The sequence below is a fragment of the Hemibagrus wyckioides genome, linkage group LG24 (genome assembly GCF_019097595.1).
Source record: "Hemibagrus wyckioides isolate EC202008001 linkage group LG24, SWU_Hwy_1.0, whole genome shotgun sequence".
Classification (NCBI taxonomy): domain Eukaryota; kingdom Metazoa; phylum Chordata; class Actinopteri; order Siluriformes; family Bagridae; genus Hemibagrus; species Hemibagrus wyckioides.
The window spans coordinates 18,343,768-18,482,608 of record NC_080733.1 but is presented as its reverse complement, the minus strand read 5'-3'; the positions used below and the strand labels follow the sequence as shown (position 1 = coordinate 18,482,608).

General features: G+C 38.8%; 7 protein-coding genes and 1 long non-coding RNA gene across 15 annotated transcripts; 4 read left to right on the top strand and 4 right to left on the bottom strand.

Moving 5' to 3' along the window:
• Positions 1–20,312: 20,312 nt before the first annotated feature.
• Positions 20,313–50,711, bottom strand: LOC131344723 (NLR family CARD domain-containing protein 3-like). 2 transcript variants are annotated; one of them, XM_058377184.1, is made up of 15 exons: positions 50,560–50,709; positions 49,489–49,587; positions 48,541–48,657; positions 47,811–47,927; positions 46,583–46,699; positions 45,238–45,354; positions 44,558–44,605; positions 42,587–44,362; positions 39,864–40,037; positions 38,770–38,943; positions 38,008–38,181; positions 35,096–35,269; positions 25,954–26,127; positions 23,636–23,791; positions 20,313–23,461 (listed from the first exon to the last, which is right to left on the bottom strand). In XM_058377184.1, the coding sequence occupies exons 2-15, from the start codon at positions 49,536–49,538 to the stop codon at positions 23,455–23,457; spliced, it is 3,375 nt and encodes a 1,124-aa protein (XP_058233167.1). In that variant the 5' UTR covers positions 49,539–49,587; positions 50,560–50,709; the 3' UTR covers positions 20,313–23,454. The 2 variants fall into 2 exon arrangements, 1 of the variants encoding a protein (XP_058233167.1); XR_009203371.1 differs by lacking the exon at positions 20,313–23,461 and adding an exon at positions 24,887–25,660 and having other exon boundaries at positions 23,657–23,791; positions 50,560–50,711.
• A 3,057-nt stretch (positions 50,712–53,768) lies between these two features.
• LOC131344726 (NLR family CARD domain-containing protein 3-like) lies at positions 53,769–81,925 on the top strand. 4 transcript variants are annotated; one of them, XM_058377189.1, is made up of 13 exons: positions 53,769–53,866; positions 54,011–54,038; positions 58,441–58,539; positions 66,885–67,001; positions 67,736–67,852; positions 68,479–68,532; positions 69,477–71,063; positions 74,634–74,807; positions 75,804–75,977; positions 78,140–78,313; positions 78,981–79,154; positions 79,839–79,992; positions 80,175–81,924. In XM_058377189.1, exons 3-12 carry the CDS (start codon positions 58,490–58,492, stop codon positions 79,975–79,977), a joined length of 2,760 nt encoding a protein of 919 aa, XP_058233172.1. In that variant the 5' UTR covers positions 53,769–53,866; positions 54,011–54,038; positions 58,441–58,489; the 3' UTR covers positions 79,978–79,992; positions 80,175–81,924. The 4 variants fall into 4 exon arrangements, with proteins under 4 accessions (XP_058233172.1, XP_058233174.1, XP_058233171.1 ...); XM_058377191.1 differs by lacking the exon at positions 66,885–67,001 and having other exon boundaries at positions 80,175–81,925; XM_058377188.1 differs by lacking the exon at positions 54,011–54,038 and having other exon boundaries at positions 53,783–53,866; positions 80,175–81,923.
• An 8,218-nt stretch (positions 81,926–90,143) lies between these two features.
• Positions 90,144–98,287, bottom strand: LOC131344757 (uncharacterized). Its single transcript, XR_009203381.1, has 6 exons — positions 98,099–98,287; positions 93,359–96,914; positions 91,672–91,784; positions 91,278–91,499; positions 90,742–90,846; positions 90,144–90,256 (listed from the first exon to the last, which is right to left on the bottom strand). It is a non-coding gene; the product is annotated as an uncharacterized LOC131344757 (long non-coding RNA).
• Positions 98,288–100,701: 2,414 nt separating this feature from the next.
• On the top strand, positions 100,702–107,654 carry rdm1 (RAD52 motif containing 1). 2 transcript variants are annotated; one of them, XM_058377292.1, is made up of 7 exons: positions 100,702–100,954; positions 101,371–101,550; positions 103,711–103,836; positions 104,048–104,210; positions 105,444–105,542; positions 105,617–105,696; positions 107,005–107,654. In XM_058377292.1, the coding sequence occupies exons 1-7, from the start codon at positions 100,850–100,852 to the stop codon at positions 107,092–107,094; spliced, it is 843 nt and encodes a 280-aa protein (XP_058233275.1). In that variant the 5' UTR covers positions 100,702–100,849; the 3' UTR covers positions 107,095–107,654. The 2 variants fall into 2 exon arrangements, with proteins under 2 accessions (XP_058233275.1, XP_058233276.1); XM_058377293.1 differs by lacking the exon at positions 105,617–105,696.
• A 3,898-nt stretch (positions 107,655–111,552) lies between these two features.
• LOC131344696 (interferon alpha-7-like) lies at positions 111,553–113,528 on the top strand. The gene is made up of 5 exons (XM_058377125.1): positions 111,553–111,684; positions 111,780–111,866; positions 112,913–113,053; positions 113,217–113,315; positions 113,421–113,528. The coding sequence occupies exons 1-5, from the start codon at positions 111,553–111,555 to the stop codon at positions 113,526–113,528; spliced, it is 567 nt and encodes a 188-aa protein (XP_058233108.1).
• Positions 113,529–116,358: 2,830 nt separating this feature from the next.
• Positions 116,359–118,546, bottom strand: LOC131345388 (interferon a3-like). The gene is made up of 6 exons (XM_058378239.1): positions 118,540–118,546; positions 117,584–117,828; positions 117,228–117,302; positions 116,800–116,949; positions 116,584–116,685; positions 116,359–116,448 (listed from the first exon to the last, which is right to left on the bottom strand). Exons 1-6 carry the CDS (start codon positions 118,544–118,546, stop codon positions 116,359–116,361), a joined length of 669 nt encoding a protein of 222 aa, XP_058234222.1.
• Positions 118,547–120,186: 1,640 nt separating this feature from the next.
• Positions 120,187–122,672, top strand: LOC131344816 (interferon a3-like). Its single transcript, XM_058377302.1, has 5 exons — positions 120,187–120,324; positions 120,427–120,499; positions 122,041–122,231; positions 122,346–122,447; positions 122,583–122,672. Exons 1-5 carry the CDS (start codon positions 120,187–120,189, stop codon positions 122,670–122,672), a joined length of 594 nt encoding a protein of 197 aa, XP_058233285.1.
• A 3,034-nt stretch (positions 122,673–125,706) lies between these two features.
• Positions 125,707–130,040, bottom strand: LOC131344913 (interferon a3-like). 3 transcript variants are annotated; one of them, XM_058377465.1, is made up of 6 exons: positions 129,903–130,040; positions 129,306–129,391; positions 127,833–127,901; positions 127,570–127,728; positions 127,305–127,397; positions 125,709–126,130 (listed from the first exon to the last, which is right to left on the bottom strand). In XM_058377465.1, the coding sequence occupies exons 2-6, from the start codon at positions 129,360–129,362 to the stop codon at positions 126,023–126,025; spliced, it is 486 nt and encodes a 161-aa protein (XP_058233448.1). In that variant the 5' UTR covers positions 129,363–129,391; positions 129,903–130,040; the 3' UTR covers positions 125,709–126,022. The 3 variants fall into 3 exon arrangements, with proteins under 3 accessions (XP_058233447.1, XP_058233448.1, XP_058233449.1); XM_058377466.1 differs by having other exon boundaries at positions 129,306–129,386; positions 129,903–130,030; XM_058377464.1 differs by lacking the exon at positions 129,903–130,040 and having other exon boundaries at positions 125,707–126,130; positions 129,306–129,555.
• Positions 130,041–138,841: the final 8,801 nt, after the last annotated feature.

The following is a 138,841-nucleotide window of genomic DNA, read 5'->3' as shown; positions in this document are numbered from 1 at the left end:
ATTCTGTGTATTAGACACTTCTGTACACTATCAGACGTGTGTGTGTTTTCAGGGTGGGAATAAGGCAGTGGATTTGGCAGAACCATACATGTGCCTGCATTCTTCAGGAATATGAGTCTCACACCCCAACCGAAATATGAGGATTTACCCAAATTCAGCTACTGTTAGAAACCAGAAGACATTGACATTTATGACTACTTAGAGAGAGACACACACACCTGTCTGTCCCACTCAGAGATAAACACAGACACACACACATCCCCATCTCTCCCACATAAACATCCCCATCTGTCCCACCACTGTGGAAGCACCGTTACTTTCTGAAAACGTCTCGCCATCAGAAAAAGATGGATGGACTAAAGGAAGTTCAGACTCGGACAGTGGGAAGGAAGAACTTCATTTACAGCCACAGGCATGTAACCATAAGATTCTGGAGCTTTCCTTCACTCCGAGTCAGTACAGCACAGGCAGGACACGGTCGAGAGTCAGTCACTACTCTCAGAGACACAGCGCCTTTTCTTTTTCCACCTCATCTCTTTTCGAGCAGACGCTGCCCACACCCACGTGAGTGCACTGAGATGTTACTTCATCAGACAAACCTCACCGGAGACGTCCCTCTGAGGAAGACAGAGCAGTAGATCTTGATTCCTGAATGCCGAATCTGTGTGAGTGTTTCTTATTAACCGCCCGCAAGCCAACCAGATACCCTGATCATTTGCAGAAGCATGGCAGATACTATCATCATTCCCAGAGGTGCCATGGATGAGAGTTTAGAATGTGGAACATCATCATCATCATGCCAGCAAGAGGAGGATGTGTTCACAGAAGACAAGGAGTTTTTACTTCAAACCTTTTGACTTCAAGCGCAGAAATACACAGAAACACCAAATTTCAAGATTCCTCCTCCAGCTCAGAGTCGAGTTCCAGCTTCACTCAAGCGCTTGAGATTCCCTCTACCGGCTGCAAGCCAAGATACAGCATGAGCCGAATCTGCAACCATTCTCAAACTCAGTTGCTAGACCTAGACCAGAGGTGCTACACAGAACACAGACAAAGTACAGTGACGCAGACAAACATAGAGCTAAACATAGAGATAAAAAAAATAAACTATAATTTAAAAATTAAAATTAAACTAAAAAATTTAACTATACTTAAGGTGCAGTCTTTAAGAACTAGACATACAACAGAAGTGCACAGGAAGACAAGACAAGACAGTGCAGACAAACAACATATAGGCCGACTTTGTGCAATGAACAAGACAATGTGCAAAGAACAGTGTATACAGTGACTGCAGATATTAAAGTGACACATGTAAACAGGATTAATATAAATATATATACATGTAAAGTGTCATGTGCGTGCAAACAGGACAATTTTTCTTGCTGATGAGACCCACCACAGCAAACTTGATGATATGATTAGAGCTGTGCATTGTCAATGGTCAATTGCTTGGTGGAGCTTGAACCCCGATCCTCTGATCAACAACCCAGAGCCTTAACCACTTGACCACCATTGCCCTTTTTACTCAGTCAAAATTCTTCTTCTTCTTCTTCTTCTTCTTCTTCTTCTTCTTCTTCTTCTTCTTCTTCTTCTTCTTCTTCTTCTTCTTCTTCTTCTTCTTCTTCTTCTTCTTCTTCTTCCTGGACTCGCTACTAGTCCTAAACGGTAATATCTAAAATCATGGTTCCAATGCTAAAATGTTGCCCATGTTCTGCTTAAGTGTGCTATTACTTTTCATGCTGATAAGTATTGTAATTTATTTTATATTAATTTTAAATGCCTTATTCACGGACTTCACTTCCTGGTTTCCGCACGGGCATTTAAGGGGAGCACGCACAGTTCGGCTTTTCTCAGAGATTTTCGGGAGATGCCGTAAATAAGCATGTAAAACATTACTAGTCCTAAACGGTAATACCTAGAAACATGGTTCGAACGCTAAAATGTTTAACATGTTGTGCTTAAGTGTGCTATTACTTTTCATGCTGATAAGTATTGTAGTTTATTTTATATTAATTTGTAAATGCATTTTTACGGACTTCACTTCCTGGTTTCCGTACAGTTCAGTCTTTCTCTGAGGTTTTCGGTAAAAACATTACTCCACTGATCTCAGTAGTACTATGAGCTGCTGTTTAGCTTATTTGATAGAGCGCTTGACTCCCATGCAGGAGACCCGCTTGGAGTTGTATTTATATATTATTTCAGAACTTCTTGCAGTATTTTAAGCAACATAACGCTTAAACGGTAATAGCTAGAAACATGCTTCCAACGCTAAAATGCTGCTTAGGTGTGCTATTACTTTTCATGCTGATATGTGCTGATAAGTATTATAGTTTATTTTAAATATATTTTCACATATTTTATTAACATATATCATCAATTTGGATACAGACATCATTAAAAACAGTACTGGATGAATCATGCATATATGATGTATGCTGTTTCAAGACCTCCAAGCTTTATAAATAACTACATATTCACTAATAGTATTAAGAATCAATTATTTGTATTAAATCTTATCTGAAATATGATATTTTAATGTCATCAGAAAGCGAATTATCGTTTTTTTAAAATAATGACTATGCCAGTGTGTTCTTTCATTCTCTTGAGTTGAAATGTTGACTTTCTGAAGATTCTTGAAGGTATGTTTCTGAAACGTTTTGAACGCATCTTTCCGATACTTCTTGAACTCGACAAAATGTATTGGACATCTGAGTTTGCCACTATTGGTATCTGCTACCATCACGGAAGCAAGTGAGGAAACCTGAACAGGTAAACTATGTGATTTTTAAATGAAGTTGGTTTTTAAAGAGTAGTTGTGTAATGTTGTGTTCTACATGCTTAAACATGTAATGACAACACATCCAGGCGTCTATTGGTTATAGTTAGGTTAATTTTAGATTTGTATATCCGTGAATGAGGTATCCACAAATGGTAACGTTTTTGTTTGACGAACTTTACACGATTTACTTCGTTATGTTTGTTCATAGGTATACATCATTGTGGTTGGTCATGACATTATTTCTATTAATGTGTTCACTAGGCTTTTTTGTAGTTAGCCTGCTTGCTGTCCATATAGCTAGTTAGGATCAGCAAGCATGAGTACAGTTACATCATAGCTGCTGTTCGCAGCATAGACAAACATACATATGACTCGCATATGAACTTAAGTGACATCCCATTCCTAATCCATAGGGTTCAATATGACGTCGGTCCACCCTTTGCAGCTATAACAGCTTCAACTCTTCTGGGAAGGCTGTCCACAAGGTTTAGGAGTGTGTTTATGGGAATTTTTGACCATTCTTCCAGAAGCGCATTTGTGAGGTCACACACTGATGTTGGACGAGAAGGCCTGGCTCTCAGTCTCCGCTCTAATTCATCCCAAAGGTGTTCTATCGGGTTGAGGTCAGGACTCTGTGCAGGCCAGTCAAGTTCATCCACACCAGACTCTGTCATCCATGTCTTTATGGACCTTGCTTTGGTCACTGGTGCACAGTCATGTTGGAAGAGGAAGGGGCCAGCTCCAAACTGTTCCCACAAAGTTGGGAGCATGGAATTGTCCAAAATGTCTTGGTATGCTGAAGCATTCAGAGTTCCTTTCACTGGAACTAAGGGGCCAAGCCCAGCTCCTGAAAAACAACCCCACACCATAATCCCCCCTCCACCAAACTTTACACTTGGCACAATGCAGTCAGACAAGTACCGTTCTCCTGGCAACTGCCAAACCCAGACTCGTCCATCAGATTGCCAGATGGAGAAGCGCGATTCGTCACTCCAGAGAACGCGTCTCCACTGCTCTAGAGTCCAGTGGCGGCGTACTTTACACCACTGCATCCGACGCTTTGCATTGCACTTGGTGATGTATGGCTTGGATGCAGCTGCTCGGCCATGGAAACCCATTCCATGAAGCTCTCTGCGCACTGTTCTTGAGCTAATCTGAAGGCCACATGAAGTTTGGAGGTCTGTAGCAATTGACTCTGCAGAAAGTTGGCGACCTCTTCGCACTATGCGCCTCAGCATCCGCTGACCCCGCTCCGTCAGTTTACGTGGCCTACCACTTCGTGGCTGAGTTGCTGTCGTTCCCAAACACTTCCACGTTCTTATAATACAGCTGACAGTTGACTGTGGAATATTTAGGAGCGAGGAAATTTCACGACTGGATTTGTTGCACAGGTGGCATCCTATCACAGTTCCACGCTGGAATTCACTGAGCTCCTGAGAGCGACCCATTCTTTCACAAATGTTTGTAAAAACAGTCTGCATGCCTAGGTGCTGGATTTTATACACCTGTGGCCATGGAAGTGATTGGAACACCTGATTCTGATTATTTGGATGGGTGAGCGAATACTTTTGGCAATATAGTGTAAGTTAACACAATTAGTTAACATGTGTTATGTCAAGCAAAGTTATTTTTGGTTTGTCAAGCTATATCTTAATATATTCTAACTACAGGTAGAGTCACAAGATTATAGGGCTTTATTTGCTATGCAAACTCGTAGCAGTAAGTATAAACAAAGCAGCCTAAACACTGTATAGTTGTAGGCAATTACACGTGTTCTTTCTTTCCTTATAATTTGCACTCTCTTTTACCATTACAACATTTTTACTGTTACATTATTTGCAGATTTTTCACTGCTTTCAGTTTAACCTGTAATTAATTTGTAAATCAACAAAACTGCTTTCATACAACTTCTCTCCATCATGCAGTGTGTTAAACCGTGAACACCTATAAAAGACAAAATCATAATAGTGTGGCCTTGATATTTTTCAAACTAAAATACTGATTTTCACAATTTAGTGTTTATTTACTATTATATTGAGATGATGATAATCAAATTCCAGATATTCATGAAGAGCTTTAATAGTATGTATTTGATACCATTCTTTGCAAAATGTCATAAAATTTATGTTCACTGCATCAACAGTATTTCATAACTTAATTTATTTTATATATTTATCTTTTCTTACTGGTTTTACTGTAAAATTTTGCACAACTATTATGTCATTTTGATAGCTGAAAATTTCCTTCTTGTTTTTTTTAGCACTATTTTACTGTTACTTGGTCTGCTGGTCACTTTCATGGAATTTAGCAGAACCTACATTCCAGTCAATATATATAGTAAGTTTTACAAGTAAAGTGAACTTAGTCTGTGTTGTACTATTACACAACTAATATAGTTAAGTACAAATACTATATTTACTGTGTAGTGGTTACCTAACACAGTAAATACTTGCATGTCACCTGTATTATATTAAATACACTATATTGCCAAAAGTATTTGCTCACACATCCAAATAATCAGAATCAGGTGTTCCAATCACTTCCATGGCCACAGGTGTATAAAATCCAGCACCTAGGCATGCAGACTGTTTTTACAAACATTTGTGAAAGAATGGGTCGCTCTCAGGAGCTCAGTGAATTCCAGCGTGGAACTGTGATAGGATGCCACCTGTGCAACAAATCCAGTCGTGAAATTTCCTCGCTCCTAAATATTCCACAGTCAACTGTCAGCTGTATTATAAGAACGTGGAAGTGTTTGGGAACGACAGCAACTCAGCCACGAAGTGGTAGGCCACGTAAACTGACGGAGCGGGGTCAGCGGATGCTGAGGCGCATAGTGCGAAGAGGTCGCCAACTTTCTGCAGAGTCAATCGCTACAGACCTCCAAACTTCATGTGGCCTTCAGATTAGCTCAAGAACAGTGCGCAGAGAGCTTCATGGAATGGGTTTCCATGGCCGAGCAGCTGCATCCAAGCCATACATCACCAAGTGCAATGCAAAGCGTCGGATGCAGTGGTGTAAAGCACGCCGCCACTGGACTCTAGAGCAGTGGAGACGCGTTCTCTGGAGTGACGAATCGCGTTTCTCCATCTGGCAATCTGTTGGACGAGTCTGGGTTTGGCGGTTGCCAGGAGAACGGTACTTGTCTGACTGCATTGTGCCAAGTGTAAAGTTTGGTGGACGGGGGATTATGGTGTGGGGTTGTTTTTCAGGAGCTGGGCTTGGCCCCTTAATTCCAGAGAAAGGAACTCTGAATGCTTCATCATACCAAGACATTTTGGACAATTCCATGCTCCCAACTTTGTGGGAACAGTTTGGAGCTGGCCCCTTCCTCTTCCAACATGACTGTGCACCAGTGACCAAAGCAAGGTCCATAAAGACATGGATGACAGAGTCTGGTGTGGAGGAACTTGACTGGCCTGCACAGAGTCCTGACCTCAACCCGATAGAACACCTTTGGGATGAATTAGAGCGGAGACTGAGAGCCAGGCCTTCTCGTCCAACATCAGTGTGTGACCTCACAAATGCGCTTCTGGAAGAATGGTCAAAAATTCCCATAAACACACTCCTAAACCTTGTGGACAGCCTTCCCAGAAGAGTTGAAGCTGTTATAGCTGCAAAGGGTGGACCGAATCATATTGAACCCTATGGATTAGGAATGGGATGTCACTTAAGTTCATATGCGAGTCAAGGCAGGTGAGCGAATACTTTTGGCAATATAGTGTATGTTTGTCTGTGCTGTGAACAGCAGCTATGATGTAACTGTACTCATGCTTGCTGATCCTAACTAGCTATATGGACAGCAAGCAGGCTAACTACAAACTTCAAAGAATCAGAATTTCTGGAAAAAACACAGATAAGTAGGTAATGCCAGGTAATCATTAAGGTGTATGTCAAAAACAAATATCCAAAATTGCATTATGCATTCACAAATACTAAACAATACATAAAAAATTACATGTTTGTAGTCTTTATATGGGACTAATAATTAATAAAAATGTCTAGCTTTACTGTTGTATTTTTGATACCTCTTGATATCTTAAAAGTATATAACTACATATGATGTATATGTGTGTTGTATTTTTTTTAAAGTAAATGAATAATATCAAATGACATGTCACTGATATGCCAATGTTTCTTTAATCATTTCAGAGTAGATGTAACACAGGATTCTGTGTTACCTAAACAAGGACAATACCTTTACTGCAACTGCCAGTATCTGTTTCCTCAAAAGACTTGAAGAGAATACAAAACAAAAGGTACTCTTTCTGTTTTCTTTCTCTTTTTTTTGGCACATGTACCAAGCTTTTGAAATTGGTAGGTGCATGCACCAACTTCCCCCTAACATTGTAGGCGCAAGCGCCAAGCTCCTTCTGACACTGGTAGGTGCAAGCGCCAAGCTCCTTCTGACACTGGTAGGTGCAAGCGCCAAGCTCCTTCTGACACTGGTAGGCGCAAGCGCCAAGCTTTTTCTGACACTGGTAGGCGCAAGCGCCAAGCTCCTTCTGACACTGGTAGGTGCAAGCGCCAAGCTCCTTCTGACACTGGTAGGTGCAAGCGCCAAGCTCCTTCTGACACTGGTAGGCGCAAGCGCCAAGCTTTTTCTGACACTGGTAGGCGCAAGCGCCAAGCTCCTTCTGACACTGGTAGGTGCAAGCGCCAAGCTCCTTCTGACACTGGTAGGTGCAAGCGCCAAGCTCCTTCTGACACTGGTAGGCGCAAGCGCCAAGCTCCTTCTGACACTGGTAGGTGCAAGCACCAAGCTCCTTCTGACACTGGTAGGCGCAAGCGCCAAGCTCCTTCTGACACTGGTAGGTGCAAGCGCCAAGCTCCTTCTGACACTGGTAGGTGCAAGCGCCAAGCTCCTTCTGACACTGGTAGGCGCAAGCGCCAAGCTTTTTCTGACACTGGTAGGCGCAAGCGCCAAGCTCCTTCTGACACTGGTAGGTGCAAGCGCCAAGCTCCTTCTGACACTGGTAGGTGCAAGCGCCAAGCTCCTTCTGACACTGGTAGGCGCAAGCGCCAAGCTCCTTCTGACACTGGTAGGTGCAAGCACCAAGCTCCTTCTGACACTGGTAGGCGCAAGCGCCAAGCTCCTTCTGACACTGGTAGGCGCAAGCGCCAAGCTCCTTCTGAGACTGGTAGGCGCACGTGCCAAGCTTTTCCACACATGGTAACGTATCTCTAGCTGACTGTATAAATCCTAATTAGAAAGTAAATAGCAATGATTCTGAAAATAATACACATAATAATCAAGTAAAGCCATCTTCTGTAATTTCTGTTGAACAGTGCAGGAACAGATCAGATATGCTTTGTGTTGTTGCATCTCGTAGTCAAAATTCATTATGGTACAGTGACTTTTCAAGAAATCATCAGTGTACGTGTAACTCACTAACATTTCTTGCATGCCTTCATGAGAATGAAAACATATCATCAGCTGACCTTGACCTTATTTTGGATAAAGGTGATGTAATGTATCATGAAGCCAGAAAACAATTTCCACAGAGTATTCATTTAGCTGTTGACGAGCTTCCAGGTCAGGTTTTTGCACGAAAGTATGTATACAATGTTGATACAGTACAACCCTCCAGGTCTGGCACATTTCAAGACCCTGTCCCTCAAGCTGTAAATAACTTTCTTGACTTAGAAGCAGGACTGAGCTGTTTGTTATCTGATGTTAGGTATGCATTACTGATAATGGCTGGATTGTGTATTGCTGTATTCAGAAACAGATCAGGCAAATATGGGTTTTTTGATCCACACCCCCAAAATAGCAATGGTTTGCCACTATCTAACCAATCTTGTACTATTGGTACAGCTTTAATGCTGACATTCACACATCCAAAAGATATGATTGACAGGTTAATCACATGTTTTCAGATGTTAGATGTACAATCCTCATGTTACTATGAATTAAAGCCTGTAGAGTTTTACAGAGTACACACAAGCAACTTTTATGACAATTTCTTTGGCTTAGGTAATACTAGTATAAATAGTACTCTTACATCTGTTATGTTGAATGATGCTGTTCAAAATAATTCAGTATATCATGTACCACACAAGACAACAGCTATCATAAATGACAATGATTCCACTGTTCCAGTTACACTAGACGATGCTCATATGTCCACTGAAACTGAATCACAGACACCAGAAACAGTCAACTTCACTTTTTTGCAGTCACAGAACTCTGCACACACTGAGTCAAACACTGCTAATGAAATAATATATGACGCTAATAACACCTTTAACAGTGTTTTACAGGAAAGCAGAAAAAAGGTTTTAACAGAAGATACTTTAAAACAAGTGGCAAAACGTAATACTACAAGAAGAAAAAAATTCCTAAACGCAATAGTTTCTGACAAGAGTTTCACAACAAGCTGAAAATCAAAAACAAAAAGAAAAGTATGCTTCAAATATAACATATAAAGAAAAGAAAATAATTTACTCACGTCAGTACAAAAACAATGTCAAGAAAAAGCAACAGATAAACAATAATGCAAAAATAAACTATCATAATAATCCTAAAGTAAAACAAAACAAACAACAGTACATTATCAAGCGATACCAAAATTGTGCAGATTTTCGAGAGAAACAAAAACAATTCATTATTGAACGGTACCGTAACAGTACAGAGTTTAGGCAGAAACAGAAACAATTCATTATAGAACGTTACTGTAACAGTGCAGAGTTTAGGCAAAAACAGAAACAATTAATTATTGAACGTTACTGTAACAGTGCAGAGTTTAGGCAAAAACAGAAACAATTAATTATTGAACGTTACTGTAACAGTGCAGAGTTTAGGCAAAAACAGAAACATTACATCAAAACTCAGTACAGGCAAAATGTTTATTTCAGACAAATACAGCGATCTTATATTACTGAGCGTTATGCCCGCAATGCAGAATTCAGAATAAAACATAGACAATTGATGAAACAATTGATGCAAAACAGATATAAAAGCAGCTATGCATTTCATATAATGCATGAGATGTATAATGAAAATACAAAATAAATACAGACAGTTGAACAAACAAACAAAACAAAATGACAACAATTTAATAAAATTAGCAATATTTGTATTCAATACAGAAATAAAGATTGGCCCAACTTTTGTATGCATAGTGTGTCACAAAGCATCTTTTCCAAACCAAGTTCGACGTTGTGTAAGAGCAAACTTTGTAAGAAATCCACATGTAGTTGAAGCATGCTTAACAGGAAAATATGTTCATACTTGTAATAATCAGTGTATAAATCCACAGTGCATAGTACCATAGGATGCCTCCACTTGCTGTGGTGAATAACTTGGAGCTTTCCGACATCCCTCCTGAACTTTCTGATCTTAACATATTAGAGAGACATCTCATATCAAAATACATAACATTTGCTAAAATTATTCCACTTCCAAAAGGTCAGCAAAAAGCAATTCGTGGAAATGTAGTTTGTGCTCCATCTGAGGTTCAAGAAACAGTTAATACTCTGCCCAGACTAAGAAGTGACTCTCAGGTCCTCAGAGTGAAACTAAAGAGACGATTGTGTTACAAAGGTCATCAGCTGTTCCAGACTGTAACCTGGTCTAAACTTCTGCAGGCACTACATGTTCTCAAACATATCCATCCACAGTATAATGACATAAATATCAGAGATGAAGCACACTTATGTGATCCAACACTTCCTGATGATGATGGTAATGATGAAGATGTAACTATGCAAGAACATGAGTATAATGTAAATGATTTGATGGAAATAGACAGATGTATAAATAACGCACATTGTGCATCTAAAAACAACATGCCTAGTGGTGGTCTAGCATTTGAATCATGCCTTCAACCACATGATATCGCAGAGGAAATACTGTCATTTACTGAAGGCATTTACTCTATTGCTCCTGCTGAAAGAAACAGTCCAGTTAGCTTTTTTAGAACACCTAAACTGGAGGCAATGGCTTTCCCTGTTCAGTTTCCCACTGGTAAAAACACACTGGATGAGAGCAGAGAAATTAAATTGACACCAAGTAGTTAAGCAAGACTTTTCAATATTGATAATCGTTTTGCTAAAGACACAAACTACTTATTCTTTGCACAGTTTGTCACAGAAATACACCTTGCTACTTCTAGCATGTCAATTCAGCTACGTAAAGGAAAACCTATTACCAGAGATGGATGAAAGATAACCTCAAAAATGTTGCAAGTCAAATAAGAAGTTGAAAGACTAATAAGGAATAAAGATGCAATACGATTCATGCAGCCATTAAGGGGAACACCAGCTTATTGGGAAAAAACAACCAAAGATCTGTTTGCTATGATAAGACAACTGGGATGTCCTACATTCTTTTGTACATTTTCAGCTGCTGAAATGCGTAGGCCTGAAGTGATTGAAGTAATTAAAGCTCAAGAAGGAGAAAAAGTACACTCTGAGGACCTTGACTGGTCTAGTGTGACACGCTACGAAGCAATCCTGTGACACCAATGCATATGTTTGATAAACGTGTTGAGGCCTTGTTCAGAGATTTAATCATGTCTTCTGCAAAACCCCTTGGAAACGTGACTGATTTTTTTTATTGCACTGAGTTCCAAAACCGAGGAAGTCCACACATACACTGTCTACTTTGGGTAGAAGGATCACCTGTATTTGAGGAGGATGATGATCAAACTGTTTGTGATTTTATATCTAATTACATCACAGCTCAATTGCCTGACCCAAATAAACAACCTGAACTATACAAGAAAGTAGTTGAAGTACAGAAGCATAGCAAAAAACACTCAAGAACATGCTTTAAGACATTAAGCTCTGGATGCCGTTTTGGATTTCCCAAACCACCCTGCGAAAAAACAATGATAAAAAGACCTAAGGAAGATTCAGATGAATTAGAAATTGAAACTGCAAAAAGCAAGCTTAGACCTCTTAACATCTTGTTAAATACCCCTGAAACTGCATCTTTAACATTACAACAGCTTTTAACTTGCTGGAACTTAACACTTCATGAGTATGAACAGTCCCTACATTTGATGAACAAATCTAGTACAATTATACTAAAACATGAACCTAAGGACTGTTGGGTGAATGGTAATAACCCTCATTTACTTGATGCCTAGAATGCTAACATTGGTGTCCAGTACATTCTCAATTATTTTAGTCTCATCACTTATATTTGTACTTACATAAGTAAAAGTGAAAACTCTGTAAGTCAGTATCTAAAAACACTTATCGAGACCACTGACAGAAAAAATGTCAATGAAAGTGATGAAATGAGGCAAATTCATTCATTCATTCATTGTCTATACCCTCTTATTCCTAGGATTCCTAGGGTCACGGGGGTCTGCTGGAGCCTATCTGTGGAATAAAAATTCTACTGTACTCACTACTAAAATCTGACTCCAGCTCCACACCGACCCGACAGCTCAGTCTAAGTGAGACTCATAGTTAGTAAGGCCTCAAAACTAAATAAGCCAATCAAGCAGACTAGATGAATGCAGATAAGAGATTTTATTTTGTAATCAGCGCTGACACAAGAATTGAGATGCTCACGCATGAACGTCCCAACAACCTCTTACCGGGGAACTCCAACTACAGCCTTTATATACATTTCCCTTATCTTCCCAATGCAACACGTCACTGGTTCTTTGCCTAGACAATCCCACCCATCTTTCTTTTTAGACCTTTTAGATTCTTTTTTACACCATTATCTTTGAATTTACAACTTTTCGAATACCATTATAATTAAACTTCCCTGAATCATTATATTAAAAATTGGGCGTTTCCGCCCCCAACAGTGGGATTGTCTTCGGCCTCACTCTCGCCAACACCTCATTCTTCTTCAGGAGACAACATGGGTAAGTTCTCAGTCCTTCAGGGGCCAACACCCTTTTCTTTTATTACACTCTACACTTCACGGCTTTTCTGATTTATCCGTTGTCTTCTATGTATGTACTCTAGATATTTCGCCTGGTACCACCATTGCCATCCAGCACGTGCTGCGTTTACTTCATGATGAGATCACTGCCGCTCAAGGTACCAGTGGAGCGAAGATTGACCGTAATAATCTAGGGTGCGTCTCTGCCATTGATTGGTCCAAGTTTGGAAAGCCTGGTACCGCAGAGAAAGCCTGCCAGACTGACATCATTGATACAACTATTTGTTCTCCAAAGCCCTTGCAGCCTGTGTGCAAGGCCCGTGACAGGCCAACATGCCGTGTTAAACCTTATATTGTTCTCAAGCTCAAACGACCTAACGAATAAACCTTACCTGAGAACTCACTCCTGCTGTCCCCCGATTATTTCACACTACATCAAACACACCACCTCATACATATATCCTCATTTACAAAATTATCTCCTACATATCCCAGCGCACATAGGGTGAAAGGCAGGGGTACACCCTGGACAGGTCGCCAGTCCATCACAGATGAGGCAAATTATGCAGGCATATTCAAAAAAAAAGAGAGGTCAGTGCTCAAGAGTGTGTGACTCGTGCATGTGGCATTAATATGAAAAAGAGTTCACATGCTGTCATATACATACCAACAGATGACAACCCATTGAAAATGAGTCGCCCCCTCTCTCACCTAGAACAAACAACTCCAGATTGTGTAAATGTGTGGATGACATGTTTGACAGAAAAATACAAAGCTAGACCAGAAACACCAGAGTTTGAACATATGTGTTTGGCTGATTTTGCGTCTACATGCAGAATTGTCTATGGCCAACAGGCAAAATGCAGAAATGTTTTGTCTTTGCTTAACAACATGGGATATGTCCAAAAAAGAACAAACAATAAGCTTGCTGTCATAAGATTTTACCGTGTATCTCAACAAAAAAATTCTGAACGATTTTATGCCACATTATTGAAATTATATCTTTCTCACCGATCAGACAATGATCTGAAAAGGACATCGTTCCCCACATATGAGGCTTTCCACAATGATGGATTGGTTTGGCTACAAGGTGCACCACATCCTACTTTCGTTAAATATATTGTCAAACAGAACAAAAATAAATATGAGAAACACAGCAAAGAAATCGAAGATGCTGTTCAAGAGTATGAGCAGAACAGAGATGCAGTTGATGAATGGTGTAACCTAGCCCCTGAATCTGAACTCATAAGGTTGGAGTGTATTGGAGAACAACAGCCACAGGACTTAGATGGTGAAAATGAACAGGAAAATGTGCCAGACTACAGTCGACAGCTTACTTCTACATCTGAACTCAGACCTATCAGAGAGCTCAATGCTATGGATCCTGTAGTATTACGTCAAATGTACCAAAATCTAAATCAAAAGCAAGATTTTGTATTTTATTCCATTCGAGACTGGTGTTTAAAGCGCATAAATGGCTTAAATCCAACACATTTTTTCTTTTACGTAAATGGTGGTGCTGGAACAGGAAAGTCACACCTTATCAAATGTATCCACACTGAAGCGTCTAAGATACTTTGCAAACTCCCAAGACATGCTGAGGAACCTGACATATCTAAACACACCGTCTTTTTAACTGCTTTTACTGGGACTGCAGCATTTAACATTTCAGGAACAACACTACATTCCCTTTTAAAGCTACCAAGAAGTCTGAAACCCCCATACCAAGGACTTGGCAACCAACTTGATGAGGTCAGATCAGACCTATACAATGCTGAAATCATCATTATTGATGAAGTGTCTATGGTCTCAAAGCCACTATTTGCATATGTAGATGCAAGACTCAAACAGATCAATGGAAGTTAAAAGCCCTTTGGAAGATTGTCAGTAATAGCTGTTGGAGACTTTTATCAGTTACCACCAGTAGGTCCCAACACAGATTGACTTATGGCAAGAACACTTTCAGATGATTACACTGACTCAAATCATGCGTCAGAAAAATGATTTTGCTGAGATGTTGAACAGAATACAAGTAAAAGCTAAATCTGATGAGTTGTCTGATGCCGATAGAGCGTTTCTAACACAAACCATTACTACACCTGCAGTTTGTCCCCCTGATGTGCTACATGTATTTGCAACTAACAAACAAGTTGACACTCACAACTTACAAACACTGAGTAAACTTCACTCCAGCATTATTACAATTGATGCTGATGACTATAAAAAGGACACAAAAACTGGCAGAATGACTAGACAAGCTAAACCATTTGTAGGTAACAGAAAACAGTTACCAGACACACTCTCTGTTGCTGAAGGAGCTCATATCATGCTCACAAGAAATATAGATGTGTCACAGGGACTTGCAAATGTTTCTTTTGGCAAACTTGCTAGGTTTGTGACTTCTGAAGAAAACGAATGTTACGAATGTTGCTGTGCTGGGACTTAAAATGGATGATGAAAATGCTGGAAGGAACTACCGGAACAAAGTACCAGGAGGTCCTGACAATCTAGTATATATAGAGAAACTGGAGGAAAATCTGCAACAGAAAGGAGTGGTGCGCCATCAGTTTCCCATTAAACTTGCTTTTGCATGTACAATACATAAAGTTCAAGGCATGACAACAACATCTGCAGCCATTTCATTAAAGAACATTTTTGAACCTGGAATGGCCTATGTACCTCTCAGCAGAGTGACATCCCTGAGTGGCCTGTACTTACTAGATATGGATGAGAAAAAAAATATATGCTAACCAAGACATCACTGAAGCCCTACAAAACATGAGACAAGCCAGCTTTCAGGATATAATGCCACTTCATCACATCTTACAAACAGTCAATAGCCAAGACATTTTAACCCTTGTTCATCATAATACTGAAGGGTTACCATCTCACATAAATGACATGAAAAGCCACCATGAGCTGTGTCTTGCAGATATTCTGTGCCTAACAGAGACTCACTTACATGGCTCTGTTCTTTCTGAAAGACTCAATTTGAAAGGGTATACATTTTTTCATCGCAACAGACATCTTTCCTATACAAATTTTCCTCAAATAGCTACAAAACGTTGTGGTGGAGTTGCTATATATGCAAAAAGCCATGTTCAAGCTAGACAAAAACAGTTTGTACATAATGTAACAGACCTTGAATTTGTTGTTTTGCAAGTTGAACTCCCAGTAAAACTATTAATTGCAGCTGTATATAGACCTCCAGGCTATTATATGACATCATTCCTTTCAAACCTACAAAACTTACTGAATTCTTTAGAGATCACAGATTATCAGCCAATCATTGTCTGTGGTGATTTTATTGAAAACCTTTTGTCTCATGTTAAGATAAAACAATACTGGAGTTTTTTCAGTCAAGAGGATATACCCAGTTAATTAGTGCCGCAACAACAGACAAAAACACACTGCTGGATCTTATATTTATCTCACAAACTCAAAAATGTCTACACTCTGGTGTTATACAAACATATTATAGCTATCATAATGCTACCTACTGTATCATATCCACATGCTGCAGTTAGACATTTCTTAGCAAGTGCAAATGTTTTATAATAATTAAGGTCTATGTGTACCTAATACATCTTAAATATAAATATATATTCTAACCATATCTGTGATGTCGGCTCAACCCCACTTGACCAACACAGCAGATATAGATATACCACACCTGGACTATACACAGCTATATTGGTGTTGTGTTAGTTCTGAAACTACTACTAAACACATTGAATGATGATATGTTATATTTTACATTATATGTTCTCGTTGCTTTACTTTGCCTTCTCTGCTATATTATGCTAATTATTACTCTGTATTAAACACAAATATTTGTACTTTTCATGTGTTTCTCAAAAATCAGTCTGTTACCATTAACAATGTCATTTCTTTATGATTTTCTTACTTCCATGTTTGTCTGCAGCCTAATCAATTCACTTTGGATAACAATACATGCAAGCAGTATTTGCAGTCTGGCCAAACCCCTTTATAAAATGACATCAAACGCAACCGATTTCTACTTTTCAAGTGTACTGAAGGTATTCCAGTATACATTTAAATATGTTTATTGCTTCATATTACAAATTATTACATTTACCATGTCTGCTTTAGCAGGATGTCCATCATCAACATATTAACCAACTCCACATTTTATTCTGTTTTATGCAAAGTTTATTTGAGACTATTCTTTAATTAATACTGTATTCTCTCTGAATAACTCAATGATGTCTACTTCAGCCACTGCTTGTAACCTTGGGGTAACCATGGACAGTCAACTGGCCTTTTCCTCCCATGTTGCTAATGTGACACGCTCATGTCAGTTTCTTCTTTACAACATCAGAAGGATTCGACCATTCCTAGACTGGACCACTGCAGCTCTTTACTGGCAGGTCTTCCTCTGAATGCAATTCGTCCACTGCAAATGATCCAAAATGCAGCTGCACGGCTTGTCTTCAACCTGCCTAAGTTCTCCCAGACCAGCACACTGCTACGTTCCCTCCACTAGCTTCCAGTAGCTGCACGCATCAGATTCAAAGCACTGATGCTTGCCTACAAAGCCAAGAATGGACCAGCACCATCTTACCTCAAACACCTTATTACTCCTCAAACTGCACCACACTCCATCCGATCTACTAGCACTGCTGGATTGTTCCACCATCTCTCAGGACAAAAGATAGGTATACATCTACACTCTTCTCTGTTCTGTATAGTGTTATGTAAATCAATAAGAAGGTTGTTGTCCACAGCGCTGCTTGAATATCCCAATCCTCACAGCAGAACCCGGCTGGAGCTGGTCCATCTCCGGATGCCACTGGAGCCGGCACAGTCTCTGTATGCCTCGGGATGGGTAGAAGAAGGGAAACAATGGAACAGCATTAGCGTAGCTGCTGTTCATAATATTAGCAGTACTAGCTGAATGTGCATTTAATCAGATGTACTTGGGCACAAGGTTATAGGAAGTGTTAGATGTATGCCTGGCTAAAGAGATAAGTCTTTAGTCTACATTTAAACTGGGAGACTGTGTCTGAGCCCCGAACACTGTCAGGAAGACTATTCCAAAGGACTTATGCCACAAGGAGTTTTACCAACTTTCCACTTGCTACGGTAAGCTACTTTTTATTTTCAAAAGATAATAAGACGTGATATAACACCTGTACATTATATAAGGATAGTTTTAACTTTAATTTTTTCTAGAATAAACACTCAAGTCAGAATTGGGTCAAATAAGACTGTTATGGTGTTCTCGCCCTTAAGCCCAAGGATTCTGAACTTCGTCAACATGTTTTCTCAGTGGAGCCAACACCGTGATATGGTACGATGTGCTAGCCTATGTCCTTGTGATGTTTATGCCAAAGCCAGAAAGTTCGAGAATAATAACCCACTAACGATGATTCAGCCAGTTTTGCTCATCTCTATTTTTATGATTTTATTTTATTTTTTGTCCTATAACTTCTACGTCTACGTTTGTGCTAATTTTATCATAAGCTTACCCATTGACTAATGATTATGGCAGGTGCTTAATAGTGAAAGAATTATTAGATAACCAAGTAATCAAATAACTATGATTATTATCAAATAATCAATAAATTAGAGACACTAATTAGATAGGCAACATGTCTGTGATTAACAATGAAAGTAAGTACTGATTACCAAAATGAAAATCATCATATGATTAAACATAACTGAATGAATCTAATGATTAACCAATTTATCCTTACTCATTATCTATGATTAAACAATTTATCTAATCTCATTGTTCATGTCTTAATGATTAAACCTGACTCGGATCTATCTTAAGGATTAAAAGAAAGTATTCAAAATTATTAAAATTAGAATTAAACTTAGCATTAACCTTCCCTTACTAATTAAAATCAAACGTACTTAATGATTAGGTATAAGACAAGTATAAGTTTCAGAAATTTCCCACATTAGCTTTTGCCTTTCAAAGCTTAATAATCTGTTTTACTTCATTTGAATTTGTCTATTCATTTTGTTTTAGTGCATTATTTATATCTACAGTAAGTAGCCTGTAAACTGCACTACAATATCTTTCATCATACAATTTATGTCTTGTCTGTGTGACTTTTAAGTTTATTGTCATATTCCTAACATTTTCATGTTTAATAAATCTTTTAATAACAATTTATTTGCTTCATTCACTAAATCATTCACATATGCTCAAGTATGCTATTACTTTTCATGCTGATAAGTATTATCGTTTATTTTATATGAATGTTTACATGCATTTTTCACAGACTTCAAACTATACTATACGCTAGTGTGTGGGTGTATGTGTGTGTGTGTGTGTGACGTCTGCAGTTTAACGTATTTGTTAGAGCGCCCGCCTCCCATGCTATAATAAGTTAACTCGCAAGCAACCATTGCTTGCTTCTGGCACTTTGGTAGAGCGCCCACCTCCGTTGCGGGAGACCCGCTCGGGGCTGTATTTATATATTATTTCAGAATTTCTTGCAATAGTTTAAGCAGCATATCGCTTAAACGGTAATAGCTAGAAACATGCTTCCAACGCTAAAATGCTGCTTAGGTGTACTATTACTTTTCATGCTGATAAGTATTATAGTTTTTTTACATGGATTTTTAAATGTATTTTTCACGGACTTCAGACCGCTACTGTGTGTGTGTGTGTGTGTGTGTGTGTGTTAGTGATGTGTCGTTCACGAATGATTCGTTCATTTTGAACGAATCTTTCCCATGACTCGAGAACATCGAGTCGTCTCAGGGAGTGTTTCGTTCATTTTGTGTTGACTGCGCATGCGCAACATCGCATAAGACGATCAGTAAACAGAAAAGATTCATTCACCTTTCGAGTCCTCGGGTTCGATTCATTCGTTCATCATGTGACAGCCCCGTATGCTAAGGCAATGCAGTCTGAGCCGGAAACAGAAAAGATTAGTTCGTCTATCGAGTCTTCGGGTTTGTAACATGACATGACCGCTTTATTGGATACAGAAATGAGTTCATTCTCAAACATCCTTACAGTTTTTTTACTCTTACTGTTATGTGATGCATTATAGCTTTTTATTTCCTACAGACTATAAATGTGTGAATATCTGTCATTATGGTTCTTTTCCATTACACTAAATGTTTTAATAAAGAGTTGGTTAATGCTTTAAACTTCATTAGGGAAAATCATTCTTGCTTTCTTTCTTTCTTATTTATCTACTTACTTTTTATTTTATTTTATTTTATTTATTAACTTACTGTTTATTTATTCTTTGTATTATTTATCTGAATAAACATCAGCTAACCCTGCAGTGTAGAAAATAGAAATGTATAAATTCATGCATAAATCTGAGTGTTGTTTTTAATCCATATGCAGTTATTTAATAATATAACTTTTCTGTTATGCCCCTGTGTCATTTATGAGTTTATGAGTTATCAGTATTATACCAGCAAATGCACAACTGGTGGCAAAATAAACAACAATAGGTACTTTGTGTTTGCAGGTGTAGTTTATTTTAATAAGTAGTATTTGTTTACAGATAAAGACAGAACAGGCAAATTAGCATTTCCAAGTAAAATGTGGATTTATTTATTTATTTTTTTTAAAAAAACCCTCACACACCACACATATACTCAAGAAATATTAAACAATAAAAAAGGAGACTGACAGAATTATTATTTTTCAGAAATTTTTTATTGCACAAATATTTTGATAATTTTATGATATCTTATAGTTTTATAATTTAATACCTTATAAAGTCAATAATATTAATGTAATATTGTATTTGTCATAAGATACTGAGACGGGAAGCAGTCACATTACAGGAACGAACAACATGAATCCAAAGACTTATGTAAACTAATCTTTCTGTTTCCGGCTCAGACTGCGGTGCCATACGGGGCTGTCACGTGATGAACAAACTGACTCGAACCGAAGGCGCGTGAGATGAATCATTCTGTTGGGTATAGAGGAGACGGCAGAGCTTAGTTTAGGATGTTACGTGACAAAAGAACGAACGAATTGGACCCAAAAAATCCGGAGGTGAGGTGATGAAGTAACAGACTGCATAGCCTCAAGACACAGGTAAGATATTACTTATAATATGACAGTTCTTTCTTATTCGAAATGTGATCCATATGTGCGTGAGTAGATGTGTTAGGGAATTAACATGGAACATTTTAATTACATTCTGCTGGAGTGAACGAAATGAACGAAATGACTCGAAAAAAGATTCGTTCATTTTGCTGAACGAGATTCAAAGAACCGAATCCGTAAAATGAGCCGAACTTCCCATCACTAGTGTGTGTGTGAGAGAGACGTCAGCTAAAGTGTCGAAACTAAAGAATGAAGAGGTTTTTTTTTTTTTTTTTTTTAAGTCGTATCGTCTTTAAACTGACATTTAAGCAGAACACACACGCTGGTTCGTTTAGACTTCAACTTTATTTTGTGTTTATTATTCGACAATTTTTTGCAATAGTTTAAGCATGTATAGTTTTTATATATGTAACGGAGGCTTGCGCTAGGTGCCGTGTAGCGAGTTGTATAAAGCATGTTTCAACTTGCTTATAAGTCACCTTGCTTTCACTCCCTTTACTCCACTGATCTCAGTAGTGTTATAAGCTGCACTTTAGCTTATTTGTTAGCGCGCCCGTGCTTAAGTGTGCTAATGCTTTTCATGCTGATAAGTATTATAGTTTATTTTATATTAATTTTTACGGACTTCACTTCCTGCACACGCTAGAAACATGGTTCCAACGCTAAAATGCTATTACGTTTCATGCTGATAAGTATTATAGTTTATTTTATATGCATTGTTAAATGCATCACGGACTTCAGACCGCTACTGTGTGCGTGTGTGTGTGTGTGTGTGTGACGTCAGCTAGAGTGAGGGAGGAGGTTGGACGCATCGTCTTTAAACTGTTCCCAGCGCGCGCACTAGTTCGTTTAAACTTCATATTTTAACTGTGACTTTAGTTTGTATTTATTATTTGAGAATGTCTTGCAATAGCTTAAGCATGTGTAGCTTTTATATTTGTAACTGAGTGCATTACGTGCTGTGATGTAAACCTCATCTTTATAAGTTAACTTGCCAGTGAAGCTTTTCATCTGTTGTGGTACTTTGTTAGCGCGTTCGCCTCCCATGGTGGAGACCCGGGTCCGAGACCCGCTCGGAGTTGTATTTATGTATTATTTCAGAATGTCTTGCAATAGTTTAAGCAGCATATCGCTTAAACGGTAATAGGTAGAAACATGCTTCCAACGCTAACATGCTGCTTAGATGTACTATTACTTTTCATGCTGATAAGTATTATAGTTTTTTATATGGATTTTTAAACATATTTTTCACGGACTTCAGACCGCTACTGTGTGTGTGTCTTTTTTTTTTTTTTTAAAGTTTGTATCATCTTTAAACTGTTCCTACAGCTTGAATTCTTACTCTACAGCCACATACTACCTTAAACTGTGACTTTAGCTTGTATATACTATTTGACAATGTATTGCAATAGTTTAAGAACATATTGCTTTGCTTTTCGCAATCACACGCATTTTCTTCTGGAAATGCAAAATTCCCGTTCTACTACAGAATGCTCATTTCAGACTGATAGACCATAACACCAAAAGAGCAGCTCAATAGGTTTTTATAAACAGCACCAATTTAATATCAATCTTTACCAGCTTAACAACCCAGATTAAAAAACAAACAATTATTCAATGTCAGTAGTATAATTTATTAAGCATTGCTTTTTAAGTTTTTACTAATCAAGTGTTTATATAATATAAAGAAAGTATTAACCAATAGTTAATGTTATAAGGCTGATATTATTATTATTATTATTTATTATTATTATTATTATTATTAATACTACTACTACTAATAATAATAAACTGTACTTGTAGCATTATACTGTAACAGGGGAGTGCAGCAGGTAGTATTTTTCCCTCACAGCCCCAGGATCCAGGGTAAGATCTTCAGGTTGGGTTATTTGGCTGTGCTCATGTGTGAGGTGAAGCCTGTGACAAAGCCTTCAGTAGTGTATGTCCATATGGTGTTAGAGGGTCAGAAACAATACACCATGAGACAGGAACAGGTTTACTGGAGTTAGCATAGACACTCTACCTAGCTGTATGTTTTGGACAGTGGGAGAAAAATCAGAGAACCCAAAGGAAACCCACAGCAGCATGTGAAACTATTAAACCAAGTTCAGGATTAAACCCAGAAACCTGGTGCTGTAAGGTACCAATACTACATGCTGCACCACTGTGAATTACTCTACTGAAGCAAAATAGTTAGAAGAAAATAGAAGTGAGCAATTTATAGCTTATGGTTACTATAGTAGTTATAATAGTCTTTGTGTGTACAGAAAATCTCACTGCATTCTGTCAGAAAGTCTAGCTATTTTTTTGTTATGTAGTTAGAGCACAGTAGTGTTAACATTGTGCACTTTGTTAAAGTGCTTATCTAAAAGAAAAAAAAATTAAACTTTGAGGCACATACAAAAATATACACTAACTATCCACATTATTAGGAACACCTGTACACCTGCTTATAATCAGCCAATCAGATGCCAGCAACACAATGTATAAATACAGATACATGTCAAGAGCTTAAGTTAATGCTTACATCAAACATCAGAATGAAGAAAAAGTCTGATCTCTGTGACTAACTGTGGCATGTTTTTTGCTGCCAGATGAGCTGGTTAGAGTTTTCCAGAAACTGCTGATCTCCTCCAGAGTTTACACAGAATGGTGTGAAAAACAAAACACCCTCTGAATGAGACACAGTTCTGTGGTTTGAAAATCCTTGCTGATGAGAAAGATCAGAGGGAAAAGGCCAGACTGGTTCAGATAAATTCTTTACATCCTAAAAGTAAAAAAAAAAAAATCCACTGATTATGAACCAGTTTAAAATCAGTTGCTGTTTATAGAAATAGGACCAGGTTACTGAAACTTTATCTTCACTAAACAATAAGTATCAAATAAGTATAAACATTTGTATATTTTATTTTTGTTTTATTGGAAATACTTGTAAAATCACCTCAAGTTCTGTAGTTTAAGACTGAAGAGCTGATTCTTTTCTAAGTCTCTGAGTTTATTCCCAGACAGATCCAGTTCTCTCAGGTGTGAGGGGTTTGATCTCAGAGCTGAAGCCAGAGCAGCACAGCCTTCATCTGAGATTTCACAATAACGCAACCTACAGAGAGACAATGACACACTCTTCACTCTCTCAGTTTATATAACTTGAATGGATTACTGCACTTTTATATCTGGAATATACACTACTCACAAAAAGTTAAGGATATTTGGCTTTTGGGTGAAATTTATGGAAAATGTAAAAAGTTCACGCTACAGTGATATTATATCATGAAAGTAGGGCATTAAAGTAGAAGCTGCAATGGTGATTTCCTCATCTCAAAAAATTTATTGAAACAAAAGCCAACAACAGTGGTGGGTATACCACAACAAAAAATCTCAATGTCTCAATAATTTGTGTCAATAATTTTGACTTGACCATCAATTACAGCTTGACAACGACGTCTCATGCTGTTCACGAGTCGACTTATTGTCTGACACACACGTGTGTTCGCTCGCTCTACCATTAAACAGTGATGCTTGTGCTGTGATGGCCATGAACTGTTTATACTTCTACACACACTGAATACATAAACACTGATCAGATCAGGAAAAACATCTGTGAACTGAAGGATATTTTCCATGTTCCTCCTCAGGATATTTGATGCTGAACCTAAAACCTCTGCTTCAGTCTCACTATTAGATAATGTGTCTTACTGAGGAGCAGGTCATTTAATCACTATGGAATACAAAATATTATCAAGAATAATACAAGATCAATAAATAACAAATTCTATTTATTGTGTGTGTGTGTGTGCCAATTCTATGAGAATGATTTGACTGTAAAAACCCAGCAGTGAAACATGTCATGTCTTTTCATATGCAGGTTTTTATATTTGTTAATATCTGAGTTGAAACTTCCATGGAATTTTTAAATGTTATCATGATGACAGCAGCTACACTGTTCACCAGTCCCGAAAGACTAAGATGTTTCAAGTGGAGGAATATTTCACTAGCTACCATCTAAAAGAAAAGATCTAGTACATTAAAATGTTCACTGATATAGCTGATGGAAATGCAAATTATAGATAAAAATGTAAAAAAGAGTCCACCTTTTTTAAGTCTATATTAAGAATTTAAATGTGAACAAATAGTTTGGTAACAGTCCTTGTTGAGAAAATGTCATTAATGCAAAAAAAACTGTCACATAACATACTTTTGTATCATTCAGGTATCACTGACAAGTGTCTGGAGAACAACAAATAGCTTTGTTGTGAATATAATCACTGTAGCCATCTGTCTGAGGAAGAATAATGATGATAAAAGATCCAATTTAATACACACCTTATTAAAAAAGCATACTATTTACTGGAAAGCAGATAAGACCAACATCTGAATGCTAGACAGACATAATGTATGTGCTTGTCTCTGAATACCACAGATTAGATTTAAATGGAGAAATATCCTTTGTAATGGCAGTGAAATATGGGTTCCCACAAGGATCAGTTTTAGGACCTCTGCTTTTCTCAATATATGTGCTTCCCTTGGGTAACATCATTAGAAGACATGGGATTAGTTTCCATTGTTATGCTGACGATACCCAGTTATATCGCTCATCAAAACCAGATGAAATATCTAAATTGTCCAGATTAACTGAGTGTGTAAATGATATAAAAGATTGGATGATTGATCATTTTCTATTACTAAAATCTGTTAAGACAGAGATATTATTTTAAAATATCATAATATTTTTATAAATCATATTTACAATATTATAAAAATAGCATTCTTGTACCTTAGATATCTTGCCAAGCTTAGAAACATTTTATCTGTATATCATGCAGAAAAGCTAGTTCATATTTTCATGACCTTCAGACTGGACTATTGTAATGCATTACTAGGTGTTCGTCCTGCATCTTCAGTAAAGTTACAGTTAGTCCAGAATCCAGCCGCCAGAGTTCTTAGAAAGAGAAGCTGAATGTGCTGTCACCTAGGAGAAAATTTCAACTCAGGAAATGGACATCAGTGGTATGAAAGACTCTTCTGTCTGACACTGTTACTGGTTTTTAGCACTTTTTACTGTCTTCTCTGTTTCCACACATGCCACTGGATTAAATACTCTGTGTTATGGACACTGAGAAACTGGACATGTCAGTGTGGAGTCAGTACACTTCTGCATTCTGATCAAACACTGGACAAATGCATGGATCTATAAACTCGGCCTACTACAACCTTGATTTACTAAAGAGCAGGTCATGTGACTCTCCAGAGAGTTGATATTACCTCAGTGTCTCCAGTTTACAGTGACGATTCTCCAGTACAGCAGAAAGACTCTTCACTCCTGAGTCTGTGAGTCTATTCCAAGACAGATCCAGATCTCTCAGGTGTGAGGGGTTTGATCTCAGAGCTGAAGTCAGAGCAGCACAGTCTTCATCTGAGATTTCACAATTACACAACCTGCAGAGAGACAATGACACACTCTTCACTCTCTCAGTTCAGGACACACAGATCAATTCAGCAGGAACTTTTACATTAAAGAGTCACTGCAGTCTTTAACTATAAAACAGGAATCTTACTTATGTATTATATGAGAGCAGGAACTAAAAAACAAATTCCAGTTGTTGTGTTTGTGAATGATTGTGTACAGGAAGCCAAATGTACCAAATACCCCTTTCTCCTAAACCTTTTTTTAAAAAGTTGAAACCATTCTGATACATTTAGGTTTACGAGTAACAGTTTTAGATTGAAGATTAAAATGAGTTGCATTTTATCGTTGCATTCAGTTGTCCAGTTTGTTTCCATGTGTCAATGTGAATCTTCTCTGAGCGTCTGGCTGATGATTCACACCAGGTCTGTTTCTTCTCTGTATCTACTGCCACAGGTTTTATGACTGTTTTCCCTCTATTGCTACTTATTCTCAGGTAACCCACTGTGCAATTTTGTGATTACTTGATTTTGGTTTTCACTGCCTCTGGAAGACAGTCATGCTACACTGCAGTAGCGCCACAGTGCACCAGGGCTGTCCAAACTTTTTTCCTCTCAGAGCTACTTTGACAAAATGAAGAGCTACACTTTTGTATTTTGTTTATTCATATAGATTCTGTTATTTATCAGCAAATTTTTTACTGACAGCCCCCTGGTACATACCCTGATAGCCTCACCAAGACTGTAAAAGTCTTATTGTAAAAAATGAAACACCTTTGTTACTGAAGGTAACATTAATTTCGAAAACAGGGACCTAACATTGTACTGGACTTCATGGGATTAAAGAATAGTATATTTATGGCATTCATATGCATGTTCAATGGGAAATATTAAAGAGTACTTTACTCTGAAACACTAGCTGCATAAGAAATGTCTACAGCACACTCATCATCCTGCATCTTCGTGCAGCAGGAAAGATTCATTGTCCGCTTTTACTTTGGCAGCATCGTAGCTTTATTTCTAATGCTGTCAAATCCCCAACAGCTTCCAAGATAAAAAGATCTGCCATGTGTTTTCTTTATCCTTTATCCAAACTACTTCAATTTGTGCTTATGGATTTAAGTTTATGTAATGCTTCCATGTACAGTCTTGGTGCTAGCTTTGTGTGAAATCAGTTGATAAAGGGCTGGATTAAACTGCGTGATGTGCGAGCATGCGTGGTGCAGTATGATTTGACTGGGGAGTCAGATTTCAGCACAACACTGGAAAGGGGTGGGACATCTGTAAGTTTGATTGGGATAAAAATTTAAACAGGTTTATTAAGTTAATTTGATTTTATCAGTTTTGTACATATTCTATGAAACTTCAGGCAAGCTACTCAGAAATGGGTCATGAGTGATGTGTTGGAGAACCCTGGATTAGACCCATGGATTAGATCTTGTGAATCAGGCTGGGCTACACTTCAAGGGAACCACGGTATTCTGCAAGAGGGCTGTGCAACACTGTGAGGGAGCTGTGTTAATATACTGGATTTTCATAAGCATGCTGCACTGTTAAAATGTTATAGTTAAAGACAACCAGCACTGTTATAGTATTGCAACATCTAATGTTGCGCTTTGTTGCACTTTGTTGCGCTTTGTTGATTATTGTCTTTACAGCGTTTTATGGTATACTGTCATGGGCACGCCAACCTCAACCGCGCTCCCAATCACCAGACTTTTAATTATCTCCACCTGCACTCTATCTCACAGCGCTTATTTAAAGCGCTTACTCGCAGAGGACAGCGGCGAGTATTAAGACTGTTTAGACTGCTATGTGTGTGTTTCTTTTCTGTCTGCCTGCTTGCCTGCACCACCTGTTGCATAAGTTACGTTTGCCGGCCTAACCATTTACCTGAGCCTAAGTTTTGTTTTGCCTGCTGCATTTGTTATTAAAGTGACGTCTTGGATTCTCTCTCTGCCTCCTGAGTCCCACTGTTACAGGAATACTCGCCCCAAAACTACAAACAAAGTCCTACCTGCGAGATGGAAGGCCAGCACGATGGTGCGCCGCCCAATCCTGATCAGCAGCAGCCTCAACCCAGACCGCCTCCTACACCTGATCCGGTGGCTGCACTGGTGACCTCGCTAGAGTGGACCATACTGTCCATGACGGTACCCCCGGCCTGTCCCATGGCCAAACCTGCTCAGTTCTCGGGTGAGGTATCAGAATGCGCCGGATTTGTTATGCAATGACACTTGTATTTTGATGTGGTTCCCCAGCAGTTCCCCGATGACCACGCGAAGATCACCTTCATCCTATCGCTGCTGTCCAGTGAGGCCTGATGCTGGGTGGAGGCGTTATGGACATCTGAGAACCCAGTATTCGGTCTTCGGAGGGAGCGCCTCCGCCCTCTCGATGCATGATGAGCTGTTTACTCTGCGGCAAGGAAGGAACACCGTCCACGAGTACACGCTGCACTTCCGCACGCTGGTGGCATCAAGTGGCTGGAATGAGGCAGCGCTGCTCGCGGCTTACCGGTGGGGTTTACAGCCCGAGATCCGATGGCAGATGGCGATCTATGATGACACGGCCAGCCTGGAGTCCTTCATGATGAAGGCGCAGACCATGTCCCAACACCTCGTCGCGGTCGCCGTTACGGGGAACACCTGCTCCGATACCTCATCCCGCGAGGATTTCTCCACTCCAGAGCCTATGCAGACTGACGAATACCATCTGTCCGTGAAGGAACGTCAGCACCGGCTCCAACAGGGTCTCTGCCTGTACTGTGGAGAATCCGGTCACTCCATCTCCACCTGTCCAGTCTGTCTTCCACGCCCGGTGGTGAGTACCATCCACCTCAGCTCTGTACTCAGTACTCGATGTTACCATGATGCCACATTAATGTTTGACTCCCATTCTCACCCTGTCAGTGTATTATTCGACTCGGGTGCGTCGGGAAACTTCATTTCCTCCCGTATCCTTACCGAAGGCCACATCCCACGGCGAAGGAGCCCAACGCGACCATCCAGGGAAAACCGCTGGGCCACAGACTGGTATAGTGTATAACGACGGAGCTAAGATTGCGCATCAGCTGCATGCATGAGGAGATGCTCTCCCTGTTCGTGTTGGAGGAGGCCAGGGTGGACATTGTCCTAGGACGCCCATGGCTAGCGCGGCATCAACCCACCATTCGCTGGAGTACTGGGCATATCAAGCAGTGGAGCGATTACTGCCTCAACTCTTGTCTCCATGCACTTCCGACCCCAACACCTAAACCTGTTCTCCTGGGATTGACGAACATCGAGAGCCCTCCAACTTGCACTGAGGTGGACCTTCCATCTGAGTATCGAGCATACGCCGATGTGTTCAGCAAAGCCGCAGCCACTAAGCTTCCCCCACATCAATCCTGGGATTGTGCAGTGGATCTCCTGCCTGACCCCAAGATTCCCAAGGGGCGCATATACCCGCTGTCTGTCCCGGAACATAAGGCCATGAACGAGTACATCAAGGAGGCGCTTCGCCAAGGGTTCATCCGTCCTTCTGCCTCTCTGGCAGCATCCAGCTTCTTCTTTGTGGGGGAAAAAGGATGGCGGCCTTCGACCGTGTATTGATCACTGGAACCTGAATGCTCAGACGGTGAAATTCGCTTACCCCTTGCCCCTATAATACTTGCAGTATTTCAAAATTTTATGAACGAAATCTTCCGTGACATGCTCCACCAGTTCGTTATCGTGTATATCAACAATATTCTGATTTATTCCCTAAGCCGGTCGGAGCACGTTCACCATGTCTGGGAGGTACTCGAGCACCTCCGACGTCACCATCTCTTCCTCTAGCTTGAGAACTGCAAGTTCCACCAGACAGTCGTTCAGTTCCTGGGTTACATCATTTACTTGACAGGTATCAGGATGTACCAGTCAAAAGTTGCAGCGGTGAAGAACTGGCCACAACCACAAACTGTTAAGGAGCTACAGCACTTCCTAGGGTTTGCAAATTTTTACCGTCGTTTCATTTGAAATTACAGTATGCACACTGCACCCCTCACCGCATTATTACGAGGACAACCACAGACACTAAAATGGACATGTCCCGCGGTCGAAGCCTTCCAACTGCTGAAAGCTGCCTTCTGCTCCACTCCTACTCTACTACATCCCGATCCCAACCAACCCTTTGTATTAGAAGTAGATGCCTCAGCTCTGGGAGTGGGAGCAGTGCTATCCAAACGAGGAGGTAAACCCTTGGCACTCCGTCCATGCGCCTTTTATTCCAAAAAGCTAACCCTGGCGGAGCAAAACTACGACATTGGGAATCGCGAGTTGTATGTTGTATAGACCCCCGGGGGCCTACGGTGTTTTTATTAATGAGTTTTCACATTTACTCTCAGATCTTTTAATCAGTTCTGACAAAGTGTTAATTGTAGGAGACTTTAACATTCATGTAGATGATGCTAACGATGCGTTAGGACTCGCATTTATAGATCTACTAAATTCCTTTGGGGTTAAGCAAAACATTAATAGACCAGCTCATCGTTTTAATCATACACTAGACTTAGTTATATCACATGGGACTGATATTTCTGATATAACCTTTCTACCTCAAAGCGTTGATATCACAGACCATCACCTCTTAGTGTACACTCTACCTGTAGAACATACTAGACATGTCTCTCCACGTTATAAACTTGGTAGAACTATAACTCCGACCACTAAAGACAGATTTAGAAACAATCTGCCAGATCTGTCTCAACGTCTTACTAGACTCCTAAATGCAGATGATCCAGATGAAGTAACCAACAGCATAGGCACTATTTTTACCAGCACACTAGACACTGTTGCCCTCATCCGACTAAAAAAGGTCAGAGATAAAACACCTGCACCATGGTACAATAGTCATATTCACGCCCTCAAGAGAGCAACCCATAACCTCGAGCCAAAGTGGAAAAAAACCAAATTAGAAGTTTTTAGAATCGCGTATAAAGACAGTCTGTCTAACTATAGACAGGCTCTAAAAGCTGCTAGGGCTGAGCAATCTGATAAAAAATAAATCAGAACAATCCCAGATTCTTATTTAGTACAGTGGCTAAACTAACAAAGCATCAGATTTCTGGAGATAGTATTTCAACACAGTTTAGTAGTGAGGACTTTATGAATTTCTTCACTAAAAAATTGGTAGTATCAGGAACAAAATATTGGATGTTCAACCACTGACGGCATCCAGTGATCCAGACCAGCCTATAGCTCCACACTTAAAGCTACAATGCTTTACCACCATAGGGCAGGAAGTGCTATCATCACGGCTAAATCAACAACGCATTTGCTAGATCCAATTCCAACTAGACTGCTGAAAGAAGTGATACATGCAGATGCAGAGCCTCTTCTTAATATTATTAACTATTAACAACCAAGCAGAAGCTACACCTGATTCCAACTGGCTAATCAGTAGATCTTGGCTCTCAGTAGACTCAGGTGTGGCTTCTGCTTAGTTGGAATGAAAACCCGCACCCACACCGGCCCTTTGCGGATAAGATTGGACACCCCTGCTATAGATCATAATATTCTCATAGATCGCTTACAAAATCACATAGGTATGCAGGGACAGGCATTAAAATGGTTTAGATCCTACCTGTCTGATCGATACCACCTTGTAGATTTAAATGGAGAACTGTCCAGTGTAGTGCCAGTGAAATACGGGGTCAGTTTTAGGACCTCTGCTTTTCTCAGTATACATGCTTCCATTGGGTGACATCATTAGAAGGCATGGGATTAGTTTCCATTGTTATGCCGATGATACCCAGCTATATATTTCATCAAAACCAGATGAAATATGTAATTTGTCTAGACTAACTGAGTGTGTTAAAGATATTAGAGATTGGATGACCAATAATTATTAAATAATTATTATAATTAATATTTAATATAATTATTAAATGATAAATAGATTATTAAATTCTGATAAGACAGAGATATTACTTATTGGCCCAAAAACTAGTACACAGAAGCTCTCGCAATTCAGCTTGCACCTAGAAGGATGTACTGTTGCTACTAGCTCAACAGTGAAAGATCTGGGTGTAATATTAGACAGCAACTTATCCTTTGAAAATCATATTTCCAATATCACAAAAACAGCCTTCTTCCATCTTAGAAATATTGCCAAGCTTAGGAACATTTTATCTGTATCTGATGCAGAAAAACTAGTTCATGCATTCCTGACCTCCAGACTGGACTACTGTAATGCATTACTAGGTGGTTGTCCTGCATCTTCAATAAACAAGCTACAGTTAGTCCAGAATGCAGCCGCCAAAGTTCTTACCAAATCAAGAAAATTTGATCATATAACCCCAATATTATCAACACTGCACTGGCTACCTGTTAAGTTTAGAATTGACTATAAAGTAGCTCTACTTACATAAGGCTTACATAAGGCTCTAATTGGGTTAGCTCCCACCTATCTCTCCAATCTTCTAACACGTTACAATCCACCACGCTCCTTAAGATCGCAAAATTCCGGACTTCTAGTAGTTCCCAATATATCAAAGTCCACAAAAGGAGGTAGAGCATTTTCGTATTTAGCTCCAAAACTTTGAAATAGTCTTCCTGACAGTGTTCGGGGCTCAGACACAGTCTCCTAGTTTAAATGTAGACTAAAGACTTATCTCTTTAGCCTGGCATACATCTAACACTTCCTATAACCTTGTGCTCCAGTACATCTGATTAAATGCACATTCAGCTAGTGCTGCTAATATTATGAACAGCAGCTATGCTAATGCTGTTCCATCGTTTCCCTTCTACCCATCCCGAGGCATACAGAGACTGTGCCGGTTCCAGTGGCATCCGGAGATGGACCAGCTCCAGCCGGGTTCTGCTTGTGAGGATTGGGGTATTCAAGCAGCGCTGTGGACAACAACCTCCTTATTGATTTACATAACACTATACACATGCTGTATCGGCGTCACCCAAATGAGGATGGGTTCCCTTTTGAGTTTGGTTCCTCTCAAGGTTTCTTCCTCTTACCATCTAAGGGAGTTTTTCCTTGCCACAGTCACCTCAGTCACCTCAGGCTTGCTCACTTGGGATAACATCTAGGACTGTTTGTCTGTTTGTTGTTTTCTTATGTTGTTTCTCATGTAAAGCTGCTTTGAGGCAATGCTCTTTGTTAAAAGTGCTATACAAATAAAATTGAATTGAATTAAATTTGCAGATGCATTAAAAAAACTAATGAAACTGGCCTGGACAAAAATCATGGTAACCCTAGAAAAGACTAAAAATAATTTGACCATAGGGACAAGTTAAAAAAAAAAGTGTGAATTAGCATCACAGATGTCTTCAAAAATTCTAATCAAGGAGACTGCCTATTTAAAAGGTGAAAAGCAGTCACTGTGCTGTTTGGAATCATGATGTGCATGACACTGAACATTGACCACAGAAAGCTAATGAGAGAGTTGTCTCAGGAGATTAGAAGGAAAATTATAGACAACCATGTTAAATGTAAAGGCTATAAGACCATCTCCAAGCAGCATGGTGTTCTTGTGACTAGAGTTGCACATATTTTTCATAAGTTTAAGGTCCACAGGACTGTAGCAAACCTCCCTGGACATGGCTGCAAGAGACAACTTGACAAATTTAGGAGACAGATAACATGAATGGTAAGCAAAGAGCCCAGAACAACTTCCAAAGAGATTAGAGGTGAACTCCAAGGACAAGGTACATCAGTGTCAGATCGCACCATCCATCACTGTTTGAGCCAAAGTGGACTAAATGGAAGATGACAAAGGAAATCATAAAAGCAAGCAAATCATTAAAAAACAAGACTGGAATTTGCTAAAATGCATATTAACAAGCCACAAAGCTTCAGAGATACTGTCCTTTGAACGGGAGCTTTTTGGCAAGTCACATCAGCTCTATGTTCACAAAAGCAAAATAAAGCATACAAAGACAACAACACTGTACCAACAAAGGCTTGGTTATGTTCTGGGGCTGCTTTGCTGCATCTGGTACAGAGTGTCTTGAATCTCTGCAAGGTACAATGAAATCTCAAGACTATCGAGGCATTCTGAAGCAAAATGTGCTGCCAAGTGTCAGAAAGCTTGGTCTCAGCTTGGTGTTGTGGGTCATTATCCATGACCCAAAACACACTAAACAGCTAAAAACACCCAAGATTGTCTAAGAACAAAACATTGGACTATTCTGAAGTGGCCTTCTATGAGCCCTGATCTAAATCCCATTGATCATATGTGGAATGAGCTGAAAAATGCAGTCTGGAGAAGGCATCCTTCAAACCTAAGACCGCTGGAGCAGTTTGCTCACGAGGAGTGGGCCAAAATACCTGTGGACAGGTGCAGAAGTCTTATTGAGAAATCACTTGATTGCAGTGATTGCCTCAAAAGGTTGTGCAACAAAATATTAAGTTAAGGGTATACATAGTTATAAACAAGTTATGTTACCATAATTTTTGTTCAGGCCAGTTTTTTTGTTTGTTTGTTTGTTTTTGTTGTTTTTATTTTGTTTAATGCTTCTGTTGAACCACAATTCAAAAGCAGTATTTGATTTTCATTACTCAATTTTCATTCTCCATTTTAAGTTATTTCAGTGACCATTGTGTGTTTTTTTTTTTTCCTTTAATGGAAGGGTACCAATAATTTTGTCCATGGGTGTACAGTTTTCCCTGCTGTAGGTTGCTTGTATTTTACTAAAGAACTGAACAGTAATTGTGCATTCTGACATGTGGAAAAAAGACAGATGTTATCCTGAAAAAACAACTTTTGTTATTTTAAAGATCAAAAGAAAAAAATTCTTAAAAAGTAGTAGAGTAAAAAAAAACTCTACTAACTTTTTATTACCTTAACCTTCCAAAACTAGCACAGTATGGTGTAAACCTGGCGACCTTACTGGTGCTGTGATGCCTAAAACTTCCAGATACTCTCAGAAAATAAGGAATCAGATTAATCAGTGTGCAGTGAAACTGTTAGAGAATGTGTCTTACTGAGGAGCAGGTCATGTGACTCTCAGAGAGATGATCTTACCTCAGTATTTCCAGTTTACAGTGAGGATTTTCCAGTATAGCGGAAAGACTCTTCACTCCTGAGTCTGTGAGTCTATTCCAAGACAGATCCAGATCTCTCAGGTGTGAGGGGTTTGATCTCAGAGCTGAAGTCAGAGCAGCACAGCCTTCAGCTGCGACACCACAATTACACAACCTGCGGAAACAATAAAGAATATGAAGAAGCCTTTATTTTTGTCTCATATACACTGCAGCACAGTGAAATATTGGCACATCCCAGATTTTAAAGTTGGGGTTGGAGAACAGGGTCACCCATAATACAAGACCATGGAGCAGAAGTGGTTAAGGGCCTTGCTCAAGGGCCCATCAGCAGCAAAAGAAAAGAAAAGAAAGCGCTTTTTGTCAATGTATAGCTCTGCATACAACAAAAGTTAGGGTCAAGAAACAGACATATAATATCTGCAAGAAAACGATGAACCAAATTTACATAAAGTGCAATAGTTTGGAGTAAAGTACTTCCCTGAGATTCACTGAATATTGCACAGACCTTTGCTTATTTTCTGAACAGACTGAAACAGTATAAAGTGACTACAGTTATAAAGTGACAAGGAAGTGATATTGCACATCTGATATTCCACAATAGTGTGAGTTTAGAGAGAGATTCTTGCAGGACCTGTACCATTTGCCAGGGGTCAGGAGATCAAACAGCTGGTAGCCTGGGTGTGATATTTGTTTGATGAGGTTTTTGGCCTTACTGTGGTGGTGGGAGGCCAGTGAGCAGCCCATGATTTTATTGGCTGTGTTTATTATCCTTTGGAGTGCTCTCTTGTCTATTGCAGTACAGCCAGAATACCACACTGAAATGCAGTATGCAAGCATGCTTATTAAATGTCCTCCAGCAACTTACACTCCAGGTTGTTTTTCCTGAGCTTTCAGAGGAAGTGTAGCCACTGCTGTACATTTTTGTGTTGGCAGACCAGGAGAGGTCATCGGATATGTGGGCTCCAAGGAATTTGATACTGTTGACCCTTGTCCTTTTGTTTTGTTTTTGTGGTGTTCAGTGTTTCTGGACCTCATTGTTGTAGGCTGATACATCACCACCTGAGATGAGTCCAATGGTGTTGGTAGGATGGGCAGGAGTACAGTTGCATGCGAACAGGGAGTAGAGTAGTGGGCTCAGCACACAGCCTTGTGTCCAGCCTTCTGCCCAAGATTTTGGGCAGTTTGTGACCTTTATCCAGATATAAAGAAGAGGCCTACTACAGCTAGTTTGCTGAATAGGATGCCTGAGATGAAGACTATAAAAGCTGAGCTGTAGTCTATAAACAGCAGTCTTAGATACAGTAGGTTCCTCGGAGTTCCAGGTGGCTCACAGTGCTTTCTAAAGGGCTATGGCCATGATGTGTGCTGCGGTTCTGATTGCTTTCTCTGCAAACTGATGTGGGTAAAAGGTGGGTGGGCAGACTGGATCTGTGTTGTGAGACCAGTCTCTCAAAGCACTTCATGAGTACTGGTGTAAATGCAACTGCTCTATAGTCATAAAGGCTGTTGGTGACTGGCTCTTTAGAAAAAGGGATGATGATAGCTGATTTTAAACAGGGCAGGATGGTGACTAGTGCCAGAGAGAGGATGAAGATCTTTGAGAAGACTCTGGTGAGCCAGTCTAAATCACTGTGTATTGAACTGATTAAATCATTGTGTATTGCTGTGAATCATGTTTATGAAATTTTAAAGAGCAGTAACCAACCAGGGGCGTTGCTAGGGCTAATCATTCGGGGCTCGTATTTAAATTAAAATACATACATGTCTTAGGTGAACAATGGGCCAGAACAGACTCCATCATTTGGCTGTTCTATCAATTGAAAAAGGAATTCTCAGCACTATAAATACTAGTATGGTAATTGACCGTTTTGCTCATGTCCAGTCTTGGAGATACTCTCTGATGATTCCACCCTCAAAGAAATAGGATAGAAAATTCACCAAGAGCATGAAGTAAACAAGATACAAGCAGCAAGACAGATGAGAACAATAAGAGAAGAGAGGCAAAAATAAATAAATAAATAAACAAAGAATAATACATACAGTATTGCCACCATAAATGAAGAATGAAATAAGAGGTGCAAGTATAATATAGATTATTGTAAAATACTAATAATTATAAAGGATCTGCATGGCACTGCTTCACACACAAGCAGTAAGAGATAATACTGCATGGCATACCTGTGTGAGAGAAAATGTAATGAATTTAATGAACTCCTTTTTAGTAGCAACACTCTGAAATGATGGGAGGAGTTGAAATAAAATTTTAGAGAGTTTCATACTATTTGTGTTCATTTGTGTTTATTATTAAACAATATTAAATAAAACTGCCTGTATAAAATGTGCTATTCTTGCTTACCCTCTCTCCCTAATTAGCCCCTCATGTTTTGGGCTCAGCCCCTGGTGTTTTCAACTAAACTAAACTAAGATTGGATTATTTGTTTATAGTGTGTGAAAAGGGCTAAAAATCTGACATAACTGATTGACTGAAAAGGATTTCTCAAACGTTGGAGGAGTGAAAATGAGAAAACTCTTAAAACTGTACCCTATTTCTGAGCATTTTAAAAAGCATTTTTAAAGTTAACATAATTTTAACTGGGAGAAAAAGTGTTTAAATTGATGCTTGCTTTACTATTAAACATTGTTTGTGCTGTAATGATTTTGAGAAACAACCCTGAGTGGCTTAACATGTTATATTACATGTTACATGTTATACATAAATATTGTGATCACATCAGTAGAAATGAAGAAAAAGTTTGAACATGCACTGATGTGAAATGATTTTTCTCCTCAGGATATTTAATGTTTAACCTAAAACCTCTGCTTCAGTCTCACTGTTAGAGAATGTGTCTTACTGAGGAGCAGGTCATGTGACTCTCAGAGAGATGATCTTACCTCAGTGTCTCCAGGTTACAGTGAGAATTCTTCAATACAGCAGAGAGACACTTCACTCCTGAGTCTCTGAGTTTATTCCTAGACAGATCCAGTTCTCTCAGGTGTGAGGGGTTTGATCTCAGAGCTGAAGTCAGAGCAGCACAGTCTTCATCTGAGATTTTACAATAACGCAACCTGCAGAGAGACAATGACACACTCTTCACTCTCTCAGTTCAGGACACACAGAATAATGAACTTAATGAAGTCATATGTGAAAATGAAAAAAACTTAACTCTCATAACTGTAACCTATTCCTGAGCTTTTATTGCAAGACCTCTGAATTGAGTTATATTAATGATGATTTATGTGCCTGCTGAAATCTCCACATGAAAGCACTACAAGTGTGTGTGTGTTTATAATACAGCTGAATTAAATGTTTGACAAGTACAATCAGGACTGAGTTTCCTAAAAAGCATTTTAAAGTTAAGATCATATTAGCTGGGAGAGAGAGTGTTCAATGTGATGCTCGCTCTACCTTTAAACAGTGAACTTTTTGCTGTGATGCTTTAGGGAAACTCGACCCTGACCTGTTTATACTACTACACACACTGAATACATAAATACTGTGATCAGATCAGGAAGAACATCAGTGTGGTCTGAAATGAAATGATTTTATCCTCAGGATATTTGATGCTGAACCTAAAACCTCTGCTTCAGTCTCACTATTAGAGAATGTGTCTTACTGAGGAGCAGGTCATGTGACTCTCAGAGAGATGATCTTACCTCAGTGTCTCCAGTTTACAGTGAGGATTCTCCAGTACAGCAGAGAGATTCTTCACTCCTGAGTCTCTGAGTTTATTCCCAGACAGATCCAGTTCTCTCAGGTGTGAGGGGTTTGATCTCAGAGCTGAAGTCAGAGCATCACAGCCTTCATCTGAGATTTCACAACCAGACAACCTGCAGAGAGACAATGACACACTCTTCACTCTCTCAGTTCAGGACACAGATCAGTTCAGCAAGAACTTTTTCATTAAAGAGTCACTGCAGTCTGGAATCAAATTAATCTATGGAATTAGCATTTAGTCATGAATTATATATGAAAGCAATAAATAAATAACAAAATTGTGCTTGTGTGTGTTTGTGTATTTCTGTCTTCACAGGGACCAAATGCAGTCACATTTTGAGGAATATATATATAACAGTTTTATATTTTGTGAGAAAATTTAGCCTTTCCCAGTGAGGATTTTTTTACAGAAACTGTAGTTTAAGGTTAATTTTGTTTGTAGGTTAAATTATGGTTCCATCTTAATGTTTTAAAGTAGGAGCAGACAAATCCAAAATATAATTCAAATCAGAATAGGAAACAGGCAGAGGTCAGGAGATCAGCAAACAGAAGCAGGACAATCAAAAACATAGAGATCCAGAAACCAGAACAAGATCAAAACCAGGACAAAGCAACAGAGTACAAAAACACCTGGCAAAGTCAGACAGCAAAACACTGAACACACTGAACATAACTTCTTGCTGAACACAGAAACCCAAAGTGAAAAGTGAAAACTAAAAACCAGGTGAGAGTAATCTGTAACCATCAGGATGACAACCAATGACAGGACATTGGTGGAGACTAGACATGAATAATAAAAAAAAAAACACACACACACACAGCAATATAAACAAAACAACATATGACAACACAGAACTGCAGGCTGTAATGCTTTATGAATGTTGAATTCTTCCTCACACAGTGCTCAGTGCAGGAGGAAAATCCCTGACAGTTTAATTACCAGAATGTTACCTAACTTGTTACAACTCATTTTTACTGAAGACATTTCCACCACTGTCTGAGGCAAATTAACATCAAGCAGAGATTATCTTACCTCAGTGTCTCCAGGTTACAGTGAAGATTCTCCAGTACAGCAGAGAGACACTTCACTCCTGAGTCTCTCAGTTTATTCCTAGACAGATCCAGTTCTCTCAGATTGGAGGATTTAGAGCTGAGCACTGAGGCCAAAAGTGCACAACCTTCCTCATTTAGGCCACAATTATTAAGTCTAAAGAAAAAACAAATACATGATGCAATAACAGTGTACAATGTCACATGTTCGTTTACACTTAAAAAAGAATTGTGCAAACATGCTAAAAAGTGGTGTGACATAGTGTAATGTGTTTGTTGTGTAACATGAATGTTTACTGAATTTATATTAGAGGCATTAATAATACAGAACCCTTGATTTTAGATTCTGATCAGAAAGTGTTGACTAATTTTTTGTAACAGCAGCTCTGACTGTAGTGCAGCTAAATCACAGCTTTATATTAATGCACTTGTTCTAATAATCATTGTTTTTATAGCTACAGCTCATTCACTCAGTGGTGGACCATTAGGGTCAGCAAGTCCTTCTCTGCTGGCCTAAACAGCAGTGATCTGAATCACTGACTTGCATTTTAATATATTTAATATATTTTTCCATGAATGTGTATTAAATTATTCCCAATAGTCTATTCTCTACATTTCATAGGTTTTCTCTTGGTTGCGCTGCTTCCAGTAGTGTATATTTATGATAAGAGTATTTATCCAATCATATTTCAGCCAGTGGATGACATCATGTGTTGCCAGACCATAAGGTCTTCAGAAATAAAAAGTGTAGGCACCCATAGCTTAAAATAAGTGGCAATGAAACTGATCCATTAACCAATCAGATTTCGAATTGGCGTCACTGGGGCCATCTAGCAGGCATACGATTAAGTCAGCAATTTCACATCTTTTGATTGGATAACTGCACAAACTAAATGAAATATATATATTTTAATTCACAATGGCTGGCAGAGGAGAAGAAATTGATTTGGTCGCGGACATCCTTACAAATGCATTTCAAGACGGACTTTTCAAGAAAATCCTTTTGATTCTTTAAAATAGTTGGTAAGCTTTTTCAAGAACCATTTATGCATTTGGGTTTTCAGTTTGCCTTCATTCCAGATCCCCGGGGTGGGCTGTGTTTTTTTTTTTTTTCTGCTGCAGTGAAAGGAAACTTGTGAGACTGAATTGTGTTAATGTGTTTTTTTGCTATATGTAGTGTAATTTTATTTATGTACGCTATAAGAGCCTGTGACACAATCCACTGTTATACAGTGTTTCTATATTCACTGTGTCTCATTTCGGATGCTGCGTCCTCCGGAGATTGCAGTTTGCTGCACACGTCATCAAGAATGTCTTTATAGAGAAAAGTAACCGTAATAAAATGGACTATTCCCTGTGAGGTGTGAAATACTGTAGAATAATTTCTTTTTTACTTTGTTATTTAACGGTTGATTAGTATCTATTGCCTTGGCGTCATAATGATGGTATAGAGGTGGATTAATTCAGGAAGGACACCAGTGAAGGCCTAGGTGTGAAATACACGGTCCGCCACTGGATTCACTGTAACTGGATTCTTTGAAGATATATCATAACAAAATGTTAAACACAAATATATTTTATATATATGCTATTATAAAAGAAAACTTATTAAAAAAGTAACCTGTATGTAATGGTGATATGGTATAGATTTCTGTATGATGACATTTATGTTATATTTATGAAAGGAGTCTTCAGTGTCAGCACTTTGTAATATTCAGTAAGTTTTTCACAATATATACATATTATATATTTTAATATACTATGCTTTGTGGTTATTTGTCTCATTATTTTCAAGTGAGGAACTTTGGGGTTGTAATGGCCTGACATGAAAATATCACTATTCTGAATATGAGCTGTGATTCGGCTGTAGACTTGCTGCTCATTGGGGCCCACAGTGATTTGTACATTCCCATTAAATTTTCTGGTGAAATTGGCTTCACTTCTTCCTTTTTACCTTCATCTAATGAGCTTTATTATTATTATTATATAAATCAAAAGTTATAATCATGAAAAAATTTCTTTCTTTAATAAAAGTATTTCTTGCCATTTCCACTGATGATGTCATTAACTCTATTATAGTAATGATTTCAGTGTAACAAACTGTCAATAGAAATGTAATGTAATGCAGTGAAAACAGACAAGTAGAGTTATATAAAGAACTATATAAGCATATTTTTTGTCTTATCAAAAGAGGAAAGGCAGCTGCTGTATCTACATCAGTGATAACAGGAACTTCTTATATGGACAAATTACCTTCGTATAAGAAAAATAATATATTTTACTGCTAATAGTAAAATAATCAATGCCAGATAATTTCATTTACACTACTGCATGTTGGTCTGCATCACAACACCCTTCTCAACTATTTTCCTTTAATATTATATAACACTGTTTTATTCCATATACAATGTACACTATATAGCGAAAGTATATGGACACGTGACCATCACACTGACCATATGTGCTTCTTCCCAAAACTGTTACTACAAAGTTGGATGCACACAACTGAGTGGAAAAACTCCAGCACTGCCTCTTGCTCATCAGGGTTAAATGCACTGTGGTAGCTCAGTGGTTAAGCTGTTGGACTACTGACTGGAAGGTTGTGAGAATTCAAGGACCTCCATACTTTCAACTCTGACAAAGGTCTGAAAAATTCTTGCATGTATGCTGTAAGAATGTTGTAACAGTTTATTCAGCATTACTTACTCAGCTTTTCTGGATGCTGCAACCACAGGCAGGAGCTTCAGAAGAACCTTGTCTGATTTACAGTGTTTGTTAATATATTTATTCAGAACAAACACATCGTGTTCCTGCACTGATGTCAGTAACACAAACACCACAGCTGACCACTGAGATGGAGAAAGTTTGTTTTTTTGTAAATTTCCAGACTTCAGGTAGTGTTGGATTTCCTCAATTAGAGAATGATCTTCCAGTTCATTCAGACAGTGGAACAGATTGATGGATTTCTCTGTTGAGGGATTCTCTCTGATCTTCTTCTTGATGTAATGAACTGTTTCCTGGGAGCTTCTTCTTCTGGGTTTCATGATGGTTTGTAAGAGGATCTGATTGGACTCCAGTGAGAGACCCAGAAGAAAGCGAAGGAAAAGATACAGATGTCCATTTTCACTCTCTAAAGCCTGATCTACAGCACTCTTGTGAACATCTGAGATTGTAGATTTCAGCTTCAATATGTTGGTTGTTGTATTTTTTAAAACATTTTTCTTTTCATTCATGAATGTCAGATGCACATACAGAGCTGCGAGGTGCTCCTGAATGCTCAGATGAACAAAGCAGTACACTTTACTCTGGTGAAGTCCAAACTCCTCTCTGAAGATCTGTGTACACACACCTGAATACACTGATGCTTCAGTCACATCAATGCCACACTCTCTCAGGTCTTCCTCATAGAAGATCAGGTTCCCTTTCATCAGCTGCCTGAAAGCCAGTTTACCCAGTTTCAGAACCATTTCTTTATCTGCCTCTCTGCTCTCTGTGTACTTTTTCTTGATGATGTTTGTCTGAATGATGAGGAAGTGTGTGTACATTTGAGTCAGAGTCTTGGGGATCTCTCCACTCTCTGCTTCACCCAACATTCTCTCTAGAACAGTGGCTGAAATCCAGCAGAAGACTGGGATGTGGCACATGATGTAGAGGCTTCTTAATGACTTCAGGTGTGTGATGATTCTGTTGCTCAGACTCTGATCTCTGATCCTCTTCCTGAAATATTCCTCCTTCTGTGGGTCATTGAACCCTCGTACCTCTGTGACTCGATTAATCCACTCAGAGGGGATTTGATCAGCTGCTGCAGGTCGAGAGGTGATCCAGATGAGAGCAGAGGGAAGCAGATTCCCTTTGATCAGGTTTATCAGCAGCACATTCACTGATGCTGATTCAGTTACATCACACACTCTCACTGTGTTCTGGAAATCCAGAGGGAAACGACACTCATCCAAACCATCAAAAATGAACAGAACTTTGTGCAGAGTGGAAATGTTTGTTTGTTTTATTTCCTTAAAATAGAGATGAAGAAGCTCCATCAGACTCAGTTTTTGGTCCTTCATCAGATTGAGCTCTCTGAAAGGAAGTGGAAATATGAGATGAACATCCTGATTTGTTTTCCCTTCAGCCCAGTCTAGAATGAATTTCTGCACAGAGACTGTTTTTCCAATGCCAGCGGCTCCCTTTGTCAGAACGCTCCTGATGGGTTTGTCTTCTTCAGATAAAGGTTTAAAGATGTCATTGCATTTGATTGGTGTTTCCTCTGTTGCTGCTCTCCTGGATGCTGCCTCGATCTGTCTCACCTCATGTTCATTATTGACTTTTCCACTGTCTCCTTCTGTGATGTAGAGCTCTGTGTAGATCTCATTGAGAAGTGTTGGGTTTCCCTGGTTTGTTACCACTTCATTTACATGCTGTAACTTCTTTATCAGATTTAATTTGTATTTTTCCTGAACATCAGTTCCAGCAGATGAAGGTTCACACCTGTAATATGATAGTATGGGGGAAAAATATGGTGAGACCTCAATCATAAGTTCTTATTTCAGTCCAAACTATGGTTTAAGCTTTAGATAATCTCATCTATTTGTGGAAACACCATTTGATTAGAATAGCCGGAAATGATTTGAAAGAAACACAATACCAGGAAGTAATGTTAATTAAGGAAGGTTATGATCTCACCCTGTATCTGTGATGATCTTCTGGTCCTTTCTATCCATCTGCATGACACTGTAGGAAACCCAGAATTAAGTGTTACATTTAAATATTTAAATATATAAAATATATTTGAACAAAACTGTAAATGTTAGAGTTAGAACTGAAGTGTTTTGGAATATTTAGGTGATTGTTTAGGTAATGATTTGATCCCAAAGCCTGGGCCTTTTGTCATTTGGGAGGTAAGAGGTAGACAAAAAAGCAATGCAACTGTGTCATGTAAATGTCAATGGCTGCCACAAGCTACGATTCCCAGCACTCAAACTCACTGTCACTTTCCCATACATCTGTTTCCCATTCATCTGTTTACTGAACATTTCTAATAAACTGACCTGCATTTGCATCTCCAAATCAAAGACTGTTTCCTAACATACAACAGCCCAGAACTGGATAATGCACAGGTTTTATGACATGACTTGTGCTCCTCTGATTAAAAATCTCTCTTTTTTTTACACAACACTACTAATTGCTTACAGCAGTCATGTCATGTTTTTTGTGCTACAAGCTCAAATATGCCACTTCTTCTAAAATGTGATATTTCTGCAAAGAATGTGTTTCATTCTAATCAATAGTGCATACAAGCAATGCACTTTCACTAAATTGGTTTACTCATGAAAACAAAGCCCACAGAGTTCAGGCATTATTACCTGTGTCCAGGTGAGGGCTCTCCATCTTTGAATGTAAGAAAAACATCCAGAGACGCATCACTCTTCATGGAGACACAGCTGGGTAATGGCGAGTCTGGTCTCTTTACCTGGGTTACACTGAACAACAACGGTATACAAAAACAATACAAATACAAAAACAATGTTGGCAGTGTTTTCATTAACAGTGACAGACACTGGAAATTATCTGGCCATTGAACATGAGATTAATATAAGCTACAGTACTGTACATGAACACATTCAAAATATTGTAATATCACAACATATCCCACTGGTTTTTCATTAAAAACTATGAATAGTTTCTACATTTTATATATTTAATATAAAGTTACTGTACTGGGATTATAACTTTAATTATATTGCACATTTGTTAAATTAATTCCTGTTCTTTCTGCTCACCTCCTCTGATTCTAAATAGTTTTATATACACTACCAGTCAAAAGTTTGGACACACCTTCTAATCCCATGGTCTTTCCTGATGTTTATTTCTTTCTACATTGTAAAACAATGCTGAAGGCGGCCGAAATCCACAATAATGTCCTTTGAACAGTTGATATTGAGATATGTCTGCTACTGATGCTCTGTAAAGCCTTCATAACGCCTCTAATCTGAGGTGCTGTTAATTGGTGATTTCTGAGGCTGCTAACTCTAAATGAACTTCTCCTCTGCAGCAGAGGTAAGTTTTGGTCTTGCTTTACTGGGATGGTCTTCATGTGAGCCAGTTTCATCATGGTGCTTGATGGGTTTTGCAAATGCACTTGACAATACTGTTCTTGCAAGAACTATTCCAGAACACCTGACCTTCGTGTCTTAAAATAACAACTGACCGTTTTTTGTTGTCATTACATATGGATTACTGAAGTCCATGTGTGTTATTTCATAGTTTTGAAATCTCCAGGATTGTTCTAGAATGTAGAAAATAAATCCCTAAACAAAAAACAATGAATTAAAAGGTGTGTCCAAACTTTTGACTGGTAGTGTATGCTGTCCTGATGTGTATTTTGTACAGATCTTTAAGAGTTTCACTTTGACCATAATCAACAAATTGAGAGTTTATAAATAAGAGATTGTAAATGTCCATCCCATCCTGCTGCTGAAGTGCTATTACAGACTTCTTTTTGAATATTGGACCATGCATCCTTATTACATTTTCTGACACAACACTTCACTGTTATAGGATTAATGTATCTCAGAAGTGGTGAAATGTTACATTCTAAATGTGGCTTCTTGAGAGAATACTGGAAATCTGCTGCACAGACAAGCTTTGGACTTTTCCTCAATTGGTTTACTTATAAAAACAAAGCCCACAGAGTTCAGGCATTATTACCTCTGTCCAGGTGAGGGCTCTCCATCTTTGAATGTAAGAAAAACATCCAGAGATGCATCGCTCTTCATGGAGACACAACTGGGTAATGGCGAGTCTGGTCTCTTTACCTGGGTTACACTGAACAATAACAATATACACACAATGTCCACAAATTTAGTTATTTCTTACATTTTCATCAACAGTAACAGACACTGGAAAAGATGAACATGAGATTAATATAAGCTGCAGTACTATACATGAACACATTCACAATATTGTATTATCACAATAAATTCTACTAGTTTTTCATTAAAAACTAATCTATGAATTAGTTTCTACAGTTCTCCAAATACCATATTGGTTGAGGAACCGTTGGGTCAGAGGGCACAATCATTTAACATCTACTTTTTATAATGTGTTCTTCATTTAGGCTGCTGATAGTGAGTGTGCAAGATTATATAATGCAGAGAAAACACAGCAACCAATGCGTACTAAAACTTTTGAATGACATGGGATCATAGAGACAATTGACATCAATATATACAGCTTCTAAAACTCCTGGTAGTGGCCTTTTCTACAACTGTTACCATTAAATACATTTTTATTGGTACATAATAAAAAGATTAATGTTAAAGACTGTGCTAAATGAACCATTTTAAAAATAAAATGTTAGTTTGCCACATTAGTATATTTAGTTAAATCTTTATTTTATCTTTGCTTCGAAACTCTGCATGCCTCTGCTGTGAGTATGCCAATGTTTTGAGGACTGGTACAAAAGTTTTAAAGTATACAAAACCTGACTGTATTACTTGTTAAAGCCACTAGCCGAATCACTGTCAGAGTTTATTTCATTTCACCAGTCTTATTCTACTTTAGGAGAGAAATTAGTTTGCATATAAGATGGTATTTTGCTCAGGTGACACTCCTAACACTTACCTTTCTTCCACAATGTCATACCTCCTACATGTTAGAGAGAAAACATTTACCAAAGCAGATGAACTCAAGAACTAATTCATTTTTCATAATTTTATTTTTACATACACACAAAGTATATTATTATTATAATTATGACATTTTCTGACACAACACATTAATGTTATAGGATTAATGTATTTCAGAAGTGGTGAAAGGTTACGTCTTAAAGGTTTCCTGACAGAATTCTGGAAATCTGCTGCACAGACAAGCTTTGCACTATTCCTCAATTGATTTATTCATAGAAGCAAAAACCACAGAGTTCAGGCATTATTACCTGTGTCCAGGTGAGGGCTCTCCATCTTTGAACGTAAGAAAAACATCCAGAGACACATCACTCTTCATGGAGACACAACTGGGTAATGGTGAGTCTGGTCTCTTTACCTGGGTTACACTGAACAATAATATATACACAGTGTCCACAAATTCAGTTACATTTGTCACATTTTTATTTCCATTTTCACATGAGAATAATAATTTTCATTAGATTCCTGTACTTTTTGCTCAGCTCAACTGACTCTAAATAGTTTCTACATTTTGTATATCCACAACTGTATTCATTGAGTACATGTTCATTAATATATACAGGCACTGCAGGACATAAACACAGGGTTCAAATTGGCTAATGTACAGACCAAACACCTTATACTTTCATTAAAAGCCTCTTCATTCCTCTCTCCCCCTTTGACTAAAATATTTTTACACCCATGTTACTTGTTTAAAGAACAGTCATTTAATGTGCTGTCAGCTCAAATATGTTCCCCTCATGTTTTCCCGTTGATCTCAGTTTGAATGATATTCTTAACAGGCTGATTATTATATTTTCTGACACAACACTTAACTGTTATGTGTTTAAAGTACCTCAGAAGTAGTGAAATGTTACATCCTTTAAGTGGTTTCTTGAGAAAATACTGGAAATCTGCTGCACAGACAAGCTTTGGACTTTTCCAAATTTCTCATTTGGTTTATACATTAAAACAAAGCTCACAGAGTTCAGGCATTATTACCTGTGTCCAGGTGAGGGCTCTCCATCTTTGAATGTAAGAAAAACATCCAGAGACACATCACTCTTCATGGAGACACAGCTGGGTAATGGTGAGTCTGGTCTCTTTACCTGGGTTTCACTAAACAACAAAAATTTACACACAATGTCCACAAATGTCCTCATACATCTGTAACTCCACTCACACTTTAAAGGTATACATTTTGTATTTGCATTGTATCTGTATTAATTCAACTGCTGCTACTGCTGTTTTTCCAAACTTCATACTGTCACCTACTGCTATATACAGTATATGTTTACAAACATATATGTTATTGAATACCACTGGTTTTACAGTTTCTCTACTTTGCACATTCTATTTTGTTGCACATGTGTCCTGTACCATCTTCTGTTGTTTTTTGTATTTCCTGTTCCTGTGTCTTGTTTGTGCACTGTTTGCACCTGGTTGCACATACTGCACTTTATGTGGCTAGGACAAACTTCTGTCCCTAGCTCTGTGTTGTTGTTGTTTGTGTTTTGTAATTATATGTTGTATGTTGTCTATGTAGCACCAGGGTCCTGGAGAAATGTTGTTTCATTTTCCTATGTACTGCATCAGCTATATGTGGTTGAAATGACAATAAAGCTTCTTGACTTGACTTGAAATGTAGTTAGTTCTTCAATTTTCATTAACAGTAACAGACACTTGAAAATACAAACATGATTTGGCCACTGAACATGAGATTAATATAAGCTACAGGTCTGTACCTGAACACATTCACAATATTGTATTATCACAATAAATTCCAACTAATCTATGAATTAATTTCTATATTTTATACCCACTGTAATTGCTTACAGCACAAATAACAATTAAATCAGAACATTCTGTCAACAAGTCAGTGTACTGAAATTAGTGCCTCAAACACACAGACGGTGTAACCTGATTTTCACACAGATATTTGTTTCTTACCTGTGTCCAGATGAGGAGTCTCCCTCTGTTAATGTACGAGGAGGATCCATGGCACTCACTGTTCATGGAGACACAGCTGGATAGTGGAGAGCCAGAAGTCTGGGAAAACAACACACATATACCCTTAGCAACTTACATCAACAGACTCCAAAAACACAAAAATGCTGCATGAAGCCAAACTACTCCAATTTTCCACCACTTTTTTTGCCATCAATCTTCTTCTTGACCTCAGCCAAATACCATATTGGTTGAGGAACCGTTGGGTCAGAGGGCACAATTATTTAACATCTCCTTTTCATAATATGTTCTTCATTTAGGCTGCTGATAGTGAGTGTGCAAGATTATATAATGCAGAGAAATACAGCACCAAATGCGAACTAAAACTTATAAATGACATGGAATCATAGACACAATTGACATCTATATATACAATTTCTCAAACTCTGGAACAAACTAAAGAATCTGGAGCTTCAACAGCTTATGGTTACATTCATATGATGCATTTGCTCTGCAGTGGCCTTTTCTAGAACTGTTATCATTAAATTGTTTTTTTATTGGTACATAATAAAAAAATAACAAAAATAAAAATAAAGTAATTAACCGTCTTAAAAGAAAAAGTTCCTAGTTCGCCATATTTAGATGTGTTTAGGGTTAAATCTTGTTTTTGTCTTTTGTACGTGAATCCGCACGGCTTCGCTGCGTGTAGGCCAAAGTTTTGAAGACTGGTCCAAAAGTTTTAAAGTATAACAAACCCCACTATATAACTTGTTAAAGCCACTGGCCGAATCACTGTCACTGAGTTTATTCCATTTCACCAGTCTTATTTTACTTTAGGAGAGAAATTAGTTGGAATATAAGATGGTATTTTGCTCAGGTGACACTCCTAACACTTTCTTCCACTACATTATACCTCCTAACTGTTCAAGAGAAAACACAGAAGCAGATTAACTCGAGAACTAGTTCATTTCTCCTAATGTCATTTTTACATACACACACAGTACATAAACATTAAACCCATTCTTCTTGCATAAAATGTTTTTTCAGAGAGACAGAGGGAGAAATCTTTCTTACCGTTCGTAAACAACGGGTCAAAATGGCGTTGAGGATAAGAAACACTTTCACTTTTATTTTTTACAGAGGCCTGAGTTGCTATGATAAAAGTTTAACACAAAATTAAAACATATCAACCGATAAAGTTTGCATGGGTTTTCCCGCTGTATTTTGCTTCTGTTTTGTAGTTTTATTCCATAATCTACACCGCATTTACTGCCTTATTTTTTCTGAATATATGTATTTACCTAACAGTTTTTACCAAATTACACCACCAGATGGCGACATTGATAACAAAATCTCAACTCCATCTTGTTACACCATCCCCACGAAACAACCTACACAATATAAAATCTTTAGACATAAAGTCTTTAATAAATAAAAAAACTTCCAATAAATAATACACTTCCAAAATTGGGTCATTTCTATTCTATATGTATGCATTATATCACATTTTTAAATATTAACTATGATTACATAAATTTTGTATCTTTCAAAACCCATTCATTAGCCAGTAGGTACATTTTTACTTTCATGTAGCTTATACTTACTTTATTGACTTTTTTTGTACCTTCTATAAGAATTATAAACAGCTACATATCTAATATATTAGTAAACTTCACAGGATATGAAATAGATCAGGTTTTACTGTATGTGGATTTCTTAGTGTAAGAAAGTGTCTCTTAGTGTTCAATGACACACTGTTTGCAGTAATAAACTATCTGTGGATTAAATGTGTGAGATAAATACAGTTTAAACACCACAGAAGTAAGACTTTCCTGCTGTGGAACATTTCAAAACCTACACACCATCACACCATATCATAACAACCTGTGAAACAGAAAATGTTTAGCCAGAAGTTTTGGGTGGAAGTTATACTGCATGCATGCACAAAAAAATCTTAAGCTTGTTTTGTTAAGTTATATTGTTATATTAATTTGTGAAGTGTTATTGTGTTCTGGTGAATATTTGTTGGATGATGAATCTAGAGCATGTAAAAAGTGTAAAAGACATGTGTGTTGTAAATATTTAAAAGAATTGTAGCTCTTGAAGGAAACAAGGAGCTTGCTGAAGAAAAAACCTCTGTGCTGAGAGAGTCTGTTTATGTGAGTGTGTTACAAGACATCAAAAATAGTGTAAAAACACATCTTTAAATTCAAGTACTTTTTTTTCCTATTTGCATCGAAGCATTTATGAAAAATCTAAGCATTTATAATAAGCCTCAGCATGAACAGTTAATGTTCACAGAACATGGCAGCAACCAACATAAAAAGAGCTGAATGAAATGTTCATTATAATCTAACTGGGCCACTACTTTGTTGCATTATAAAAGGAAAATTTTGCCCAAAAAAGTGTCAGATGATAAAATTAACTTTTACCAGTTTAAGGTAAGGTATTCTAATATTCTAGAAAGATCAAGTTTAAAATATCAGTGAATCGAACTAAGAGAAATTTAATCCACTACAGATCCGCTCAGTTCAGACTGATAGACCATCACACCAAAAAAACAGCTCAATAGGTTTTTATAAACACCAATATTGCTAAATTTAATATCAATTTTTACCAGCTTAACAACCCCGATTAAAAAACAAACAATTATTGAATATTTCACTAGTATAATTTATTAAGCATTTCTTAATTAAGTTTTTACTAATCAAGTGTTTATGTAATATTAACATATATATTTATATTTATTATTATTATTATTATTATTGTTATTATTATTATTATTATTATTATTGTTAATAATAATAATAATAATAATAATAATAATAATAATAATATTAAACTCTCCTAGAAGCATTATACTGTAACCAGGGAGTGCACCAGGTAGCATTGGCACCTCACAGCCCCAGGGTCCTGGGCAGGGGTGTATCTAGAATTTGAAAACATCAAGGGCTGAGCCCGAAACATCAGGGGCTAGTTAGGGAGAGGGGGTTCATTATTTTATTGTGAACAGACAGTGTCTTTTTCAAAGTTAAATTAACTGTATAAAGACAATGCCTAGTAAAAGGGGGGAAACAAAATATTTTCAAGGACGAGGTAACATCCATGTTTCGATCATTATTACAATCCATTTCAACTACATTTTTTAAATCAAAATAAAGCCTCTGAAATGTTATAATACTTCTGTGAAATTCTGTGCAAACTCACTGAACTGAACTCAAAAAGCTGAAAGTCTGTATGTGTGCATGTTTATGTAATTGTTCTTAAGTGTGTATATGAATATGCAAGTAAGTGTGTGTGTGTGTGTGTGTGTGTGCCCATATGTGTATGTGATGTTGCTTAAGTGTGTGTGACAGAGAGGGGGTAAGAGAGGTGGAAATTAGTGATAGTGAATTTTTCTCAGGCTCACTCGTAGTCATGCTGCTGCTGCTACCTCTGAGCTGAAGTGACAAGAGCCCTGTCTATTACCACAGGGTTAATACAAGAATTTGATACCGGCCATACTGTTTTCTAAGTGCATGTTACACCTGTCAACCATAGAAGGGTAAACAATATCTTAATTAAAGTAAATTTAAATCATCAACATCAAAAGACCCTTCTCTAGGACAGAGACTCCATTATTTACCTTCCTCAGTCCACCCTGATAAATTATAAATAAAAGGTTTTTGGATGAATAAGGAATAAGTTTCCACTGCTCCATGTTACAATTAAGGGAGTAAGATAATGAGATTTTTAATTTTGTTATTTAAGTCCCTGCTTAGATAAATAAACACTTTGCATCTGTATTTCCCAAATAGAGATTCTTTTATTGTTTTCACTAGGAACTCTGAACTCTGATATATGCCTCGAGATCCATAATTTTCCTCAAATAAATAACACCATAACATCCTTTTTCAAGCACATTTTAAACAGAACATTCCTGAAAAATAGGGATTATAGAATAATGTAAGACAATTATGTAGTTTTTGTTTATTAAGGACTTTATTATGCTTACATATATTATATTATGTAGGTTGTTTCATGGGGAAGGTGTGCCTGTGTGTGGGGGGGGGGGAGTGACGTAACAAGATGTGGTTAAGATTTAGTAATCAATGTCGCCATCTGGTGGTGTGATTTGGTAATGACAGTTAGGAAAATAGATATATTCAGAAAACATAATACAGAGATATTTTTGTAAATGTGGTATCGATTATAGCAGAAAACTACACAACAGAAACAGATAAAGACATACACATTTAATCGGTGGATAAGTTTCAAATTTGTGGTCTGTAAACTTTTATCATAGCAGCTCACACCTCTTGAAAAAATGAAAGCGAAAGAGTTTCTTATAATTCTCCTTAGAACTCCAGTTCTGACGGGCGAAAAGAGCCGTTTACGAAAGGTAAGGAAGATATCTCTAAAAACCTTTTAGCCAATAACAACTGGATTAGTTTTGTATACTGTGTGTATTTGTAAAAAATAAAATTAGGAAAAATGAACTAGTTCTTGATTTCTTCTGCTTCAGTAAACGTTTTCTCTCGAACAGGTAGGAGGTTTGTCGTAGTGGAAAATAGGTAAGTGTTAGGAGTGTCACCTGAGCAAAATACCATCTTATATTCGAGCTAATTTCTCTCTCCAACAGTAAAATAAGAATAATGAAATGGAATAAACTCCGCCAGTGGCTTTACCAAGTAATCGGCTTATACTTTAAAACCTTTGTACAATTTGTCAAACATTGACCTATTCACAGCAGAGCCGTGCGGATTCCCGGGGCAAAGATATGATAAAAATGTTATAACGTTAAATACATCATAGCTTGGTGAACTGGGAACTTTTATATTTAAGAAGGTTTATTTTATACGGTTTTTACCTATATTCTTTGTTGAGCACGAAACCAGATCACACGGGATATTTATTTATTTAGTTATTTCTATCTATCTATCTATCTATCTATCTATCTATCTATCTATCTATCTATCTATCTATCTATCTATCTATCTATCTATCTATCTATCTATCTATCTATCTATCTATCTATCTATCTATGTGTTTCTTTAGTTAGTTTATTAGTTAGTTAGTTAGTTAGTTAGTTTATTAGTTAGTTAGTTAGTTAGTTAGTTAGTTAGTTAGTTAGTTAGTTAGTTAGTTAGTTAGTTAGTTAGTTAGTTAGTTAGTTAGTTAGTTAGTTAGTTAGTTATAGGCATAAGCTGAAACTGTTGTGTGTGAAAATCCCAGGAGATCAGCAGTTTCTGAAAATTTCATACAAGCTCATCTGCCATAAAAAAATATGCTCGGTTTAATCATGATTAAAGGCACAGAAATCAGACATTTCTTCATTCTGATGTCTGATGTGAACATTAACTATAGCTTATAACCCTGTATCTTTATGATTTTATACATTCTGCTGCTGCTAACCTTAACCCTAGTAAATTGGATGTTGAATGTAAATTTCTAACTTCATTGTTAAGGAAAGCAGCAGGATATCAAATAATCAAGTTGTGTCTTTGAATGTTGAACCATTAATTTTTTAAATGTTTTTAACAGCCCAGAATATCTAAACCAATATGAGTTGTTACCAAATTAAACTAGTAATGGAATAAATAACCCAACTAAACTACCTATATGTGTAGGCCAGTGGCTACATTTAAAAGAGCAACCCAAAATTTTGTACAGTATACAATGAATGGTGGCCTGGCATTTTGCCACTTGCTTCTGTGAACGGAGATTTGTTGGAACTCAGAGCCCCCTCCGAGTGGACGTATCACTGGGTGGAATTTTAGTTTGTGGCTATTTCTCTTAGCTTTCCGTGATCTTACCCAATGAACTCAATAAACTAACAAAAACTTGTAAATAAAAGAGATCTCAGTCAGCAGATGAGAAGAAGCAGGTTTCTTTACTCAGCCATACAGTCAATCACATGCATTTCTGAAGAGAGCAGCTGGTTTGAAAAACCCAGAAAATTCCCTTCTACTTATACCTCGAGTGCCCTGTGGCGCCATCTTCCTTAATTTGCATATGTTGAGCAGCTTTCCCATTATTTTCATGTTTAGAACCATTTTGGCCCCTCCTTACTTAATTTACATACTTTTACCATTTCCCATTATTTTCCTGTTTGTCCCTATACCGTCCCTAAGTTGAGATCATCCTCCCCTTAATGTCACTTTTTCCCCTCTCAAGTTCCCCTTATTTTTAGGCTAATTTGGAAAATTTTTAAGAAAAATAGCGCCTAGATATAAGCGCCCACTTCCTCATCAACTTCATTTGACCGTGACCTCTCAAGTTGACCTCTGCCTTCCACAATCATGTGTAAGTACCCTGACCTTTTCTCTGTTATCTTGACATTTCATTAAATGATTGATCTTAGTTGCACTTCTATTTTTATCGTAAGTAAGCCTTACCATTATACTGCTTCACATCCTCCACGCTTCATTGCCATAAGTTACTGATGTACCAATGCTGTTGATTACCATAGACCGGGTCACAATACCCTAACAGCCTACTACTGTTTTGACTATGTCACAGTGACCCATCTAGCTTACTGCCCACACTGCCTGCTCCAACCTTGGTGCATATTCTGAGGCCTAAGCCTTTAAGCGTTTCATTGCCTTTCCTCGCTGCCTGCTAAGCCTTGTTTAAGATTACATAGTCACATGATATGCACCTCACTCATCCCATCCTGTTTTTCCCTCTAGCTCAGTCAGCCCGCTGTGCTATCTTCCTAAGAGGTCCCAGGGGTACTCTGTGATGCTATCACCAATATCAGCTGTCTTGCCTAGCCAGTGAGCTTACTGGTTTCCACCTATCTGAAAACTCTATTCCTGAGTCTCCCCACCTTGCTCATCACATCATGAGAGATACCATCTGTCTGGATCAGAGCACCCAATTTCACCTGAAAACCTGTGACCAGTCCACCCAGACCTTCTACTGGCACTGGACACGCACCACTTCTCAAGGCATCCAGACTGATGACTTCCCCATTGAGATCTCCTCTGAGGACCCCTCTTCTGACACTTCTTCGCCTCCTAGCTCTCCTGACTCTTCTCCTGGCTTTGTGCCTTTGCCTTACAGTACTCCTTCTTCTCCTGTGTATTCACCTCCAGTTTATCCCACTGATTATTCTCCCACTTCTCCTCAGCAGCCTGAGGTCCCTTCTTCTACTACTCACCCTCCGGTCCCACTGATCCCATTGGATAGGCTGACTGATCTGTAACTTCTAATGTTTTAATAAATTTCTCTTTCCTTCTTCCAGTCTCACTGTGGTTGTTACACTAGTACACTAATATTAATGGCCATGCATGATTATTATAAATTTGCATTAATCAAAGCCAGCTACTAATCAATAGCTAAATAATTTTTGATAGATAAACACTACTTTTAGGCATAGTATTGCTAATTTAAAGCAAAGCATAAACTTTTCTCCGACAGCTTCATGTCAGATACACTATATTGCCAAAAGTATTCGCTCACCCATCCAAATAATCAGAATCAGGTGTTCCAATCACTTCCATGGCCACAGGTGTATAAAATCAAGCACCTAGGCATGCAGACTGTTTTTACAAACATTTGTGAAAGAATGGGTCGCTCTCAGGAGCTCAGTGAATTCCAGCGTGGAACTGTGATAGGATGCCACCTGTGCAACAAATCCAGTCGTGAAATTTCCTCACTCCTAAATATTCCACAGTCAACTGTCAGCTGTATTATAAGAACGTGGAAGTGTTTGGGAACGACAGCAACTCAGCCACGAAGTGGTAGGCCACGTAAACTGACGGAGCGGGGTCAGCGGATGCTGAGGCGCATAGTGCGAAGAGGTCGCCAACTTTCTGCAGAGTCAATCGCTACAGACCTCCAAACTTCATGTGGCCTTCAGATTAGCTCAGTGCAACAGTGCGCAGGAATGGGAATGGGTTTCCATGGCCGAGCAGCTGCATCCAAGCCATACATCACCAAGTGCAATGCAAAGCGTCGGATGCAGTGGTGTAAAGCACGCCGCCACTGGACTCTAGAGCAGTGGAGACGCGTTCTCTGGAGTGACGAATCGCACTTCTCCATCTGGAAATCTGATGGACGAGTCTGGGTTTGGTGGTTGCCAGGAGAACGGTACTTGTCTGACTGCATTGTGCCAAGTGTAAAGTTTGGTGGAGGGGGGATTATGGTGTGGGGTTGTTTTTCAGGAGCTGGGCTTGGCCCCTTAGTTCCAGTGAAAGGAACTCTGAATGCTTCAGCATACCAAGACATTTTGGACAATTCCATGCTCCCAACTTTGTGGGAACAGTTTGGAGCTGGCCCCTTCCTCTTCCAACATGACTGTGCACCAGTGACCAAAGCAAGGTCCATAAAGACATGGATGACAGAGTCTGGTGTGGATGAACTTGACTGGCCTGCCTGAGTCCTGACTTCAACCCGATAGAACACCTTTGGGATGAATTAGAGCGGAGACTGAGAGCCAGACCTTCTCGTCCAACATCAGTGTGTGACCTCACAAATGCGCTTCTGGAAGAATGGTCAAAAATTCCCATAAACACACTCCTAAACCTTGTGGACAGCCTTCCCAGAAGAGTTGAAGCTGTTATAGCTGCAAAGGGTGGACCGACGTCATATTGAACCCTATGGATTAGGAATGGGATATCACTTAAGTTCATATGCGAGTCAAGGCAGGTGAGCGAATACTTTTGGCAATATAGTGTATTTACTCAGCAGTCTATATAATGGAAACAGCTCTATTGGTAAAACATAAAATGAAAATTTTATGTAAATCTTATTATTATCTATTATCAGTGAAAAAGCTAGTTAAATATAACAGTTTAAAAAAAACGCCACTGCAAAGCAAATGCACTATTTGGATAAGCTGTTAAAGCTTCACAGCTCCAGGTTCCTCAGTTTGTGAAAATTGGTGAAGTCTTACATTTTATGTGTTTTTGGTTTCTAAGTATTTGTATGTAGATGTAAGTTGCTAAGGGTATGTATGTGTTTTCCCAGATTTCTGGCTTTTCACTATCTAGCTGTGTCTCCATGAACAGTGAGTGCCATGGATCCACTTCTTACATTAACAGAGGGAGACTTCTCATCTGGACACAAGTAAGAGCCTCTGTATAAACAAATATCTGTGTGAAAATCAGTTTACACAACAGGATCCATTTTCAGAGAATGAATATTTAATAAACTAGGGTGACCATATTTTGACCATGTTTTCAAAAAAGAGGACAGTGGGGGCAGGAGGCGGACAGACACCCACTGTGGGTGGAAGGATCAGGATGGGGTTGGGAGGGTGAAATTATTTTACTGATCTTTAATACATAAACTAATAACATCATTTTCATTCAACTTTTGGCCCTCACCAATAGAAAAATAACAAACAAATAAAAAAAATAGATTAGCATTTAATACCGTTTACATGACACTGTTTTTTTCAAGGCCATAAGTTAAAGTAAAATGAAAAAAAAAAAAAAATTAGTTGAAATTAAAAAAAGAAAAAAAAATCCACTATATCAGTCAAAAATCATTTCAGTCCTCATGATGTTCTCTACTATACTTTCCTGAAGAACGAATCTTTCCCAGTACTTACTGATTACCAATCAAATAGGCATGAAAGTCTCAGCTGACTCATTTGGGGTGTTTTAAACTTTGACTAATTTACTTTGCACTCCACCATTCTTCCAATCAAAATACTGAATAAGCAGAGGAAATATTTTCACAGCACTGTGATTGCTTCCATCATTAGAAACACCACAATAAGGTGTCTTCTAGATGTCTTCCAGTGCTTTCAGAGCTATGTCGACCGAATGTGGCACTATCACAGCGTTAATAATTGCTTCAGTCTTTGTACGAGAGCTTGAAAAAAATCTTTGCGCTGTCTCGGAAATAGGGGAAAGCCTTTTTTTCAACAAAGCAGACGTGCAGTCCATTGATCTATAGCTATTGTGATGCTTCGTGGTTTGGAATGTAAAAACTCCCTCCGCAGCAGTAACAGCACCATCTGTTTTACCTGGTCTCACAACATCATCAGTTAATTTGCCTGAAGAGCTTTCTCCTTTAGCTGCAACTGTGAGTTTTGCGGAGCTTATGTGGGCTTCTAGGTCTCTAGAACATTTATTTGACACTGGCATGTACATGCCAGCTTTGCAGGTCTGCCATTCTGCCTCAGACAGATCCCAACCCAGACGAAACCAAAGGAATTTTCTTTGTAAATCATCTGTCAATTACATTTACATTTACATTTACATTTGCGTTTGGGCATCTTTTATGCTATTCAGGAGCCACCCACTGACAGGTAAACTGCTGCTCTCTCTCTTGGCTGTTGCCGTGGTGCTGAGGGATTTAGACGAACTGGCCAATGGTGGCGTGCAACAAGGTGTGGCCTAAGGAGAAAGGTCAAAGTAAAGCCAAAACACATACAAATAATGACGAGTGTAGAAAGCAAAAGCCAAATCCTGAACATTTTAGAAGATTTAGAAATCCCGCCCGGACGCATTTTTTTAGTCCCAAAAAGAGGACATAACAATATTCCATTGTTTCCCTTCTTCTACCCATCCCGAGGCATACAGAGACTGTGCCGGCTCCAGTGGCATCCGGAGATGGACCAGCTCTAGCCAAGTTCTGCTTGTGAGCATTGGGGTATTCAAGCAGCGCTGTGGACAACAACCTCCTTATTGATTTACATAACACATTATACACATGCTGTATCAACATCACACAATTGTCACCCAAATGAAGATGGGTTCCCTTTTGAGTCTGGTTCCTCTCAAGGTTTCTTCCTCATACCATCTAACGGAGTTTTTCCTTGCCACAGTTGCCTCAGTCACCTCAGGCTTGCTCACTTGGGATAACATCTAGGACTGTCTGTCTGTTTGTCTGTTCATATGTTTGTTGTTTTCTTATGTTGTTTCTCATGTAAAGCTGCTTTGAGACAATGCTCTTCAAAAGCGCTATACAAAAATAAATTGAATTGAATTGAATAACATCACCCTAAATAAACCAAGCAAACAAAGCAAAAATGGCAGGCAAAGGCAAAACGTGATCAAACAAGCAGATAAAACAGTCAAAAGAATCAAACAGAGTCAAACAATCCAATAGGGCAAATCCAATACACAGAATAAATCCAAAAACAGAAACAGGTCAAGAACAAAAGGCAGACAGTAGAATAAACTAAGGCCCGGTATGTGGTGAAAACACTGTAGCGCACTGAGCGGGGACAGAGAACAACACACAGAGCCCGGGAGCACGTCAACACCAGCTTTTAATTACTCCGAACTGAAAGTAGGGAAGACAGGAACTCAGGTTAGCAGGAGGGCAGAGGGAAAAAAAAGACAAAAAAAAAAAAGGATAGCCAACTAAGAAGATTCTTCTCTGAAAGGGCACCTAGGCCAGGAAGGGCTAACGGCGGCAGCAGCGTCCTGGCGAAGGCTGAAAATGGCTGGGGACGGCAGGTGCAGATCCAGGAGGGGCTGAGCTTCAGTGGTTCCACGAAGGCCTTGCTTTAGTCCGAGCTGCCTGCAAAACAAAACACACCATCCCTATTAGTCCAGCAGGGGGTTTCCCCCTACCTTCTGGGGGCTGGCGGGGCCAGCCTCTCTGTTATGTTGCTCAGCTGGAGGGTGAATAGTTTAGCGGCGCTTCTGATTGGCCCAGAGCGTTTTGGCGCGCTTTCTCCTGCTCCGCCCTGCACTCCAATTTAGTGGCGCTAGCCATGGTGCTGATCCGCTTCCGTCTATGCGGGCGCCACTGTCCAGGGTGCTGCACCACTGCAGCTTGTGTTTTCCAGGGAGAGGGAGGGGGCGAGGAGCGACTCTCTTCTGCATGCGTGCGGTGGTGTGCGCAGCGCCGTCACAGGGCCCCCCCCTTAGCCCCGAGCGCCCACCTGGTGGTCTTTGGGCCCAGAGGGAGTGGGCGCGAGAGAGACCATCCGCATTCCCATGTTGGCTCCCGGCTCTGTGCTGGACCTGGAACGAGAAGTCCTGCAAAGAGAGGAACCACCTAGTTACCCGTGCGTTAGTGTCCTTGGCTTTGGCCATCCATTGCAGAGGCGCGTGGTCCGTGATCAGCGTGAAGTGCCGCCCTGCCAGGTAGTAGCGTAGTTCCTCCATGGCCCATTTGATTGCCAGGGCTTCTCGCTCCACTGCAGCGTAGTTTCTCTCAGCAGGGGTTAGCTTCCTTGAAGTGTAGAGGACCGGATGCTCTTCCCCTTCAAATACCTGGGACAGAACCGCCCCGAGACCTGTCTCGGAGGCGTCAGTATAAAGGGTGAAGGAAACTCTGAAGTCAGGATTTCGGAGCACTGGGTGGCTGGTGAGCACTGTTTTCAGCTGTTAGAAGGCTCGCTCGGTTTCCTCCATCCAGCGCACTTGGTCCGGTTGGCCCTTTTTTGTGAGATCTGAGAGAGGGGAGGCTACAGAGGAGAAGTTAGGGACGAATCGTCTATAATACCCCGCCAACCCCAGAAAGGCTCGCACCTGTTTTTTGGTGGTGGGCCGGGGGTACTTCCTGATGGCCTCGACCTTCTTTTCTTGGGGTCGTAGCAGCCCCCGTCCAATGCAGTAGCCGAGGTACTGTGCCTCGGTCAGCCCCAGGTGGCACTTACGGGGGTTGGCCGTCAGTCCTGCCTTCCGGAGGCCGCTCAATACCTCCTTCAGGTGGAAGAGGTGGTCTGACCAGGTGGAGGAGTGGATAAGGACGTCGTCTAGGTAGGCGGCAGCGAAGGCTTTATAGGGCCAGAGAACGATGTCCATAAGACGTTGGAAGGTAGCTGGGGCCCCGTGAAGACCGAAGGGCAGGACTCTATATTGCCAATGGCCTCCAGAGGTGGTGAAGGCGGTTTTGGGTTTAGCGTCTGGGGTTAGGGCCACCAGCCAGTAGCCTTTGGTGAGGTCCAGGGTGGAAACGAACTGGACTTTTCCCAGTCTCTCCACGAGATCATCCACCTGGGGTAGGAATCGAATTCCGAGATTTGGTTGAGCCTCCGGAAATCATTACAAAGGCGGAGGGACCCATCCAGCTTGGGCACCACTACAATGGGGCTGGACCATGGGCTGGTGGACTCTTCAATGACCCCATCTCTTAGCATTTGCTCCACTTCTTTTTCTATAGCCTGACGTCGGGCTTCGGGGACCAACTGCGTTGTTGCACCAACTGCGTGAGCCCTGGAGTGGCCGAGAACACATCTGTGAACTGGTCGATGAGCTTGGTGAGATCTTGCTGTTGGGCTGGCGAGAGCACCTCTCCCCTCCTGACTAAGGTGCGCTCTTGGGGATCTGTGGCGGCAGAAGCAAACGCAGACACAGCCGGCTGGGCTGGCAACCACCTTTTTAGGATATTGATGTGGTATAACTGTGTGTCTGCGCGCTTACCTGGCTGTTGGAGGCGGTAGTTTACAGGTCCCACCCGTTCAAGGACTGTGTAGGGCCCCTGCCACTTGGCTAGGAACTTGCAGGCGGTATTGGGGACTAGGAGCATTACTTGGTCCCCGGGCTGAAACTCCCGGGGTTGGGCTGGCCGGTTATAGGCTCGCTGCTGGTCTCTTTGGGCTGCCTCCATATGCTCTCGTACGATAGGACCCACTCGGTCTATTCTCGCCTGCATGTCTTGGACATAGTTGATCACAGAGCGGAACAGTGAGTGCTGTCCTTCCCAGGCTTCCCGGGCCACATCTAACAGTCCTCGCGGTTGCCGACCAAACAGGAGTTCGAAGGGGGTGAAGCCTGTTGAGGCCTGGGGTGTTTCTTAAACAGCAAAGAGGATGTAGGGGAGGAGGAGGTCCCAGTTCCTCTCCTCCTCATCTACCACCCGGTGCAGCATCCTCTTGAGGGTCTGATTGAACCGTTCCACCAGCCCATCAGTCTGTGGGTGGTACACGGACGTCCTCAGGTGTTTGACCTGTAAGAGCCGACACAGATCTGCCATTAGTCATGAGGTGAAAGGCGTACCTTGATCAGTGAGAATGTCCTTGGGGATTCCCACCCGACTAAAGAGCGCGAGGAGCTCTCTGGCGATGTTGGGGGAGGTGGCTTTTCGAAGTGGCACTGCCTCGGGGTATCTGGTGGCATAATCCATCATCACGAGGATGTATTCGTGACCTCGGGCGGACTTCGGCAAAGGCCCGACGAGGTCCATGCCGAGCCGCTCAAAGGGGACGCTGATAATGGGGAGCGGAATGAGAGGGGCCGGTGCTGGCTTCTGGGGGGCTGTCTGTTGGCACTTGGGACAGGCCCGGCAGAAGGCTTGGACTTCTGCCTGCATTCCAGGCCAGGTAAACCGGTCCTTGAGTTTCTCTAGGGTGTTACGCGGGCCCAGATGGCCCCCCAGTGGATGCGTGTGGGCCAGATGCAGGAGGAGGAGCACAGGGACTGGGAGATTTTGGATTACTCCTGCGATGACAGGCCACTCCACGGCTGGGCCCCGGATGAGGACCTGAGCGGATGGGACGGACCGGACATCCCCGTGGATACAGGAGACGGGTATGATCCCTGCCGGTTTTGCTGTCTTGGGGAGAACGCCGGGTCGGACCAGGGTGATGGTACTCCCTGAGTCCAGCAGGGCAGGCACTGAGCGGCCAGTGAGCTCCACGGTGACCCTTGGGGATTCCGGGATAGTGGTCGCATGCAGGACACATCCAGCGAGCCAAGGTTTGGGAGCCTGACCTGGCGGGGTGGGCTCGGGCTCGGTAGGCATGGGCTCGTCCACGGGACCTCGAGGGGGCCGCTCTTCTGGCCTCCTTTTCTCTCCATAGGCCCCTGTGTCTGGCAGCCGGGTGCCCTGGGGCCGGCGGGGAGGTGGTCAGAAATCTGCCTTCCGTAGGTCCCGGCCGATCTCAAGGGTTGCCAGTGCACACTCCAGCCCATCGAGGAGCTCTCTCAGGGAGGTGGGATTACGCAGCCCCATGGCCTTGCGCTCCTCCGAAGGGAGGGCTCGCAGGAACCGGTCCATGGCCACCCGCTCGGTGACCTCTTTGGCCGACAGCTGGTCTGGTTGTAGCCACCGGCGGCAGCAGTGAAGGAGGTCATCCATCTCAGCCCGGGGGTTGGCGCTGGGGTCGTACCGCCATTTATGGAAGTCCCCGGCCGCACTGACTGGAGATCGGCCGCACCGGGTGAGGACTTCGGCCCTTACCAGCTCGTAGTCCTGTGCTTCCTCCATTTCGAGAGCATAATAGGCCAGTTGGGCAGCCCCAGTGAGAAGGGGGGGTGAGCACGTTGGCCCAATCATGCCGTGGCCACTCTTCCCGTTCCGCCGTACACTCGAACGTCTTGAGGAAGGCCTCCACGTCATCCTCTGCTGTCATCTTTGTGAGGAGGCGCCGGGCAGCGTGGCCGGGGTCTGGGAGAGGGAACGCCACAGCATGGGGCCCTATTCGGAGCTCCTTTAGCTCTTCAGTGGTGGTTATCAGGCCCCGGGCTAACTCCCGTGTAGCCTCCTACTGGTGGATACTTGTCTCTAGCAGGTGCTTTAGAATGTGCTCCAGGCTGACCGCAGGAGCCTGTTCTGCGTCGCCTGCCCGCAAGCTCCACCAGTGTAGTGCACTGAGCGGGGACAGAGAACAACACACAGAGCCCAGGAGCACGTCAACACCAGCTTTTAATTACTCCGAACTGAAAGTAGGGAAGACAGGAACTCAGGTTAGCAAGAGGGCAGAGGAAAAAAAAAGACAAAAAAAAGGATAGCCAACTAAGGAGATTCTTCCCTGAAAGGGCGCCTAGGCCAGGAAGGACTAACAGCAGCAGCAGCGTCCTGGCGAAGGCTGAAAATGGCTGGGGACGGCAGGTGCAGATCCAGGAGGGGCTGAGCTTCAGTGGTTCCACGAAGGCCTTGCTTTAGTCCGAGCTGCCTGCAAAACAAAACACACCATCCCTATTAGTCCAGCAGGGGGTTTCCCCCTACCTTCTGGGGGCTGGCGGGGCCAGCCTCTCTGTTATGTTGCTCAGCTGGAGGGTGAATAGTTTAGCGGCGCTTCTGATTGGCCCAGAGCGTTTTGGCGCGCTTTCTCCTGCTCCGCCCTGCACTCCAATTTAGTGGCGCTAGCCATGGTGCTGATCCGCTTCCGTCTATGCGGGCGCCACTGTCCAGGGTGCTGCACCACTGCAGCTTGTGTTTTCCAGGGAGAGGGAGGGGGCGAGGAGCGACTCTCTTCTGCATGCGTGCGGCGGTGTGCGCAGCGCCGTCACAACACACACACAATACTTCACACTAAAGCAGTGGTGTCCATGTGTTTAAATGTCTATACAGGTCCCTCTGCTGGATGATGGGGGAAACAGCGGGCAATGTTGTAACATATTCAGTGCTGTGCAAATGTTTTAGTCAGATATGAAATGAAATGCTACAATGTAATTTAACTTAATAATTATTTTTATCAATTTACAAAATGGAAAGTGAGCGAACAGAAATGAGCATTTTAATGTGACTACCTTTTGGCTTCAAACCAGCATCATGCACATATTTTACACTTGCACAAAGTCAGGGATTTTGTAGGAAAAGTCAGGCACCTGATTAACCAGTTATACCAAGCAGGTGTTAATGATAATTTTCATATGAAATTTCATATGTAGGTTGAAATACAGTTGTTACCTGAAACAGAAACAGCTGTGTAGTAGCTTGATACTCTATGTGGAACATCCAAAATCTGCCACCACGGTTAGATTGTGGAAGATAGTTTCATGTCACAGGTTCTACACTATGGCAAGATTGAGCACTACAATAAGACACAAGACTTATCTGTATAACAGTTAAGTTTTGTGTCATAATATATAATAACCAGCCTGTCAAGTCTATGATTTGAACTCAGCAGGAAAACACAAGGGAAAAGGGGAAACATTTGGAGTCCAGGCCATGTCAAACAGAAATTCTAACACATTCTTTTCTGAAATGTCACATTTTAGAAGAAACAGAATACTTGTTCCGAAAGCATATTAAATGACTGTTCTGTAAGCAAGTAACATAGGCGTAAAAAGAAGAGAGTTTAGTCTGAGGGTGTGAGAGTAAAGAGAAAGCTTTTAATGAAAGTGTAAAGTGTTAGCCAATTTGAACCTCTGGGTTTATGTTCTGCAGTGTCTGTTCATGTTAATGAACATGTACTCAAAAAATACAGTTGTTGATATACAATATGGAGAAACTATTTATAATCAGAGTATGTGAGCAATAAGAACAGGACTTAATTTGATAAATGTGCAGCATAATGAATGTTACAGTACAGTAGCTTATATCAAATATACAATATGTAGAAACAAATTTATTTAATGAAAGACTAGTGGAATGTATTGTGATAATACAATATTGTGAATGTGTTCAGGAACAGTACATTAGCTTATATTAATCTCATGTTCAGTGGCCAAATCACATTTGTGTTTTCCAGTGTCTGTTACTGTTAATGAAAAATGTAAAATATGTCTTAAAAAAATTTAAAGAAATCACTAAACTGTTTCGATATTGTGGTTCAGTGTAACCCAGGTAAATAGACCAGACTCACCATTACCCAGCTATGTCTCCATGAATAGTGATCCGTCTATGGATGTTTTTCTTACATTCAAAGATGGCGAGCCCTCACCTGGACACAGGTAATAATGCCTGAACTATGTTTTATGAGTAAACCAATTGAGGCAAGTGCAAAGCTTGTCTGTGAAGCAGATTTACTGTATTCTCTCAAGTAACCTCTTTTAGGATGTAACCTTTCACCACTATCACTGAGATACATTAAACATATAATATAACAGGAAATATAATAAGGAGACATGGTCCAATACTCATATGGAGGTCTGTAATATCACTTTAGCAACAGGAGGGTATGGAGATTTACTATATTGTTATTTATAAACTCTCAATTTGTTGATTAGGGTAAAATCTAAACTCTTATTGATCTATAGAACATACACATCAGAATAGCAGATCATGAGAATTCTTTCAGGAAGCCACGTTTAGGACATAGTCTTTCACCAACAATTCTGAGGTACATTAAACATATAACAGTTAAGTGTTTTGCCAAAAAATATAAGAACTAGCCTGTTGAAAATATGATTTGAACTCCAGTCAGCAGGAAAACATGAAAGTAAAGGGGAAACCTCATAAATACAGCTGTGGATATACAAAATGAAGAAACTATTTAGAGTCAGATTATTTTATTATTATAATATATAATATCTATCTATCTATCTATCTATCTATCTATCTATCTATCTATCTATCTATCTATCTATATATATATATACATATATATATTATAATAATAATATAATATAATAATATAATATATAACTTAAATTTTCAATGCTGTTTCCATATTTTTCTTCTTCAGTGTAACCCAGGTAAAGAGACCAGACTCACCATTACGCAGCTATTTCCCCATGAAGAGTGATGCGTCTATGGATGTTTTTCTTACATTTGAAGATGGAGAGCCCTCACCTGGTAACAGGTAATAACAACTCTGTGCACTTTGGGTTTTTTTTATGAATAAACCAATTTGGTGAAAGGGCAAAGCTTGTGGGCACTATGGATTAGGGTGAAACATATTATCTTCTGAAACATTTTTTAGAAGAAACAACATATGTGGGCTGGTAGCACATAAAATGACATGACTGTGCTGTAAGCAAGTAACACAGGTGTAAAAAAGGGAGATATTTTATTCAGAGTAGATACAAATAAAGTGCGTAAATAAATTGTCACAGCACAATACATGCCACAAAACATGTTCATTATCTAGTACTGGGCTGTGGGGTGTTAGGAAACAGCCTTGAAGTTGCAGATGCAAATGCAGGTCAGTTTATTAGAAATGTTCCAAAAGGTAAACCGGCAAATAGGAATGTGATAGTGAGCATGTGTGCTGGGAACTGTAGTTTATGGCAGCCATGTTTGTAGGCCAATTGACACTCACATGACACATTCACATTGCTTTTTTGTCTACCTCTAAATGAAAAAAAAAATAATTTGCCTAAGTATTTCAAAACACTTCTGTTCTAACTCCAACATGTACAATCTTGTTCTAATATAATTTAATATTGATAAAAATAAATATAACACTTAATTCTGGGTTTCATACAGTTTCCTGCAGATGGATGGGACCAGAAAGGTCCAGAAGATTATCACAGATCCAGGGTAAGATCATGACCGTCCACATGACAATGACAGTTTCATCCTGGTATTGTGCTTCCTTCCATTCATTTGCTGCTACAGCGTTCCAGACCCACCTGCAATAAACGAAAATCCGCAATACATGGACGCCACCCCCAAATGCTTTTTATCTTATTGTTTAAGCCGTAAATTACCCTCCCACACTCTTTACACACACAGAGAAAACATTTGCAAAAATATAGCGAGATGAATTTTGGGTAAATTCATAAAAATATCACATTCATAGTGAGTATCTGTATGTATGTACTGTATGTATGTATGTTCCTAGCCAGAAGCCTTAGAAGGTGCAGAGTGTTTGAGCGACATAATTGGGCTTGCAGAAAAACTGTAAAAATACAGCATACCCAGAACAAACCGAAACACGGTACAGTGACACACGAAGAACTGGGATGCTGGAGAATTCTGCTTCCCTTTCCCCAACTGCACGCATAGCCAGCAACAGCCAATCACAACCATGATTAAATGAATGGGGCATTCCGATTGGCCAGACTCGTTCCTCCATCCATACTGTATTTTGATTTTCAGCATCCCTAAACAATGCTTTCCTAAACAATGCTATGCTGTACAGTATTTGATATATTATTAAAATTTTACTTTACTTTAATTAGTGTTTATATTTTGTAATTAATAATTATATTTTTATTAATAAATTACCATATTTCAACATAAATACAATTCACTATAAGGTTTGCGGATACCGTGATATACTGGAAAAATCCGCAAAAAAAATTTGTTATGTTCCAAATAAAAATATGAACCGTGATATAGAGGGGGATTACTGTATTCTAAACAAACTGTATTTCCATAAATGGATGAGATTATCTAATGCTTAAACTGTAGTTTGGACTGAAATAAGAGCTTGTAATTGAGGTCTTACCAAATTTCTTTCCCACACCATCATATTACAGGTGTGAACCTTCATCTGCTGGAACTGATGTTCAGGGAAACTACAAATTAAATCTGATGAAGAAGTTTTATCATGTAAATGATGTGATAACAAACCAAGGAAACCAAACACTTCTTAACGAAATCTACACAGAGCTCTACATCACAGAAGGAAAAAGTGGAAAAGTCAATAATGAACATGAGGTGAGACAGATTGAGGCAGCATCCAGGAGAGCAGCAACAGAGGAAACACCAATCAAATGCAATGACATCTTTAAACCTTTATCTGAAGAAGACAAACCCATCAGGAGCGTTCTGACAAAGGGAGTTGCTGGCATTGGAAAAACAGTCTCTGTGCAGAAATTCATTCTAGACTGGGCTGAAGGGAAAACAAATCAGGATGTTTATCTCATATTTCCACTTCCTTTCAGAGAGCTCAATCTGATGAAGGACCAAAAACTGAGTCTGATGAAGCTTCTTCATTTCTTTAAGGAGATAAAAGAAACAAACTTTTCCAGTCTGCACAAAGTTCTGTTCATTTTTGATGGTTTGGATGAGTGTCGTTTCCCTCTGGATTTCCAGAACACAGTGAGAGTGTGTGATGTAACTGAATCAGCATCAGTGAATGTGCTGCTGATAAACCTGATCAAAGGGAATCTGCTTCCCTCTGCTCTCATCTGGATCACCTCCCGACCTGCAGCAGCTGATCAAATCCCCTCTGAGTGGATTAATCGAGTCACAGAGGCACGAGGGTTCAATGACCTACAGAAGGAGGAATATTTCATTCAGACAAACATCATCAAGAAAAAGTACACAGAGAGCAGAGAGGCAGATAAAGAAATGGTTCTGAAACTGGGTAAACTGGCTTTCAGGCAGCTGATGAAAGGAAACCTGATCTTCTATGAGGAAGACCTGAGAGAGTGTGGCATTGGTGTGACTGAAGCATCAGTGTATTCAGGTGTGTGTACACAGATCTTCAGAGAGGAGTTTGGACTTCACCAGAGTAAAGTGTACTGCTTTGTTCATCTGAGCATTCAGGAGCACCTCGCAGCTCTGTATGTACACCTGAAATTGATGATTGAAAAGAAAAATGTTTTTAAAAAGACAACAACCAACATACTGAGGCCAAAATTTACAATCTCAGATGTACACAAGAGTGCTGTAGATCAGGCTTTAAAGAGTAAAAATGGACATCTTGACCTTTTTCTTCGCTTTCTTCTGGGTCTCTCACTGGAGTCCAATCAGTCCCTCTTACAAACCATAGTGAGACTCAGAAGAAGTAGCTCCAACCATAACCAGGAAACAGTTCATTACATCAAGGAGAAGATCAGAGAGAATCCCTCAACAGAGAAATCCATCAATCTGCTCCACTGTCTGAATGAACTGGGAGATCATTCTCTAGTTGAGGAAATCCAACACTACCTGAAGTCTAGAAATTTACAACAAAACAAACTTTCTCCATCTCAGTGGTCAGCTGTGGTGTTTATGTTACTGACCTCAGTGCAGGAACACAATGTGTTTGTCCTGAATAAATATATTAACAATCACTGTACATCAGACAAGGTTCTTCTGAAGCTCCTGCCTGTGGTTGCAGCATCCAGAAAAGCTGAGTAAGTAATGTTGAATAAACTGTTACAACATTCTTACAGCATACTGTACATACAAGAAACAAGTCTTTGTCAGACCTGAAAGATAAAATAAGAGTTTTTAATGCACGACATGGCCAAAAGTTTGTGGGCACCTGAACGTCACAGTTGCTCATTCCAGAATAATTCCCCTTTGAACCACTCCAGCCACAGGGCTCAAGCCAGAGACAGGCTGACCATCCATGCAGCTCGTTAAAAGCCAAGGTCCCACCCAAGTAGAGGGGTTTGGGTTGGCCCTAAATGCAGCCCCTCATATGTCAGGCCTGTTTCTACCGGCCACCCTTCGTTGGGGCAAGGACAGACAAGCGGGCCTCCAAGTCGTTATTGACTCAGGGGCTGCAGGTAATTTCATTGATGAAAAACTAACCCGCCGGCTGGGCCTACCACTAGAGAATCTCTCACATCTACTGCCAGTTGCCGCCCTGGATAGCCGGATAATCTCCCAGACAGCCCAACTTACCCTGCATATTGGGCATCACACAGAGCTCATTACCCTGTTTGTCACTACGGTCCCTGAACTCGGCCTCATCCTAGGTTTCCCCTGGCTGCAGCTACATAACCCCCCACATAGACTGGTCCACGGGCTCTATTTCCATTTGGGGGCCTCAATGCCCTCAGAGCTGCCTCAGGGGCCTCCAAACCTCACCTCCTACTGTAGAGGAATCTGTGGACTTGGCGGGCATACTGGAGGTTTATTGGGACCTTAAAATGGTCTTCTCCAAGCAAAAGGCCCAAACCTTGCCACCTCATAGGCCCTTTGATTGTGCCATCAACCTGCTCTCAGGGGTAGCTCCTCCCCGGGGAAGGTTATTCTCCCTTTCTCCTCCAGAACAGAAAGCCATGCAGGAATATATCCAGGAGGCCCTGTCCTTAGGCTTCATCTGCCCATCTACCTAACCAGCAGGCGCAGGCTTCTTCTTCGTCAAGAAGAAAGATGGGGGAAATTTGTCTGGACGGGCAAAGCACAGCAGGCATTCGAGCTCTTAAAGGACAAGCTGATCTTGGCCCATGTCCTTCAAATGCCTGACCCCGGGTCCCAAACTATAGTCGAGGTGGATGCCTCCAACATTGGGGTGGGAGCAGTCCTGCCCCAATGCTCAGGCCCAAAAGGGGAATTGCATCCATGCGCGTATTTCTCCCATTGGCTGACCGCCCCTGAGAGGAACTATGATGTGGGGGATTGTGAGCTCCTGGCTGTAAAATTGGCCTTGGAGGAATGGAGACACTGGCTAGAGGGAGCCAGCCAACCATTCCTCATCCTCACTGATCATAAAAACCTGACATGCATCCAACAGGCCAAGCATCTGAATCTGCGACAGGCCAGATGGTCCTTGTTCCTTTGCCCGCTTTGAATTCATATTGTCTTTTAAACCGGGGTCAAAGAATCTTAAGCTGGATGCACTTTCACGCCAGTGGGATCCTCCATCTCCTGACCCTGCCCCCCAGCCCATAGTTCCAGCATACAAGATAGTGGCATCTTTACGCTGGGGCTTGGAGGAGGTGGTCTGCCGCATGCTCCAGCAGGAGCCAGATCCAGGAGGAGGTCCACCAGGCAAGCTTTATGTTCCTCGGTCTGCCTGACCACAGGTTCTCACCTGGGGTCATACCTCTCCCTTTGCAGGGCACCCGGGGGCAGTCCGGACTCTGGAGTTCCTACGGCGTAGGTTCTGGTGGCCTGCTATGGACAGGGATGTCCGGGCCTATGTGGTAGCCTGCCAAACTTGTGCTTGTAATAAGGAGCCTTGGGCCTGCTTCACCCACTCCCCATACCATCTCGGCCTTGGTCCCACCTTTCGTATCTCAAGGGATGACAGTCATCCTTGTGGTGGTGGACCGGCAGAAGGCCAGGGTGGCACTGCAAGCTGCTGTCCGGAAAAGCGCTTGTGCGGCCAACCGCAAAAGACATATGGCTCCCACATTCCGTCCCGGCCAGCGGGTCTGGCTGGCGACTAAAGATCTGCCACTGTTGGTGGAGTCCAACAAATTGCCCCCTCGCTATATCAGTTCATTTAAGGTCCTAAGGCGGATAAACCCGGTGGCCCACCACCTGGAGCTTCCTCGCTCCATGAGAATTAATCCAACTTTTCATGTGTATAGGCTGAAGCCGTTTCTCTGTAGTTCCCTGGCGCCTACTGCTGAACCAGCCCCCCCACCACCGCGTATCATTGATGGATCCCCTGCCTTTACGGTTCGGCCAATCTTGGACTCCCATCGTCATCGCCGGGGCGTACAGTATTTGGTGGACTGGGAGAGGTATGGTCTAGAGGAGCGCTCATGGGTGCCAGCTCGCCACATCCTAGACCCTGACCTGACTTCCGGTCAAGGACCTAGAGCCTTTCTGTTATAACAAGCACCACTCTTCTGGAATGTTTCCACTCAATATTGGATTGTGGCTGTGGGGATTTGTGTTCATTCAGCTACATAAGCCTTAGTGAGATCCCAAATATGTTCACTGGTGTTGAGTTCAGGGACACTCAGTTCAATACAATCCATTTCAATTGTATTTATAAAACACTTCAAACAATGGACATTGTCACAAATCAGCTTTGTTTTTATTCCCTGTGTTTAATAAGCAAGATGCGTTGGTGGAGTTCCAACTTTGTAGTAACAGTTTAGGGGAGAAGAACATATGGGTGTGATGGTCAGGTGTCCATATACTTTTGGCTATATAGTGTACATTGCATATGGAAAAAAACAAAGTGTTAAATAGTATTAGAGGAAAATAGTGGAGAACGGTGTTGTGATGCAGACGAACATGCAGCAGTGTAACTGAAATGATCTGTAATTGATTTTTTTTTACAATTAACAGTAAAGTATATTATTCCTCTTACACAAAAAGAATTTGTTCACCAAACAAGTTATTACTGATTTAGATGAGACAGCTGCCTGCCTTTCCTCTTTTGATAACATACACACACACACACACACACACACACACATGCACACACATGCACAAAAAAACTGTTCATATCACTCCACTTCACTGTGTTCACAACATTCCATTTCTACTGAGAGTTTGTTACACTGAAGTCATTACTACAGTAGAGTTAGTGACATCATCGGTGGACATGGCAAGCAATACATTTTTTATGAGTATAATTTATGACTTAAAATATTAAAGCTCATTAAATGAAGATGAAAAGGAAGAAGTGACGCCAATTTCACCAGAATTTTGAATGGAAATGTTCAAATCACTGTGGGCCCTAATGAGCAGCAAGTCTACAGCCGAATCACAGCCGATAATCAGTATAGTGACACTTTCATTTACAACCCCAAAGTTCTTCACTTGAAAATAATAAGACAAAAAAAGCACAAAGCATATTATATTGTAAAAAAAAAAAAAAAGAAGGTGTAAAGTTGTCTTTTGTGGAAAATGTTCTGAATATTAAAAGGTGCTTGAACTGAAGACTTCTTCCATAAATCTGACATAAGTCACCATACAAAAATCTATACCGTATCACTATTATATTCAGGTTAGAGGACATGTTATATTGTACACTGTTAATGTATCATATATTTTGTTCTTTTCTGTAGGTTTAATAATTGTGGCCTAAATGAGGAAGGTTTTGCAGCTTTGGTCTCAGTGCTCAGCTCTGAATCCTCCAATCTGAGAGAACTGGATCTGTCTAGGAATAAAATCAGAGACTCAGGAGTGAAGTGTCTCTCTGCTGTACTGGAGAATCCTGACTGTAAACTGGAGACACTGGGGTAAGATCATCTCTGCTGGATGTCTACTGGTCTCAGCCAGTGGTGGAAATGTCTTCAATAAAAAGGAAAATTGTAAAAAGCAACAATTTTGATTTTACAGATGTCAGGTAACATCCTGGTAATTCAATTCAATTCAATTCAATTCAATTTTATTTGTATAGCGCTTTTAACAAAGAGCATTGTCTCAAAGCAGCTTTACATGAACCACATAAGAAAACAACAAACATATGAACAGACAAACAGACAGACAGTCCTAGATGTTATCCCAAGTGAGCAAGCCTGAGGTGACTGAGGCGACTGTGGCAAGGAAAAACTCCCTTAGAATTAAACTATCAGGGATTTTCCTCCTGCACTGAGCACTGTGTGATGAAGAACTCAACATTCATAAAGACTCTCGCAGTGCTATGGCCCGCACTTCTGTGTTGTCATGTGCTTGTTTGGTTTATATTGCTGATTGTGTTTTTGTTTTGATTCATGTCTTGTCTCCACCCATGTCCTGTCATTGGTTGTCTCCCTCATGGTTACGATCTCCTGACCTCTGCCTGTTTCCTGTTCTGATTTTGGATCATATTTTGGATTTGTCTGCTCTGCTTTAAAACTTTAAGATAAAACCATAATTTAATATAAAACCAAAATTAACTTTAAAGTGCATTTTCTGTAAAAAAAAAAAAAAAAAAAACAGAAAAAAAAAGAAAAAAAAAGAATAAATCTTCACTGGAACCAGCTAAATGTCCAAACAAAAATAAAAAATATTGAAATATGTCATATATTCCTCAAAATATTAATACATTTGGTCCCACTGAAGACTGACACACACACGCTTATGCACAATAAACAAATTTTACTGACTTACGGCTTTCATATATAAATCATGATTAAATACTAAGTTTATAGACTAATTAGATTAAAGACTATTGTAACTCTTTGATGAATAAGTTCTTACTGATCTGTGTCCTGAACTGAGAGAGTGAAGAGTGTGTCATTGTCTCTCTGCAGGTTGTCTGGTTGTGAAATCTCAGATGAAGGCTGTGATGCTCTGACTTCAGCTCTGAGATCAAACCCCTCACACCTGAGAGAACTGGATCTGTCTGTGAATAAACTCAGAGACTCAGGAGTGAAGTGTCTCTCTGCTGTATTGAAGAATCCTCACTGTAACCTGGAGACACTGAGGTAAGATCATCTCTCTGAAAGTCACATGATCTGATCCTCAGTAAGACACATTCTCTAATAGAGAGACTGAAACAGGGGTTTTAGGTTCAGTATCAAATATCCTGAGGAGGAAAATCATTTCAGAGCATGTTTAATCTTTTTTCCTACTGATATGATCACACTATTTATGTAATCAGCCATTCATGGCTGAGTTTCCCGAAAGCATCGAAATACCTTATTGTTTAATGGTAATGTGAGCATGACTTTGAACTCTCTCTTTCCGAGAATTTGTCATTTTTCTGATGTAGATTTTTCAAAAGTAAAATCTTTCGATAATAAAATAAATCATTTTAGTCTGGCAGAAAAATGTCCAGGAATATGGTAGAGTTGTTAGTTTTGTCATTTATACTTTTTCATGGTTTGAGAAATTCTGTTCTGAATCAATTATGTAACTTTTTCAGATCTTTTCACACACTATAAACAAATAACACAATCTCTATTCATTTTTTTGTTACTGCTGTTTAAAATGTCAAACATGATTCACAGTAACACACAATGATTTAGACCAGCTCAACAGGTTCTTCTGAAAGTTCTTCATCCTCTCTATGACACTAGCCACCATCCCACCCTGTATGAAATCAGCTACCATCCTTTTTTCCTAAAAACCAATAGCCTTAATGACTACAGACCATTTACACCTTCACGAATATTCATGAAGCGCTTTTGAGAGACTGGTCTCACAACACATGAAATTCAGTCTGCCCCCTACCTTTAACCCACATCAGTTTGCAGACAGTCAGACCCACAGAAGAAGCCATGGCCATAGACCTTCACACTGCACTGAGCCACATAGAACTCCAGGGAACTTATTTAAAAATGCTCTTCATAGACTACAGCTCAGCTTTTAACATGATCATCTCAGATATCCTATTCAGCACACTGGCTTTACTAGACCTGTCTCTTCTTTATAACTATGTAAAGGTCACAATCTGCCAAAAATCTGTTAATCTTGGTTCTCACAACTTTTTACCATTATGCACAGCATCGGCTCTCCACAAGATAGTATGCTGAGCCCACTACTCTGCTCTTTGTATGCATACAGTATGACTTTACTTCTGCCCATCCCACCAAGACCATCAATAAATTTGTGATTGACACCAAAGTGATCAGACTCATTTCAGGAGGTGATAAATCAGCTTACAGAAATGAGGTCCAGAAACTGGCAGTGTGATGCTTAGATAACAACCACCATAAAAACAAAAGTAAAGGGAAAGGGTCAACAGCTTAAAATTCCTGGTAGTTCACATATCCGATGATCTCTCCTGGTCTGCCAACACCAAAGTAGTCATCAAAAATGCACAGCAGTGGCCACACTCAATCTAATACATTTATATATTTATAAACAACACTATTCAACCCCCTGCCCTAATCCCCAAACCCTATTCAGTCTGTTCTCGTTTTTAAATCCATGCAAGTAGAAAGTCTGGAAATCAAGATCAGATATCCAAGTTGAAGAAGACTGAGTTCATAGATCCAAGTATTTATCCAGTGGTTGCTCAGAATGCAGAAGCATGCTAGTTCCAGTCTCATGTGTCAGAGACAGTGAAAAGTCTAGAAAAACAGAAACAGTGTCAGATAGATCCTGTCCACAACTGAACAGGAATCCCCACTGTAAACTGGAGACATTGAGGTAAGATCATCTCTCTGAGAGTCACACGAAACATTCTCTAATAGTGCAATCGAAGCAGAGGTTTTAGGCTCAGCATCAAATATCACGAGGAGGAAAATTTTATTCCGTTTTCACTGATGTTTTTCCTGATCTGATCACAGTATTTCTGTATTCAGTGTGTTTAGTAGTATAAACAGATATGGACCGGGTTTAATGGTAGAGCAAGCATCATTGAACACTCTCTCTCTACCAGTTAACATGATCTTAACTTTGAAATGTTTTAGGAACCTAAACCCTGATTGTTCTTGTAAATATAACTAAATTTGAATTACACATGTGCACACACAAACACAATAAATCTAATTTGTTATTTGGTGATTATTCTCATATCATTTATAAGATTTTGTATTTAATTGTGATTTACGACTGCAGTGACTCTTTAATGAAAAAGTTCCTGCTGAACTGATCTGTGTCCTGAACTGAGAGTGAAGAGTGTGTCATTGTCTCTCTGCAGGTTGTGTAATTGTAAAATCTCAGTTGAAGGCTGTATTGATCTGGCTTCAGCTCTGAGATCAAACCCCTCACACCTGAGAGAACTGGATCTGTCTGTGAATAAACTCAGAGATTTAGGAGTGAAGTGTCTCTCTGCTGTACTGAAGAATCCTCACTGTAAACTGGAGACACTGAGGTAAGATCATCTCTCTGAGAGTCACATGACCTGATCCTCAGTAAGACACATTCTCTAATAGTGAGACTGAAGCAGAGGTTTTAGGTTCAGCATCAAATATCCTGAGGAGGAAAATTTCATTCTGTTTTCACTGAAGTTCTTCCTGATCTGATCACAGTATTTATGTATTCAGGGTGTCTAGTAGTATAAACAGATCAGGACCAAGTTTCGGAAAAGCATTACCAAACAAACATCATAGTTTAATGGTAGAGCGAGCATCACTTTGAACACTCTCTCTCCCAGTTAACATGATCTTAACTCTGAAATGCTTTTTACGAAACTCAGTCCTGATTGTAAATTGTATTAAATTGAATGTATCACACACACACACACACACACAGGACCCCAATTATGAATCTTTTAGTAAAGTTGTGTCTAAATGTTTGTGTAAAATGTTATGTTTGCCAAACTGAACTAAACATTTCTGACAGAAAGTCGGATTTTCTTTGTTCTCGTGTGTTTATGTTGATCACAGTAATGTTTCATGTGCGTTCCTGACACAACTCATTTACATGTAGTGACACACACACACATAAACTCCACAGTATATTCCACATATATAAGAGCAGTAATCCATCCAAATGATATAAACTGAGAGAGTGAAGAGTGTGTCATTGTCTCTCTGCAGGTTGTATAGTTGTGAAATCTCAGGTGAAGTCTGTGCTGCTCTGACTTCAGCTCTGATATCAAACCCCTCACACCTGAGAGAACTGGATCTGTCTTGGAATAAACTCAGAGACTCAGGAGTAATGTGTCTTTCTGATCTACTGGAGAATTCTTACTGTAAACTGGAGACACTGAGGTAAGATCATCTCTCTGGGAGTCATGTGACCTGCAGAGGTTTTAGGTTCAGCATCAAATATCCTGAGGAGGAAAAGCATTTCATTTCAGTCCACACTGAAGTTCTTCCTGATCTGATCACAGTATTTATCTATTCAGTGTGTGTAGTAGTATAAACAGGTCAGGACCGAGTTTCCCAAAAGCATCAGAGCACAAACATCATAGTTTAAAGGTAGAGTGAGCATCACTTTGAACACTCTCTCTCCCAGTTAACATGATCTTAACTCTGAAACTCAGACCTGATTGTTCTTGTAAATTTGATTAAATTGAATCTAACAATTCCATTCATTTGTATAGCACTTTTAACAATGGAGATTGATTCAAAACAGAATACACAAACATACACACACACAGAACCCCAATTATGAATCTTCAGTAAAGCTATGTGCAAATGTTTGTGTAAGCCAAACTGAACTGAACATTTCTGACAGAAAGTCTGATTTTCTTTGTATTCGTGTGTTTATGTTGATCATGGTAATTTTTCACGTGTGTTCCTGACACAACTCATTTACATGTAGTGACACACTCACACACACACACACACACACACATAAACTCCACAGTATATTCCAGATATAAAAGTACAGTAATCCATTCAAATGATATAAACTGAGAGCGTGAAGAGTGTGTCATTGTCTCTCTGCAGGTTGCGTGGTTGTGAAATCTCAGGTGAAGGCTATGCTGCTCTGACTTCAGCTCAGTTATCAAACCCCTTACACCTGAGAAACCTGGATCTGTCTGGGAATAAACTCAGAGACTCAAAAGAATCAGCTCTTCAGTCTTAAGCTACAGAACCTGAGGTGATTTACATTTATTTCAGAAAATCAAAACTTAAAATATCCAAATATCTAGACTTGTTTGACACTTTTTATTTACTGAAGAAAAAGTTTCAGTAACCTGGTCCTATTTCTATAAACAGCAACTAATTTTAATCTGGTTCATATTCAGTGAGTTACAAATTTTTGTTTTTCTTTACTTTTAGTATGTGAAGAATTTTCACCTGAACCACTCTGGCTGTTTTCCCCTGATCTCCCTCATCAACAAGGAGTTTCCACACACATAACTGTGTGTAACACATAAAACTCCAAGCAGCTCATCTGCAAAAATCAGACTTTTTCTTCATTCTGATGTTTGATGTAAACAATAACTCAAGCTCTTGACCTGCATCTGTATGATTTTACACATTGTGCTGCTGCCATCTGATTAGCTGAATATAAGCAGGTGTACTGAACAATGTGAGTGTAATATACTGAGTACAGTGGGTGGATGTCCAAGAACTTTCTGTAAGTTATTTATTTATTTAGTTGTTTGTTTATTTATTTATTTATTTATTTATTTACAAAGTACAAAATATTAACACTACTCTGCTCTAACTCTTCAAATCCAACAGGTTATTTTTAATTCATTATAAAATATACATTTTTAATTGGTAGATGCTCAAACCCCATGTAGTTTAGGGTTAGGGTTACAGTGAGCTGTTCTATAGAATAAAATGTACTGTAGAATTTCTAAATCATAAAAATCTGTCAGTTTCAACAGAGCCAGGATGCTATTTTAAAGCATTATAAAATGGACATTTTAAATTAGTAAATGATTAAACCCACTCAGCTGATCGCCATGAGCTACAATATGCTGAAAAAAGTTATTCTTTTGACATTAAATTTAAAAGATCTATTAACTGAATTAAGTTAAGACAAGATTAATCTAATATAAAATGCTCACTTCTAATGGTGATCTATTTTGCTCTAATAGAGGATTCACAGTGTTGCAGTGGGTAGCATTGGTACTTTACAGCACCAGGTTTCTGGGTTTGATCCTGTGCTTGGTTTAAGAGTTTCACATGCTCATGTGGGTTTCCTTTGGGTTCCTTTAAACTTGAAATTGAAATGTGTTAACCTTCTAGAAAAAAATAAAAAATTATACAATTAAAAAATTTAATTAATACAATTTTATTCAGCTCTGAACTGATATAAGTGGGTTTGATCATCTACCAATTTGAAATGTCCATTTTATAATACAGTAAATTAACCACCTGAAACAATTATACTGACTGATCCAGTGGCTTATAATTGCAATTGCTTTAAAATTCTGTAGAAAAGTCAATCATCTGTACTGTAAGTATAGAGTAGATTATTCATGGGTGTAGATCTGGTTTAGACATTTTGGGGTCGAAGTGTGAATCGGTATGATTTCCCATATTTTATCTAATTCAATTAAAAAACAAAGTAAACTGAATGAAGAAACTGTTTTTGTTATATCTGTTTATCTCTGTTTATCGTTGTTTATTGCTAATTTGCTGTATTGATTGTTATGGTTATACTGCAGTGAATTAGCTAGCTAGCTACAATATGTGTGGAATGTTGTTAGCTAGATTACACCATATTATCCTAACTCCTCCTGAGTACATTTCTACTGAGTATATTTTACTCTCCCACTGTGTCCAGCGATGCAAAATAGTGTACTGAACAGCTTTTCTCTTCCTCTTTAAAGCTAGCTGTGATCTGCTCCCACAGTCACATGGTTCATGCAACATGCTGCGAGGAGACAGTTGCAAGATACCAACTAGTGTGGGGCGGGGGGATGGGGGGGTTTGGCTTTTGGCATTCTTACATCTTATTTATTGTGACAACTCGAAATCGATTAGTAACATCAATAATGTTACAAAATAAATTACTTCTACAGTCATACACGTCTTAATATTTCATAGCGTTGCTCTTTAAACCTCATAGTTTTTCGCCATTTTTAATGTACAATATTATTTAAAAAGGTTTAGCCTGTATATTTATAAATATTAAGTGTTGTTTTGTTGTAACTTATTTATTTAAAATGATCAGTTTGTGTAAAAGTTATGTTGCTTTGTTTGTTCAGAAGCTATTACTGCTAAGTGTCTAAAAGCCGTGCACATAAAATTTACATGCGGCTCATTAGTAGTTCTTTAAAGAAGAATGACTGGTTTAACGGCAGTTCGCAGCTGGCCTGGATCTAGAGTAAAGTGGACACCGCCTGATTAGACCTTTGACCGCAACAAATGCAGTGATATTCTGCGAGATGTGCTGCTGTTCCTCCCCTGAGGATTTTTCCAATTATGAAAGAAACCACAATGCTATGTTAAAAAGCTAAATAAAAACATTCCACAAAACAACGACTGCTGACTGAAGGTGAGTGACCTCTCTAATAAACACACAAAAAAGAAGTATGTGTTTATAGTCTGTGTGTGTCTAGGTAACATAAAGAATTGCTTATATTTTTGCAAGGACAGTAGAAATATGAAATCATCAAAATAATAAGACTTTAATAGGCTGTAATTAATAAAAATAAAAATGAATTCATGAATGAAAATGAATGAAACCTTTAACATTTACAAATGTGAAATGTGTTTTATTAAAAATGGAGAATTTTTACTGCACGCTAAAGTCCACTCAGTACGATAACAACAACTAAAACACCCATGTATCCTTCACCTGTGAGCCCCCTATCGCTAGTTCCCAAATTCCCAGACCTGATCCTGGAAAACCTCCTGTCCTACACAGTTCAGTGTTTTCCTGATAATTAATGAAACTAATCAGCTAATTAACATCTTTACATTAACATTTGAATTACCATCTTTAGCACTAAACTGTACAGGACAATACAACTGTATTTTTTTTTAAAAAAAAGGTTATTATATGATCATTGTTTAAGAAACAAGAAACATAATTTATTCAGGGACTAATAAATGAATAATTTAATAATAATTAGTAACACCTGTATACCTGCTCATTATCTCACTTATCCAATCAGCCAATCATGTAGCAGCACAACATAAGAACAGCTCCAAATGCATATTGAAGCTTTAGGTGGAGAGTTAAAACATCACAACCCAGACCTGTAGTATTATGTTGAATTAAGTTAGCAGACACACATCACCAACATGCCAGAAAAAGAGCTGACATCAGAAGTTATGTACATTACTTTTGATTGTCTCTAAACGAGATGCTTAGGTCTGGTTTTGTCTGTTATCAATTTGATTTCAGGTGAGTGATTCTGTTATATCCAAGTTTAGTCTAGTGTTTATCACAGTCCTCCATACTCTCTCTCACATCACAATAAAGCTAAAGACTGCATAAATAATGCAGTCACTTGGCCTCATTTCAAGGTTCAAGGATCACAGAAGGTTTATTGTCATTCCAGACCATGTGGTACATGACAAGAAATAAAACTAAATACTGAGGTCCCAGTGATTGCAGCCAAAAATGTACAACTTAGAAAAAACTATAAATATATAACTGTAAAAGTCTAACTTAGAATGACTAGACAAGAGTAACAATGAAGAACAATCAATACAATGTGAAACAGTAAACTGTACAATGAGTGAATAATAAAAGTGTATATTCCCTTTGTTATTGCACATTACGGTCTGGTGTAGCAGTTATTGCACATAAAAGTCTGTGGTGTATGCACAACAGAATTCACAGTGTAAGGGTATTATTACACGTGAAAAGAGTTGAGAAGGAAGGAAGTTGTTTTTGTTCTGGCCCTAATGCTGCACAGCTTTCTTTCTGAGGGGAGGTAGGTAAACAGACTATGTGCAGGGTGGAGAGGTGGACCTTTATAATACAGGCAGTCCTATTTCTGCATCTGTTGATATAGATGTTCTCAACTGTTGGAAAACTGCTTTCAGAGATGCTCTGTGCAGACTTAAAAACCTGCTGCAAAGCCTTTCTGACTGCATCAGAACACTTTATTTATCAATATTTTTTCATGTGTAGAAATGTTTGCATAAGTCAAACCAAACTAGGATTTTCTACTGGATTTGTAAGTTTCAGAAATGCTAATTTCCTTCATACTCAAATTCATTTGTTAAAGAGTCATCCATAAATTGCCAGGCAAGTGCTGATCCAGGTAGATTTGAACTGACACCCACAAAACCCTGTCAAAGGCAAAGCTCACTCAGTGGAAATTACGTGTAATTGACAAAAACAGGATTTCTCAGGAGTATAAATGAAATTTATTAAAAGAAAATGGGTTAAAAGCTGCAAAAATATACAGTATCTCACAAAAGTGAGTGCACCCCTCTTGTTTTTGTAAATATTTTATTATATCTTTTCATGTGACAACAATGAAGAAATGACACTCTGCTGCAATGTAAAGTAGTGAGTGTACAGCTGTCACAGATCTGCAGGACTCTGTGACGTCACCACGCACCAATCACCTGAGCGCCGCCGGTGCACCTGCTGACAATTGCCCATAGACTATTTAAAGGCCATATTCGTCAGAGACGGTGGCAAGTATTGAAGACTGTTTTGAGTTTGCACGTTCGTGATTATGCTCTATGACTTGCTATCCTTAGTTTCTCCTGCAGTTGCTAGTTTCTAAGCGTTAATACGTTTTTCAGTTTGCTTCCTTGCTTTATGTTAAATAAAGCCTCGGTCTGTGTGAGCACAGCAACCTGAGTCCCCAGATTCTTCCCTCTCAACCTCTGACAACAGCCTGTATTACAATGTAAATTTGCTGCCCCCTCAAAATAACTCAACACACAGCCATTAATGTCTAAACTGTTGGCAACAAAAGTGAGTACACCCCTAAGTGTAGCCATTTACCCTCCCCAGTGTCATGTGACTCGTTAGTGTTTCAAGGTCTCAGGTGTGAATGGGAAGCAGGTGTGTTAAATTTGGTGTTATCGCTCTCACACTCTCTCATACTGGTCACTGGAAGTTCAACATGGCATCTCATGGCAAAGAACTCTCTGAGGGTCTGAAGAAAAGAATTGTTGCTCTACATAAAGATGGTCTAGGCTATAAGAAGATTGCCAAGACCCTGAAACTGAGCTGAAGCACGGTGGGCAAGACCATACAGCAGTTTTACAGGACAGGTTTCACTCAGAACAGGCCTCACCATGGTCCACCAAAGAAGTTGAGTGCACGTGCTCAGCGTCATATCCGGAGGTTGTCTTTGGGAAATAGACGTATGAGTACTGCCAGCATTGCTGCAAAGGTTGAAAGGGTGGGGGGTCAGCCTGTCAGTGCTCAGACCATACACCGCACACTGCATCAAATTGGTCTGCATAGCTGTCGTCCCAGAAGGAAGCCTCTACTAAAGATGATGCACAAGAAAGCCCGCATACAGTTTGCTGAAGCCAAGCAGACTAAGGACATGGATTACTGGATCCATGTCCTGTGGTCTGATGAGACCAAGATAAACTTATTTGGTTCAGATGGTGTCAAGCGTGTGTGGCGGCAACAGGGTGAGGAGTACAAAGACAAGTGTGTCTTGCTTACAGTCGAGCATAGTGGTGGGAGTGTCATGGTCTGGGCCTGCATGATTGCTGCCGGCACTGGGGAGCTACAGTTCATTGAGGTAACCAAGAATGCCAACATGTACTGTGACATATTAAAGCAGAGCATGATCCCCTCCCTTCAGAGACTGGGCCGCAGAGCAGTATTCCAATATGATAACTACCCCAAACACACCTCCAAGATGACCACTGCCTTGGTGATGGACTAGCCAAGCATGTCTCCAGACCTAAACCCTATTAAGCATCTGTGGGGCATCCTCAAACGGAATGTGGGGGAGCGCAAGGTCTCTAACATCCACCAACTCTGTGATGTCATCATGGAGGAGTGGAAGAGGACCCCAGTGGCAACCTGTGAAGCTCTGGTGAACACCATGCTCAAAAGGGTTAAGGCAGTGCTGGAAAATAATGGTGGCCAGCTTTGCTGGAAGACCCTACCATTTGTGTCATCTGACTTTGGAAAAGGCTTTAATGCTGTTACTTGGGATCTTACTTTAAACCGGAGTCCAGACATTCAGATTAACCACATAAAACAGAAGATACACTAACACACACCGACTTGGGGATACAATTTTCTGCTTTAAGTGTGCTATAAGCAACTACAATGTATATAAAAATGTGGAAACTGTTTAGAGTCAGATGAGGTGAGCAGAAATAACAGGAATTCAAATCAAATTTGTAGAAATTGTGTGTATATTGTTGTTCAGTTTACCCAGGTAAAGAGACCAGACTCACCATTACCCAGCTGTGTCTCCATGAAGAGTGATGCATTTATGGATGTTCCTCTTAAATTCAAAGATGGAGAACCCTCACCTGAACACAGGTAATATGTTTTAAATTGTTCTATTTTATCTTGTGTTCTAGCTATATCTCACATTTATTAAAATATTTATCAGTACTTCATGCCCTATGAGAAAACATTGCAAAACAGCCAATAAGCCAAAACGTTTCTCACTTCATAATGCAAGTCATGTCATAAAACGTGCGTTATCCAGTGTTGTGCAGGAGTTTAGCATTTCTTAACATAGTGTATGTTTCTAATAAACGTTGTGTGTCTAGCCATCAGGTTTCCATGATCTACACACACATGACAAGCACAATTGTTGTTTCAGATGTGTTTTCCATTACACAGCTGTGTCGCCAGTTTGCACACACACCAATTCATTGGCTCAAATAGGACATGTGACGGAGGAATATGTGCCAGCATGTCCATATAAGGGCATCTACCTCACATCCATTCAGGTTGCCTTTTGTCTGAAGGAAGTGCTGTGTCATGACTATGGGAAAGTCAATACCATGCTGCCACACAACTGTTGAAGTCTGTCCCAGGGGCCACGAGAAAGCACAAGCGGACCAGGAACAGGACACCCATTAGCCCTGAAGGACCTGAGATGCAGGAGTGGTGTCCAGGTCCAGGTTATAAAACCTGATAAAGGTGTGCGGAGAGGACCAGCCAGTGGAGTGAGTCCTGACCCCTAGAGGCGAAGCAATACCACACGCATCATAGGCCTGGGTAATGGCCTCTACCACCCAATGTGCCAAGCGCTGCTTGGAGACCGGATTACCCTTGTTCTGGTTCCCAAAGCAGAGGAACAAGGAGGGGAACTTGCGGCATGAGCTGGAGCAGTGGACATAAGTCTTAAGGGCTCTGGCTGGGCAGAGCAAGTGCAGCCTCTCCTGTTCTGCCGAGTCACGGGGTGGAAGACAGAAGGCCTGCAGAATGACCGGACGACTAGCCATTCTGCACACCTTCAGGACATATCAAGCCCTGGGATGCAAGATAGCCTTAGAAATGCCAGAGGTGAACTCCAGGCAGGTGGGAGCAACTAATAGAGCCTGCAGATCCCCTACCCTGTCTAAGGCAGGCCAAGGCTAAAAGCATCTTAGCCATCTTAGTGGTCAGAAACTTGTGACTCCATGGGGGTTTCCAACAACGTGTTCAGGACCACTGAGAGGTCCCAGGAAGGGAGGCATGGTCTGCAGGAAGGCCTCAGCTGTGAGACTGTAGGAATCCCAGCATTGTACTAATCAGGCAGTGCACCGGGTCCTGCTCACAGTGCACCAGAGACTAAAATGCCTCCACTTTAGAGCATACAGCTTCCTAGTGGTGGGAGTCCTAGCATTCAGCAGAGTCTTAACCTCTGATTACAGGCATGCCTCTATGAACTGGCCCCTCTCAGGTACCAGACCCGGAGCTTACACATCTCTGGGCGGGGAGGGAAAATCACCCCTCAAGCCTGAGAGAGGATATCTTTCCTGACGGGAATCTCCCAAGGACCGCAGTTTAGGGGAGAGACAAGATCCACAAACCAAACTTGAGCGGGCCAGTGAGGAGCCACTAGAAGAAGGTGGACCCTGTAATGGCACACTCTGGCTAGGACTTCTGGGAGCAGTCGTACAGACACAGCCTCTGCCAGGTCTGTACCAGAGCATCCAGGCCTAGAGGGGATGGATCAGAGAGGGAGTACTACAGCGGACAGTGTGTTAACTCCATGTAGGCAAGCAGATCGACTTCCACTCGGCCATAAACCTGCCAGATGGTCTCCACCACCTGGAGCCACCACTCCCCAGGCCTCAGCACCTGTCTTGGCAGGAAGTCTGCCTCCCGATTTTTTGTGCCCTGGAATGAAAATCGCTCTCAGTGAAAGAAGTCTCATCTCTGCCTTGAGCAGGATCTGCTGCGCCAACTTGAACAGAGGGTGCAAACGCAGACCACCCTGATGGTTGATATGAGCAACCACTGTGGTTCTGTCTGTGCGCACCAGCACATGGAAGCCCCTGAGGTGTGGGTGATAATGTTTCAGTGCTAGAAATACAGCCCTCATCTCTATGCAATTTATGTGCCACAAGAGTTGAGGGCCTTCCCAAAGACCCTGGGCGGGATGGACATTCAAGACCGTACCCCAGCCGGGAAAATGAGGTGTCCATCTAAACAGTCCTATGACGGGGACATGCCCCTAGAGTGGGACCCAAAACACCAGAGGCGGTGGGGTAGAGTGCAGGGAAAGCCCCACTAAGGTGGGTGCTCCCAGGAACCCTAGCCCTTGGGCCGAGATGACCATTCTCAGGCCAGGTCTCGCCTGATAGGCCCGGCCCTGAGCCCATTGGCAGGCCTCTCTAGATTTTGGTAGGGGGGCACAGGCTGCCACACTAGCCTTTTTCCGATTGGCACTTCACCTCCTGCTGCCGGTCGATGACAGTGCTGACTGCATTGCCGAACAGGCCTGGAGGTGAAATCAGGGCATCTAACAGAAAGGACTTATCTTTGTCCTTTATACCTGTAAGATTAAGCCACATGTGCCTCTCTGTGGCAACCAGCGCAGCCATTGAATGGCCTATGGCTTGGGCCGTCTGCATGACGTAGCATGGAGCGTGATCTGTCTGCTTCCTGTTCCACTTCTGCTAACTCCATCTGTGAACCCCATGATCTAAGCCGCTGTGCTGCCTCGGCAGACGTGGGACCTGAACCACGAGGCACAGGCACACAGACGGTGAACAACGTGGAACGTGTATTCCTCCATCACGTGTCCTATCCGAGCGTGATTTGGTGTGCACACAGAGTTTCAGACACACTTCCTTGACAAAGTTTTCCCATAGCATCAGTCATGAAAACTGGTGTTTTAATTACTGCTTTTAGACAGGCAGAACTACTGGGGGAACTAATTTCTGTGCACTGACCTGATACAATATTGGGCTTTAATTGTTATTTGTGCTGTAAGCAATTACAGTGAATATACAGAATATGTAAAGTCTCAACATTATTTTATATTAATCCCATGCTAAATGGCTAAACCATGTCTTTGTTTTCCAGTGTCTGTAAGTGTTACTGAAAATGTAAGAAATAACTGAATTTATCGATCCCTGTGGTACACCATATATTTGTGGGACGCTCGAAGATGTGTCACCCCATCTCACAGAAAAACGTATGTTTGACATGTAAGATGTGAACCAATCAAGCACTGTACCCCAGAATCCAACCAGGTTTTTAACCCGAGAGATTAGAGTCTTGTGGTCTCTGGTGTCAAAGGCTGCTGTGAGGTGTTCTCTTGCTAGCATTATATTATTGTGAATCTTAAATAGGGCAGACTCAGTGCTGTGTCATGTTCTGAAACCGGATTGAAATTTCTCCAGAATTGAATTTTCATTTAAATATTGTCGTAATTGATAAAATGCAAGCTTCTCTAATATTTTAGAGAGGAACGGTAAGTGTGAAATAGGTCTGAAATTAACTAAAACATCTGGCACATAACCCAACCTATGACTATTATTAAAAAAGGTTACAGGGCAAGGGACCATGCAAAAAAAAAAAAGAACTCTTGTAGTAGTCTGGTCAGTACTACATCTAGAGGAGATGATGTCTGCCTTAAGGATGAAACGATGTCAGAAAGAGTGGAGAGAGAAACCATATCGAAATATTCAAAAACAACTGAGCACAGAGGAGCCTCAGTGCTCTCAGGGACCTGTCCTATAAGGCTCTGTCTCACTGATGCAATTTTGTCAACAAAATATTTCAGAAATTTTTCACAATAATCTTGGGAATTCATGGCAGGACGAGTTAGTTCAGGGTGAATTACAGAGCTTATTACATTAAAAATCACCTGTGGGCAGTGACAGTTACAGTTGATCATTGTTGACAAATACTCAGATTTTGCTGTTTTTAAATTTTATGTTCATATTGTTGTTCAGTGTAACCCAGGTAAAGAGACCAGACTCACCATTACACAGTTATGTCTCCATGAAGAGTGATGCATCTGTGGATCCTCCTCTTGCATTTAAAAATGAAGAGCCCCCACCTGGTAACAGGTAATAATGATTTTTCCTAAACTCTGTCGAGTCAAGTCATGTGCATTATTCAGTTTTGTGCAGAAGTGCAACATTTCTTACCCATACACAAAATATATTTTTTTAACACAAATGTCCATCCTGCAGTGAAAACTAAGAGTAACTCTCAAAGCTTGAAGTCAGTTTTTTAAAATTAATAGTGATTTGTCCACACACAAGCACCAAGCAAATCTGTTTTAGTTACTGCTTTTAGACAGGCAGTAGATATTGTATATATTGTGCATTTGTTTGGGGGAACTAGTTTCCAGTGACCTGATAAAATATTGTGCTTTAATAATTATTTGTGCATTAAAGCAATTACAGTCGATATACAAACTATATAAACCATATATCCATTGTCTGTTAGTGTTACAGAAAATGTAAGAAATAACTAAATTTGTCAACATTGTGCGCATATTGTTGTTCAGTGTAACCCTGGTAAAGAGAGCAGACTCACCATTACCCAGCTGTGTCTCCATGAAGAGTGATTTGTCTATGGATGTTCCTCTTATATTAAAAGATGGACAGCCCTCACCTGGACAGAGGTAATATTTCCTTAACTCTGTAGGTTTTTTTAAATCAGAAAAAATAATAACCAGTTATTGTTCAATATACAAATGAAGGCCTGTAATAGTTCTTCAGAAGCAGGATTTATAGTCAAAATGTTTTGATTAGGGTAAAAGTTTAGCTCTTACTATTGTACTCAAAAATTTCTATCCTACTTATTAATTTTGCACTATGTCTGGGTATTAGTGTGCCATGTTACGACCCAGTATAGGGTTGGGACACAGACTGTACAGAAAGGCACATAGTGAAGTTTAAGGTTTAGGAGAATATGTACGTTCCTGGAATGAGTCTCACACACAGGGGTGAATTAAGGATTTTGTGATTAAGTGAGATATGTACGACACAGTGAGACACTTCTCAGAGAGCTTCTCATTTTCTAAATGTCTCAGGGCAGAGTGAAGAATGGAGGTAATAGATTGCTCTTACCTCTAATGATGAGAAGCATATTATTGGGAACCAGTGATGGCTGAAGCCACAATTTCAGATGAAGAGAAGACCAGTCTTTCAAAGTACTTGGTGATGATGGGGGTACATGGCACTAGATGGAAGTTTTGAGTGGAATATATCTGTAAACACTAACTGCTCCACATGTGCTCAGATGCCATTGTGGCCAGCAACAATGTGTATTTCCACCCTGCTAACACATCTCTGGTGGAGGAAGAGAACTGGGGTCACCAAGTGAAAGCTCAGATTTGGTAGATGCTATTTTTTTTTTTGACAAAGCAATCATTAAATGTATTTAACTACTCCAAGAAGGAACTCTCACTGGTTGAGGAAATATTGTTGGCTGGATTAGTCTGTGAGAACCTGGATGCCTTACCTTGTGCACTGAGGGTCAGAGCTGTAAAATTGTCCTCTATCAGAGTGTTGACATCCTGGATTGCTTGCTTTAGACTGGTCCTGGGTACACTGCATGCTTCACAGTATCCAGACCTGAAAGAAACATCTTGTACATTCAGTGGAAAACAGAATTCTTTATTCATCCAAGGCTTTTGATTGAGATATGTTTAACTGTCTAATGAGCAGTGACTCAGTCAAAACATCTGTTGATATAGTGAAAAACAGTTTTAGTGTAGATCTCAATGTCTGTATTGGAGTCTTGTGTGGTGGAAGCAACAAACAACTTTCAGTCTGTGTGTTGGAAAAGGTGTTGTAATGAGGTGTCTAGCCAAACTTTCACAGTTCTCACTGATGATTTAACATGTTTTATGACAGGCTATACTTTGGAAGTAGCAGCAGGGATAGGTGACCAGATTGGCAATGTTCCGTCGGAATATTTATTTAATATTTCTCCTTATTAGATACTTATGAATCAAATGTAATATCACTCAGTCTGTGTTTAAATTATTATTTCAAGTTGAAATTTTTTAAGTTTTAATTCTATTGGTAGATAATTCTCCAAAATAATCTGCTAATAGAACAAGACTATTTTCATCTTGCATGTAGTGAAAATGTTTAGAAGATTCAATTATCTTATTTGTTTTAGTGTAATGTTATAATTGGGAATACTTAATCATTTCAATTATATTCAGTATATTTTAATGTGATGTCAATGTTTCTGAAAAGGCTCCACTGAAATTTTGTGTATTATTGCACTTACAATACTATACAATATTTATACAAATCTATACAAAACTATACAATATTTATTTACAGTCCAATAATTTGATTGCATCAGCAGAGTTCCGTTTCATCACATTCCAACTCTAGTAGTTGATTACACTAAAAAAGTTACTATATTAACATATAGTAGAAACATCATCAGCAGACATGGCAAACAATGTTTTTCACTAATATCACTTTTGAACTACACTGTGACGTGATGTGACTTGAAATAAGTTGAAAAAAATTAAAAAGTAAAAACCAATTGTAAGTACCAGTGCTATAATGTGAATGCAGCATCTTTGGGATCTAGTTCCACTAACAGAGCAAAAATAAACAATACATTTGGCCATATTGTGTCTGAAAATTCAGTTTCTCAACATTAATTTTCTTTTCACAGAACTGTTGTATAAAAGCAGTTTTTCATTTTAGTAATGTGGTGATTACCGACAACTGAATCACATCCATGCTAATATGCAGTGTAACTATGCTCTTGCTCATTTGTTATTGCTTAAGTCTGATTTAAATAAAGAGACTCTCAACTACCAAACTGTGTGTCGATAAAGAATATTAATCAAAGCTGGACATCTTGCATCTGAAAGCAAATACTTCCCATAATTAATCCAATACAGATGAAAAAGACAACAGTTGAATTTATCCTAAGATGAGTGGCATTAATAATATTCTAGTGACACTCAGGTATCTTTACTATATCCTTAGACTAATGACACAAAATATAAAATTAAAACCAGGTGTGTCTAATCAGTTATTTGATGAATGGGGACATGACAGTGAGAATGTATGCTGGGAATTGTAGTTTGTGGTGGTCATTTTTGTAGGCCAATTGACATTTACATGACATAATTGCATAGATTTTTAAAAAAATACATTTCAGCTGAACGTACCATCCACACCAAGCTCCCTGACCTACAGGACATCTACAGCAAGCGGTGCCGGATCAGGGCCAGGAAGATTGTGAAGGACCTCAGCCATCCCAACGATGGACTCTTTTTTCTGTTGCATTCAGGGAAGCGCTTCCGCTCCATGAAGGCAAACACAGAGAGAATGAGGAGGAGCTTCTTCCTGCAGGCCATTCGGAGTCTGAACCAGGAAACACCTAGAACCTGAAACAGATACCGGGACTCTCTCTGCTTTTCATCACTTGCACAACAGTTATGTCTCCATGAAGAGTGATGCATCTGTGGATCCTCCTCTTGCATTTAAAAATGAAGAGCCCCCTGATACTTTAATGATTTTTTTTGAGGTGAACACTGGATCACCTCAATATATGCCATATACACATACATCCCTTCATGTTCATGTCTGCATTTATGTGTATATATGTGTATATACCACTTTGTTTAGTGTGTGTGTGTATATATATATATATATATATATATATATATATATATATATATATATTGTGTATAACGTGTATATTGTGTATATATTGTGTATAACATGAGTTGCAAAACATGAGTTAGTACTTGGTGCCAAACCCTTGATGGCAATCACAGACGTCAGATATTTCTTGTAGTTGGCCACCAGGTTTGCACACATCTCACATCTCAAGGAATTTGGGCCCACTCTTCTTTGGAGATCCTCTCCAAGTCATTAAGGTTTTGTGGCTGACCCTTCAGCTCCTTCCACAGATTTTCTATGGGATTAAGGTCTGGAGACTGGCTAGGCCACTACAGGACCTTAATGTGCTTCTTTTTGAACCACTCCTTTGTTGCCTTGGCCGTATGTTTTGGGTCATTGTCAGGCTGCAATATCCATCTACGACTCATTTTCAATGCCCTGGCTGAGGGAAGGAGGTTCTCACTCAAGATTTGACGGTACATGGCCCCGTCCATCGACCCTTTGATGAGGTGCAGTTGTCCTGTCCCCTTAGCAGAAAAACACCCCCAAAGCATAACGTTTCCTCCTCCATGTTTGACAGTGGGTATGGTCTTCTTGGAGTCATAGGCAGCATTCCTCCTCCTCCAAACATGGTGAGTTGAGTTGATGCCAAAGAGCTGGATTTTGGTCTCATTTGACCACAACACTTTCACCCAGTTCTCCACTGACTCATTCAGATGTTCACTGGCAAACTTCAGATGAGCCTGTACATGTGGTTTCTTTAGCAGGAGGACTTTGTGGGCGCTACTGGATTTCAGTCTTTCATGGTGTAGTGTGTTACCAATTGTTTTCTTGGTGACTATGGTCCCAGCTGAGATCATTGACAAAATCCTCCAGTGTAATTCTGGGCTGATTCCTCGCCGGTCTCATGATCATTGAAACTCCATGAGGTGAGATCTTGCATGGAGCCCCAGACCGAGGAAGTCCTCACCCGATTGACAGTCCTTTTGTGTTTCTTCCATTTGGGAATAATCGCACCAACTGTTGTCACCTTCTCACCAAGCTGCTTGGCGATGGTCTTGTAGCTCATTCCAGCCTTGTGTAGGTCTACAATCTTGTCCCTGATATCCATGGACAGCTCTTTGGTCTTGGCCATGATGGAGAGTTTGGAATCTGATTGATTGCTTCCTTCTGTGGACAGGTGTCTTTTATACAGTTAAAGAGCTGAGATTAAAGACTAGTTCACACTACAGGATTTTAAGCCCAATTTAAGCCCGATTTAAGCCCGATCTGCAAATGTGTGAACTACTCAACACCGCATCAAAGAGGCTCGCTGATGCATCGCTGACACCTTGCAGACAAAATCCAGATATCTGGCATGTTAAATATCTGGGACGGTCGGCCGACTCGACATCACATGGTGTCAATTGTAGCTATGACCTCCAGCCAATAAGAGAGCAAGTCTACAGAGTTGAGGTTACCGGAAGAAAAGCAGCAGCAACATGGCTTCAAAAATAGTGTGGACACAACATTTATTTTAATAAATTAACATTTATCTAGAGCGAGACTCCTGCCAACGTCCATTTTCAAAACAAACCTCTACCGAAAGTCTCGCGTCATTTCCGGATCCACCTGTCGCGTGTGTTTTCGTGACAAAACATGGTTTTGGGACGGCGTTGAGTGACAAGAGTTGTTGTCAGATGGTGTGGTGTGCGACACCCTCTTGTGGATCATTTACGAAGCGTGGCGTAGTGTGAACACCACAAGGACAAAAACACATACAGTGAAGTCATGTAGTCTGAACAGCAAAGCAAAGCAAGTCTTGTAGTGTGATCAAGCCTTTAAGTAAAGTTTAATTTTTTTAGTTTAATTTTAATTTTTAAATTATAGTTTAATTTTTTTATCTCTATGTTTAGCTCTATGTTTGTCTGCGTCACTGTACTTTGTCTGTGTTATGTGTAGCACCTCTGGACTAGGAGGAACGTTGTCTCACTTCACTGTGTACTGCATCTGCTATATATGGTTCAAGTGACAATAAAGCTTCTTTGACTTTGACTTTGAACATCGATAGATGCATCACTCTTCATGGAGGCATAGCTGGGTAATGGTGAGTCTGGTCTCCTTACTGGGGTTACACTGAACAACAATGTGCAAAAAATGTCAACAAATTTAGTTATTTCTTGCATTTTCATTAACAATAACAGACACTGGAAAACAAACATGATTTGGCCACTGAACATGAAATTAATATAATCTTCTGTACAGTGACTGAAGATATTCAGAAAATTGTATTATCTCAGTACATTCCATTAATTTTCTATTGAAAACTAATCTATGAATTAGTTTCTACATTTTGTATATTTAATATAAGCTACTGTACTGGGACTGTAACATTCATTATGTTGCACTTTTAGTAAATTCTTGTTCTTATTGCTCACCTCCTCTGGCTCTAAATAGTTTCTACATTTTGTATATCCACAACTGTATTTCTCGAGTCCATGTTCATTAACATAAACAGACATTGCAGAACATAAACAAATGGTTCAAATTGGAAAATATACTGACCAAACACTTTATACTTTCATTAAAATCCTTCTCTTTACTCTCAGCTCCTGTGACTAAAATATTTTTGCACCCATGTTAGATAATTACAGAATTTTCATTTAATGTGCTAAAAATCTCATATGCTGTTTGTCCTAAAATGTGACGTTTCAGAAGAGAATGTATTTAAATTTCTTTTTTTGTCATGGCCTGGAATGAGGTTTCCCCTTTTCCCTTGTGTTTTCCTGCTTACTTGCATTCAAATAATTGCCTTGACAGGATGATTATTATATTTTCTGACAGAACACTTAACTGTAATGTGTTTAAAGTACCTCACAAGTGATGAAAGGTTACGTCCTGAAAGTGGTTTCATGGGAGAATACTGGAAATCTACTGCACAGACAAGCTTTGCACTTTTCCTCAATTGGTATACTCCTAAAAACAGAGTTCAGGCATTATTACCTGTGTTCAGGTGAGGGCTGTCCATCTTTTAATCTAAGAGGAACATTCATAGACGCATCACTCTTCATGGAGACACAGCTGGGTAATGGTGAGTCTGGTCTCTTTACCTGGGTTACACTGAACAACAATATGCAAGCAATGCTGACAAATGTAGTGGTTTCTTACATTTTCATTAACAGTAACAGACACTGGAAAATACAAAGATAATTTGGTCACTGAACATGAGATTAATATAAGCTACAGTACTGTACCTGAACACATTCACAGTATTGTATTATCACAAGAATTTCACACTAGTTTTTCTTAAAAAACTAAGGTATAAATCAGTTTCTACCTTTTATATATTTAAAATAAGTTACTGTACGTGGACTGTAACATTCATTAAATTGCACTTTTATTAAATGTATTCCTGTTCTTATTGCTCATCTCCTCTGACTCTCAATAGTTATTACATTTTGTATATCCACAACTGTATTTATTGAGTAGATGTTCATTGATATAAACCGACACTGCAGAACATAAACACAGGGTTCAAATTGGCTAATGTACTGACCAAACACCTCATACTTTTATTAAAAGCCTTCTCTCTTCTCTTTACTCTCACCTCCTGTGATTAAAATATTTTTACTCCCTTGTTACATGATTACAGAGCTGTCATTTAATGTGCTGTCAGTCCAAATATGCTGTTTCTTCTCCAATGTAATATTTCAGAAGAGTTCTCATTTAAAGTTCTGTTTCTGTTATGACCCGGCCTGGACTCCTGTTATTTTCCCTTTTCCTCAGTTGGTTTACTCATAAAAAGCACACCGAGTTCAGGCATAATTACTTGTTGCCAGGTGAGGGCTCTCCATCTTTTAATCTAAGAGGAACATCCATAGATGCATCACTCTTCATGGAGACACAGCTGAGTAATGAGTCTGGTCTCTTTACCTAGGTTACACTGAACAATAATATACACACTATGTCAACAAATTTATTTATTTATTACATTTTCATTAACAGTAACAGACACTGGAAAACACCTACATGATTTGGCCACTGAACATGAGATAAATATATAAGCTACAGTACTGTACATGAACAGATTCACAATACTGTAAATTCCATTAGTTTTTCATTAAAAACTTATCCATGACTTAGTTTCTACATTTTATGTTCATTGTAATTGCTTATAGCAAATACACAATTAACATTTAAAACAGAATATTGTATCAAGTCAGTGTACTGAAATTAGTGCCGCCAATACACAGACGATGTAACCTGATTTCCACACAGATATTTGCTTATACAGAGGCTCTTACCTGTGTCCAGTCTCCCTCTGTTAATATAAGAGGAGGATCCATGGCACTCACTGTTCATGGAGACACAGCTGGATAGTGGAAAGCCAAACAACTTACATCTACATACAAATACATAGACACCAAAAACATGTTACTGCATTAAGCCAAGACTCCTCCAGTTATGTTTTTGCCATCAACCTTCTGCTTGATCTCAACCAAATACCAGACTGATGGGTCAGAGGGCTCAATAATTTAGCACCTCCCTTTCAAAGGTCATAATGTATTCTTGCTCCTGAAAGGGAGTGTGCAAGATTATATAATGAAACCACTTAGCCACAAATCCTTATTGAAATTTATAAATGACATGGGAACATAGTCACAATTGACATCAATATATATATATTAACTATATATTACATAACTACATATATATTATATATTAATTATATAGTGTCTTAAACTCTGGAACAAACTGAGGAACCTGGAGCTGTGAAGCTTTAACAGCTTATCCAAATGCATTTGCTCTAGTGGCCTGTTATTATTAAATAGATTTTTTTCACTGATACATAATAATAAGATTTATGTTTTTCATTTACTTGTATGTTTTACCAATAGAGCCGTTTCCATTCTATAGACCGCTGAGTAAATATCTGACATGATCTGAAGCTGTGTTCACACTAAAGAGTGGCAAAGTGCCAGGCCACCATTCATTTTCCCTGTACAAAATGCTGGGCTGCTCTTTTAACCCACTGGACTATGCATATTGGGTAGTTTAGTTTAGTTAGTTATTCCGTTTCTGAATTTATTAGTAACCGCCCATGTTGGTTTTTAGATATTATGGTCTATTGATGGCATTTAAAAAAAATAATGGTCCAACTTATAAGAATGTGATGATTTGATATCCTGCTGCTTTCCTTAACAATAAAGTTAGAAATGTACTTTCACCATCCATTTTATTAGGAACACCTATACAGCTGCTCATTCATGCAGCTATTTAATCATCCAATCATGTAGCAGCAGCACAATGTATAAAATCATAGATACAGCAGATACAGGTCAATGTTCACATAAAACATTAGAATGAAGAAAAAGTCTGACCTCTGTGACCTAACCATGCCGTGGTTTTTGCTGGCAGATGAGCTAGTCTGAGTATTTCAGAAACTGCTGATCTCCTGGGATTTTCACACACAACAGTCTCAGCTTATGCCTATAAATATATGCCTATTATAAAGTAAGTAAGTAATAAGTAAGTACGCATGTATGTCAATAAATAAGTAAGTAAGTAAATAAATGTATGTTCTGGTGTCAGATAAATACACACAGTAATAAATATCCTCTGTGGTCTGGTCTCATGCTAAAAAACAAAACAGTGCAAAATAAACCTTCTTAAAATTAAAAGTTTAGTTTATCACGTTATGATGTATTTAGAGTTAGGAAATCCTGATCTTATCTTTGCTCCATGAATGGCTTTAATGTGTGTAGGCCAAAGTTTTGAAGACTGGTCCAAAAGTTTTAAAGTATAACAAACCCCACTATATAACTTGTTAAAGCCACTGGCCGAATCACTGTCACTGAGTTTATTCCATTTCACCAGTCTTATTTTACTTTAGGAGAGAAATTAGTTGGAATATAAGATGGTATTTTGCTCAGGTGACACTCCTAACACTTTCTTCCACTACATTATACCTCCTAACTGTTCAAGAGAAAACACAGAAGCAGATTAACTCGAGAACTAGTTCATTTCTTCTGTCATTTTTACATACACACACAGTACATAAACATTAAACCCATTCTTCTTGCATAAAATGTTTTTTCAGAGAGAGAGAGAGAGAGAGAGAGAGAGAGAGAGAGAGACATAAATCTTTCTTAGTTATCGTAAATAACTCTTTTCGCCCGTCAGAAATGGAGTCGAGGATAATAACAAACTCCCACTTTCATTTTTTCAAGAGGTGTGAGCTGCTATGATAAAAGTTTACAGACCACAGATTTAAAACATATCCACCCATTAAGTGTGTTTGTTTTTATCTGTTTCTGTTTTCTAGTTTTCTGCTATAATCTATAATTTTGTATAATTTACAAAAATAATGTCGCTGCCGTATTTTTTCTGAATATATTTATTGACCTAACGATAATAACGATAATAAATTTATTGACGGTATTACCAGATTACCACCACTAGGTGGCGACATTGGTTACAAAATCTTTAACTCTTTATCTCGTAACATAATCCCTACAAAACAATTTAACAATATATAAACAATTATACAAATATATATATATATATATATATATATATATATATATATATATATATATATATATATATATATATATATTTTTTTTTTTTTATTACCGACGTTATGCTTACTGACTATATATATATATATATATATATATATACATATATAGTCAGTAAGCATAACGTCCTTACGTAACATAAAACTACGTATTTGTATTACATTATTCTATAATCAATATTTGACAGGAATGATCTGTTTAAAATGTGCTTGAAAAAAAGAGAAAAAACTTTAGCAGTCTAACCCCTCATGTTATTTTTCTGCCTTGACGTCTTGACGTACTGTGCGTGGTGACGTTGCTGTGACGTAACAGCGCGCGAAATTTCGGCCATGTTTACGGAAGTTGAACACGGAAGGCACGTGGCTCTGAATCCTTCTTACAGCTGTTTATATTTTATAGACAGTTATAATCTTTAGGGAAAAATAAGGATGTTTTGATGCAATTTAAGTGAGAGAAAAACACTGCGATACTTTTATGGATCTCGAGGCGGATATCATAGAGTTCAGAGTTCCTACTGAAAACAATAAAACCATCTTTATTTGGGAAATACAGCCATCCTTTTCCGAAGCGTTTATTTATGTAAGTAGCGACTTGAATAACAAAAAATAAAATATTCTTAGGCTACTAACTTTCCTTTTATAATTACAGATTTTTATTTATATATCTGTATACATAGATGCACAAAACTGGGTCATTTCTATTCTGTATGTATGAATTATATCACATTAAATAATAATCTTTCAATACGCATTTATTGGCTACTTACAAATAGTTTATGGTTATATTTATTGCCCTTTTCTTTAATTATGTGCACCTATTATTAGAAGTATATAAATAGTTATGTATCTACTTTATAAGTACGTTGCACGTGATATGAAATAATTATTTCTATAAATCAGACAAACAGTCTGTGCTCCACACGGTATATTATTTATTATCTCCAACAGAGTGTGCAGTTCCTCTAAATCATGTTTTCCCATAATTCCCTGTCACAGGAGTCTCTGTGGAGTGTGTATTCTGCATTTGGGGCACTCTACCTGCTGAAGGTGTGTCCCAATGCCCCAGTGGCCGCCCCGGGATTTTATGCACTGGTCAAGTTTTACTCTGCTGCCCAGGCGTCCAAGGCTCAAAGAGCCACAGATAAACAATGTCTGTTCCAGGAAGTTCCTCTCAAAGTAACGTAGCACTTCCTTCATTTTCAAATCAACTTTCTTAACATAACTCATTTAAAGCTAATGTACCTTCAAGATAGAAATGGTTCTCAAAGATAGAAAACCATAAAGTACTACAATGTAGGTAGAAAAATAAAAATATAAATGTTGTATGGGTTTATTTATTTATTTATTTTTTTTTGAGTATCAGAGTGTCATATGATGTGTCCTGGTATTACCGATATTTGACCATTAGATGTCAGGCTTGTCTGCACTGGTCAATTCACATGATGAAACTTGTTCCTTATAAGAGATGTCTTCATCCATCTAACTGTCCATTTAAAGGGATAACTCTACTTTCGGTTGATCTTTAAGGTCTATGTTTTTTTATTTATTTATCTATCTATCCATTTCTTAAGCTATCTGGTTGGAAGAAGCCTGTTAATAAACAGATTGTCCTAAATCAAGGCTCCTGAAAATGAAATGTATTTCTCACAGCCTTGTACACTTTTTATCTTTAAAACGTAAAGCAGGTTAAGGCTTGCAATTACTTATGTGTGTATTGGATGATGTTTCTTGCTGTGATAAAATACATTGTTGCTGTAAAAATCATAAGAGCATTACACCACAGGGAAGTGGTGGCTCACACAGTTAAGGCTCTGGGTCACTGATTGGAAGGTTGGGAGTTTGAGCCCCAGTACTGCCAAGCTACTGCTGTTGGGTCCTTGAGCAAGGTCCTTAACCCTCCCTGCTCCAGGGGCACCGTGTCATAGGGTCTGACCTGGGGTCAGAGCTGACCCTGCGCTCTGACCCCAGCTTCCTAAAAAAAAGCTGAGATATGCGAAAACGCATAGGCGTTAGGTGGCTTAGTGGTTAGCACTGTTGCCTCACAGCAAGAAGGTCCTGGGTTCGAATCCCGGGGTCGAACAGGCTTTCTGTGTGGAGTTTGCATGTTCTCCCTGTGCCTGCATGGCTACTCCGGGTATGCCGGTTTCCTCCCACAGTCCAGGGGCAGTGGTGGCTCAAGTGGTTAAGGTGGTTCAAGCCCCAGCACTGCTAAGTTGCCACTGTTGGGCCCTTAACCCTCTCTGCTCCAGGGGCGCTGTATCATGGCTGACCCTGCGCTCTGACCCCAACCTCCAAGGCTGGGATATGTGAAGATTGGGATATGTGAAGTAATGTATATGTGACAAATAAAGGCTATTTCTAAAAAATTTCTAAAAAATGAGGGATTCTTACAAAATGAGGAAGCTGAAAGATACATATATAGATAGATGAAAGATACATATAAAGATACTGTAATACATGACAAATAACATCTCACTTTTTCACTAAGTTCTTTCTAGAATTCTGTAAAATGTTGCTTTACTAACATAAAGCATTCATTTACATTTACATTTCTGGCATTTGGCAGACGCTCTTATCCAGAGCGACGTACAAGAGTGCTTTTGAAATCTCTATCAATGAATACATTAACACTGGTTCAGTAGGTCACAGACTTAGGATACCATCAGCCTAAAACCTTTTTTTTTATAATAATACTAATAATATTTTTAATAACATTCTTAATATATATTTAAAAATAATTATATAAAAATATATTATATATAAAAATAATAATTTTTAAATAATTTTCTCTATGTTTATTGTAAATTCCACATTTTTTGGTCACACAAGCATACACAGTACATTGTGCAGGAAAAAGCTTATTACGATTTTCTATGACATAAAAATGGAATTTACCTGAACCAGAATTTACCTTTATGCACATAGAAAAACTTTTTAAGTTTTTTATCTAATATTAACATGAAGCATCATCTATAATGTTCATTACTAATTTTTTCACTTCCTTTTATGATAATTCTATTTATAGAAATTGTGTATATATATATATCTTGCCATGAAAATAGCCACAGATGCTGGTATGGCAATTAAACAAGCAAACAAACAAATAAACAGGTGGAATAAAAAGGGGGAAAAGATGAAAAGATAGAAAACCATAATGTACCTCGACAACAGTATGACTTTATTTTGGAATAAAGTGCAGATATGTGCAGGGATTGTATTATGTTATATAAATTAGTATGGATTGTGTAAACTACTGTAATATTGTGTGTTCTGTGTTCGTACCTTTCGATGTATCTTGTATAAAGTATAAACTTTGTGTTGTTTTTGTCTTTCCAGGTTAGACTAAGCACAAAGCAGAACCCAGCGTTCCTCTCTGCGTCTCAGTCCCTCAGCCATGCTAAGTGCCAAGACCTGGCTAATCATTACCTGGGCTACAATGGCTGGTCTACTCACATCATCACTGTGAGTAACAGCCTTAAAAAATTGGAAAAATGATTGTCTTTTCAGAAATTCTTTAAACCAAAATCTCACTGTGAAATGATTCTGCTGTGTCTCAGACACAACAGTGGTTCTTAGGTCTGTTCTCAGCTCCACAGTTCACTTCCTGCATATTGGGAACAACTGCTGAAATGCCTTATACTTGTTTACAGTGGGGTTTTTTCCTTCTGCCCAGGTGAAGGACATGTCAAAGTGTGCAGATATCGGTTGGAGCTTGGATCCAGGCAGCCAGGGAGAGCTGCTGAAATACGGCTGTATGGTGGAGCTGACTCTCCCTCAGCATGGAGTCACGTGCCGTGGGGTTGGTGTTGCTGAGGAAGTGGTTGATCGGGAGAAAAGTAAGGGAAACATATTACTACGTTTTGGTGTGTCTATTTTTCATTGTCATGCCTAACTTAAAAAAAAAGAAAGAAAGAAAAATGCTGCTAAAAATGATCGCAGGATAGATTTAGACCCTTATTATACTCGCTTCTTTCATGCCTTGAGTATTAGGACTATTTAAACATAATAATTCATTGAGCGTTTTCATTTAGCAAATGTTTTTCCCCAAAAGTGTAGGTTAAGGACTTTTCTCAAAGCCACAACAGTTAGATCTTAATATACATTTATGCAAATAAAATAGAAGTGTGAACACAGCCATTTAAAACAGAATTAAATCTGATCGCTCAAACCACCTTTAGGAGGTCAGGGACATAATTTACTTCCACATTATATGACTGTACTTTTTGGCAAAAAAAAACAGTCATTTGATTTGATTTTTTGATCTGGCAGCCATTTTACTGAGAAAGCAACTAAAAACAAGGATCAAGACTGAAGGTTTGAATGTAATTGGCTTATTTGTGTATTAGCATATAATCCACCAATCGGATTTCAGTCTCCATAAAGTGAGTTTTTTGCTGCGGTCTCAGTGGACTTTTAAGATTTTTTAAATTAAATCAGATTAAAATTAATCCTGACATAAATCTTGGTCTATATCAGTGTGTGAATGCGTGTGAGTCAGATTATATTGTACGATGATGATCCTCTAACAATAGACCTACATGAGATTAAAGGAAATGACTAAGTTCTGCTTGCATAAGAAAGGGGTTGGAAAATCAGTTGTGTAAAACGACGATTCCTCAGCATGAATGGATGATGTAGTTAGGTTTTTTTTTCCTGGTCGCCAGCATTTTTCATTTACACTATGCCATCATTTCTTTCCTTATTTGTAGCAATCCTTCGTCATATTTCATTGTGTAATGGTGAAATGGTGTAATAACGTCACGTTATGGGTTTTTAAGAGCATCGATCTCAATTCACAAAAAATGTTTCTTCTATAATGTGCAATTTTTGTGTGCTAGCTTTACCAGAGATTCATATGACTACAAATATATATAGCCAGATGTAACCAGGAAATGTAATATTTCTAGGATTATATGATGATTATTTATCAACACATTCCTAAATAACAAAGTATTATTGTAAGGAGGTAGGTCACTGTAATCCATATATCACTTCTGGAGCACAATATAATAATGCAATCATTATATATTAATAATAATTAGTTATATTGAATGTCTGTTCACTTTCAGGTCCAGAGGAAAAGCTGTGGATAAGAGGGAAGCTTATGAAATGGGCCAAAGATAAAGCAGTAGTTTCAGCATTTGAGAAAGTGTTACTGATTATTCTTGGTAAGTGTTGCTGATTTATATCACTGATTATTTTGTTTTCAGTGTTGTTATTAGTGATGATTTCCGTCTCTCAGGTAATGGTAAAGTAGCGGTGGAATGCAGGATCGATCCAGAGGAACTTCTGCCAGATGAGAATGTGGAGGGAATCATCCATGTAAATCTTTTTTTAGTTGTTTTTAGTTGAAAATTTTAACTATGAACCAAGAAAAGTAGACATTACATTTCAGTGAACTTGATTTTTTTTTTTATTCTGAAAGGCTAGAACACAGCTTATCTAGTCAAGTCTAGAATAAAATCTTGCCTTATGACCTAGAGAATAAATCCCCAGCCACGACTTCCACAGGTGTGAATATACTATATCTATTAGATAGAGATTTTTAAGGTAAAGCCAAAGACAAAAAGAGTCTCAGCTGAGAAGGTTCAGATTTACACTGACCAAGCATAACATTATGACCACCTGTCTAATATTGTGTTGGTCCCCCTTTTGCTGCCAAAACAGCCCTGACCCGTCCTGCACTGTGTATTCTGACACCTTTTTATCCGAACCAGCATTAACTTCTTCAGCAGTTTGAGCAACAGTAGCTCGTTTGTTGGATCGGATCACATGGGCCAGCCTTCATTCCCCACGTGCATCAATGAGTCTTGGCCGTCCGTGACCCTGTCTCCGGTTCACCACTGTTCCTTCCTTGGACCACTTTTGATAGATACTGACCACTGCAGACCGGGAACACCCCACAAGAGCTGCAGTTTTGGAGATGCTCTGATCCAGTGGTCTAGCCTTGGTCAAACTCGCTCAAATCCTTACTCTTGTCCATTTTTCCTGCTTCTAACATCAACTTTCAGGACAAAATGTTCAATTTCTGCCTAATATATCCCACCCACTATCAGGAGCCATGATGAGGAGGTCATTAGTCTTATTCACTTCACCTCTCACTGCTCATAATGTTATGGCTGATCGGTGTACATGTAGTGAACATTAAGCCAAAGTTCAATACAAAAAAATAATTTCAAGGCAATCTACAGTCCTTTCTGCCTAATGCAAATCCTGCAGCTATTTAAATTTATATTTGATCTTTATATCCCCCTTTTTCTTAGTGTGTGTCTAATCTAGTGTAAAGATTTGGTGCATTACACAGTTCATTAATTTTTTCGGTTCCTCAAAGCCTTCATTAAGGCTTTATTATTATAAGACTGCTGTAATGTAAATGAGGACGGAACTAGATGTCATAAATGAACTATAAATGATTAAAAAGTGTGACATTTCTTAATAATTAAACATTTTTAATTGGCAAATTTCATTTGCTAGGAAAAACAACACACTTGCATGCGGCTATAGATAAATAATCATTTTCAGGGTGCTTTAACTCCTCTTTGCTAATTAGTTGTAATTCCTCAGAAGGTATAAAAAAAAAAGTTTTACGGGCTTTTTGGCTGTAAGTCTCTCTCTCTTTTTCTCCTGCAGGTTAATGATATTTCATGGAGTGACTTTGAGGCTGCTGCAGGAGAGGAAGAAGAATTACCATGGAACTTCACAATGGACCTCTCTCATTAACTTTCACTTGTGTTTAAGGTTAAACACTTCACTGACCGATTACTAGCATGGACATTGGAAAGAGAAACTGAGCAACTGCAGTTTTTTTTTATTTATTTTTTTTTATAGATTTTACGGTTTCATTTTGTGAGTAAAAAAAAGTATCTAAGGCCAGTCTCATTGTCTTAGAATTTGATGTGCAACATGTGTGTAGAATTATTTTCTAAATACAAATAAATCTGGGTTTTTGAAGGCGAAGTTTTTTTGTTTTTTTTTATAACTATAGCAATTGGGTTTTTTTTCTTCTTAGCAATAAATCTTTTCTTAAGCAGAGTTTATTTCTGACCTATTCCTTTCAGAACACCAACAGAAAACGTATGTTTTGAGGTCAGTTTGTAATAATAAATGTATCATTCCATAGAGACCCAGACGTAAGGCACAGGTTTTCTTACAGTCCGTTCTGTTTTGAGTTCTATACAATTTCTTTAACTGAATTTTTTTTTTAAATCTTTGTTTGTATGTTTTTGCTCATGAGAAATTATTATTTATTTGTAAACACATTAAAATGTTATTTTCCTTCATCTCCTGTTTTAACATATTTACTGTCTTTGTTATTATAATGAAAAACTGAGGGCATGAAGCCTTTATTATCACCACACATACATTACAGCACAGTGGATTTCTCTTCTTCGCATATCCCAGCTGAGGAAGTTGGGGTCAGAGGGCAGGGGCAGTTATGATACAGCACCCCCTGGAGCAGAGAGGGTTAAGGGCCTTGCTCAGTTGCAGAACAGTGGAACTTGGAGCTGGGGCTTGAACCCCGATCCACCAAGCAACAACCCAGAGCCTTAACCACGTGAATCACCACTGCCCCAAAAATTTTCAAATATTCCAGCTTATTATCAAGCTGGGGTCAGAGTGCAGGGGTATGGCACCCCTGGAGCAAGCAGGGTTAAGGGCCTTGCTCAAGGGCCCAACGTTGATAGCTTGGCAGTCCTGGGGCTTGAACCCTGACCTTCTTCTTACTGACTCAGCACCTTGACCACTGAGCCACCATGTACCTACAAAGTACATGAAGTATAATTTATAATGTGAATGTCAATTATAATCTTAAGTAAGAAATAAAATATCTGCAGCATGCTGAAGGTAATAATCCAGGGCATTGGGTGATATTCCCTAATGGTAGCATGTCTCATAGTGTTTTATTCCTCTTATACCACAGCAGCTGCAGCTGTGGAATTATATTTAGTTATGAAACTTTCTAGCACAACTTGTCTCCTGATATATATATATTTCCCTCATCAGCCTCTATTTACTACAGAGCTACAGAATGATTGATTAGAACAAGCGTGTTAATATAAACCTGTTTTGCAGCGTCACATTTCTCAACACCTGATTAATCAGAGTACAGAATTCAACAGCTCTGTGGTATAAACATGCTAGAAAGAGAAGTTACATTTACTTGCCCACTGAGGGTTTTTTTTTTGTTTTGTTTCACTTCAATCTGCACTACATTAACTATTTATGGTTGAATGAAGTCACTTGACTTGACTTGTCTTTTTTTTTTTTTGCTAGACTTGTTCTAGATTCAGGATACGATTTTAATTTGAAGCCGCTACCATTCAAGTGAAGTCCTGAGCCATAAAAAAAATGTGTGTGTGTGTGTGTGTGTGTATGCACGTGTTTTAATGATGGATAATATTAACTTTGGTGTATTTTATAGGGAATGAGTCAAGTATAATTAGATGATAGAACACTGAGACTGCATGACTTTCATATGTACTCAGCCAGCATTAAAAAAAAATACTGGAAGAGTACCAGGCAGCTGTGTGTGTGTGTGTGTGTGTGAGTGTGTGAGTGTGTGAGTGTGTGAGTGTGTGTGTGTGTGTGTGTGAGTGTGTGAGTGTGTGAGTGTGTGTGTGTGTGTGTGTGTGTGTGTGTGTGTGAGTGTCTCCTTTCGCTCATTATTTTCACTTCCTCCTGATTCTGCAGCTCTTCTGGGGGTTTACCTCTTTTTCTCTATGTCTATTTTTCCATTACCAGTGGCTCTGCATTGTCTTTCACTTTTGATAAACAGTTTTATTTTCTTTGTACACAGATGACTTTGGATTCCAGCGTTAAATTCTCTGGAATCTGAGTAATATGTCCATGAAAGTGTCATTTTAGTGAAATCAATACTTATGATACTTTTGATGCAGATTACCATATTTACATGCATACATGCATATATAATGTGTGCTGAAATACCTGTCTGTGTTTTTACCCATTAAAAATATGAATACGAATTTGTTATGTTATTTTCATTTGTACAATAGAATGGTCATATTTTGGTATTTGCAGCTAGGGTCAGGGTTCTACAAATGTGTATTCATTTATTTATTAGAACTGCTGTGGCTCTCACTGCTTTAATTAAAGGCTCATATGGAAGTAATATTTACTTGTTAGGGACTTAAATCCGCATTTGGGTTTCTGTGTATTGTTAAAAGTGCTATGTAACAATCTACAAATCTATCTTGAAGTGAAGCACACACACACACACACACACACACCGCCAGCTGCTGACTTTAGTCACCTCACTCACACATTCACATGCTAATACAAGCATGGGATGAGAGATGTCTCTGGCTGACATCCTTTAAATGATGGTCTGAACATATCTTGAGCTCAAAGGGGAAATAAGGTAACGTCAGATTTGCTGGATCAGGCAAGTGTTAAGAGATATTTGCTCTCGTCAGTGTCCAGTTATGCAGATGAGGCATCTTCCTTTGGTCTAGACAGGAATGCTTGGATTTGTCATGTTTTCCAAGACAACAATGCTGAACAATGTTCAGCCTCCATGACCCCGAATATTGATTGGATACTCGGTGATTAGTATAACACATCAGCTGAAAAAATGTGTGATTAAGTGTACTTAAACAGATCTTTAACAAAAAGGGGTCTTGATTTCAAGTAACATTAGTAATAACCCCAGAGGGCTAAACTGAATTTAGAGTGAGTCAGCCACAGTGCCATAGTTACTCATCTGATAATCTTTTCCTTGTAAACATTAGGTTTATAACACGGTTGTGGGCGTTGGCACTACTCTGTTGTTACTCTTGGAATGCACATGAAGTCCTGATTAACTGAAGTTCACCTGAGCTACTCAAAAGTGAGTCAAAACAAGATGGCCATGTGATGCATGCAGTCATATGACCTCGATGAACCTGAAAAGTTCATTTATGATACGATTCCATACTGCAGACTTCAAACGGGGCAGCAGGGACTGTTTAAGGACTCTAGACTACTGATCAAAAACAACCCTCAATGTTATCTTAACTGGGAGAGACTGTGCTCAATGTGTTCTTACCCTTCTGACCATAATATTTGTGTTGTATTGCTTCTGGTTACTCTAGCCTTTAACCTACAGCAGCTCAACCAAATAAATAAATATACACTTAGACATGGGCAGATCAAGATTATTTTGGTCCAGTTCAAGGTGAATGAAATCCAGACTATTCTGTATATTATTTTCCATTTTAAGTACAAAAGTAGACCGCTCTCTACCTTTAATTTACTTTGAATGAAAAAAAAAAATAAGACAAGAAACACAAGTAAAAGAAATGCGAATATTTTAGTGACCGTAGCAGCGGCCTGATTTGACAGATTTGCTTAATTATGATTGTTAGCTTGATTGCATAGCCAACAAATATGGATTCAATGTTTATACAAAAATAAAATCGTTGATGCAATAATCTTAATGATGTTATGAAAAAGCTTTTAAAAAGAGGATGCGCCTGCATTTAAACATGTCACAGAAATGTAACTGGAAATCTGTATTGCCCTGATATCTTAAGTATTGTTTTCTCTGAGGAGTAGAGTGAAAGTAGTTTGGTAAAACAAAATCTTGTACTTCTCTTCCCAAGTTACACAACCATTGTATTCCTCTGAACCTGAAATATTTGTTATCAGCCTTTTTCACTTGAGCTGGAGATGTATTTAAGCTGCGACATGGATCCTCCAGTCAGAGAGTTTACAACAAGCCGAGAAAAGACTCCTGATTTATTTGTTAAGGTAAGAAGAAGAGGCGATGTGTGTGCGTGCTCCTATATTCTCATAGAACTAATACAAATACTGCTAATAATAACTGCATTTATTTTTCATATAGATGTAGTGCTAATATTTCACAGGTAAAGAAAGCAAAGTCATAGAATATAATTTATTTAAATTAAGCTGATTTCATTGAATAAGCTGACTAATGTAGATGCTGCTTTTGTATGTGGAGTTTCTCTAACATGATGTGTGACATTTTTTTCCCATTATTTGTCTAATAATTAGAGCAAGTTGTGTCTCTTGTCTTTAATTTATCTTTTGGAGAATCATAGTGTAGAGTATTGCTCATAATGAATGACTCACTGACACCAGATAATTCATATTGAGGACTGCTCTCTAATCCCCATTCCCTGTGCCTCAGTTTATTTATTCTCAGGGAGAATCTGAAAGATGGCAGGTCTTCATGCTTTCACCTGGCTGTGCACTGTGATCATCTGCATGGCACATGTGTGCTCAATGCCTACAAACTGCAGGCTTCAGAAGAGACTGATCAAGGAATGCCACAATATTCTGGAGAAAATGGTGAGCTGCATATTCATCTGATGCACATCCTGTAGAGGAGGAAAACAAAATTTCCAACCCTGAGCATACCATATTTGCTTTTTTTTGCCTATCAGGGAGACAGATTTCCTTTGCATTGCCTGGAAGGCAGTGTTCTTGTCCCGTTTCCCGAGACTGCGTTCCAGTTCAACACGTCTCAACAGGTGAAAATTAATAATTCTTTTTTATCTGTATAGTGCTTCAAAATTTGGCACAAAAATGCTTCCTTCAATTTCTTTTGGGTTGTATTATTTTTTTCGTTCCTGCATTCATTCAGTTTGGTACAGCAGACTGGGAATAACTTCATTAAAGGAAAAGTTTACCCTGAAACGTATTCCATATGTTCACACAGATATATCTGTAATGTCTTCAGTCAATCTGTGCTAATGTCTTGCTTGGTTGTGTGTTTTCTTTGCTCCGTTAAGAAGCAGTTAGAAGTTTTCTGCCACTCTGATGTCACAGGAGGAAACTTTTATTGTTAGTGCTTGCTCAGTAGCATTTAATAGGAGAAAAAAATGATCTCAAACAAAAAAATTTTGCTCTTATAAACAAAAACTTGCTCAAGTTCAGTCTCACATTAAGGAGAAATCAAGCTTAAATGTAGCGGAGATGTTAATGCAAGAGCTGGACCATGATGGACCTGGCTTGACTAGATAGTGATCCACAAGATAGTTAATGCAATGCCACTGATGGCAGTATTAGCACAAACGTTGAATGACTGGTGTATATTTTTCTCCTCAGATAATGAACTATAGCATCAGTGTTAATCTGAACTCATTTAAAGATAAAAAGTGCTGCTTTATTTGATGCTGTGTTGATTTGATGTGATTCAGAGAAACAGAAAAAGTTAGTAAAACGTCTCCATGCTGGGACAAGCCAGAATTTCAAGCTGAGGGATGTTTTCTTTGGTGTTCAGTGGAGGCGGGGAATTATAAGCTGATACCTCTAGCCGAAAACACCATAAATCCCACTTAGTCAGGTAGTCAAACAGGAAGATTACCCAAACTGGAAAGAGACCAAGAACAAAAAAAGTAATCTTGGAATCTCGTAAGAGTACATGCCCATCACCCCATCAGTCAGGGTGAACTTTCCCTCCACAGAAGCTTTATAAACATGCTGCTGCAGCAACCTGTAGGCCACATTTACTCTCCACAAATATAATCTGCTTGTTATGACATGACAATTATGTTTTTTTTTTTCAACCAAACAGGCTGTTGCACTGGAAAAGACTATCTACTTAACACTGACCAACATCTACTCCTTGTTTGATGAAGACGGTGTTCCTGAGCAGTGGAAGAACGTCGAGCTCTTTCAGAACATCATCGACCGCCAGATTGAGGAGAACCAATGTGTAAGGAGCTATAGGAAGAAAAAGCTAGCACAATAATGCAATATTTAAGCATTTAAGTCAAATATTTTAAGACATTTTTATTTTTAATCTGTTCTGAAAAAGTATTTTGCTATTTTTCACTATTTTTAACTAAAATTCAATGATTTTTTTTTTCAAATTTTAGATTATGAACAAATCTCAAGACTCACAGGAGGACTTCCTCAGGCGTGAAAAGGCACTCAAAGAGTATTTTGACAAAATATTAACGATTTTGAAAGAAAAGGTAATTATAACCTGTTATAAACCTGTAAATTGTTGTCATTTAATCAAACTCAACGAAAATATAGAATAATGGCTAAATACCCCCCCCCCTTTTTTTCCTCATCAGAATTTCCAAGTTTGTGGTTGGGAATTTGTCCGAAAGGAGGTCCTCATCACTCTGCAGTTCATCCTGAATAAAGACCTGGAGGGCGTTCTCATTTCCAGCCGTGGCTGAACAACATTGAATGCTCTTATATGATTATATCAGGATCATGACTTGTTTATTTATTTATTTATTTATTTGTGTTCCAGATTGTATTTTTTTGTATGTGACAGTTGCAAATAATTATTCAAGCACAAATCAAATCTTTGTTGTGTTTCCATCCTTTAAAGATTATACAACACTTTGTTGTTGGGTTCTCTGAAGAACCTTTTCAGAGGAACAAACAAAATACAGAATGACGTATACTATTGGTTCAAAGTATATATATATATATATATATATATATATATATATATATATATATTTATATATGTAAGGGTGGAAAGACAGGAATATAATGCCCCAGAGGTAGTAGTAACAACACACAGCAGGAAAATAAGATAAGGCGGGTATATTATAATGCCGAGGTATATACAACACAGTGAACCGGGGAAGACTTCAGGGTGGACCAAAACCAACGTAACAGACAGAAACAGTCTGGATTAGGGATTAACTATAATCTAACAAAAGAAAATAAACTAACAAAAAGACAATTACCTTTATCAAGAAAAACAGAGACAAAAACCCACACTCCCCAACAAAAATGGCAGTCGCACCCTTACACACTGCTTTCTTTACCTGTGATACATACATATACAAACAGTGGATCAATATTTAGGTAGCCAAAATCAAAACAGGGAATAGATTGGACTCGTGGTCAAGGCAGGCAATGATTGAAACCAGACTGACAGAAGCAAAACACTACATAGAACATCACACAACCACCACATGCCAAGTAAGCACTAAAGCTGCTGGTACTGGCTTCTGTCCCAGCTTTATACTGATTTGTGGTAAGAATTTGGGGAAGAAGCACATATAGGTGTGATGATCAGGGGTGCACATAATTCTGACCATGTAATGTACTTCATAATGACATTAGGAAACAGGCTTTTTTTAGGCATTCATGACATAGTGTCATTGTGAATACATTTTAAAGTAAACATGTTATAGATGCATGAATCTGACCTAAAAATCTGAAAAAAGACCAAAATCATTTCTACCTGTTATGTTTTGTAGTGTGTGTACATGTGAAAGGATTTAAACGTAATTTCAATTTGTGCTCCTGCTCTCCCGAAATTCTTCTTTAGACTGGAACATTAGAACAAGATTAGAACATATTATGCTCTGACCTGTGAATGAAAAAACACTTTCTTTCTTTCTTTCTTTCTTTCATTCTTTCTTTCTTCTACTTTTAGGGCAGTGGTGGATCAAGTGGTTAAGGCTCTTGTTGATCAGGGTTCAAGTCCCAGCACCACCAAGCTCCACTGTTGGGCAATTGAGCAAGGCCCTTAACCCTCTGTGATCCTCCAAAGGGCGCTGTATCGTAGCTGCCCCTTACCCTGATCCCATCTTCCTCAGCTGGGATATGCCAGGAAAGGAATCCCACTTTACTGTAAGGTATGTGTGGCGATAATAAAGGCTTCTTGCCCTCGGTTCTTTTCCTTATTTAGTGCAGTTTGTAAAAGAGTGTGAAGTTTAACATTAACCTTTGTGCTTTATATCACTCAGTGAATCTACTGAGTAATTCTAATCTTATTCAGTTTTTATGAAGCTCAGATGAGGTGTAAAGCTGATTAAGCTCACAGACTGTTCATGTTTAAGTGAATGAATTCTATTTGACTCTATAAAACAGAACCAGTACGGAAAGATGTTCTATAATCGGAACAAATGACATAACGGGACTCCCTTCCATTTTTTTTGCTGGTAAGTCCCTGAAGCTCTTGTGAATGGTGGGTAGATTTATATTAATTTCAGAAGTGTTAACATTATTTAAGAAAAAAACCAAAATAGTTTACAGTCACTGTCACTGAAACCACAGACCACAAAGCACTGCACCTGCATCTGGAGCTAGTCATAGAGGGAGAGAGAGAGGGTGAGAGAGAGAGAGAGAGAGAGAGAGATCAACAGCAGTGATGGTTTCTGTACTAGGCTCTAGATAGAAACCTGAATTATATCAACTGACGTAATTCATAAAATTCAAAAGCCGAGGTTTTGTGCTTCATGGAACACTGCGTATTAGAACTTTCCATAAAAAGAATATTTTACAGGTTATTAATTTAGAAAGCACTGAAAACATTGGCACCATTTTCTTGTGCTTTTATCATTTCATTTATTAACATGCTTTATTCCATACCTCATTTTGTGTTTGTATTGGTCTTACAGATTATCAATGTTCTTGTAACTGTATCATGATTTTTATTTTACTGAACTTGTGCTTTTGACTGGAGCATCTACATTATTCCCTCCAGCACACTAATCGTTCAAAAAACATAAAATTGAGGCATGTGATCTGCTTCAAGTTTGATTTTATTACGTTCAAAACAAGATCAGAACATATGAACCCATACAAGATTTTTAGTTGTGTTGAATCAATCATCAATCAATTAATCAATAAATCAATAAATTAAATGAATCAACTAAATTAATTAATCAATCAATCAATTAATTAATTAAAACATACATAAAAATATAAATAAATAAATTATTATTTTAATAAATTATTTATTTTAAAAAAATAAATTATTATTATTTAAATAAATAAATAAATAAATAAATAAATAAATAAATAAATAAATAAATAAATAAATAAAATGCCATATAATAGCAAAAAACCAAGATCAACATTTGCTCTGCACTTTTTTGTTCTCAGTAAAAAATTTTAAAAAATAAATATATTAAATACAAACATAAATAAATCAGTATCATTGATCAATCAATAGATCAGTCAGTCATTGTCGGTGTGAACACTAACTGAAAATACATTCCAGATGTTCTGAGAAGTATACTGAGTCTCTGCTCCTCTTTAATTCTTGTTCTCTATAAAAGTCTGCAACTTCTTGAGTCCATCCAGCAGCTCGGTTCTCACCATCTCCCAGCCGCACGAGCTGAACTCCTGTACAGCAGAAACACAACGCACATTCACTTCATGTTAAATTACACCACATCATCTCCACATGTGCTACACACAGAGGTTTGTGAGGTGAGTGTGTGATTAGATTGTGTTGTAGTTTCTTCTCTGTCTACTCACCTTCTCTTTCAGTCGCTCCTCCAACTTTGCAAAATAGGACCTGAGTGTATCGGTGCTGCTGTTGGCAGGTTTGTCCATCGCTCTCTGGATCTTTTTCCCTACCTAAAATTGATTAACAGACATGATGATGTAAATATTTTTTCACTTACTCCTACACTAGCATATATTAGCACTATCGGCATCTGAACCAAACCCAGAGCAGGAAATGCCACTTACACAAATCTGCAGGTTCTCCACTTGTCGATCTATGATGGCCTGGAAGAGTCTCAGTTGCTCTCTGTCCCATGTGACTGCTGTGTGGTTGTTATTGAAGATTTGGGAGACTCCATTAAGAGTTTCAAGAGCCATCAAGAACAAGTCTTTATTCTGCATAAAGTGAGAGATTAGACACATTCAGTCTGATTTTACAGAAAATTAAAAAATTTGATTTGATTTTTTTTCTTAGCATCAGTAGAGTGTGTTTGGCTAATTAACAGCTTACATTTAACCACAAAATATAATAAATCATTAGAGTAGATCTTTATTTAAAATAATACAATAATTATATACATGATTAGTCAAAAAGACACTAATTTTAGTCACTTTAAGTTCTAAAATAAAATGATTTGGTGTGAGTGCTGAAATTTAATCTGTTTAATGCTGACCTGTGATTTTATAAACACATCATCTGGGAAGGAATCTTCTCTTTTCCCCAGACATTTCAAGGGCATCACATCACCCTGTAGAATGTAATAAAACACACACACACACACACACACACATTAGTGACATTTAACTAATCTTTTTGATTTTATTTTGATGTATTTGTATTTAATTGCTGTATTATTATTATTATTATTATTATTAATAATAATAATAATAATAATAATAATAATAATAATAATAATAATAATAATAATAATAATAATAATAATAATAGGTCCACATATTTAATAGATCTTTTTATAATTAACACTGTAAAACATAAAAATTATTTTTTATATCTCTAGAGGTTTCTCACCATGCTCTCCAGCAGTCCAGTGCTCTCCTCGTTCAGTGTTCTGAGTCGGAAGGATGTCCACCTGCAGGATGGCAGAGCTGCGGCTTCACACACACTCGACACGAGCACGAGCAACAGCACAAACTTCATCGGTTCCATGTTAAACACAGTGAGTAAAATGTTAAACACAGTTATTACGGTGATCCTCTGAAGTGGTGTGTTTTCAGACTGACACCACCTCTGCCTATTAATTTTGCCCACAGTTGCTAAAATTAAAGAGAAATGATGTTTCACATGTGGTTCAGGCTGAAACCGAATATTACTTAATTCTTCTTTTATTTTTTATGCGTATGCAGTTTGTAAAATGCCCCATATAAGTTTTAAATTTAAAGTGTTATTATAGTTTTGATGTTAAAGTGAGAATTTTGAATTTATGGCGTAATTGTGTTTGAACCGTAGTCACTATAATACACTATATACACTATCATATCAGCAATAAGCTACACTGATCAGGCGTAACATTATGACCACCTGCCTAATATTGCTGTTGGTCCCCCTTTTGCTGCCACAACAGCCCTGACCCGTCCTGCACTGTGTATTCTGACCCCTTTCTCTCAAAACCAGCATTAACTTCTTCAGCAGTTTGAGCAACAGCCTTCGGTCCCCACGTACATCAATGAGCCTTGGCCGCCCATGACCCTGTCGCCGGTTCAACACTGTTCCTTCCTTAACCACTTTTCACAAATACTGACCACTGCAGACCGGGAACACCCCACAAGAGCTGCAGTTTTGGAGATGCTCTAGCTCTAGATGGTCTAGCCATCACAATTTGGCCCTTTTGGTCAAACTCGCTCAAATCCTTACACTTGTCCATTTTTCCTGCTTCTAACATCAACTTTGAGGACAAAATGTTGACTTGCTGCCTAATATATCCCACCCACTAACAGGTGCCAAGTCTTATTCACTTCACCTCTCACTGGTCATAATGTTATGCCTAATCGATGTATAACGTTTAAATGGTTAAATAGTAGTTTAAATAGTTTAAATGACGTTTTAAAATATGATTTTAAAGAGTGATAGTAACTTACAAATCACCAAGGCGGAAAAAAGGGAGGACATTCCATAATTGTGAAACTTGAAACAGTGTGAACGGAAACAAAGAGCGCCTAAAAACCGGCACGAGTGGAAATGGAAAGATGCAAGCATTAAAAAAAGAAAATAAAAATAAAAAATACATCAATCAAAATACATTTGGCTGTTTGCAATACTATTATTAATAAGTTATATACATTTATATTTAGATTTATGTAATAATGTTTTTAATATACTGAATATGTATTAGCAGTGTTAATTGGCAGTCATTCTAAACACCGAGTGGTTAAACAAGCGCGTGTTGCGCGTATCAGACGCGTAGCCTTTGAACAGCGCTCGTGCACATCACCACGCAAAGCAAACAAATAGAACAAACTAAACTGTGAACTAGAGGAGAGCAAAATGTATTAAGGAAAGTGATGCAGTATTTAGATAGAGATTAGGCTGAGATTAAAGCACATGAAAAGAATTTTAGTATTCGTGTAATATCTAGGAGTAGCGATAATGTCTTCATTTAAAGAGCAATAAAACGTATATTTATTTATTTATTTGTTTGTTTGTTTTTTCAGTCCAGTTTCTTCGCGAGCGCTTACACCACTTTGGGAAAGAATCTGGATTTCAAAAAAGTCTTAATTGGAATGTGATTCGTTAAAGGAATTAATCATTCACGTCTTATTTATTTATTTATTTATTTATTTATTTATTTTTGTTCGGTTGTTTCTTGTATAGCGCATTTCACAGAAGTTTTATTTTTATTTTTTGACTGTTAGTGTTGCCCAGTTTAGAGTTTTACAGTATTTATAACATCACCTATGCTTCATGCTTTATTTTGCTGCATGAAATCGACGATAAAGGGCACCGAAAGTCAATAATGTGCAAAAAAGACGAAAATTAGACAAATATTGAAAGCTATCTGTGCCTTGAGCTATGGAGAAGCTATTAATCCATCTGTTACTCTTAACTCTGTTACTATAATTTTATACTTGTTCAATTTCCAGCTGTTGATTTGCTCACAAAACGACGTCTGTAGTGTTTAACTTATTATTTAGTTGATTGTGTGAAAATGAGCTCGTGCTGCTCCCTATCATTCACAGCCCGGAAATGGTTCCATTGTCTGCAATCAGTCCGTGTCGATCCAATAATTTTCAGTTTAAAAAATAAACCGACTTTGTTAAGCGAGCAGGCTTTGCTCTAGCTATGGAATTACCCCAGGACAGCAACTGAAACAGAAAGTTATTGCGTCATACCTTTGCGTGATATAATCTGTATTGTGTTTTCCTTATTTCGGCAGGTGAAAACTTTTTAAATAGTAAGATGGAATTCTGTGTTTTTTGTTTTTTTTTTTAATTGGGAAAATACATTCAATATGTAATATGAAACGTAGAGCAAATAAGCATAAATTTTCGAGACGCATTTTTAAAAATTCCCATTGAAATGAATAAAATACTCAGAAAAGACCAGTGCTGGTATTCATTTCATTTGCACTCAGGACAACACTGTTTCAGAACCACACGGATTTTAATTAGTATAACATGGAGCCAATGAAGTTTGTGCTGTTGCTCGTGCTCGTGTCGAGTGTGTGTGAAGCCGCAGCTCTGCCATCCTGCAGGTGGACATCCTTCCGACTCAGAACACTGAATGAGGAGAGCACTGGACTGCTGGAGAGCATGGTGAGAAACAGCTGTCTTATGGGCGTCATTAATAATAATAATAATAATAATAATAATAATAATAATAATAATAATAATAATTGTGTGTGTGTGTGTCTACAGGGTGGTCGAATGCCACTGGAGTGTTTAGAGGGAAAAAACATCTCGTTTCCAAAGGTGTCTTTTCCAGAGGTAGGTCCTGAAATGTGTATTGTAAAACAATCAGGTTTAGTTTTAACTTGCAGTCTCTAAAACAAACGAAAATGCTATCGTTCAGAACTCATTTTTTAAACATTCATTTTTAACATTATTTTTGTTCTTGCGACATGTGTGGCATTTTCAGCATTCGGCATAACATTAATTTCTTGCCATAAGCTTTTATTATTCATTAGTCTGGTAGCTCGTGCACAGTGTCATTCCTGAACCACATTTTTGAAGTGTTTTTTTTTATTATTTAGTTTAGTTTAGTATAGTTTTATTTAGCTTAGTATCGTTTTTGGTGTATTTTTTGTTCTGCTGTGGGTGATGTTTATTAACATTCAATTCAATTCAATTTTATTTGTATAGCGCTTTTAACAAAGAGCACTGTCTCAAAGCAGCTTTACATGAGAAACAACATAAGAAAACAACAAACATATAAACAGACAAACAGACAGACAGTCCTAGATGTTATCCCAAGTGAGCAAGCCTGAGGTGACTGAGGCGACTGTGGCAAGGAAAAACTGCAAGGAAAAACCAGACTCAAGAGGGAACCCATCCTCATTTGGGTGACAATTGTGTGATGCAGATACAGCATGTGTATAGTGTTATGTAGATCAATAAGGAGGTTGTTGTCCACAGCGCTGCTTGAATATCCCAATCCTCACAAGCAGAACCCGGCTGGAGCTGGTCCATCTCCGGATGCCACTGGAGCACAGTCTCTGTATGCCTCGGGATGGGTAGAAGAAGGGAAACAAAGGAACAGCATTAGCGTAGCTGCTGTTCATAATATTAGCAGTACTAGATGATAATGTGCATTTAATCAGATGTACTGGAGCACAAGGTTATGGGATGTGTTAGATGTATGCCTTTAGTCTACGTTTAAACTGGGAGACTGTGTCTGAGCCCCGAACACTGTCAGGAAGACTATTCCAAAGTTTAGGAGCTAAATACGAAAACGCTCTACCCCCTTTTGTGGACTTTGATATTCTGGGAACTACTAGAAGTCCGGAATTTTGTGATCTTAAAGAGCGTGGTGGATTGTAACGTGTTACAAGACTGGAGAGATAGGTGGGAGCTAAACCAATTAGAGCCTTGTATGTGAGTAGAGTTAGTTTATAGTCAATTCTAAACTTCACAGGTAGCCAGTGCAGGGATGATAATATTGGGGTTATATGATCATATTTTCTTGATCTGGTAAGAACTCTGGGGCTGCATTCTGGACTAACTGTAGCTTGTTTATTGAAGATGCAGGACAAACACCTAGAAATGCATTACAGTAGTCCAGTCTGGAGGTCAGGAATGCATGAACTAGTTTTTCTGCATCAGATACAGATAAAATGTTCCTAAGCTTGGCGATATTTCTAAGATGGAAGAAGGCTGTTTTTGTGATATTGGAAATATGATTTTCAAAGGATAAGTTGCTGTCTAATATTACACCCAGGTCTTTCACTGTTGAGCTAGTAGTAACAGTGCATCCTTCTAACATTATTCTAACATCAACAATGATAAACATTTTTCCACACAAAAACAGAACAGTGAGCATCAAAATAACGCATGGATCTTTTTATTTCTTACAGAATAAAGACTTGTTCTTGATGGCTCTTGAAACTCTTAATGGAGTCTCCCAAATCTTCAATAACAACCACACAGCAGTCACATGGGACAGAGAGCAACTGAGACTCTTCCAGGCCATCATAGATCGACAAGTGGAGAACCTGCAGATTTGTGTAAGTGGCATTTCCTGCTCTGGGTTTGGTTCAGATGCCGATAGTGCTAATATATGCTAGTGTAGGAGTAAGTGAAAAAATATTTACATCATCATGTCTGTTAATCAATTTTAGGTAGGGAAAAAGATCCAGAGAGCGATGGACAAACCTGCCAACAGCAGCACCGATACACTCAGGTCCTATTTTGAAAAGTTGGAGGAGCGACTGAAAGAGAAGGTGAGTAGACAGAGAAGAAACTACAACACAATCTAATCACACACTCACCTCACAAACCTCTGTGTGTAGCACATGTGGAGATGATGTGGTGTAATTTAACATGAAGTGAATGTGCGTTGTGTTTCTGCTGTACAGGAGTTCAGCTCGTGCGGCTGGGAGATGGTGAGAACCGAGCTGCTGGATGGACTCAAGAAGTTGCAGACTTTTATAGAGAACAAGAATTAAAGAACAACAAGCTGCAGTGTTCCTCAGTACATCCTGGGCATGATTACAGTGACTGAAAAACTGACATTTATTTATTTATTTATTTATTTATTTATTTATTTATTTATTTATTTATTTATTTATTTATTTATTTATTTATTCATTCATTCATTCATTCATTCTTGCTGGGTGAGGGCTTAAAGAATACTTCTTGTATACCACTTCATAAATAAGTGTTCTGTTCCGCATTAAACTCGAGGTATATGCAGAAGTGAAAAATAAAAAAAAGTTTTTTAAAGATCACTAGTCTGATTCCCTTCCACAACACCAGGAACAAAGTGCCTTCAAGACTTTTATTTACAGCTCAGAGTACAAAGACAATATGTGTTAAATACATACTTTATAATAATAATAATAATAATAATAATAATAATAATAAGAAGAAGAAGAAGAAGAAGAAGAAGAAGAAGAAGAAGAAGAAGAAAGATAATAACTTCAGGAGAAGGCAAGGGCAAAATAACAAACAAAAAGCAACAACTACTTTCCCCAACTCCTTTCCTGGCTGCAAAACAGGAGATAAACAAAAATGGCACCCACCTTCCTACAAATAAACAAACAAATAAGTTCGTCCTTCTCCGCAAAATCATCAGCAACTTCTACAGATGCACCGTTGAGAGCCTCCTAACTAGGTACCTGGCTGTCTGCTATGGCAGTTGCTCAGTTCTACATCGAAAGGTCCTCCAGGGAGTCGTGTGAGCAGCTGAACTCACCACTGGAAATAAACTTCCAGCCTACTGCATACCATGTCTGAGAAGGGCTCACAAATTGACAATGGACCCCAGTCACCCAGCACACAGCAAACAGGTACCGGAGAATTTGATCCAGAACCAGGAGGCTGAAGAACAGTTTTGACCTGCAGGTTCAGAATTCTTAATGATCTGTAACAGACTCACTGCAAAATACAACTGCAAAAAGACTCGAGAGATCATCAGGACTTTAGCACCTACTTGCACACTATCTATTTACATACTGGGAGTGCACAACTGATACTCAGTACTATTTGCACTTTACTTGCACACTCTGCATATTTTTGCACACCTTCCTTTAACTACCTCAATACGTAATATATAAATAGATACATACATTTTTACAGCACAGTGGAATTCTTTTCTTCACGTATCCCAGCTGAGGAAGTTGGGGTCAGGGGTCAGAGGGAACTATGATACAGTGCTCCTGGAGCAGAGAGGGTTAAGGGTTTTTGCTCAACTGCCCAACAGCTGTGGCAGCTTGGTGGCACTGGGGCTTGAACCCTGATCCACAACCCAGAGCCTTTACTACTTGAGCCACCACTGCCCCCATATGGATATGCACACATATCCATATACTAGATATAATATTACTATTTTTAAGTGTTTTGTTTGTACTTTAAATTTTTGCTTACATTATTGCTGTAGTTTGCCTGAGGCTTATCTAAACATTTCTCTGTATAAACTGTCACTGACATCTGTACATGTGACAAATAAACTTAAAACTTGTAAAAAAAAAAAAAAAAAGTGACCATTAAGCAAATCTGCTCAATACTACACAACAGACTGGACAGGACAAAGACAGTGCTCTGGAGAAAGCTCTTAGGGGAAGTTGTTTTCTGAACCTCTAGCTATTTCTTTTTGGCTTTACATGACCTCACTCATGACTGGTCAGACTACACAGCTAAGGACAATTGGCTACCGGTCAAATGGATTGAGTAGGAGGAGTCCGAGAGAAAAAAGAGGGAGAAAGAAATAAAGAACACCAAGAAACATAAACACAAGAGAACACAACTCTTCTGATTCTTCTAGTTAGGTAAAGAATACGTCACTAGATGTAACCTGGGATATTTGTCTTTAGATGTTTTAAAGACCAAGCGGATATTCTGGGTTTTAAATATCTTTATTTAATGTGTCTAGAGATGATTTTAAAGCCCTCTGTGCCACATTTCCATATTTTTTTAGCTGATATGTGTTTTGGCATTATCCATCCATTGTCTATACCCGCATATTCCTAATTAGGGTCATGGGGATCTGCTGGAGCCTATCCCAGCACAGATTGGGCAAAAGGCAGGGGTACACACTGGACATGTCACCAGTCCATCACAGGGCCACACACAGGCAATTTAGAATTACCAATCAACCTGATGTACACATTTCTGGACTGTGGGAGGAAACCAGAGTAAACCCATGCTGGCATGGGGAGAACATGCAAACTCTACACAGAAAGGCCCCTGCCTTTCCTGGGATACCTGGAACTCGAACCCAGGACCTTCTTGCTGTGAGGCACCAGTGCTAACCACTTAGCCACCATGCTGTGTTTTGACAAGATAATATGTTAAAAGTTTTTCTTCATGTTATTTTCTTATTTTTTTCTACAAGAATACAGAAAGGTGAGTTCAGGTAAACTGGGCCACATCTGTCTTTTGGAGTCATAAGCTACTTCAAAACATTTACTTAAATGTTATGTTACTGTGATTTTCATTTCAACACTTCACACTGAAGAAATATTTATTGAATTCATTCAGAAATGAATGAAAAATGTTCCTCAAAACATCTTAATATCTAGTCAGTTTTCAGCAACCCACTGATTTCATACAAATATCTAAGGATTATTATTACTGAATAAATATGCTATAAATATTACTTTTAAATATTTCTAAATATTACTTAATTTTAACATTAAAATAAAGACCCAAACCTATAAACCCATGCTGTAAAATGAAAAACGTTATTAAAATGGCAGAAGGGTAATCCGCGCTTCTTTGGAAGCACTATAATTGTCTATCACGTGTTGGGGGATTTTGTTTTACTAATTGCAAGAAAGTTTTAGACAACATGGGAATTCAAAAACTCTCCTGAATTGTTTTCATAATGTATGATATGTTGCATCACCTCCGCTTAATGTGTCAGAAACAGAAAAATGAATCATCAGAGAATGTCTGGTTTAATTGTTGAGTTTTTTTTTTTTTATTAATTTATCAATATGATCAATATTTTTTGTTTGTTGTCAAACAAACCATAAAAAAATAACACTGCACAATGTATCAATATTTCATAATTAAATCCAGTTCATAAATAAACAAATAAATAAACAAATACATATATATATAACACAATGGAATCATTATTCAATAAACAAATAAATACATACATAAATAAATAAATAAATAAATAGATAAAACTATTAAGAGGTAATTTTTTTTTTAAAAAGCATCGCAATTGAAACTATTTTGAAACCGAGATGATGGAAATTCAGTAAGACTGGATGTCCCATATTTGGTCCAGTTTGTGAAGAATTGTAACATGATCTTCTTTAAGAAAACAAACAATCTTTTTTTTTTTTTAGTTCTTCATTAGTTTTCGCCTGACATTGGCAGCGATGATGTCCATCCTCAGAAGGTGATGCAACACCACGTTCCTGATTCGCTCCAAAGACATTGCGCTGTAGTTCTGCAAAGAAAATAATAATAAAAAAAAAACATCAAATGACCATCCAAATCCAATGCATATATTATGTGCAATACATAATAAAGCTTTATTATAAAAGCTTTAAAGCATAACATTACAGCCATAACATTATGACCACTGAATGATGAAGTGATGATCTCCTCATCATGGCTCATCATGTTAGTGGGTGGGATATACTGTATTAAGCAGCAAGTGAACATTTTGTCCTCAAAGTTGATGTTAGAAGCAGGAAAAATGGGCAAGCGTAAGGATCTGAGCGAGTTTGACAAAGGGTCAAATTGTGATGGCGGATAGACCACTGGATCAGAGCATCTCCAAAACTGCAGCTCTTGTGGGGTGTTCCCGGTCTGCAGTGGTCAGTATCTATCAAAAATATCCTGTAAGTCCTATAAGACCTCGCAACTTAGAGGACTGAAAGGTTCTGCTGCTAACATCTTGGTGCCAGATACCACAGCACAACTATAGGGATCTAGTTGAGTCCATGCCTCAACGGGTCAGGGACAGTTTTTTATAACGTTATGCCTGATCATATATATATATATATGATCACGCACTGTACAGTGGAGTCGATACGTAAAATGTAAATTATATTGACACCGTGAGCTGTTTCAACATTAGTCTTTTGAGCTCGAATGAAACTAGGAACTATTTTGCCCACAAGTTTCACATTGATTTAAATATTACGGGGTCCTCATAGGAGATGTGGGGATCTTTGTTGGATACACTCACGCAATTTGAAATCCTTTTCAAAATCCCCAGGTCATAAACTTTTATCGTTCAAACTGGACTACAAAGATGCCATGGCACATCAGTGCACACTCATGAGCTTGCCCTCTTTCTCATTTCAATCTTCATTGCTTATGGAGCAATCAGTACTCACCAAGATTCACTACTACTAGTGCTAGTTTAAAGCTCTACTAACGTGTATATAGTCACATAAAGCCAAAGACATATATTCATGTACAATTTTTATAGTGTTTTCCATTTAGGACAGCTTATAGCTAACACCATGTGTAACAGGCAGCTGTGAACGTGTGCTCGCTCTATAGTTTAACTATGTGTCAAGTGTTTAATGATGACTGTCTGACATTCCTGAGAGTTAAACTTCTCTTAACACATAACCTCATAAAATAAAATATGAAAGTAACTAACTTACAGCTTTTTTCAGACTTTTCCTCAACTTCTTGAAATGTCTTTTCAGTTGTCTCTCACTGGATGAGTGCCCAGGTCTTGCAGCATATGTTGCTGTCTGTTCGAGGAATAAAAGCACTAAAGTTACCTTATTGAACATCATTATTTCAGACTGATTATAAATTATAAATAAATTTGATAGAGTTTTAGCATCCATGATAAATATTTTCATAGTTAATACACAATATTTTTCCTGCTATATTAGTATAAGGTGTTTATTCAATACTTACACATTCTTTAAGCTCTTTTAACTGCCGATAATTGAGGATGTTCAGGAAACTGCCCAGTGCCCTGCTGTCCCATTTCATTTCATGTACATCAGACACGGTACTGAAGAGATTGACGATGTGCTCTGTGGCCTCAGCCAGAAACCTCACTTGGTCTTCTGTCTGTATGAAAAGATGTGAACAGAAAGTGAGTTTCATTTCAATTCAAAGGAATTCAACCCTTAAGTAGGTCTTCAATTTAGTGTTTCATTTTGAAAAATAATTACCTTGGCCTTATCGATTTCATTGTATGCCATCTGTGGAAATGGTTGATGCCTTGTAATAATCTCTCCACCCTAAAGAAAAAAAATATTAGAAAAAAAAAATTAACTTAGAAATACAATACATGCAGTATCCAAAGGGATCAACATTTCAGTCAAAACAGCAATAAATGTATCACCAATTCATCTAGGAATTTGAATGTACAGGTATGTCTGTGTACAATATGCCTGATTTTGTACTTAAGTGCAGTAAAAGTACCAAACACTTCTGTCCCTTGTTCCTGAGATGTTACCGTCAATGCTAATTTTACTATCTAGTGTGTATGCAGAAAGGGGCATGTGGTATCCATTTAATTAGCTTTTTCAGTAAGACAAATCAGTGGTGTTTAAGGTCCAAATACTAAATTATTTTTTAGAAAGAGATACACAGTGAAGGTACAGAACTGAGCTTATCAAAAGCATTGCAGCACAAATATCACAGTTACATGAGAGAGCGAGCATCACACTGAACCCCCTCTTCTTTTAGAGTTAATATGATCTTAACTTAATGATGCATTTTTGGTTATCAGGTTATGGTTTTAGGTATTGCAAAATAAATCCTATAAAAATGAACAAGAAATTCTAATACTGCCACTACAATAATATAATAATAGCATCAAGAAGAAGAAGGAGAAGAAGAAGAAGAAGAAGAAGAAGAAGAAGAAGATAATGAGGAGGAGGAGGAGGAGGAGGAGGAGGATGATAATGAAGAAGAAGAAGAAGAAGAAGAAGAAGAAGAAGATAATGAGGATGATGAGGAGGAGGAGGAGGAGGAGGAGGATGATAATGAAGAAGAAGAAGAAGAAGAAAGAAGAAGAAGAAGAAGAAGAAGAAGAAGAAGAAGATAATGAGGATGATGATGAGGAGGAGGAGGAGGATGATAAAGAAGAAGAAGAAGAAGAAGAAGATAATGAGGATGATGATGATGAGGAGGAGGATGATAATGAAGAAGAAGAAGAAGAAGAAGAAGAAGAAGAAGAAGAAGAAGAAGAAGAAGAAGAAGAAGAAGAAGAAGAAGAAGAAGAAGAAGAAGAAAGAAGAAGAAGAAGAAGAAGATAATGAGGATGATGATGATGAGGAGGAGGAGGAGGATGATAATGAAGAAGAAGAAGAAGAAGAAGAAGAAGAAGAAGAAGAAGAAGAAGAAGAAGAAGAAGAAAGAAGAAGAAGAAGAAGAAGAAGAAGAAGAAAGAAGAAGAAGAAGAAGAAGATAATGAGGATGATGATGAGGAGGAGGAGGAGGAGGATGATAATGAAGAAGAAGAAGAAGAAGAAGAAGAAGAAGAAGAAGAAAGAAGAAGAAGAAGAAGAAGATAATGAGGATGATGATGATGAGTTGTTTATAGTAGCAGTAGTAGTAGAAGTAGCAGTAGAAGTAGCAGAAGTGTCATGTTAAGAGCTCAATTTGTTAGAGAAGTAAAGCTTCCTGCACTGACTCACCATTTCCTTCAGCAGTGAGAGACAAAAGCCGCTCTTCTCTCGGTACTGGCTGATCATCCAGTTGCAGGCGTCGCATCGCTCCTGCACTATGAAAAACAGCAGAAAATAAAGACACGTCCACGACTGTTTGGCGTTCATGTTTCCTCGCTCTGCTCGCTGAGATTTTCGGCGACATGGTGCAGGTCGCTTAGCTTTATTTGCAGGTATGGAAAGGGAAAACGAAGCGAGGCCGTAACACAAAGCTCGAGCCAGCAGAACAAGGTGAGAAATCCCCAGCAAGCACCTTCACGCCCCAACACCCCCCCCCCCTTTCGCTTTCACTTTCCGCTTAGCCGACATAGCATAGAAAAAGCTAGGTCTAAAACTACAAACTAACATATTAACTAACCAACTGTTTTTTCATACATATATATATATTCATAATGTGTCGCGTTTAAAACGTTTACATTTATTCAAGATGTCAAAGTATAGGCTTATTCTGTCAGATCCTCGCGCTCTGGCCTATACTCAACAGCAACAAGGTTACACCGAAGACAAGCAAGTCGCTATGATCAACAAATTTGCTCAAAATTAAAGTTAGAAATGTTTAGATTTTACCTGCTGGACAAAAGGCAGAGAGACGTTCAGATGTTTCCCTTCATTACAAACAGAAAGCGATAACAAACAGAAATCCCTTTCAGGGTCTTTCGACTGCTGACGCAAGAACCGATGACGAAACCCGGAACTCCTGCTACGTTGCAAAAGCGCTTAGTAAGATTACATCACCAACGGATGTGTGTGTGTGTGTGAGAGAGAGAGTGTGAGAGTGTGTGTGTGTGTGTGAGTGTGTGTGTGAGTGTGTGTGTGTGTGTGAGTGTGTGTGTGTGTGTACACCCTACAAAAAATAATACTGTACTTTCCTGTACTGTTTTCAATACACAATAAGTATTTGAGATATAAGATGAAGATGAGTGCACAATCATTCAGTTCTTTAAGAAGTATTAAGAAACAGATCCAAAAGCTTCAGTTCAGTTAGCAGTATTATCTGCTGTTTTCATTTCATTTTACATACTTTTTATGAAATGAGGGTTACACATCATTAATGTATACAAGTGTAACAAGTGTAAAGACAAGATAATGTCAATAATAGAGTGTGTTCAGAGGTGTGCAGGATGAGCAGATATTAATACAGGTACTTCTTGGGTTGAGCACAGGACTTTATGGTTACAGAAGGTACATATCAGCAGTGTCCATGTGAAATTAAATACTGAAGTAAGGGTGAGACAGAGGGAGGATAGAGAGCCCACCTGTCTCAATGCTTGGTCAGGGAACTGCACAGTCGCTAGATTTGTCAGCAGATTTTTAGGTCTTTGGGGTCAACAGTGAGTGACTTCACTATATTTCCATTTTATTCACTTTCCTTTTATTATTCCTATAATAAATTTTAAATATTTATTATTATTATTATTATTATTATTATTATTATTATTATTATTATTATTATTATTATTATTATTATTATTATTATTAAGTTATACTTTATAAAACAGTTGCCTTTACCTGTTGTTATCATTATGTATTGTTTATTTTTGTTTATTTGTATTGCTGTATTGGTCATTCTTCATTCTTCAAGGTGTCCATGATCATGCACTGAATCTCTGCACTGGCATTATATAAAATATGAGATATAGATCATCCTAAATAGATTTTGTGCATGTCCTCTGTTATCTATGTTCACATGGACTTTCTCACTTCACGCACCGCCTGTTAGAGATGAGAGAGATCTATACTTGTCTTTATGGAACCTGCCGAAAAGGTGACGGGGGGAGCGCTCATATAGGGCACGTGCACCAAAAGGTTAAACACCTTTCTTGTTTGAGTTCTTTGAGTATTTGGTTTACTGGTATAGTATTTGTCTGGCGTGTCATTTGCATTTGTAAATGCAGGCTAAACACACACACATACACGCACGCGCGCACACACACCCGCACACACACACACACAGACAAACACACACACACGAACATGGTAAGGGAGAACAAGCATACCACACTCATACGAAGTGACACTGTGGGCTGTGACGAGTCGAGCGCTGTAGAGTCAGACATCAGTGACAACCGGACAGGTGATTAAATCACGCCCACTATATGAACACGGGGTTTGGGAAAACATACAGCGAGATCCGACCCCTTATACGTCATCGGCAGGTGTGTTATGGATGGGGTGGGATGGTAGGCGGGGTTATTAGCCTGAACACAGCTTTCTCTCTCTCTCTCTCTCTCTCTCTCTCTCTCTCTCTCTCTCTATATATATATATATATATATATGTGTGTGTGTGTGTGTGTGTGTGTGTGTGTAGATAGATAGATAGATAGATAGATAGATAGATAGATAGATAGATAGATAGATAGATAGATAGATAGATAGATAGATAGATAGATAGATAGATAGGCATAGAAGGTAAATTAGATACAAAAATAATCATTTGGCTGAATCACTTAACGGTGAGTAAACGTGGCAATGTGGCTTGTTGGCATACAAACAGCAAATTATTATAAAAAAAAGAGTTTTTTTTACATTATTGTAATATCTATTCACCTTTACTTTCAATTGAAATGTCCTCGATTTACTGAGTTAATACTGCAGAAATTAAACAAGTAAAACGTCAGGGTTTTGCTACTTCTTTGAAGGAATTTCACTTCTTTATTTCATGCCAAGCCATCTCCAACTCATGTGTACACACAAGCCATAGAAAAAACACCCGAGAGAGAAGCACAACAAGGATGAACCAAGAAACCGTTACCGAAACACTTGCTATTGCAAAACATGTAATTTCACAAGAGCTTTAGGCCTTGTGAACAATTGCAAATAATATGCAAATAACTTACATAATAGCGTGAACACCTTCACATTTATTGGACTGTACTGATTCCAACCCTAAGCGACTGTGTTAATTTTAGTTTTTTTCTCCTAGTTGAAGCTGAAATATACATTTTAGGGTTTTAGCCACGCGCTTACTTGAATTAAAATGAAACAGAACTTAAATTAAAAAAATAAAAGTGATTCTAAAAGTTGGCTCTTTTGTATGGAAATCTTTCATTTGTTTTTTGTTATATTTACTGAACCACTGAACCATTTTATTTTTAGGGAAAGGTCCTTGGTTAGTTCTTTGCCATGCCAGTCATATTTCCTCTTTCTCTGAAAGTAGGATGCACTGAGCACTTTCGATTATAGACTAAATCAGTCCCTGCAGTGAAACTAGAGGTTTGACCTGCGAAACTAAGATCAGTAGTATCACTGGTGTAGCACTTACCTGTTTAATTGCATGCTTGCTAGTTTATTTGTATGTTTAGTCTTTTTTTTATAATACTGTTAGAATTGCAAGCACGTGTCAATTCACCTAGTGTCCGTAAATGAGTTTTGTTTATTTATGGGCATCCCGTTTGATTAGAATTAAACTAATTTGATTAAATCGAATTAAATCTTTTGGTTACATTTTTAATTCCCCCACCTAGTACATTTCTATAAATGAGTAATAAGTGCCCGTTTTCGACAAGGACTGATTTTTGATCTTTATTCTTAATTATAATAAAACTCATGATGCCTGCGGTTTTACGGTTTTTAAACGACATTTTAATGAAGTTGAAAAAGCAATAAAAAATGAACCATAGAAAATTATGACAAAGGAATAACTAGAATATAAGAAATGCAACAACAACACAAACATCATCATCAACAACAACAGCAACAACAGCAACAGCAGCAGCAACAATAATAATCAAAATAGTTTTTTTTAATTATACATAGTGTAGTGAATTTTTTTTTTTTTACTAAAAATATTTAGAATATAAAGTGCACCTGCTGCGATTCCTTAAAAAAACATATAAAGAACGACATAGAGGGGGAAAAATTATCATATAATAATTCCCTTGCAGGCATACATAAATAAATAAATCTTCTACACCTTTTCACAGCTATAGATTTTAACAGCTTCTGATTGGTTTTGGTGATTTTGTAGTGGATCTGTAGAAATCGCGCATCACCTGGAGAATAACAGTGCGCGCGCTTTCCCACGCGCACGAGCTGAAACTCTGCGGGAAGAAAAAAAAATACCGCAAAAAAGTTAAAAGCAACATGGTGAAAATGACGAGTGAAATCTCGCTGGTGAACTGCGGCCATAGAGACACTCTCACCTCTTCTGACAGAAAATCAGCCAGACTGCTCCAAAAAGCGCTCCAGTTTTCCACTTCAGCATGATCAGAGCTGACAACCGGGAGCTGGACCTGAAAGAAATTCATTCAAACATTTTTATTCAAACTAAGAAACACAGCCGAGCTCATTATCACCTCATTGAGCAAATTAAATAGTGCAATAGCCTAAAAAATGAGATATGAAAGAAAATGAGGCACGCGGGTTTCACTATTACTCCTCTGTATAACTTGAACCACGGGGCAACACATAACAATAAGAGAACTAAGATGAAACAGATGTATAGGAGCTTACACATGTTGTGTAGAATTGTCTCTGGAGTCCGAGTAAATTCTTCAACTGCTGCAGCTCACTGGACTTCCACTTGGTGGATGCGATCTTCGTGAGGAGATCAGAAACTTCCCGAAACGACATTTCCAACACCAGCAGCCTGCTCTCCTCCTGACCACACCAAGTAACGATGGATAAATAAATTAATGAAAATTAAAAGAATCAAAAGAACAGAATCGACCAGAGTCTTCAGGAAGAAAGGTGTTCTAATGATCTAATCCTTTGCTTCGGAAAAGCTTTTCTCAAAATTGAAAAGCTTTAGAGTTTAGAAACCCTTCACACTGCTCACCTTTTTTGAGAATTTTGGACTTTGGACCTTCATATTTTCTGCCTCAGTCGTACATGCCACCGGCCGCATTTCACCCTTTGGGGGAATAACAAGAAACACATATTCATTAATTTTGTTCAACTGTTACAATTTAATTATAATTCCTGAACAAGATTAGTTGAGTAGTTTACTATTCACATTTAACTGAGTATTAATTAATAATGAACTATTTATGAGGCAATAATTATTGAATTCATATCGAAATACAGTCCCTGAATAGTTGGTATTAAATAACATTTAGGATCAATTAGCAGACGCTTTGACGTGCAAAAACGCGCAAGCAGTTTTACACCAGGGTTTAAACATGAATAGAAAAAAAAACAGTACAGAGAATAGGAGGGAAAGAAACATGAAGCTTTTTAATAGATATTACATCTAATGAGGTTTGTAGAGAGGATGGAGTTGGAGCGCACTCCATCACTGAGGACGCAGAGAGAGAGAGAGACAGATATTGGATCAACTCTTACCAGGCTGCAGATTGTCTGGATGATCTGGCGTATTCTATTAGACTCCCGAGCTTTGGAGCATCGTGCAAAAGCAGTGGGGCAAATAAGAAGCCAGAGAAACACATATCGCACAGGAATAACCATTTTGTCTGCTTGGGTCTGCTCTTGTATTTTCACCAAGAAGTCAGCTGCAGAATGAACCAAGGCGCTACCTGCAGGCGGGTTTATATTCTCAAATCAATGCGTGCCATTTGCATGGCTCGTGCGGCGGGAATTTCATCCTGTAGGCGGGAGTTCCGACAGGGACTGTGCTGTCAGAGCAGTGATTTCAACATTCCCCACATAAGAAGCATGTACTTCACTTTTTAATACTTAATGATGTAATCCTTAATTTGCATTTTGTTTGAGCAAGGTTTTTTGTTTTTGCTCGCAGTGATGACTGCGCTGTTGTATGTTTCTCTTGACTGGAGTATTGGCAAAGTGAAAGTATTTATCGACCAGGAGCTTGGTTTGAATTTCGTTCGGGGATAACGATGACGAAATGGTGATCACGTGACAACTTTCATTTTCCAAAAAACAAATGACGTAGTGCGGCGGTAGGTTTGTTCCCAGCGCTCCGCACCTTCTCATTGCATCATTGTTTACACAGGGTTTTTTTTGTCATCCATTGTATTTCACGTAGAAGGTTGAAATCTTCTATATTAGCACATCAGGTCAATAAAAACCAGCTGCGTTTATTTTCTAAACTGATAAATGATAGTGAAAACTTTTTAACTGTTTAACTTCTTCACTCCAGATACTGAAGCACGAGCAGAAGGCTTTAGCGTGTTCGCAGTATATCTCCTTCGGCTTCTGCATAACAATAAGTTTAAGAATTCTGTGGTTATCATTGAAAACCCAGTTGTGTTAGCTCTCTGGTGGAAAAAAATGATTAACGCAGCTACCGGCTTTTTAGATGAACTTCGTGTTTCAAATGCCTGAAACAAAAAAATTGAGTCCATAATAAAAAATAACACTTCCTATCACTTAGCAGATTCCTTTATCCAGAGCGACTTACATTTTTATCTCATTTTATACAACTAAGCACGTGAGGGTTAAGGGCCTTGCTCAGGGGCCCAGCAGTGGCAGCTTGGTTCGAAACTTCAGATCAGTAGTCCAACACCTTACCACTGAGCTACCACATCCTCTGTTTTCGTGTTTTACTGTTCGTTATGGTGTTTTGTGCTATACACACTGCCATAATATTTTAATTACAATGTTCAAAACTAGGCAGCGGTTTTTGTAAAAAATAAATAAATAAATAAAAAGTCTATGGGCAGGGAGTATATGTAGAAGTGTAGAACTGTGAGCCAAAGTCAGAGCATCACTTGTTTAAGATGAAAGTTCTTTATAGACTGCAGAGGCAACAGAGACTTTCCGCATCAAAAAATAATAACTGCTTTATTGTATTAATTTAACCCATGGCATGTATTTTGTCATGTCAGTTATTTTACATGTTCATGTATTTATACACCGATCAGCCATAACATTATGACCACTGTTAGGTGAAGTAAATAAGACTGATGATCTCCTCATCATGGCACCTGTTAGTGGGTGGGATATATTAGGCAGCAAGTGAACATTTTGTCCTCAAAGTTGATGTGTTAGAAGTTGATGGGATGTTCCCGGTCTGCAGTGGTCAGTATCTATCAAAAGTATCCTTTAGGTCCTGTAAGTTAAAGGATAACTTACAGGTCTTAAAAGATCTGCTGCTAACATATTGGTGCCAGATACCACAGGACACCTTCAGGGATCTAGTGGAGTCCATGCCTCGACGGGTCAGGGCTGTTTTGGCAGCAAAAGACTATTATTATTAACACAATAACAGGCAGGTGGTCATAAAGTTATGCCTGACCGGTGTTTGTTGTGTTTGTGGTTACACAATCCACATAATCTGCTACCAAACATACTGGAGACCCACTGAATAATTTTTTTTCTATATTTTTCCAAAAACGTAAAATTCAGCTCTGCTGTCTTAAAAATTTAATAGCAACTAAAACAACAAAAGAGAATAAAGCAAGGGAAACTTGTTGAGAAAGGGAACATTTATTTAAAGGCACCAAAGTACAACAAACAGCAGTCGATTAATGTGTTTAGAAAAAATATTATACATTTATTTAACTTAATATCAGAAAATGCACATTTTTACTTAATTAATGTCAGTGCTACGAAGTAGCTTGCAACTTGTAGAGAAGCCGTTAGCTTAGCGAAACAAATAATATTACAGATGAATTCAGAGCTAGAGGAAAATTCTATTCACTAGAGTTGATATTAAATCTATTTTCCAAATAAGCAAAATGGAGCGAGTTTAGATCACCATGCTCGATTCGACATTATGCTTTTTATATTAATCGTTATAACTGTAGCATGCATGAATCACAACATTGTTGCGCATAACAAAAATAATTTTATTTAACCTTTTTCTTACTATAACCCAACTTTAAATTATTAAATAATCATTATTCAATAGCATGGAATGTAGTCAAACGCGCGCGCGCACACACACGCACACACAATCAGACATCACGCACAGCCTCGATGGTCATTATCATGTTGTACATAAGACTAATTCTGGATAATAAATAAATAAATAAATAAATAAATAAATAAATAAATAAATAAATATTGTATGGATTTATATACGGCACACAATTTATATAAGCATTAAATAAATATTCTCACTGTATTTTAAGCATTTAACAGCTTCTGATTGGTTTTGGTGAGTTTGTGGTGGATCTGTAGAAACCGCGCATCACCTGGAGAATGACAGCGCGCGCGCTTTCCCATGCGCACGAGCTGAAACTCTGCGGGGAAGAAAAGAGAAGAAAGGTTAAAAAAAAACAAAAGTTTTAATAAAGTGAAATCTCTCTGGTGAACTGCGTCCATAGAGACACTCTTACCTCTTCTGACAGAAAATCAGCCAGACTGCTCCAAAAAGCGCTCCAGTTTTCCACTTCAGCATGATCAGAGCTGACAACCGGAAACTGGACCAGAAACAAATTCAAATTAAAATTAAAATTTTATAAGACATTTGTATTCAAGCTAAGAAACACAGCCAAGCTCATTATCACCTCACTGAGCAAATTCAATAGTACTATTGACTAAAAAATAAGATCATATGAAAGAAAAAGAGGCACGTGGGTTTCACTATTACTCCTCTGTATAACTTTTGAACCACGAGGTAGCACATAACAATAATAGAACTAAGATGAAACAAGTGTATAAGAGCTTACACATGTTGTGTAGAATTGTCTCTGGAGTCCGAGTAAATTCTTTAACTGCTGCAGCTCACTGGACTTCCAGTCGGTGGACGCGGTCTTCGTCAGGAGATCAGAAACTTCCCGAAACGACATTTCCAAAACTAGCAGCCTGCTCTCCTCCTGTCCACACCAAGAAACAACAGTACATTAACCAATCAACAGATTTAATTCGTGAAATAAAAAAGAAATCAAGATCTAAAGCACATGATTAACACCGATATCCCAAGAAGGTAATATAGCTCTATTCTAGAATAGCTGCATTTTTTATGATGCAATCTATTTGTTCAAAATTTCCCTTCATTGTTAACTATTACAATCAGGTTAATGGAATGTGGATAATGGAACACTGCTCACCTGTTTCGGGAATGTTGGACTATGGAGCTTCATATTTTCTGCCTCGGTCATACATCTGACAGGTCGCATTTCACCCTTAGGAAAAGAAATACGCAAATACAGATTCAGATTATAATGAAGCAGTAGATAATGACTTATTGAAGGAAGTAATTGTTATATTAATTACATGTACGCGCGCAGAGAGAGAGAGAGAGAGAGAGAGAGGGAGAGAGAGAGAGAGAGAGAGGGAGAGAGAGAGAGAGAGAGAGAGAGAGAGAGAGAGAGAGAGAGAGAGATTGTATAAAGTCTTAATATTAAACATCTTACTACATCTCACTCCATCACCTAGGACGCAGTGCACACACACACACACTCACAGAGAGAGAGAGAGAGAGAGAGAGAGAGATTGTATGAACTCTTACCAGGCTGCAGAGTTGCTGGATGATCTGGCGTATTCTATTAGACTCCAGAGCTTTTGAGCATCGTGCGAACACAGAGGGGCAAATAAGAAGCCACAGAAACACCCATCTCAGAGTAATAACCATCCTGTCTGCTAGGCTCTGGTTTTAAATTCTCATCAAGTCAGCTGAAGAATGAAGCGAAGAAGAGGAT

Excerpts from the sequence above, each read along its gene's own strand:
- LOC131344696 (XM_058377125.1), top strand. The coding sequence starts at position 111,553 with ATGGCAGGTCTTCATGCTTTCACCTGGCTGTGCACTGTGATCATCTGC. Across the intron at positions 111,685-111,779 it reads ACAATATTCTGGAGAAAATG|GGAGACAGATTTCCTTTGCA; the intron begins GTGAGCTGCATA and ends TTTGCCTATCAG. Across the intron at positions 113,054-113,216 it reads AGATTGAGGAGAACCAATGT|ATTATGAACAAATCTCAAGA; the intron begins GTAAGGAGCTAT and ends TTCAAATTTTAG.
- LOC131344816 (XM_058377302.1), top strand. The coding sequence starts at position 120,187 with ATGGAGCCAATGAAGTTTGTGCTGTTGCTCGTGCTCGTGTCGAGTGTG. Across the intron at positions 120,500-122,040 it reads GGTGTCTTTTCCAGAGGTAG|TGAGCATCAAAATAACGCAT; the intron begins GTCCTGAAATGT and ends AAAACAGAACAG. Across the intron at positions 122,232-122,345 it reads TGGAGAACCTGCAGATTTGT|GTAGGGAAAAAGATCCAGAG; the intron begins GTAAGTGGCATT and ends AATCAATTTTAG.
- LOC131345388 (XM_058378239.1), bottom strand. Across the intron at positions 116,950-117,227 it reads ATGTGTTTATAAAATCACAG|AATAAAGACTTGTTCTTGAT; the intron begins GTCAGCATTAAA and ends CACTTTATGCAG. Across the intron at positions 116,449-116,583 it reads AGGAGCGACTGAAAGAGAAG|GAGTTCAGCTCGTGCGGCTG; the intron begins GTGAGTAGACAG and ends TCTGCTGTACAG.
- rdm1 (XM_058377292.1), top strand. The coding sequence starts at position 100,850 with ATGGATCTCGAGGCGGATATCATAGAGTTCAGAGTTCCTACTGAAAAC. Across the intron at positions 100,955-101,370 it reads TTTCCGAAGCGTTTATTTAT|GAGTCTCTGTGGAGTGTGTA; the intron begins GTAAGTAGCGAC and ends TCCCTGTCACAG. Across the intron at positions 105,543-105,616 it reads AGTGTTACTGATTATTCTTG|GTAATGGTAAAGTAGCGGTG; the intron begins GTAAGTGTTGCT and ends TCCGTCTCTCAG.
- LOC131344723 (XM_058377184.1), bottom strand. The coding sequence starts at position 49,538 with ATGGATCCTCCTCGTACATTAACAGAGGGAGACTCCTCATCTGGACAC. Across the intron at positions 47,928-48,540 it reads GAGCCCTCACCTGGACACAG|TGTAACCCAGGTAAAGAGAC; the intron begins GTAATAATGCCT and ends ATTATTGTTCAG. Across the intron at positions 45,355-46,582 it reads GAGCCCTCACCTGGACAGAG|TGTAACCCAGGTAAAGAGAC; the intron begins GTAATAATGCCT and ends GTTGTTGTTCAG.
- LOC131344726 (XM_058377189.1), top strand. The coding sequence starts at position 58,490 with ATGGATCCACTTCTTACATTAACAGAGGGAGACTTCTCATCTGGACAC. Across the intron at positions 67,002-67,735 it reads GAGCCCTCACCTGGACACAG|TGTAACCCAGGTAAAGAGAC; the intron begins GTAATAATGCCT and ends TTTCTTCTTCAG. Across the intron at positions 67,853-68,478 it reads GAGCCCTCACCTGGTAACAG|TTTCCTGCAGATGGATGGGA; the intron begins GTAATAACAACT and ends GGTTTCATACAG.
- LOC131344913 (XM_058377464.1), bottom strand. The coding sequence starts at position 129,443 with ATGAACGCCAAACAGTCGTGGACGTGTCTTTATTTTCTGCTGTTTTTC. Across the intron at positions 127,398-127,569 it reads TAAAAGAGCTTAAAGAATGT|ACAGCAACATATGCTGCAAG; the intron begins GTAAGTATTGAA and ends TTCCTCGAACAG. Across the intron at positions 126,131-127,304 it reads GGAAAAGTCTGAAAAAAGCT|AACTACAGCGCAATGTCTTT; the intron begins GTAAGTTAGTTA and ends TTTTCTTTGCAG.